This window comes from Lynx canadensis, chromosome D1 (assembly GCF_007474595.2).
Source record: "Lynx canadensis isolate LIC74 chromosome D1, mLynCan4.pri.v2, whole genome shotgun sequence".
Taxonomy (NCBI): Eukaryota; Metazoa; Chordata; class Mammalia; order Carnivora; family Felidae; genus Lynx; species Lynx canadensis.
Window position 1 is genome coordinate 32,763,678 of NC_044312.2, and position 121,896 is coordinate 32,885,573.

At 35.5% G+C, this 121,896-nt stretch overlaps 1 protein-coding gene across 2 annotated transcripts; it reads left to right on the plus strand.

Moving 5' to 3' along the window:
* Positions 1–5,440: 5,440 nt before the first annotated feature.
* Positions 5,441–115,549, plus strand: PGR (progesterone receptor). Of its 2 annotated transcripts, XM_030333283.1 has the most exons (8): positions 5,441–7,074; positions 8,321–8,472; positions 43,687–43,803; positions 80,393–80,698; positions 95,350–95,494; positions 97,185–97,315; positions 111,286–111,443; positions 114,151–115,549. In XM_030333283.1, the coding sequence occupies exons 1-8, from the start codon at positions 5,441–5,443 to the stop codon at positions 114,304–114,306; spliced, it is 2,799 nt and encodes a 932-aa protein (XP_030189143.1). In that variant the 3' UTR covers positions 114,307–115,549. The 2 variants fall into 2 exon arrangements, with proteins under 2 accessions (XP_030189143.1, XP_030189144.1); XM_030333284.1 differs by lacking the exon at positions 80,393–80,698.
* The last annotated feature ends 6,347 nt before the right edge of the window (positions 115,550–121,896 follow it).

A 121,896-nucleotide genomic window follows, 5' to 3' on the forward strand; every position in this document is an offset into this window, starting at 1 on the left:
CGGACGCTTAACCGACTGCGCCACCCAGGCGCCCCTTTTTTTTTTTTTTTAAAATTTTTTTTTTTTCAACGTTTATTTATTTTTGGGACAGAGAGAGACAGAGCATGAACGGGGGAGGGGCAGAGAGAGAGGGAGACACAGAATCGGAAGCAGTAATGCAATTTTTAAAAAGCAAAGCATTTGAACAGACACACCAAAGAAGATACACAGATGGCAAATAAGTATGTGAAAGATGAGTAATATGTGATTAGGGAAATGCAATAAAGCCACAATGAGATGCCACCTATGTATCTATCAGAATGGCTAAAATTAAAAATACTGACCATACCAATTTTTGTCTAGGATAGGGAAGAATTAGGACTGTAATATATTTCTGGTTGGAATGTAACTATTCCTAGGTAACCATTCATTTCTAGGTATATATATATATACCCAGGAGAAGGTAAAACATATATCCATACAAAGACTTGTGCACATATTTCATAGTAGTTTTATTCGTAATACCAAAACACTGGAAACAATCAAAATGTTCATCAACAGGTAAATGGATAAACAAACTATGGTATATCCACACAATGAATTACTACTCATCAATAAAAAGAATGAACTAATGATACATATCACAATATAGATGAGTCTTAAAATAATTATGCCGAGTAAAAGAGGGTAAATGAAAAAAAGCATATACTGCATTATACTAAATTCTAAGAAATAAAAATGAATGCAGAACACATTTGCATCTAGATCCTTCATTGCTAATATGACTTTCCAGTAAATTACTGATTCTAGGACTGGGGAGGAAATAGACAACATGAGTCTGGAGCATCTTTTAATGACAGAAAGTAAGAAAGTGCTAAAACACACACACACACACACACACACACACACACACACACACACACAACACAAACTCTTCCAATGCCCAAAGCTGGAACAACTTGAGCAACAAAATAAAATAGTATTGAATTATAACCCAAAGTATAAAATAAATATCCATGAGCTCATACTGATATAAATACAAGATTAAAGAAATTAGTAAATGGGGAAGAAGGGGGTAAATCTCCTATGCAGAAGAATTCCAAATAAATTATGTAGACACTCCACCCTAAAGAAGGAAGAACAGAACACCCTATTCCCCCATACTCCCTTAAGTGGGGCTTCTCATAGTGACTTCCCTCTAAAGTTCACAGCATGGAAAGAGGGGAAAAAGAGTAACTGTGCAATGGAGAAACCTGACAAATACTACTTCATCCAGTTGATTAAGGTTAACATCAAGAGTGTTAGGTCTGATTGACAGTATGTACTATGTGACCAATATGGTATTTTACTGCTGTGATTTTCCTCCTCAAAACCCATAAACCCAGTATAATCATGAGAACAACATAACATTCCAATAAAAGGGCATCCTGCAATATGCCTACCAGACTCCTTAGGACTGTTAACATCATCAAAATAGGGAAAGTCTCAGAAACTGTCACAACCAAGAGGAGCCTAAGGAGACATGACAACAATGTAATATAGTGTCCTAGAAAAAAACCCTGGAAATAAAAGAACATTAGGTAGAAACTAAGGAAATCTGAATAAACTATGTGTGTTAGTTAATAGTAATGTATCAATATTCATCCCATAATTGCAACAAATATACCATATTAACATAAGATGTTAATTGGAGAAATTGTATACAAAGGATATAGGGGAACTCTGTATTATCTGCTTAATTTCTCTGTAAATCTAACACTGTTCTAAAAAGGTAAAGCTTTGGGGTGCCTGGGTGGCTCAATTGGTTGAGGGTGCAACTCTTGATTTCGTCTCAGGTCATGGTCCCAGCGTCGGGATCACACTGAGCATGGATTCTGCTTAAGATTCTCTCTCTCCCTCTGACCCATTCCCTCGCTCCCTCTCTAAAACAAACAAACAAACAAACAAACAAACAAAAAAACAAACAAACAGTAAAGGCTATCAGTAAAAAAACTGAAGGAGACAGTCCCAAAGCATATATGTAGGTGTATAATTTAACATGTTTAATAAATCAGATATGAATTAAAAAGAAAAACTAATGTATAGTGACAGAAAACAGGTTGCCTAGGGACAGGTGGGAAATGGCAGGGACAGGAGGAGATAAGAAAGAGCAGTAGGAAAGGATTGAAAAGCGGTGTGAATAAACTTTTGGTGCAAAAGGGTATATTTATCATCTTGTTTATGGAGATGGTGTCACAGATACGCAGATATGTCAAAACTTCATGAAACATACATTTTAAATATATGCAGCTTATTGTATGGCAGCTATACCTTAATAAAGCTTTTCTTTTCAAAGTATAAACAAACTGACTTCCAAACTTGAATTCTCTTCCCCAAAAATAGTCTTCAAGAATATTTGGAGTTAGTCCTGTCACATCTGAATTTGATAGTAAATTTTGTTTCACTCAAAGATTCATATATTTGGGAATTCCCATGCCAACAATGCTAATCACCCAGCATTAAATTTCATGGCGTCATGGTGATTTAGGACATGCTGGGCTTCTTTATTACTGTTTTCCCACTTCAAAATTTTAAATCTTATAGAAACAAAGTAGTCAGTCTGGCTGGCTTGAGGGAATTTTTATAACCAATCAAAATCGAGCCAAATATAGTTTGTCATTTAAAATGAAACCCAGCACCAATTCTATGGCTATAGCAATATGAAAACCAAATTCCAAACCATCTGCTATTTAAAAATTACACCCCAAAGAAGGTTGCCATTTTGATTACCTGGGTTTAAATCTAACTAGGCTACTACTACCTTTATAATGTTGGGTTACTTTATGCCTCAGTTTTCTAAACTATGAAATGGAGATAATAGTATCCACTTTACATGATTGTTAAAGGATAAAATACATTAACACATGTAAAGGTCTTAGAAGGCTACCTGGCAGTTCTATACAGAGTGTACAAATTCTACAGATTCTATGGCATAAAATGTAAATGAAAATATATGTTGGCACAAAAATTTGTACACAAATGTTCATAGCGACATTATTCATAATAACTTAAAAGTGGAAACAACCCAAATGTCCAACAAGTGATAAATGGATAAATAAAGTGTGGTACATCCACACAAATTAAATATTATTTGGAAAGGAATTTAAGTATTGATACATACTACAACATGGCTGAATTTTTAAAACATTATGCTAAGTTTAAGAAGCCAGGCTAAAAACACCACATACAGCATGATTCCATTTATATGATATGAAATGTCCAGAAAAGGCAAATTCACAGCGAAGGAAAGTAGATTGTGACTGCTGGGAGATTTGGGGTGGGGAGAATGAGGTGTGATTACTAATGGGAATGAGGTTTATTTTGGGGGTAATGTAAATGTTCTAAAATTGATAGTGGTGATGGCTACTCAACTGAATATGCTTAAAAAACATGAGATAGTATGCTTTATAATGGGTGAAATATATGGTATATAAATTATATCTCAATAAAGCATGTGAAGTGGTTTAAAATAGATTGAAAAGAGAAAAGTCTGAAAGCAACAATGAAAGTATTAATAATAATAAACTGGTTCACCTCTCTAGTCTCATTTTCTTCCATTCTCATATTTATTCTAAGATTAATCCATAATGGATGGCCTCCTGGCAGTTCCCATATTATGTCTTCCTATTTGATGTTCCATGAACATACTCTCTCTGCTTCCTGGAATTCACTTTACCCCTCCTCTACCTCCCTAACTCCTTTATATCCAAAATTTGTTAGAATAAGCTAATTGCTAGAACAACCAATTCCAAAATCCAGTGGCCTACAGGTTTCTCATTCATGTAGACCTGCCCCAGGTGATTCAGGGATCCAAGATCCCTAAATGGGTTTGGCCCCTCCTGGAGTCTTGGAGTCTTCCACTGTATTCTCTATATCTGAAAGAATCTGTGGGGCATCAGCACAGACAGGATATTGAGGAACTTTCCAAATGATTGATTCAGCTTTGAATATGGTATTTAGGATGACATCAAGATACCCAATGGCCATGGGTTCAGCAGATTGTTACTTTATAACTCTGTATCTCAAATGTATTGCAATACTCTCCCCTCTGTCTAACATATCTTATGAAGTAAGAAGTGATCTACTTAAAAAATAAACCTCAAAGATAATTATTTTTAAGAATAAGTATGTTGAGGAACTCTATTGAAGAACTTATGATGTAGCACAGAATATAAGAATATAAGAATATAACCTAAGGAAAACTTTCCTAAAATACTATTAGAAGTTGGAATGAATTCCTTAGGACAAGTCAAACTATGGTACCCAACATCTAAACTTCCAGAACAGGTCAAAAGGTATTATCAACTATCTTCCACTCCCAAATTTCTCTGCCACATTGAGGACTGTTTGAGAGAAGCAAGACACCTTGGATGTATTGAGAGAAATTTGAAAGTACTCGCTTTCACGGAAGTCATAAGAGAGAGGATCTCTTTTGTATTATTTAGGATCATCCTTGATGCATTCACTCTAAAACATAATAAAGCCAAATATCTTCCTCGATGTTAAATCTTTACAAAACTGAAATCCTGAAAGAATCCATTCGCTTTTCCAGTTAGATTGGGCATGATTCTTAATTGGTACTAAAACATCTAATATGTGTATGAAGTTCCATCCCACAGCACCTGCCATTCAGAGTGGAATCAGACTAGCGGTTGGGAATAACAACTCCAGAATTTCAGATCAGGCCCGTAATTGGTGTAGGAGAGGCTTTGGGCGGGGCATCTCGATAGGGAGGAGACGTCATTAGAAACCTGTGGGGCCAGTCTACAGCTGTCACTACTCGAGTTAAGCTTTATAATATTTGAGTGTTCGAAGTTCTGGAGCGTAAGCAGCATTCTCAGTACGTACTAGTTTCACTTGGCATTTGAATGAAATAGGTAAACCAATGGCGTTTCGTCCTCCTAGACTGCCGAAAAATCAAGTAGTCCCAGGGTTTTAATGAGAAGGAAAGTAGGACGGCGTCAGGGATTGGGAGCTACAAGGCACGCACTGGGTTGAAGCCAGAGAAAAAGTCGGAAGATAGAGCTGCGCCTGTAATTGCTTTCGAAGCCGCAGCCACTCGAGTGCCGGACTTGTAAGTACTCTGCGCCTCCCATCCTCGGACTGAAGTCGGAGAACTCTCCCAGCTAGGCGACGAGATCCTGCACAACTACCTTCTTTTGCTCTCCCCACCAGACTAAGGGACAGAACAACTGCCACCCTTCCTCTGCCTACCAGATGGGGGGGCAAAAGCAGTAGCTGACCAGCACCGCCTCCTTCCGACCCGGGAGGTGGGGATCTCCCCACCCCGCCCCGCCGGGTCCAGCCAAATTCAACATTAATTTTCTCCTCCCGCTGCTCCTATATTCCCTACACCCCCACCTCCTTCCCCTATCCCTCCTCCTTACAAACAGGGGAGGAGATAAGGGGAGTCCAGGTCGTCATGACAGAGCTGAAGGCAAAGGAACCCCAGGCTCCCCACGTGGCGGGCGCCGCGCCCTCCTCCACACTGCTCGGAGCGCCTCTGCTGGGACTCCGGGACGCTGGCCCTTTCCAGAAGAGTCAGACCTCGAACTCCTCGCCTGTAGTCTCAGCTATACCTATCTCTCTGGACCCGTTGCTCTTCCCTAGGCCTTGCCAGGGACAAGACCCGGACCCGAAGACACAGGACCAGCAGCCGCTGTCAGACGTGGAGGGGGCGTATCCCAGAGTTGAAGCCACAAGCAGTGCAGGAGCTGGCAGCTCTAGACCCCCAGAAAAGGACAGAGGGCTGCTGCACAGTGTCTTGGACACGCTACTGGAGCCTTCAGCTTCCGGGCAGACCCACGCCAGCTCTCCTGCCTGTGAGGCCGCCAGCCCTTGGTGCCTGTTTGGCTCTGAGCTTCCTGAAGACCCCCGGGTTGCCCCCACCACCCAGGGGGGGTTGTCTTCGCTCATGAGCCGGCCAGAGGGCAAGGCTAGCGACAGCTCCGGAACGGCAACTGCCCACAAAGTGCTGCCCAGGGGTCTGTCACCGCCCCGACAGCTGCTGCCCCTGACCTCTGGGAGCCACCATTGGTCTGGGGCCTCAGTGAAACCAGCTCCGCAGCCTGCTGTGGTAGACGTAGAGCAGGACGATGGCTTGGAGTCCGAAGGCTCCGTGGGTCCACTTCTGAAAGGCAAATCCCGGCCTCTGGGAGGCACGGCAGCTGGAGGAGGAGCTGCAGCCACCGCTCCTGGGGTGGCCGCAGGAAGCGTCACCCTGGTCCCCAAAGAAGATTCCCGTTTCTTGGCGCCCAAGGTCGCCCTGGAGGAGCAGGACGCGCCAGCGGCGCCCGGGTGCTCCCCGCTGGCCACCACGATGATGGATTTTATCCACGTGCCCATTCTGCCCCTCAACTCGGCCTTCCTGGCCGCCCGCACCCGTCAACTGCTGGAAGGGGAGAATTATGACGGCGGGGCCGCGGTTGTCAGCGCCTTTGCCCCGCCGCGGGGCTCACCCTCGGCTTCTTCCACCCAGGTCGCTGCTGGCGACTTCTCCGACTGTGCGTACCTGCCCGACGCCGAGCCCAAGGATGATGCGTTCCCGCTCTACGGCGACTTCCAGCCGCCAGCCCTGAAGATCAAGGAGGAGGAGGAAGGCACCGAAGCCGCTGCCCGCTCCCCGCGGCCGTACCTGGTGGCGGGTCCCAACCCCGCAGTCTTTCCAGATTTGCAGCTAGCGCTGCCTCCGCTCCCTCCGCGAGCGCCGTCGTCCAGACCCGGGGAGGCAGCGGGGGCGTCCGCCGCACCCGCCAGTGCCACAGTCTCGTCCACGTCCTCGTCTGGGTCGACCCTGGAGTGCATCCTGTACAAAGCGGAGGGCGCGCCGCCCCAGCAAGGCCCGTTTGCTCCGCCGCCTTGCAAGGCGCCGGGCGCAGGCGCCTGCATGCTGCCGCGGGACGGTGCCGCCACCTCAGCTTCTGTTGCTTCCGCCGGGGCGGCCCCTGCGCTCTACCCGCAGCTCAGTCTCAACGGGCTCCCGCAGCTCGGCTACCAGGCCGCAGTGCTCAAAGAGGGCCTGCCGCAGGTCTACCAGCCCTATCTCAACTACCTGAGGTGAGGGTCCCGGGCGGGGCGCGGAGTGCCGTAAGCATCCCGCGAGTAGCAGCCCGGCGCCTTCGTCGCCGCTCGCTCCAGGTCCCAGGGCCCTGCTCACCCAAGTGGCCGCAAGGGGGTGGGTGGCCGGGGCGGGGCACAAGGGTAGTTTGGTTTCCTTTTTCTTCCCTCCTCTCCTCACTATTTTGGGGACACAAGGGGGGGCGCATAATATGCCGTTTTTGGAGCGTGCCTCCTCGAAAATATCTTCTGAATTTTACAAATCTGCGAGATTTCGAGGCGAGATCAACCCTAATTTAAAATGTGCAGCGTCACTATAGGTGCGCAGTAATCCAGTGGAGCCGGGGAGGGGGGGGGGAGGGGATGCGGCGAGTTGGGGGCTTTACAAAATGGTTCTTTTCTTTGAAGGATGTTTACTGGGAATGTCTTTAGTAGAGACTTTAAGGCACAGTTCCTGCGGGAGGGGTGGTACTTAATGTATGGTAGCTAGCCAGAACCGAAAGCAGAACCTGACGGGTTTTGGACCTTCAATGGCTGTATTATCATACAAATTTCAAGACTCCAGTTATGTGTAATATAGTTACATTATGGATTTAAACATCAATCTCTCCAGTGCACTGTATTCTAATATTGTTTCGGATTCGCTACAACTTTTTCCACACAGGTTTTCAAAAACATTTCAATTTACATACCGAACGAGTGGGATTTTAAAATCCCATAATGTTCGGTTTAGACTCTTCTGTGTTGTGAAAGGTAAAACAGTGTCAGTATATTGAACAATTCTTTAAAATGGCAAACACATACTCGTTTAAGTAAACAGCCATTACGGGGTGTTTTAAAAACTGAAAACAAAAGCAGTGTTGAGTACGATTGAACTAAAACAAAAACACGTTTACTGTTACGATGTGTACAGGAAGGGCATAACATTTCATTTTCAAAGAATAAGTTGATTATTCTATACAAGGAGTTTTGTAGAAAGAATTAAAAAAAAACAATGGACCTTAGCTTTTCTGAACATTAAATTATATATTATTCTTTTAAGTTGGTGCTGCTGATGAATGACTAATAATTTACAAATGCGATGGATCCTGTAACGGTACACCTAGTTTGCATGCCTTTCAAGGGTGTGTATACATATGGTGCTCTATTAAATCCTCTTTCACTCTGTCAATTTTCTTAAGAAAACTTTAGTATTAGACAGTGGTGCACCCAAAAATAAGTGGAGTACTTTGTTTTGCATTTCAAGGCCCGATTCAGATGCCAGCCAGAGCCCACAGTACAGCTTCGAGTCCTTACCTCAGAAGATTTGCTTAATCTGTGGGGATGAAGCATCAGGCTGTCATTATGGCGTCCTCACCTGTGGGAGCTGTAAGGTCTTCTTTAAAAGGGCAATGGAAGGTAGGCTCTTTATTTTTGGTTTAATTGTAGACCAAGATTTATTAGATTGTAAATCTGATATTTTTTATATTTTAATTGTCCCTTCTAAGAAATGGTGATATTTCCATATAATTTAAAATATATGACTGTGTTTTAACAGTATGTTTTTATTTATAATACTCAAAATTGAATGTGGTTTGAACATTCCATACTCTTGACTAACGCTTTCGATATTAGACTCAAGTTATACTAATCTTGGGGACAGTGCTGCTATTGTTCATTACCCATTTAGCTTTAAAGAAATAGCTTGGATGTAATTGTATTTTCATATTTCTATTATATATTATATGAAATATGTACTAAGCTTAAAATTTTGATCAAAAGAAAAATGGTAAAAATCATCAAAATTATGTATATGTACTATGTGTATTTGTATATATATATAATGCAGTTACAAATTTTCTACATGATTTTGTCTTTTCTCTACATGCATATTTATTAATACTTATATAATGGTAATTCTAAACAAATTTTTAAAAATTCTCATTTTGTTTGGCATATCTTTATAAATAAGTATATAAGGGGATAGGAGTAAACAGTTTAAAGCAAAAGAAAATTGTGGACATCGAAGTAACAATTTCTGTTACTTTGCAACAAGACTTTCATGTTTTTAAAATTGTCTAAATTACATATTTATCTAATGATTTTGGATTGACCTACATAATGTATTTTGGATTTGAGCTCTAATAGAAAATATTTTAAAATTTCTCTATCAACACTAAATTCTAAGCAAATACATTTCTATTTGAAGATAAAAATACACTTAAAGATCATTTCACATTTAAATTCTAACAATCAGTATATATTATAAGGAGCCGAAATGAGTTTAAAGTTCCCTCTGGAGTGCTGAGATCACACCTAGACAAGGAACCAAAGATCTGAATGCTTGCTTTTTTGCTTCCTGTTTGTGAGTTTTCTGATTTCAAGAGTTTTCTACTTATAAATAGGAAAGGAGGAAATGGGAAATTTTTACCTTAAGGGAACTTTCAAAGGAGTTTGATATGTATATTTAATATGCACCAAGAGAATAAAATCTAAAAGGCATTTTAAATTCACTATTTTTGTAGATGCCTAACAGATGATTCTTTACAACTATTAAGCCTTTTTTGATAAAAATGATTCCCAACTATTTATTAGTAGTATTTGTAATAATTCTACTTAAATTAATTCTTCTTAAAGAATATTTGCTTTGTATATATCTAGAATATGATTTTTTTTTCCACAAAAGATGAATGTATTTAACTGTTACTGAACATACGTATTCAGCTTCAGGGGGTTTTAACTGCATTTTAAATTAATTGAAGCACTGTGTGAAAAGAGGCTACACGAGAAAATGGACACAACTGAGAGTGGCCTTAAGTTTCCTTTGGACATTATTTAGTCATAGTTACAAGTTGAATTTCTTTGTATGAATGAGTTGATTCTCCAGTGCATAATTGGAGTTACTACTCTCATCGGACTTTGGTTAATTTCTTGAATGCTTCTTTCAACATTAATATGATTTCCTTCATTCTTACTGTCTCCGTAGAGTAGTCTAATTTTGTAAGTGAATGACTCCCATAGAATCCCCTGAAGACCAGTTTTTTCTAGCCCAGCTCCATCTCTTTATAGATAAGCAGGTCCCAAAGACATAAATTTCAGTTTCCAAGGATCGTACAACTAGCTAGTAACTAATTGTTGGTTACCATAGGTTAGATACTCTTTCATTGCAATGCTTATAAATCAGAGATGGTGTGCACAAGAAGGTATATGACAAATGTTACTTAATTTTCAGAAGTTACTTCAGAATGTGCATATAGAACCAAAAGCACCCTAACTTAAATACAAATTCTTTTATAATATTATAATAGCATCTAAAACCACATAAAATGTCTTTCCAGATTTACTCTTAGAAAGCATTTGTTGAACAACTATTATTGACATGGTCCTCTTTTAGTCCTGAGTAGTAAAAATGAAGCACCTTTATTTGGCAATGTTTATGAAAAAAAACTCAAGGTATATGTTTATAAATCATTCACGAAACTAGAACAAGATTACAAAACTATATGAGTAAGTTCATTCAGCAGTTATTTTATACCTCTTATATTTAGATCTGTGCTTTAGATATTCTTCCCCTGACTTCACCTCTCCCTGCCTTACTTATAAAATGAAGATAACAGTAGCTACTCCTCAGTGTTGTTATGAAGATTAAATGGGTATATACATGCAAAGTATTGAAATAAATGTCTAGGATATTGTCAGTTTCAATTGGACTACAGCTTCTGTAGTCAAGAAGTTTATAATAGAGTTTAAGAGGTAACATATATGCATGTAAGTCCTTTTTGCATGTAAAATAGAGATTGACTAAATGCGCAGATAAGCAAATCTGTAAAATGGTTAAGATTTGTGTGGTTTGTGAGTTGGTGTGTTTGGTCAGGGGGAAGTTAGTTGTAGGATGGAATGTACATGTTGTATAATGATGGGAGAAGATTTAATGGAAAATATGAACTTCACTTGATTATTAAAGGACAAGTAAGATTATTGATCTCTGGACATTGAGTAGTGCTTTTAAGTGTATATGTTCAAAGAGGAGTAAAGAGATTAAGATTAGACTAAGACTTGAAGAGTTATATGAGGAAATCATTAAAATTAAAGGATGGGAAGTTTAAGTGCTGGTGTTTAGATGAATTTGGAGAAAATCAGTGGTTTAAGGCAAGATAATAGAAGTTTCTGGGAATTTTCATAAGTAAAAAGATGAGTAAAAGGATTTAATAATTGTAGAGGTATAGCCAATGTGAAATCTTAAAGTAGGGCTGTGTGATCAGCTAGTTCAAGGTAGACTATGTGTGGATGCCAGTATGTCCAGAAGTTGAAAGTCAGTGGTCAAAAAATAGATATTGTTACCAGGAATAATAATAACAGCATTTTAGAGCGCTTTCTATGCAGCAGTGACTATTTAAGTGTTTTATGGGTGTTTTAATTCATTTAATCCTTATAATATACATATTATTTATTATTTTTAGTTTCCAAAAAGGTAACTAAAACCCAAAGGTGTTAAATTGCCTTAATCACAATTAGGAAGTGGTAGACTCAGGATTCAAACCCAAGTAGTGTGACTCCAGAATCCGTGCTCTCTACCAACTACACTACATTTCTCTTAATAGGAAATTCTGTTTAAATTTCAAAGAAAAACAATAGAGCATTGTAAGAAAAAATGTGAGCCAAATGATAAAACATCTAGGAAGGTAAAAGTGGAAGTAAAGGAGATTGCAAGATGAAGGGTGATTAAAAGTGTGTGATATAAATGGATGGATGATACTAATTTCACCAAGAACCAGTTTCCCTACCTCTCTTCCAAGTTGGGAGCGAGAGACAATAAAGCCTGTAAAGAAGTCACCCGGGAAAACTGGGTTTCTCTTGGTATAAGACAGAAGAGAGAAGAGGCAGGGAAAAAAAATCACTTAGGAAGTGGATACACAGGGATCGGAAGAGATGACCTCTCTTACCCTAAGAAAATGAATTAGCCAAAAGCAATTGGTTGAATAGCTCATTGCATTCCTTTACTAAAGGTTGGAATGGACCAGAAAGTTGTCGGGAATTGCTCTAATACCTTTCAAGGAGATGAAGTCATAATGACCCACCAGTTCTATAAATGCAGGTCTGTGATTTTGTATTAAGAAGGAAAAGATAATTTCTCATTGGCTTACCTCTGTATGTACTGTGACTAACTCAGTGTTAGGAATACATTAGATATTCAGTAAATTTTGTTCTAAATGAACCAGTCATCATAACTGATGATGCCAACCTCTTATTCTTTGGATACTTTTTACTGTGACAGTATTTGTAGTGAATAAATTTGATGTAATATGGGTAAACAAATATTGTAATACAGTAAAATATTATTTAGAAGACACTAGTTATGTAGGTAATGATGGATTTTTAATTGTACTACATTATTAGCCTCATTTTTATGCTAGTTATATTGAGGTATAATTGACAAATAAAATTGTAAGATATTTAAAGTGTACAATATGATGATTTAATATATATGGTGAAAAGATTCTCCCTGTCAAGTTAAGGAACACTTCCATCCCCTCACATATATATTTTTTTCTTTTTGGCAAGAACATTTAAGTTATACTCTCTTAGCAAATTTTGATTATATAATACAATGTTCTCAACTAGTCACCATGTTACACATTACATCCTCAGACTTTATTCATCTTTAACGTTTGTATGCTTTTACCAACCTCTCCCTACTTCCATTTCCCAGCCCCTGGCAACCATTTTTCTACTCTTTCTATGAATTTGATTTTTTTATTCCATGTGTAAATGATACCATGTGGCATTTGTCTTTCTCTCTCTGGTTATTTCATGCATAATGTCCTCAAGATTTAACTATTTATTTTGTTCATGTATTAATAACCAAATATTTATTGAGCACCTGCCATATGCCAGGCACTATGCTAGGTGCTAGCTGAAAAAATAGTAAAACAGGGCAGACCTGGGTCGCTGCAGCCCTCGTGGTTTGTACTGTAGTGGAGGCAGGAAACATTCTACCAATTAGCATTTATATAATGAATTATAGATGTACTGAGTTGAATAGTTTAAGCAATATCTGGAAAACTAGAGAATTGACCCCTCTGTCAGAAGCTGGGGATGATGGAAAATGCCTTTTAGATTTGGAGAGACACCATCAGACCACAGAGGAAACTGAACAGAAATGAAATATTTTTATAACTAATGCATTTCTTTCGAAAGTTGAATATAATTGGTATCAGAGACTAAAAATGAAACTGATTTGGTGATACATTCTCTCTGCTGTGGCTTTCAAAAGAGAAATAACACTCAAATTCATTTAAAGATTTTATTATTTTTAAGAGAAAAATCAAGAGGGAGGACATAGATTTTCCATATACTTCTTCCCCTGGCATAGCCTCCCTTATTACTGACATCATCCACTAGAGAGGAACATTTGGTACAATTGATGAACCTACATAGACATATCATAATCACCCCAAATCCATAGTTTGCAGTAGGGTTTGCTTTTGATATTGTACCTGTGGGTTTGGATAAATGTACCATAAAATATGTCCATAATTATGGTATCATACAGAGTAGTTTCACTGCCCTAAAAATTCTATGTTCCATTTATTCATTCTCTGCCCCCTTATCCTTGGAAACCACTGATCTTTTTATTGTCTCTATAGTTTTGCCTTTTCCAGAATGCCATACAGTTTCACTTACTGATATGCATGTGTTTCCTCCATGTCTTTTCATGGCTTGATATCTCATTTCCTTTTAGTGCTGAATAATATTCCATTGTCTAGATGTAGCACAGTTTATCCATTCACCTGCTGAAGGGTATTTTGGTTGCTTCCAAGTTTGGGAAATTATGAAGAAAACTATTGTAATGATCCATGAGTAGGTTTTTGTATGGACATATGTTTTTTATTTCTTTGGGTAAATACCAAGGAGTGCAATTGCTACATTGTATGGATGTTTAGTTTTATAAGAGACCTCCAAACTGTCTTCTAAAATGGCTATGCTATTTTGCATTCCCATCATCAATGAATAAAAATTCTTGCTGCTCTCCATCTTTGCTAGCATTTGGTATTGTCTATGTTCTGGATTTTAGCCATTCTAATAGGTGTATAGTGGTATCTCATTGTTTTAATTTGCATTTCCCTGATGACATATGATATGTAGCATGTTTTCATATGCTTATTTGTCATCCATGTATCTTTGGTGAGATGCCTTTTAAGGTTCTTGGCTTGTTTTTTAATCAGCTTATTTTCTTATTGTTGAGCCTCAACAGCTCTTGTATATTTTGGATAATAGTTCTTTATTAGATGTGTCTTTTGCAGATATTTCCTCCTACTCTGTCTTTTTACTCTATTGGAAATATCTTTTGCATAGCAGAAAATTTTATTTTTAATGAAATCCAGTTTCTCAGTTCTTTCTTTTATGGATCATGACTTTAATGTTGTATCTAAAGAGTCATTACCAAATTCAAGGTCATATGGATTTGCTCCTATGTTATCTTTTAGGACTTTTATAATTTTGTGTTTTACATTTAGGTCCGTGATCTGTTTTGAATTAATTTTTATGAAGAGTGTAAGGTCTGTGTCTAATTTAACTTTTTTTCCATGTAGATGCTCAGTTGTTCCACACTATTTGTTGAAGAGATAGTTTTGTTCCACTGCAACCCCTTTATTATTATGTCAGATATCAGTTGACTATATTTATTTGGGTCTATTTCTAGGTTTTCTGTTCTGTTACATTGATCTATTTGTCTGTTCTTTCACCAATACCACTTTTCACCACTGTTTTGATTACTGTATATTTATAGTAAGTCTTGAAGTCAGGTAGTGTCAATCCTCCAACTTCAATAATGTGTTGATAGTCTGTCTGGGTCTTTGACCTCTGCTTATTAACTATAAATCAGTTTGTCAGTAACCATGAAGTAATTTTCTGGGGTTTTAGTGAGATTGCATTGAATGTGTAGATCATAGCGGGAAGACCTTACATCTTGACAATATTGAATCTTCCTATCCATGAACGTTCCATTTATTTACTTCTTTTATTTAATTTGAGTTTTGCGATTTTCCTCCTATAGGTCTTGTACATATTTGGTTACATTTATGTTGAGTACTTCATTTTTGGGTGCTAATGTAAATGACATTGTGTTTTAAATTTCAAATGCCACTTGTTCATTGCTAGATTTAAGAAAATGACATTTATATATTAGCCTTGCATCCTGCCACTTTCCTATAGGTGCTTATTAGTTCTAGGAGTTGTTTTGTCAGGTTTTTTACAAATTTATTTTCCACATAATAAGATCATGTCACCTGCAAACAAAGACAGTTTTATTTCTTTCTTCCTAATGAGTATACCTTTTATTTCCTCTTTTTGTCTTATTGCATTTAGTAGGACTTCCACTACAGTGTTGAAGATGAGTGGTGAGAGGAGATACCCTTGTTTTGTTCCTAGTCTAATGGGAAAGCTTCTAGTTTCTTACTAGTAAGTAGGACATCATTTGTAGGGTTTTTTGTAGATATTTTTTATAAAGTTGAGGACATTCACTTCTATTGCTATTTCATGAATGAGTGCTGGATCTTTTCAAGTGCTTTTTCTGCATCTATTGATATGATCATGTGATATTGTCTTTTTAGTTTGTTGATGTGATAGAATACATTAATTTTCAAATGTTGAACCATTCTTACATACCTAGGATAAATCCCATTTAGTCGTGTTGTAGACTTCTTATTAAATTTTTTTAATTCAGTTTGCTAAGGTTTTTCTTGAGGATTTTTGCATCTATGTTCATGAGAGATATCAGTCTGTAGTTTTCTGGTACTGTCTTTGGTTTTATATTAGCATAATACTTGCTCATAGATTGAGTTAGGAAGCATTCCCTCATTTTCTAAGAGATAGTGGTGAATTGGGATAATCTCTTCCTTAAATGTTTGGCAGAATTTATCAGTGAACTCCTTTGGGCATGGTGCTTCCTATTTTGGAAAGTTATTAATTGCTGATTCAATTTCATTAATAGATATAGGCCTGTTCAGATTGTCTATTTCTTTTTGTGTGAGTTTTGGCAGATTGTGTATCTCAAGACATTGGTCCATTTCATTTAGGTTCCTTTCATTTAGATTTGTGGGCATAGAGTTGTTCATAGTATTCCTTTATTATCTTTTTAATGTATATAGGATCTATAGTGATATCCCCCTCTTTCATTTTTGATATTAGTAATTTGTGTTCTCTCTTCTTAATTAGGTTTGTTAGAGGCTTATACTGATTTTATTGATCTTTTCAAAGAACTAGCTTTGGTTGTTTTTTTCTTTACTGATTTGCTGTTTCTAGTTTCATTGATTTCTGACCTAATTTTTATTATTTCTTTTTTTTTCTTTAAATGGCTTACTTTGCTCTTCTTCTAGTTTGCTAAGGAGAAAGCTTTGATGATTGTAAATTTTGGATCTTCTTTTCTAAAATATCTAGTTAATGCTATAAATTTCCCTATAAGCACTGCTTTTGCTATATGTATGCCACAGATTTTGGTAATTTGTGCTTTCATTTTTACTTCAGAATACTTTTAAATTGCTCAAGATTTTTTTTTGTTTGAATCATGTGATAATTAAAAGTATGTTGTAAAATCTACATGTGTTTTTTAATTTTCAGGTGTGTTCTGTTGAAGGCTTAATCCCATTGTGGTCTAAGAGCAGACAGTTTATAATTTCTATTTTTCTATTCTTCAGATTTGTTAAGGTGTGTTTTATCTTGACGAATGTTCCTAGTGAGCTTGAGAATGTGCATTCTGCTGCTGCTGAATGAAATAGTCTATAGATGTCAATTATAACCAGTTGAATGATGTTGTTGAGTTTAACTGGGTCCTCATTAATTTTTTTTCTGGTAGATCTGTCCATTTCTGTTAGAGAGGTGTTGAGTTGTCCAACTATAGTAGTGGATTCATCTCTTTCTCTTTGTAGTTCTATCAGCTTTTGCCATACAAAAAATTAATGCTCAACTGGTAGATGCATGCACATTAATTAATGATTGTTATGTCTTCTTGGAAAATCAACTCCTTTATCATTATGTTATATACCTCTTTACATCCAATAAGTTTCCTTGTTTTGAAGTCTACTCTAATTATACGTTCAAATTTTCATTGGCCAACTCATGAATTATTTTCCCTGTCTTTAGAGCTCTATAGTGCTTTCTCTATATTTTGTAGTCCATAAAATTATCCAACAGTCGCTTCCACCATAATTTCTTTGATTAAAATTTGGGCTCTTGGGGTACTAGGTGGCTCAATTGGTTAAGTGTAGGACTCTTGATTTCAGCTCAGGTCATGATCTCCCTGTTCATGATATCCAGCTTCTTATTGTGCTTTGTGCTGACAGTGCAGAGCATGCTTAGGATTCTCTCTCTCTCTCTCTCTCTCTCTCTCCCTCTCCCTCTCCCTTTCAACCTCTCTCTCTTCCATTCATGTGCGTGCATGTTCTCTCTCTTTTAAAATAAATAAAATGAATAAACTTAAAGTGTTGTTTTTAATTGGGGCTCTTGAGAAGGTAATTTACCAATAATCTTATTTAATTTTCTCTCTGGTGCAGTCTACCCTGTGACAGTTTTTCTGTTATCTTAAAAATAAACATGTAGTAATGCAATGGATTGGGCTTTTTTTTTTTTTTTTGTAAGAGAAAGAGAGCATGTGCATGTGCAAATGGGGAGGGGTGGAGGCAGGGGGTGGGGAGAGAGAAAGAGAGAAAGAAGGAGAGAGAATCCCAAGTAGGCTCCACGCTCGGTGCAGAGCCCAAATGTGGGGCTTGATCCTGCAAGAATCTGAAGGCAAGGCATTGGTATTAAGACCTACCTGTTAATGCTAACAGCTAGTGCTTCTGCTTCAGCCTTTGAGATATACCTTAATTAGTCAAGTAACACAATAATACATTCTCCTTTAAAAAGGTAAAGTATTACCAGTAAGGCTTAAGTCCTCTTTGATCAATACTTCTAATGCCCTTCCCTACCATTATTCCCTACCTCTATCTTAGTTTTTAATGTGTGTATGATATGTTCATATATAAATGATATCCTATATATAATTTGTGTATTATCCTTCATCATGTTTTCATGCAACAGTGACTTGAAGCTCCGTATATTTATTTATAGTCCTAGCTTGTTCTTTTAACTATTGTATAATAGTTCATAGTATAAAAATCCTTTTATTAAGGCATCACTATCACACCGTTACTTGAGTAAACTTTTTTGTGTCTTCTTGAGTACATGCCTTGTTACTCTTTCTAGAACATAATTATTTTGATACAGCTCTAAATGAACTATATGATTAGCTTCCTTCATGCTGCTAAAGTGGTTTAAGCCATTAATTTTTTTACATACTATATTTAAAAGTTGCTTATGCTAGAACTAGAAAGATGAAAGTGTACATAGTCCCTATCTTTGACATGTACAAAGCCAGAAAGAAGAAGAAAAACAAAACAAAAAAAACCTTCTGTACAATTAGTGAACACGAGAATAATACTTTGACTTGAATTATGCCATGGTGACACACCATAGTATTCAATTAGACAAATTGAGAAGAATTGCATTTTGTTCCGCTAACATATCCTGATGTTGTGTAAGAGGCTTATTCATTTATACTTAACTACGCTTGAGCATCATGTAATCCTTCTAAGAGTCTATCAGGTGGAGACATCACAGATGAGTAGCTCACTACAAGGTATAAGGGTCAAGATTCAAACCCAGGACATCTGACTCCAACTTCTGTGTTTGTGTGCCTCTCTGCTATTTCTCCACAATGTTTTGTATTTGAATAAATATTAATTACTTTATAATTTTTCAGAAAAAAACATGATCTCTTCCAGAGGATTGGTTTTCAAATTGTGCTCCTTAACTCGGTCCCATTCCTTTTTCAAACTAGAACAACTCTGCTTTTGTCTGTTTATTTGCTTTATTCTTCCACTTAAGATTTTATTTGAACAAAGGATTTTTTGCCAACTTTTTCTTTTACATACCATTTCATCATGACAGGAAACCCTTAGGCCTCGAACAAATGTTTATTCAGGTACTTGAATGAATCCTAAACGGTTCCTTGACTTTATTTGCTGATGCCTTTTTTGACATCTCTGCAAAGGTAGGGTGAATGTTTGGTCAAGATTTCAAATCCAACTATTTAGTATTTGAACAGAATATCAACGTTATCATCTGAAAATCACATATGAGTTATAGAGCTCTGTCTTTATCAGCAAAACAAAGTAACTCCAGGGAATCTTTTATCAATCACTTTTTTAAAGGACAGATTGAAATAATTGATACTTAAGACAGTGACTCTAATGATTTACTTCCCTGGATTTTTAAACTTTATCTTCATTTAGAATATTCGAAAGCCACATACTCTATAGATCTTCCATATCTGCCTAATTTGTATAAGGGTAGATAAACACAATATCCTTCTTATTGCTGAATGACCCTCATATAATAAACTACATAGTGCATGATTCACATAATTTATCAGCCTATTGTGTTTTCCTTTTTATGTTAACTCCTACAAAGTAAAGAAGTAAATTTTCATGCTCAATTTTTTTAATGTAATAAACTTAGGTGTTTGGTTCTCTACTGCTGCTACAGCCTTTCGTGTTATGTACTTTATATAAAATTTTAATAAATTATAATGTTTTTGAAGCATAATACTCAATCGTATCATTTCTTCAGAAAAAAGTAATTTCAATGTTATTTTCTCTTCTGTGATAAAGTGATTTATGAGATTGAATAAACAAGTGGTAAGTATGGACCAAGACTGAATTCCTTTGAAAATGTCTTAAGAGCAATCACTCCAGAAAAGCACATGAAAATGTTATATATAACTATAAGGTATTCTGGGATCCTGGACCATGTCCCATGCTTTAGCTAAGTTGTACTTGTGCTCATTCCATTCTTTCTGTTTAGAACAGCCATTATTACAACTCTTTATGTTAAAATCATGTATTCTCAACAGTCCATCTAACATGCTCCGTTCCCCACAAAAACATTATTATTTTTTTTTGGTCTCCCTAATTAATATGATTTTTTTTACCCTCAAGATCCAAACCACATTTAGTTTATTACCTATGTTGTATTTATGGTTATCTCCCTGATGGAATTTAAAACTCCATGAATTTAGACATTATAGCTTATTTATCTTCTGTAATCTTCTACAGAACCCAACATGGTAGTAAATGTACAGGAATGACAAATAACAATAATTGTTTCCTAAATATTTATTGTAATTTTCAGGGCTGCTACATTGCAAAACTACAGCAGCATCATGTTCAGTATAATCAATAAGTTTATTTCTTAATACATGTCCAGAATCTCTAAGCTAAAATCTTTTGGGCTAGATATGTTTCAGAATTCAGAATTGTATAGATTTTTAAAAAATTATCTAGAACAAAACTTCATAATGAAACACATTAATATTTATGCAGCAAAATGTATGAATGAAGCCTATAAAATGTGAGTTTGGGCCAGATTCAGCTGCCAAATGAAGTCAGGTCAAATAAAGTACCATTGACAAATAACTACAGCAAAACTTTTGTTAGCATGTCTTTGTATATTGAAATTGTGAATGAGTAATTGTGATGAGCACTGGTGTTGTATATAAGCGATGAATTTACTCCTGAAGCCAAGAGCACACTGTATACACTGTATGTTAGCTATGTTGACAACAAATTGTATTTTTAAAAAAAGATGTTTAGCAGAAGGACACTTCATCTGCCTTTTCAAGCAGAAAGTGATGTTAGAAAAGCAATGTAACTCCCTTTTGCAAGACATCCCTTTGTGATGTAAAGAGCATTTTGAAAAACAGTTATGTGCAGATAATTGTTGTTATTTGATTTTGTTGTGCAGGCATTATAAATAATTACAAGTAAAAAATTTTACAACTACATACTTAAACACTTGGAAATAGAATTTTCTAACTTAAAAAATCTAGAGGGTTTCAATGGGTAGGTTCTGAATATGTTTAATAATAAGAGTGGTATTTATGTAACATTTATTACATGCTGGGAACTTGGCTCTATGTATTACATGAGCACAAAAAAGTTAAATCACTTGCACAGGTAAATAGCAAATAGAGCAGAGATGGAACCCAGTGAACTTTCTCTCTTATCCATTATATCTTATCCATTATCTATTGTCTCTTTGTCCTAATTATTTGTAATGAAAACTGATTTACTTCAGGGAGGGCAGAAATTTTCTAGCTGAATTTCAGAGGAAAATAAACTTTGCATAATTAATAGGTGGGATTGAAAAAATGAGTATAATCACTAAATATTCAGTCCTGCAAATAGTCCCATTCACTGTCCATGTCTTCTGGATGGCTACCTTCCACCTTCCTCTTAGCCTTCCAACACTCCCACCTTCACTTTCAACTGATGATGTTGCTTCATAATTTTCTGAAAAAACTTTCTGAAAATGCTACTACCACATATACTCATGTAGCATCTAACCTATAATCAACTTTTCCTCTTGTTACTAAAGATCTGCATTGCTCGTCAAGACCAGCCTTCTCCCTTTGTGTACCAGGTTCAGTCTCCTGCTGTTGACCCAAGAGCAGCCTCCCAAAAGCTTTCCCCCTCTCTGCTTAAATCATAATTTCCCCCTTTCTGGTATATCAGCATGTAAACTTGCTATTATTTCTCCCATATTAAAGCCAAAATATTTCTGTTGGCTTTATTCTTCTGTCTACTATTTCTCTATTCCTTTTGCAGCTAAACTCCTCCAATGAATTTTCTTCCCCCATTCTCTCGTAAACCTAATCCAGCCAGTCTTTTGTCTCAGCCAATCACTCCACCAAAATTTCTCTTGTCAAGGTTACCAGATGGCAAAAATCTGATGGGTAATTCTCAGTCCCATCTTACTTGATCTATCAGTAGCATTTGACAGTTGATTGCTCCAGCTTCCTGAAAATACTTTTTTTTTCCTCTTGACTTTCAGGACACAACACTCTCTTGATTTTTTCCCCTCTTGGTTCCTCTTCAGTCTCCTCTTCTTTAGCTTTTAACTTTAGAGGGCCCAGTGCTCAGTATTTTGACACCTTAGATATTCTGTTTATATATTTCCTTGGATATGTAATCTAGTCTCATGATTTTAGAAAACCATCCTGATCTCTCTCAAATTTCTATCTCTAGCCCAGACCTCTCCCCTGAATTCTATATTTCTCCCCTGAATTCCAGACTTATATATCTAACTGCTGACTTGAGATCTTCATAGATAACTACTGAATATCTCAAACTAACAAGTCCAAAAGTTAGCTCCTATTCTACTGCATTTCAATACCTATTCAGCTGTTTCTTATGCATAATGAAGTACTGCTTTACTCATAGGGGAGCCAGAGTCTTTAAACTGGGAGGTGACATGGTCAGCTGTGTTTTTGAGAAGCTTTGATTTAAAACAGTAAATAAGATGGACAGAAGATGATGCTAGGGAGCCAGTTTTAAGATTATTTAAAATATTATTTGATCTAGATTACGGGCCTTTGGTCCTTTGCTGAGAAGCTACTTTTAACTCCTGAAAACAGTGAAGTTAAATTGTAGGAAGCATATACTAGGCAGTTGCCCCTACTAAGAATGCTCCCTTTTCCAGAGAGAATTCTAAAAATTGTGACAGCATAGGGAGGGAGGATGGAGACTCTGTTTTTTGTGTTTTTATTATATACCAGGTACCATGGTAGACACATGGTGCTCTATTCATTATATCATTTAATTCTCAGGAGTTGCTGGAGAAGTTATTACCATTCTCTTTCTGCAAGTGTAAGAATTGACAGGGAGAGAAGGTAACTTGCCTAAGGTCACACAGCCAGTTAGTGGTGGAGTTGGTAATCAAACCCAGTTCTTCCAGACTCCAAAGACTAAACTACTTTTATTATACCATACCATTTAGCACTGTGTTTGAAATAAAACATGGTAGGACCTGGGAAGATGGAGGTGTAGGAGGATGCTGGGCTCACATCGTCCTGATCACTTAGATTCCACCCATATCTGCCTAAATAACCCAGAAAAACACCTTAAGACTAGCAGAACGGACTCTCCAGAGCCAAGTGTAGACAAGAGGCCCACGGAAGAGGGTAGAAAGGGCAGAGAGGTGGTGCGCACTACACAGAATTGCGGGAGGGAGCCAGGGTGGTGGAGGGGCAGCCTACAGGGCAAGGCAGAGCCTCCAAAGTCTGGTTTGCAAAAGCGGAGGAGCCGGACTCCATGAGTTCTGACAGCCAGCAGGACTTAACATCTGGAATGTTAAAAGTCAACAGCTCTGCTCTTGGAGAGCTGGGAGGGCTAAAGGATACCAGGAAGGAGGGTTGTTGAGCCCTGGAAGACAGAGCTGAGCTCGGTGGGGGAACAAGGTGCTGGGAAGCACCATCTCCCTCTCCCATCCCCCAGCTGAAATTCCAAAGGGAAACAGTACCTGTCACCGAACTTGCTTGCACTGTGCAAACACCCAACACTGTGTTTCTGTGGATCCATCCCTCCAACAGGCTTCCCTCCCTCCCGGTGCTGCAGGGCCCCTTCCCCAGGGGACCACCATCAGCAAAGCTAGCTAAGCCTGCCCCTCCCGCCCACCTTACAGATCCACCCTGGCTAATACATCCTTGGCCAGATCCCATCTAAGCAGCACCATAAGCCTGGCAGTGTGCAAGTAGCCCAGACAGGGGCCACATCTCTCCACAGTGATTCCTGTCCCTGGGAAAGGGGAAGGTAAGGTACACCCAGTCTGACTGTGGCTCCAGTGGTGAGCTGGGGACAGACAACAGGTCTCATTGCAGCCCCATCCACAAACACAAATTACTCTGGACAGCACAGGGGAAGTGCCTTGCACTTTGGAGCTACTGCAGAGACTAGCCAAAATGATGAAACAGAAGAATTATCCTCAAAAGAAATTCCAGGAGGTAGCGACAGCTAACGAATTGATCAAAAACTATTTCAGCAATATAACAGAACAAGAATTTAGAATAATAGTCATAAAATTAAATGCTGAGCTTGAAAAAAGCATAGAGGACAGAAGAGAATCTATTGCTACAGACATCAAGGGACTAAGAAATAGTCATGAGGAGGAGCTAAAATATGCTATAAATGAGGTGCAAAATAAAACGGAGGTGGCCATAGCACAGATTGAAGAGGCACAGGAGAGAATACGTGAATTAGAAGATAAAATTATGGAAAAAGAGGAAGCTGAGAAAAAGATAAAAAATATCCAGGAGTATGAGGGGAGAATTAGAGAACTAAGTGATGCAATCAAACGGAACAATATCTGTATCATAGGAATTCCAGAAGAAGGAGAAGAAGAAGAAGAGAGAGAAAGGGGCTGAAGGTGTACTTGAACAAATCATAGCTGAGAAATTCCCTGATCTGGGGAAGGAAGAAGGCATTGAAATTCAAGAGGCACAGAGAACTCCCTTCAGACATAACTTGAATCAATCTTCTGCACAACATATAGTGAAACTGGCAAAATACAAGGATAAAGAGAGAATTCTGAAAGCAGCAAGGGATAAATGGGCCTTAACATACAAAGGTAGACACATAAGGGTAGTAGCAGACCTATCTACTGAAACGTGGCAGGCCAGAAAGGAATGGCAGGAAATCTTCAATGTGATGAACAGAGAAAATATGCAGCTGAGAATCCTTTATCCAGCAAGTCTGTCATTCAGAATAGAAGGAGAAATAAAGGTTTTCCCAAATAAACAAAAACTGAAGGAATTAATCACCACTAAACCAGCCCTACGAGAGATCCTAAGGGGGATTCTGTGCATGAAATGTTGCAAGGACCACAAAGTACCAGAGACATCCTACAAGCATGAAACCTACAGACATCACAATGACTCTAAACCCATATCTTTCAATAATAACACTGAATGTAATGGACTAAATGCTCTAACCAAAAGACACAGAGTATCAAAATGGATAAAAAACAGGACCCATCTATTTGCTGTCTACAAGAGACTCATTTTAGCCCTGAGGACACCTTCAGATTGAAAGTGAGGAGATGGAGAACTATCTATCATGCTACTGGAAGTCAAAAGAAAGCTGGAGTAGCCATACTTATATCAGACACACTAGACTTTAATTAAAGGTTGTAACAAGAGATAATAGATGAATTAAAGGTTCTAACAAGAGAATAATGACAGGGTCTATCCATCAGAAAGAGCTAACAATTATAAATGTCTATGCAATGAATACGGGAGCCCCCAAATATATAAAACAATCAAAACATAAGCAACCTTATTGATAAGAATGTGGTAATTGCAGGGGAGTTTAATACCCCACTTACAACAATGGATAGATCATCTAGACACAGGATCAATAAAGAAACAAGGGCCCTGAATGATACATTTGATCAGATGGACTTGACAGATCTATTTAGAACTCTGCATCCCAAAGCAACAGAATATACTTTCTTCCCGAGTGCACATGGAACATTCTCCAAGATAGATCACATACTGGATCACAACACAGCCCTTAATAAGTATAAAAGAATTGAGATCATACCATGCACACTTTCATATCACAATGCTATGAAACTTGAAATCAACCACAGGAAAAAGTCTGGAAAACCTCAAAAGCATGGAGATGAAAGAACACCTTACTAAAGAATGAATGCATCAACCAAGCAATTAGAGATGAAATTAAAAACTATATGGGAACAAATGAAAATGAAAATACAACAATCCAAATGCTTTGGGATGCAGTGAAGGGAGTCCTGAGAGGAAAATACATTGCAATCCAGGCGTATCTCAAGGAACAAGAAAAACCCCAAATACAAAATCTAACAGCACACCTAAAGGAACTAGAAGCAGAAAGCATAGCAGAAAGCACAGCACCCCAAACCCAGCAGAAGAAGAGAAATAATAAAGATCAGAGCAGAAGTAAACAGTATACAATCTAAAAAAACTGTAGAGCAGATCATTGAAACCAAGAGTTGGTTTCTTGAAAAAATAAACAAAATTGATAAACCTCTGACCAGGCTTCTCAAAAAGAAAAGGGAGAGGACCAAAATAGATAAAATCATGAATGAAAATGGAATTATTACAACCAATACTTCCAAATTACAAGCAATTATCAGGGAATACTATGAAAAATTCTATGCCAACAAACTGGACTACCTGGAAGAAATGGAAAAATTCCTAAGCACCCACACACTTCCAAAACTCAGGAAGAAATAGAAAACTTGAACAGGCCCATAATCAACAAAGAAATGGAATCAGTTATCAAACATCTCCCAACAAATAAGAGGCCAGGACCACATAGCTTCCCTGGGGAATTCTGCCAGATATTTAAAGCAGAGATAATACCTATCCTTCTCAAGCTATTCCAAAAAATAGAAAGGGAAGGAAAACTTCCAGACTCATTCTATGAAGCCAGCATTACTTTGATTCCCATACCAGACAGAGACCCTTAAAAAAAAGATGAACTATAGGCCAATATCTCTGATGAATATGGATGCAAAAATTCTCAACAAGATACTAACAAATCGAATTCAACAGCATATAAAAAGAATTATTCACCATGATCAAGTGGGATTCATTCCTGGGCTGCAGGGCTGGTTCAATGTCCACAAATCAACGAATGTGATACATCACATTAATAAAAGAAAAGATAAGAACCATATGATCCTGTCAATTGATGCAGAAAAAGCATTTGACAAAATTCAGCATCCTTTCTTAATAAAAACCCTTGAGAGGGTCAGGATAGAAGGAACACACTTAAACATCATAAAAGCCATTTATAAACACCCCCACAGCTAACATCATCCTCAATGGCGAAAAACTGAGAGCTTTCCCTCCTGAGATCTGGAACATGACAGGGATGTCCACTCTCACCGCTGTTGTTTAACATAGTGTTGGAAGTGCTAGCATCAGCAATCAGACAACAAAAGGAAATCAAAGACATCAAAATTGGCAAAGATGAAGTTAAGCTTTCACTTTTTGCAGATGACATGATAGTATACATGAAAAACACGATAGACTCCACCAAATCTGTTAGAACTGATACATGAATTCAGCAGAGTCACAGGATACAAAATTAATGTACAGAAATCAGTTGCATTCTTATACACTAATAATGAAGCAACAGAAAGACAGATAAAGAAACGGATCCCATTCACAATTGCACCAAGAACCATAAAATACCTAGGAATAAACGTAACCAAAGATGTAAAAGATCTGTATGCTGAAAACTACAGAAAGCTTATGAGTGAAATTGAAAAAAATGGAAAGTAATGGAAAAACATTCCAGGCTCATGGATTAGAAGAATAAATATGGTTAAAATGTCAATACTACCCAAAGCAATCTACACATTCAATGCAATCACAATCAAAATTGCACCAGCATTCTTCTCGAAGCTGGAACAAGCAATCCTAAAATTTGTATGGAACCACAAGAGACCCCGAATAGCCAAAGTAATATTGAAGAAGAAGACCAAAGCATGAAGCATCACAATCCCAGACTTTAGCCTCTACTACAAAGCTGTAATCATCAAGACAGCATATTATTGGCACAAAAACAGACACATAGACCATGGAATAGAATAGAGCCTCCAGAATTGGACCCACAAAAGTATGGCCAACTAATCTTTGACAAAGCAGGAAAGAATATTCAATGGAAAAAAGACAGTCTCTTTAACAAATGGTCCTGGGAGAACTGGACAGCAACATGCAGAAGAATGAAACTAGACCACTTTCTTAACACCATTCACAATAATAAACTCAAAATGGATAAAGAACCTGAATGTGAGACAGGAAACCATCAAAACCCTAGAGGAGAAAGCAGGAAAAAACCTCTCTGACCTCAGCTGCAGCAATTTCTTACTTGACACATCTCCAAAGGCAAGGGAATTAAAAGCAAAAATGAACTATTGGGACTTCATGAAGATAAAAAGCTTCTGCACTGCAAAGGATACAATCAACAAAACTAAAAGGCAACTGATGGAATGGGAAAAGATTTTTTCAAATGACATGGGATAAAGGGCTAATATCCAAAATCTATAAAGAACTCACCGACTCCTCACCCAAAAAACAAATAATCCAGGGAAGAAATGGCCAGAAGACATGAATTGATACTTTTCCAAAGAAGACATCCAGATGGCCAACAGGTACATGGAAAGATGCTCAATGTTACTCCTCATCAGGGAAATACAAATCAAAACCACACTGAGATACCACCTCACGCTGGTCAGAGTGGCTAAAATGAACATATCAGGAGACTATAGATGCTGGAGAGGATGTGGAGAGATGGAACCCTCTTGCACTGTTGGTGGGAATGCAAACTGGTGCAGCCACTCTGGAAAACAGTGTGGAGGTTTCTCAAAAAATTAAAAATAGATCTACCCTATGTCCAAGCAGTAGCACTGCTAGGAATTTACCCAAGGGATACAGGAGTGCTGATGCATAGGGGCACTTGTACCCCAATGTTTATAGCAGCATATTCAACAATAGCCAATTTATGGAAGAGCCTAAAGTCCAATAACCAATGAATGGATAAAGAAATTGTGGTTTATGTACACATTGGGATTCTACGTGGCAATGAGAAAGAATGAAATATGGCCCTTTGTAGCAACATGGATGGAACTGGAGAGTGTGATGCTAAGTGAAATAAGCCATACAGAGAAAGACAGATACCATATGTTTTCACTCTTATGGGATCCTGAGAAACTTAACAGAAGTGCATGGGGCAGGGGAAGGGAAAAAAACTTAGAGAGGGAGGGAGCCAAACCATAATAGACTCTTAAAAACTGAGAACAAACTAAGGATTGATGGGGGGTGGGAGGGAGAGGAAAGTGGGTGATGGGCATTGAGGAAGGCACCTGTTGGGATGATCACTGGGTGTTGTATGGAAAACAATTTGACAATAAATTTCATATTTAAAAAAAGAATTAAACATAATAATAACAATTGTTTAAGAAATTTATCGGGGTGCCTGGGTGGCTCAGTCGGTTGAGCGTCCGACTTCGGCTCAGGTCATGATCTCACGATCTGTGAGTTCAAGCCCCTCGTCAGCCTCTGTGCTGACAACTCAGAGCCTGGAGCCTGCTTTCGATTCTGTGTCTCCCTCTCTCTCTGCCCCTCCCCTGCTCATTCTCTCTCTCTCTCTCTCTCTCTGTCAAAAATAAATAAACATTAAAAAATTATTTTTTTAAAAGAAATTTATCATAAAAGGCTTACAAATATGATGATAGTATAATCTTATATATTTGGGAGACTAGACCTAAATAATGGGTAGGAAAATGCTAATTTTTTGGTCATAGAATTCTGTTTTTTTGCAAAGCCAATTTCAGGTGAAGCCAGAGTGCCTCTAGAGAATTATAACAGAATCTTAAGTCACCTGGTGTTCTAAAGCAGAAGTTTGAAGAAAGTAAGGAAGTTAAATGTTGATAAATTCAATTGAGATTGCAATCTCAAAAGGAAAAATAAATTCATAGATATGAGAGAAAGAACAGTTTATATATGTGTAAAAAGTCATAAGCTTGGGGTGCCTGGGTGGCTCATTTGGTTAAGCATCCTACTCTTGATTTTGGCTCAGGTCATGATCTCACAGTTCTTGAGATTGAGACCCACTTTGGGCTCTGTGCTGACAACACAGAGACTGCTTGGGAGTCTAGCCGCCCCCGCCCCCCGCCCCCACCGCCCCCGGCCCCACTAGTGTACATGCACGATCTTTCTCTCAAAATAAATAAACAGAATTTTAAAAAGGTCATAATGTTGAATCAGAGTACCATAGTCTCGCATCAGAGTACCACAATGATTTAAACCTTGTTGACATATAATTTTGTAATTTTTTTCTGATTATTTTTTAGATATCTTAAATACTTCATCTCTCAGTAGTATGTGAACTTTTCTTAAGGTAATATGGTTGTGTGGGTTTTTAAAGTCTGTGTGCAGTTTCTTCCCTAAATGCCTACTGGTTAGCTAAATAAATAACTGAAAGTATCAGGTGTAACTAGATAGATAATACATACAATTCGTTGTTTTAAAAGTTAAGAGATGTGTAGATAATTAGGAAAGAGATCAGAAGAGATCCAGCGGCATTGTTTCGTTTATAAAGAGAGGAGTAAGACTAGCCTCAGGAAGGAGCAACTGGTCTACAGTCAGAAAGAAAGTAAAGGGAAATAAAGAGAAGAAATAAGAGGAAAAATTTTTGAATAGTAACATTGAGGACTTAAGAAAGTTAAATATTGGAATGTCACCTGTAACATTCTGTATCCTACTTGATTCCTCCTTTAGAATATATCTAGAATATGACCTCTTAATCACCATGATTATTCTCCTTTGGATTTATTATGATAGACTCTTAACTGTTCTCATTTATACACTTGCCCTCCTAGAATCTATACTTCAATTAGAAACCAAAATGATGCTGTTAAAATATAAGCCAGATTATGTCACTCCTCTCTGCTCTAAACTCTGCAATAGCATTTTATTTCCTTCAGAGAAAAATTAAAATTCTTATAGTGATCTCCAAGGCCCTATTGAGTCTTGCCCTGTTATAGTCTGACCTTCCTTTCCACTACCATTCCCTCTGGCTCAGTCAGCTCTAACATTACTAGCATAACCGAACCCAAGTTCATATGCCAGATGTGCAACAAAGCCAATCACTGAGACATCGAGTATGCAGCAAGGAAGGTTTTTTTGTTTTTGTTTTTGTTTTTGTTTTGTTTTGTTTAGTTTTTTTCAGTAAGCAGCCAAATGAGGAGACAGGAGTCTGTCTCAAATCTGTCTCCCTGAAGGGAGAGTAAGAGATATTTAATGGCAAATGGGAAAGGATCTGGGTACAGGAGAAAGGAACTTCAAAATAGGGATGGGTTTAAGTCATTTTGTTGTCTGTACCTGCACAGATCTTCTAAATACAATCTTCCTATGACTCATGACCATAAAATGACATCCTTAGCATGATCCAAGCATGGAGTTTTAGGGCCTTTCTATGCTAAAAGTTTGTCCATTGGACACTTGTACATGCTCAAAGAGGTCAGTGGTCCTGATCAGCTCTGGCAGTTTCTTGTTGAAGACTTGAGTCTCTGTAAAAGAATTATATCAACATTTTGGTATCATGGTGTCAAGCAAGAATGTTATCTATAGAAGCATGGTGGCAGGCTACATTCCAAGAGCAGATATATTTGGGTAAAAAGTTGCAGTTGTACTTATTAGTCCTATTAGCCTTCTGGTTACTGATTTCACTAGTTCCCTGGCAATCCAGACCATCTCTCTCAGGGTCTTGGCAATTGGCTCTTTTCTTTCTAATTCCATTTCCTGACATTCCTTATTCATCCAGCTCATTCTAATGTACAGCCTATGTGAATGTCCTAAACGTACCAAACTTTGGTGACTGCCAGTCTCCCACTGAACAGTTACATTCTCCCAGTAGAGTCTTGTCAAGTTGTTTGATTGACCACTGTATCATTAATAAGTAGATCTGATTTTAGGGAAAGGCATACTTATAACTGATTTGCTAAAAGAAAAGGAAGAAATATTTGGGTAAGAATTGGCTTTATAGTCTTAAGATAAAAAATGATGGCAATCTGTGAAATAAGAATGAGGATCATAGGAAAGAATTATAAGATTAAAATATAGCTGGATGAGGTAAGATCCAAAAATGTTATAGGAGAGTTAAAATCTATATTAGAAACTACGAAGAGAATAAAATAAGTTGTGTAGAGTTCATATTTAAGGCATTACTTCACAATGAAGGAAAAGGACATATTGATGAAAATTTTAAGCTATGATTTTTTATGTTTACTATGTACCAGTGTGCTAAGTAATTTCTCTAACTAATTCATTTAATCCATATAACAGCCTTAGATAGTGTTTATCTTCATTTCCATTTTATAAATGGGAAAACTAAGATAATTTTCTCAAGGTACTAGTGGTAGGACTAGAATTTGAGTCAGAGTCTATTTTACTATAAAACATTTGGTCTTACAACTGTGCTGTTGAATAAGAGATATGATTAATAGAGAACATATATTCAACACATAATCAGTGTTTCTGAAGAATAAACTAAAAAACAACTTAAGCAAAAGTATTAACTAATTATGGAAAGTAAGCTCCTGGGATCTTATCATCAGCACCTAGAACAATGTCAGGACATGGAAGATATTCAATAAATGTTTGTTTATTGAACTGTCCTAGCTGCTAGCTGTTAATTATTAATTATTGCCTATTATTATTACCTGTTATTATTATTCTATGTAATAGTGCTACATATTTTAACACATTATTTTATTTAACTCTCAAACAACTTTTGAACTCTTATTTCAACTCTTATTATAAGGAAAATGAAGCACCAAGAAGTTAAATGATTTATTCAAGGTCTAATAATAGTTGGTAGAATTTGGAAAACAGAAGTAAAAGTTAAATAAAAACTGTACTGCAAATAATTCTATCAGAATAAGTTGTTATTCTTAGATGAATGTAACACATATTCTCACTTATGTGTAATAGCTTAAGAATATGCCCAACTTCTACTGAAGTACATGTTTTCCTGATACTTGAGAGAAATTGGATTCTTAAGGTGGCCTCTGGTTCAGGATGAAGCTTAACAGCATTCTTGTGTAAGAGATGGAAGGTGCCATTCTCTATGCCCTGCCAGTGTGATGTAACTATGATACCTATGATACCTATGATACCTGCCAGTGTGATGTAACTCTCAAGCAGCCCTCTTTAATGGGTCACATGCTCATGTCTGATGCCCAGTGCCCACATCTCTGTTCTTGACAGACATATTTTGTGCCCTCTTTGTTCTCAGCCCAAGACTCTTTATGTCTAATTTATTTTTAGGTAGTTTCATTACCTGACTAGTCATTTTCCCCTTGGGAAAATTAAATACCTATGTAGTATCTATTTTGTTGTAAGGATTACATGGAATAAGCCAGTTAAGTTCCTAATATATTGGCGCATAATATGCTCAATAAAATTTTGTTTTCTTCCTTCTCTCCCTCCCCACACACCTTTTCCTTCACTTTAATAAACAAACAAACAAACAAACAAACAAACCACTTTGGATCTTATATGAAGATACTTTTAAACTTACTACTTCATTATTGTCTGGCTCCCTTTCACACTCAGTCAAATAGTCATTGTTCCCTCTCTCTCCTTTCCAGTTTTACATACACATCCCCAGATTGGCTAATGTGAAAAACTAGTCCAAGCCTTTATCTCACTCTGCTGTGTCTTCAGAAAACTTTGGCTTCTAGAAAACATCCAGAAAATTTGAAAGAATAGTGTGAGGAATATCTATATATAACTATTTGAAAGTAAGTTGCAGATATCATATTTCACCTCTCAAGATTTTAGAGCATATCTTCTAAGGACAAGAAAATTCTTCAGTGTAACCTTGATATTATCACAATGGAAAATTTAATACTGATATAATAATTGTATATAATATATAATCAATGTTCAGATTTCCCAAACTATTCCCAAAATGTGCTGTATAGGTTGTTTTTTTTTTTTTTCATGTAGGATCTAATCAAGAATTATGTACTTCATTTGGTTAACAAATCTCTCTCATCCCCTTTAATCTAAAAGGATCCACCTACCTCTTTTTGTCTTTCAGGACATTGACACTTTTGAGGAGTCCAGGCCAGCTGTTTTGTAGAAATTCCCACAATCTGGATTTGTTTGGTTTCTTTTCCCCACATGATTAGATTCAGGTTAAACGTTTTGACAAAAATCATATGCAGGCCAGGGTTGTATGGCCCTTTCTTTTATATGCTTGAAAATTATTGAGAACCCAGAGTTTTTGTTTATGTGGATTATATCAATATTTATCATATTATAAATTTAAAATATTTTTTTAACTTATTAGCTCATTTGAGAAATAGCAAACCCATTTGATATTAATTTTCCAGATCTAAAATTTTAATGAAAAAACTTGACATTGTTTTACATTTTTACAAGTCATTTTAATGTCTGCCTTAATGAAATGCAGCTGCATCTCATATCTGTGCCTACATTCAGCCTGTTGCAACATGTTGTTTTGATTGAAGCATATGAAGAAAATGTGGCATCACACAGACACATAGTTGAAAAACAGAGGAGTATTTTAACTGTCCTCTCAGACTTGACAAGTGGTCGTCATTTCCTTAGGGATTGCAAAAGGATTATTTTCTGCTTCTATTATTCTTTCTTATTTTATCAGTTATAAATCTTTTTTTATATTTCTTTGTATAAATTAGTAATCTTAAAATACTGGAAGGCTGGGGCGCCTGGGTGGCGCAGTCGGTTAAGCGTCCGACTTCAGCCAGGTCACGATCTCGCGGTCCGTGAGTTCGAGCCCCGCGTCGGGCTCTGGGCTGATGGCTCAGAGCCTGGAGCCTGTTTCCGATTCTGTGTCTCCCTCTCTCTCTGCCCCTCCCCCGTTCATGCTCTGTCTCTCTCTGTCGCAAAAATAAATAAACGTTGAAAAAAAAATTAAAAAAAAAAATACTGGAAGGCCTAGTAGATGCTCAGTTATTTCCCTTTAATTATCAATTTTCAAAGTAATCAATTTGTACCTTAGCATCCTCCAGTAGTTTCCAGTGAGTATATTTTGTTTATTTCTCTTCTTCTTTCTTTTCTTACATGTCATCATGTAGTAATGACTTTTTATGCAGTCAATATATTTTAATCACTTGAACTAGATTCCTTCTGATGTTCAAATTGTCTTTGGTCTGTGTGGCTTTGACACAGTTTCATTAACCCTCAATAACATCAAACTCTGTCACAACAAAGCACCACAGGCTCAACTTGTACATTTCCAGCCACAACCTAGATCAGCCATTTCTCCCAGGATCTCTGGTTTCTTTCAGATAAAAATGATATTAGATACAGCAATCTGGATCCCAGTGTTTATTGCTGCTACAGTTGTGTTTGCTTATAGGCATTTTTAGTGGACTGACCTAGAAAAACATCTTTTTTAAAAAGTGGGGCAATAATGAGTTTATTCTAAAGTTTCTCAGAGGGCACTGTTGACATTGGGGTCAGCTAATTCTTTGTTGTGGGGATGTCTTGTGCATTGTAGGAGGTTTAACAGTATCCCTGGCCTGTCCTTAGTAGCACCTGCTTCGTCAGTTGTCTGAACCAAAATTGTCCCAAGGCATTGCAAAATGTCCCAGAGGTAGATTAGAGAAGGGGGCAAAAATACCTCTAGCTGAGAAGCACTGTTTTGCAATTTTATTTATAGCAATATTAAAATAATTCTATTATTTTATCCATATGTTTATGTATTTGTGTGTGTGTGTGTGTGTGTGTGTGTGTATACATATTTCACAATGCCAACATCAACATGACCTCTAACGACAGTACCTCTGTGGGCTTGTTGTTCCATCTTCTCTATGAAATTATGAAATCTTGGTCCATTCCCATAGTTTTTAATCAAAAGAACAGTCTCATTTTAATAACCACAATGCACAGGTCAGCATGATACTAAAATCATAAAAATTCCAAACTCTCACCTAATTTAAGGTTTCTCCTTTGCCAAAGTTTAGCAATGCTTGGGGCCTGAAGTTGCATAGAAGAATCAACAAGATCACCTTTTTCTGTTTACCATGTTCACATTCCTAAGACCCCTTAACAGCTGATTTTCACCTTTCAATGTAAAAGGCATAGGAAGAGAGGGGTTAAAAGGAGGGGCACAGTTGTACTTGGCACGTACATATATGACTATCAGTGGAGTTCTCTGTTTGGTGGATGATTATAACTGTTTCTCTAGCAGGATACTTGGTGGGATTGTTGGGATATTTCACCGGAAACTTCAGCTATAATCCTGTAATGTAGGTGACACCTCTTTTCTCTCTGGACACTCCTTCTATCCTCAGTCTCTGGACTTCAAATGGTTGGCCTTACACAGACTCCCTCTGTGTTGGATCACAGTATCCTCTAGTCTGTCCTCTTAGGTGGAACTATTTTTAAAAAGAAAGTACAAACTTTTTATTGGCATGAATAATTTTAGAAAAGTGCTCAAATTAAAGGTGTAGAGCTTAATGATTTATTATTGAGTAAATGAAACTAGGATGTCATCACCCAAATTAAACCACTTACAAATCATTAGCTTCCCAGAAGCCTTCTTACACCCCTTCCAGTCACTCTCCACAGGTAACCACCTCTCAACTTTTAACATTATATATGGTTTTGACTGTCTGAGAACTTTATATTAATGGAATCATAGAGCGTTTTTCTGTGTCTACTTATTTTACGCATTATACTTATGGAATTCATCCACATTTCTGCACAGGCTAGATATTTTTTTTTCATTGCTGTATAATAATGTATTGAATAAGTAAAACAGAGTTTGTTTATACATTATGCTGTAGATGATCATTTGGGTTTTCAGTTTGGGACTAATTATAAACACTACTTCTATAAATATTCTCGTACAGATCTCTCTTTTTTTGGCAAATATGCATACCTGCTTTTACAGATGAGTTTTGCAAAGTCCTGGCTTTCCCAGGACTCTAGGAGTTTTACTGGTCTTAGACCAGTATTTGTTCCTTGGCACAGGTTCATACATCATGTGGTAGTGAAAATCACCTCTTGTAAAGGCCAAGATTTTTGTATGTTTTATTGTTAGTTATGGGTGACTCCTCTCCCCACCCAAAGTTTTGGGCAGATTCCTGGCTTCATCAGCATAGTCTGTGTAGTGTTTTCTAGCCCTATTTTCATGGATAAGACAGCCTTCAGATTCTCCATTTTATGCAGGGTTCAGTTCCCATGCTCTTCTTCTGGTGGGCCTGAGGCCACAAATCCTGGCCCCTTGTGACTGTTAAACTCCAGTTCTTGGCTCCTAGGTCCTATATCTACACCTAAAACTTTTTTTGAACATTCCAGTTTCCCCTCTGCTTATCTTTTTTAATTTCTGGCTTATTGGGATACCCTCGTTTTTTGTTCTAGACTATAATTAAACAACATTATTTCCATGACGTTTTATTCAGCATTTTTGTGTTTGTGGTGGAAGGAATGCCCCCATAAGTACCAGGTCATGTTGTCTCAACCCTATGCTTCACAAGTGATACAATACCAACTTCCTCTTCTTTGTTCTTTATCTGTTAAATATATATATTCATTCTTCCTGCCATTTTACTACATATTTCCCCCTCCTTTTCAAAGGAAGACGTGAAAAAGTTGTGACTTCTCTCAAATCAAAGGGAAATGCGTTCACTTTTGCTTATAAGGCAACAAAAATAATACAGAAGTCTTATTTTAAAGGTAAATCTCTTTTTAGCTTATAATAGATTTCATTTCAATCAAAATGGAATTTTATCATGTATCCGAAATTCTTATGCCATTAGGCATATAAAATGATCTAGTCACATTTTAATAATGCCTTTATTTTCACAGAATATGATCCTTTTAATGATAGTAACACTTAAAGTTATATTAATATATTAAATTAAAGTTATATAAATATAATATATTAAATTAGTTATATACATATATATTAAATAAGTATATATAATATGTTATATATATAATTATGTATTATAATATATATCATATATTTATTTATAAATAAGTATAGATATATAGATAGGGAGCAGTTAGAAGTAACATAAATATAGCCATTCAATAATCTGTTTTTTCAGATAAATATAAAAATTTCAGAAATAATAAAAACTTATGTCTTTACAAAGGTAGATGTTAAAAATAAGTTTGTAATAAATGAACAAAGAAAAAAAGATATAAACAGATGCTTAAGTATAGAGGAAAAACTGGTGGTTATCAGAGGGGAGATGGGAGGGGGGTTAGGTGAAATAGAAGGGGTTAAGAGTATCGTGATGAGCACTGAGTGGTGTATAGAATTGTTGATTTACTACATTGTACACCTGAAACTAACACTGTTAATTATATTGAAATTTAAATATTAAAAAAAAACTATAAAAATAAGCTTGTTAAGGCTCTACTTATAACTCATGGTCTATTAATATAAAAAGGCAGGAAATTCGTTGAAATAATAGGCATTGTGTATAAAAATGTTGAAAGATGTTAAATACAAATCTGGAGCAAGACATTTTTAAAATTTACCATATATGACAATAAGTGAAATACTACTGTAGAGCCTATATCATTGAGTACACCATAGTTATGGCTATAAGTGAAACAAAAAATATAGTTATGTGTACATATATTCAACAAATATTTATTGCAGTCTTATTTAACACAAAACTTACAAAAGACCTAGTTTTTACCTTCACAAAACCTAGGGAAGGCAGGCAAACAGTATTTATAGTAGATACATATTGAATATTTAGTTGGTTACGTAGAAGAAATGTCTAGGCCTTTGTCGGATCAGTTAGACCAGTTAAGAGTTTGTTCAACAGGTAAACTTAGAAAAGGGAGGAGAGTCATAAAGGTATGAGAGACTTTGGGGAAATGTAAGGATGTTAGTACAACTAGAACATAAAACAGAATATGAAATTCAAAAGAAAAGATGTAATAGTAATTACCCCTTGCTCTTCCCACCCTGAAATATATGAGATTTTCTAAGGAGAAAGAGAAAATGTGGTGTTCTATTACAGACTTTTGGTAACATTGCCCCAGGTTTCAGAAGGGGCAGATGATGTATATATTAAAAGGGGAGATTTAGACAGTATCTCCTGTTTGGGTGAATTTTCCTATTATTTAACATTGTGCCATTCATTCTGTTTGTGGTGGCCCATAGCTTCTAAATACTCCTGGATGTCTTGTAACTCCTGGTGGTGAAGGTATGGGTAGACAGCAAGGATATTAGAACGTACTAAGTAATTTGAACACTGACTTTTTGTAAATTGTTTTAGAGTGACAATGTTGTGTTGGACTGAGGAGCAGCAACAATTGAGCCTAAATCTGTGATTTATGAGGAATGAGCAAGTGGATCTGTTTTTCAAAACCAGAATGTAAATTGTCTAAAGAAAAGTGGTAGCACTACACACTATGCTGGATTCACAACCCCCACAATTCAATGTTTTGAAGATGTCCTAGATAAAGTTTTGACAGAGCCAATGCATCGGGCATGAACTTTCTTCACTTGCATGTACAGCCAGGTACCTGATGGAGTGACACATATGACAGAGTGGTCCTTTCTGTATTCCTTGCCTTCTCGGTGGCTCTGAGTCCTGGCCAAGCTTTCTGGTTGCAGAGGCAGTGCCTGGGCCCCATGCCAAATTATCTTAGCTCTAGTTGGAACTGGTTGGGTAAAACATTTCTTAAGCCAAAAGGTCTCCTGGAAAAGGCTAACCTCTAATTTTACCCCCTAAATTCTGCTTGCATGATGCTATACCAGCATTGCAGTTTTGATAGCCTAACATTAATGTTAAAGTTGACCATAGCGTAACTTTCAGATTTCTTTAAGCCTTTCCATTTTATTACAGGCAGCCCATGATGATATGAATCATGCCTACCCCTCAAGATGGTCCCTTCATGCCAATAGCCTTTATTATCAGAAATTTTCCTCCTTTTCAAACATCAAATCTTGGAATGCTTAGCTCTCCCCCCCCCACCACCAAGAGTTATAAGAATTGCATTCTATTTGATAACTATAATTTTCTCATTTATACTTAAATCTATGTTTAACTTTATTTAGTACTCATCAACAATCTTTCATGCCAGATTTCCCTCCTCGTGCATTCTCTATTGTAACTCATCCATTATTGGTTAAGTTATATCTTTAGGAATCTCTTTAGAGTGTGTACTGGGCTCTCATTTCCTGATTTTATGCATATCTGAGAATGTCTTTCAATTGCCTTTCAAACCGAAGAACTTCACTAAGTATAGAATTTTTGGGCTAGATCTAGAACAGATCCAGTACTGTATTTGGTATTTAGAGATGTGACAATAATCATAGTTGTAGCAGACATTCATAAATTACTTGCTATTTGACAGACTCTTACATGAGATTGTTTAATCCTTAGATCCAATTCTGGGTACTAAAATTATTTCATTTTACTTGTCGAAGTCATCTAGCTACTAAGTAAGGAGTTTGAAATTTGAACTTAAGCAGTAATGCTCCAAAATCCTTACTCTTGGGGCACCTGGCTGGCTCAGTTGGTTAAGCGTCAGACTCTTGATTTTGGCTCAGGTCATGATCTCGCCATTGGGTTCTGTGCTGGACGTGGCGCCTGCTTAAGATTCTCTCTCTCCCTCTCTGTCTTCCCCTCCTCACCTCTCTCTCTCTCTCTGTCTGTCTGTCTGTCTCTCTCTCTCTCTCTCTCTCTCAAAACAAAAAATCATGACAACAACGAAAAAAACCAAAGTCCACACTCTTAATTTTCTATACTACCTTTCAGGTTAATAATAATAAATTTCAGGTTAATAATAATAAATTTCTATACTACCTTTCAGGTTAATTAAGCTCAAATGTCTAGCTGTGTGACTTTAGAAATGTTACTTCTCTGTGCTTCAGTTAACTCTATAAAATGGGACTAATGTTAATAATAAGGATGCTATGATGATAAATGAGTTCATACATGCAAATAGTTTATAACAGTGCCTAGCAGATAGTAAATACTTGATAGTGGCCTGCTGCTGTTGTTATTACCTTATAGATAGTAAGATCCAGATCCAAACTTTGAATAATCAATCTTATTTCAAGTAACTCTGCTGTTTCACACTATAGTATAGTATCAAAAGTTAGGTGGAAATTAGGCATGGAAATTAGGCATTTACATTTAGTGGGGAAAAGTGATTATTCAAACAGTATTGGGACATACATGATAAGCAATAAATGCTTGTTGAATGTATGAGGGTTTTATAAGAGTGTATATGCAGTCACTTAATGAATATTAACAAGTAAGTATTAAGTATCCTCTAGGTCTGTATAGGCCAACTAGAATGAAACACAAAAATGATAGGGCATGATAATGAAATTGTAGATGATTTTTTTCTTTTGAATTTCCTTAATTTGTTCCACAGTTTTGCGAATAATACAATTTATAAAATTAACAATTTGACCAGATAATCACTACATTATTTTTTATATATGTTGAGTGAGTTTGAAGTAACTACAAATAAGTGGTTGGAAGGGCAGAGCTCAGAGTGAAGTTTTGGAGCCATGAGAAGATAATGAAACTACCCATATGGTGTGTACAGTGGAGTAAAACATATAAGAAATAGGCAAAGGACAAGGTGTTGGCAAATGGAACTTAAAGGAACCATTAGAAAGACACATGAGTCAGAAGAGACATGCCCCCCAAAACAAAGCAGGAGACAGGTGGGGAGGGAAATTATCAGTGGCAAATTATACAGAAGGTCAAGAAAGAATCTACAGTATTTAGGAATGAAGAAATCTTTGTTAAGCCATTTTATAAGAACAGTGAATATATATAAGCCATATTATAGTATGCTGAGGAGTAAAGGAAGTTGGGTAGTTAGAGACTGAAAATGTAGATGATTTTTTCAACAAGTTAGATGACCAAGGGATGGATCCTGGAAGAATTTAGAGTGAGACAGAATTCCTTTTATTTTTCCCTTATTGCTGCTAGAATTTTTTGGCATGGAAACACTTGTGAAAGGAGAATATCATTGGAGAGGAAGAGTCTAAAGATTTTAGGAGAGAAAGGGCAAGATTTGAAAGCAGGTAGGAAACAATGGTTACAAGAGCATAGACTGAGAACCTTGGTAAGAAGAACTCCCTCTGAGCACTGAAAGAGAAGGTGCCATCGTAAATCATTTAAGAAATTGAAATACTATAATCAGCAGTATCCCAGATGCTGGTGTTTTTTTTGGGCTTTTGGTTTTTCCTAAATATTTGTGACCTAGGGGTAGAAGGCAGGAGAGCCTCCCTTCAAAAAAACAATTACATCCATGTGCACTGTTTAAGTTTTTTCTCTGTATAGGATGGAAAATCTTGCTCCCTACTTCCTGTTCTCTCTTCTTGTGAGAAATCAGTGTAGGGTCCAGATGAATGACGGATGGATAGGTTAATTGACTGATTGATTGATTTACACATACTTTATTCCCACAGTCACTCCTATAGCCTGCAAATATAACTTGTGGTAAAAAAATGAGCAGAGTCAAATCAAAAAGTAGCATGTAGTGTACACTCTACTAATCTGATGGACATGAGTGTGAAACTTCATAACCATCCTTTGTTAGGAGGAAAGCCCTAAGTCTATGCCTAAGACTCCTAAACAAGAGAATGAACATTAGTAGGAGAGAGTACATGGACATAAGTTTGTGGAGGAATATATATTTAAGAAAAGACCATCTGTGCTTATCCCAAAATGCCCCAGGCCAAGACCGTTTTGTTGCTAGCTGTCTGACAGACCTGGCCTTTTTTCCCTTTGTGCTTTGTTCACATACTTGCCCCTGCTTGATAAAGCAAATGTTTAAGGTACCTCTGTGTTCCTTTACCACAAACTTTGGCCAGAAGAGTGAATCTGATTTTAATGCTAATATAAAATATTAAAGGAAATTCCATAATCCTTTAAAATTACTTTTCATACTTCCAAAATATAAGTAAGCTGAAGAGGTTAAAAAGACTCAGTCTGTGTTACAGGAATTTATTGGAAAATGAGTGCCAAAAAGTAAATTTTTCAGTTAATTAATGTTTCCATGTTTAAGCTGAATTTTTTAAATTCAATCTAATTAAGTTAGATTGTTCCATGCTTTATTAAATGGAACACGTTTGTGGTTTAAAAGGATCATGGTTGTTATGTTTTCATTCATACGTGTATCTTGAGAAACTTAAGACCATGGGGGAAGTGAAGGGGAAAAAAAGTTACAAACAAAGAGGAAGGGAGGCAAACCATAAGAGACTCTTAAATATAGAAGGCAAACTGAGGGTTGATGGGGGGTGGGAGAGAGGGGAAAGTGGGTGATGGGCATTGAGGGGGGAACTTGGGATGAGCACTGGGTGTTGCATGGAAGCCAATTTGACAATAAATTATATTAAAAATAAAATAAATAAAATAAAATCATCATGGTTGAATATTAAATTCATATCCCAGACCTTTTGAAGGAAACTCCACAAATGATCCCATGGTCACACATAATATCTGCATTTCTTCTACAATTCTTCTGTCTTTTCCTTCATTCAGTACTTCTCAGTGTTTTAAATATTTCTCATTTATCATTATTTCCATTTATTGTGTTTTCTAATTTGCAGCCAAAATAACCTAGGCAGTAAAGTCAGCACAATCAGTGACATCTTTTTTTTTTAATGTGCTATTCACAATTATTTGACCCTGTAAGTAAGATAGCTCCAGGAATTTCCAATAGAATTAAGTGTATAGATTTTATAAAATGTCTATTTCAGAGACTTTTTTAGTTCTTTAGTCTGTTTCTTGAAGGTTTAGATGTCAGAAAGAAAAAAAAGTTTTACTATAGTTTGACTATCTGACATAACTAAAGCTTATCAACAACATGTAGATAACCTTGAAATGAGAAAGGGCTAAGGGCAATCTGATACTGACACCATTAAGAAGATGAACAGAAATATTATACAAAACATTTTTAAAGGAGTCATAAAATTAATTTATATGCTGTGTGCACCTCATTAAGTCTCATGAAGACACGGGTAAACTATTAAACAGAGTTTGGAGCATCCCCAACATTCACTTATGCCAGGCAAGAGGCGGAGAGAGACAGTAATGCACTTGCTGATGTGCATTTGTTGTTGTTGTTGTTGTTTTTTTTTCTATGCATAAAATTTCCAAAGGTCTTTAGATATCATATGTAACTTTTGTTTTTGTTTTGTTTTCTAGGGCAGCATAATTATTTATGTGCTGGAAGAAATGATTGCATTGTTGATAAAATCCGCAGAAAAAACTGCCCCGCATGTCGCCTTAGAAAGTGTTGCCAGGCTGGCATGGTCCTTGGAGGTAATACTGATGTTTTCATCAGTAATATGCTGTTGAATATTTACACTCTAAAACCGTGGGCCAGGAAATCCTAGTTTTCTTATTCATCTTTGTTCTTGTTTTGCTTTTCCTGTCATGATTATTGGTGTCTGAATGAAGCAACCATTAATATCACATTAACTATAGATTCTCATCTTTTTTAGGTATGTTATGAAAAGTAATAAGCCTTCATTTGTCTATATTGCCTATACGGAGATGCTATGAGAAGTTCACCAGCCTCTTATTAAGTGACATAGGTTGGATCTAGTCTCTGCCACTCACTGTCTGGGTAGCCTTGGATAAGTCACTAACTCCTTCTGGGCATCAGTCTCCTTATTTGTAAAATGAGAGTACTGAGGTTCTTTTCAGAATCAAAAATTGATTCTGTGAATTGGTCAAGTACATTGGTCTTTATCCATCTCCCTCTCTCTCTCCATCAATCCCCTCCCACCCTACTTCCCTTCCTCATTCTCTTTAAGTAACTATATATGGAGCCCTTACCACTTACCAGGTGCTCTTCTAAATTCTGGGGGTATAGCAGCACACACACACACACACACACACACACACACACACAAAACAGAAACAGAAACAAATCTCTACCCTAATGGAGCTTACATTTTGGGTAGAGGAACAATAAGTATGTATGTCAAATTATTATAAGTGTTATCAAAAATATTAAGCCGGATGAATTAATAGGAAGTATCAGGGAGAGGAGTCACTTCTGAATCCTTTAATTAATATTTTCATTTCACTTGGCCATTTCTTTTTCTTCCCCCTTCTAAGTATATTTTCTTTTTCCCTCTTTAAGTTTTTATTTATTGTTTTTCAAATTTTATTTTTTATGGTTCCAAGTTTTTATTTAAATTACAGTTAGTTAACATATAGTATATTAATTTCAAGTATAGAATTGAGTGATTCATTGCTTACATACAACACCCAGTGCTCATCACAACAAGTTCCCTCCAAGATAACCACCATCTACTTCTCCCATCCCCCTACCCACCTCCCCTCTGGTAACCATTGTTTGTTCACTATAGCTAAGAGTCTGTTTCTTGGTTTTGCTTCTCTCTTTTTATCCCCCTCTATTTTCATTTGTTTTGTTCTTAAATTCCACATATGAGTAAACTCATATGGTATTTGTCTTTCTCTGACTTACTTCACTTAGCATAATACTCTCTAGCTCCATCCACGTCATTGCAAATGGCAATAGTTCATTTTTTTTAAGGCTGAGTAATATCCCATCGTGTATACATACCACTTCTTCTTTATCCATTTATCAGTCCATGGACATTTGGGTTCTTTCCATAATTTGGCTATTGTTGATAATGCCTCTATAAACATCAGGGTGCATGTATCTCTTTCAAATTAGTATTTTTGTTTCCTTTGGGTAAATACCTAGTAGTGCAGTTGCTGGCTCATAGGGTATCTCTATTTTTAACTTTTGAGCAACATCCATACTGTTTTCCAGAGTGGCTGTGTCAGTTTACATTCCCACTGACAGTACAGAAGGGTTCCCATTTCTTCATATCCTTGCCATCATCTGTGGTTTTCTGAGTTGTTAATTTTACCTACTCTGACCCATGTGAGGTGGTATCTCAATGTGGTTTTGATTTGTATTTCCCTGATGATGAGTGATCTTTTCATGTGTCTGTTGGCCATCTGGATGTCTTCTTTGGAAAATTGTCTATTCCTGTCTTCTGCCCATTTTTTTAAATGGATTATTTGTTTTTCAGGTGTTGAGTTTTATAAGTTCTTTGTATATTTTGGATACTAAACCTTTATCTGACATCATTTGCACATATCTTCTCCCATTCCCTCAGTTCCCTTTCAGTTTTGTTGATTGTTTCCTTCGCTGTACAGATGGTTTTACTTTGATAAAGTCCCAACAGTTTATTTTTGCTTTTATCTCCCTTGCCTCAGGAGATATATCTAGTAAGAATTTGCTATGGTCAATGTCAAAGAGGTTACTGCCTGTGTTCTTCTCTACGATTTTAATGTTTTCCTGTTTCACATTTAAGTCTTTTATCCAATTTGAATTTATTTTTGTTTATGGTATAATAAAGTGGTTCAGTTTCATTCTTTTGCATGTTGCTATCCAGTTTCCTGACACGCTTGTTGAAAAGACTGTCTTTTTTTCCATTGTATAGTCTTTCCTAGTCTCTTGAAGATTAATTGACCATATATAGTTGTGGGTTCATTTCTGAGTTTTCTGTTCTGTTCCACTGATGTGTCTGTTTTTGCACCAGTAACATACTGTCTTGATCATTACAGCTTTGTAATATGACTTGAAGTTGAGAATTGTGATGCTTCCATCAGTTAACCATTTCTTAAGCAATATCTCTGGCATCATGAGTTTGATGTAATGGTTATAATTTTTCTAAAATACATTAAAATGAACTCATAACTTTTTGTAGTGTGTATATATATATATATATATATATATATATATATATATATATTATAGAGATATAGTTAACCTAAAAGTTACCTTAGTTTCAGGTGTAAAACAGTGATTTGACAGGTCTATGTGCTGTGCTCACCACAAGTTTTGCTACCTTCTGTCTTCATACAATGCTATTACAATACCAATGATTTAATTCCCTATGCTGTAGCTTTCATCTCCATGACTGGTACATTCCATGAGTGGATAACCTGTACCTCTCACTCTCTTTCACCTATTTTGCCAATCCCCCCAGCTCCCTCCACTCTGGCGACCATGTTTGGTCTCTGCATTTATGGGTCTATTTCTGCTTTTCTGTTTGTTTCTTTAGATTTCACGTGTAAGTGAAATCATATGTTATTTGTCTTTGATGTATTTCACTTAGCATAATAGCCCCTAAGACTATGTATGTTGTTGCAAATGGCAAGATCTCATGCTTTTTCATGACTAAGTCAATTGCACATATATATCACATCTTCTTTATCCATCTATCTACTTATGGACACTTGGGTTGCTTCCCTAATTTGGTTGTTGTTTATAATGCTGCAATAAACATAGGGGTCCAAATATCTTTTTGAATTAGTGTTTTTGTTTTCTTTGAGACCCTGTAGTTTAATTACTGAATCATGTGGTATTTCTATTTTTAACTTTTTGAGGAACCTCCATACTGTTTTCCATAGTAGCTACAACAATTTTCATTCCCACCAGCAGTGCACAAGGCTTCCTTTTTCTTCATATCCTTTTCAGCACTTGTTATTTATTGTCTTTTCAATTCTAGCTATTCTGACAGGGATAAGGTAATACCTCACTGTAATTTTGGTTTGCATTTCCCCGATGTTTAGTGAGTTTGACCATCTTTCATATGCTGGTTGGCCATGTATGTCTTCTTTGGAAAAATGTCTATTCAGGTCCACTGGCCATTAAATTTTTTTTAATGTTTGCTTATTTTTGAGAGACAGAGACAGAAGGTATGAGCAGAGGAGGGACAGAGAGAGAGGGAGACACAGAATGCAAAGCAGGCTCCAGGCTCTGAGCTGTCAGCACAGAGCCTGATGCAGAGCTCAAGCTCCCAAACCTGGAGATCATGACCTGAGCTGAAGTTGGACACAACCAACCTGACCAGGAGCCACCCAGGAGCCCCTCTGCCAATTTTTAATCAGATTTTTTTTGGTGTTGAGTCATATAAGTTATTTATAAATTTTGGATATTAATGCCTTGTCAGATATATCATTCGCAAAAATCTTCCATTCAGTAAGTTGCCTTTTTGTTTTGATGATGATTTCCTTCACTGTACAGAGGCTTTTTATTTTGGTTTGGTCCCAATAGTTTAATTTTGCTTTTATTTATCTTGCCTGAAGAGACATATCTAGAAAAATGTTGCTAAGAACAATGGCAAGATATTATTGCATGTGTTTTCTTCTAGGAGTTTTATGGTTTCCAGTTTCACATTTAGGTGTTTAATCCATTTTGAGTTTATTTTTGTATATAGTTTAAGTAAGTGATCCAATATCATTCTTTTGCCTAATGCTGTCCAGTTTTCCCAGCACCATTAAAGAGACTGTCTTTTCCCCCCTGCATATTGTTGTCATAGATTAATTGATCATAAAAGCATTAGTTTATTACTGGGCTCTCTATCCTATTACATTGATCTGTGTCTGTGTTGGTGCCAGTACATGGTGTTTTTATTACTACAGCTTTGTAGTATATCTTGAAATCTGGAATTGTTATACCTCCAGCTTTGTTCTTCTTTCTCAAGATTGCTTTGGCTATTTGAGGTCTTTTGTAGTTCCATACAAATTTTAGTATTACTTTTTCTAGTTCTATGACAAATGCTATTGATATTTTGATAGGGATTTCACTGAATCTGTAGATTGCTTTGGATAGCATGGACATTTCAATGATACTGAACTTCCAATCCATGAACCTGCTATACGTATTTGCATTTGTGTCCTCTTCAATTTGTTTTGTTAATGTCTTATAGTTTTTTTTTAATTTTATTTAAATCCAAGTTAGTTAGCATATAGTGTAATATTGGTTCCAGGAGTAGATTTTAGTCATTTATCACTTACATATAGCACCCAGTGCTCATCCCAACAAGTGCCCTCCTTAATGCCCTTCACCCATGTAGTCTATCACCCCACCCACCTCCCCTCCAGCAACCCTAAGTTTGTTCTTTGTATTTAAGAGTCTCTTATGGTTTGCTTCCTCTGTTTTTATCTTATTTTTCTTTCCCTTCTCCTATGTTCATCTGTTTTGTTCCTTAAATTCCACACATGAATGAAGTCATATGATATTTATCTTTCTCTGGCTGACTTATTTCGCTTAGCATAATATGCTGTAGTTCCATCCATGTTGTTGCAAATGGCAAGATTTCATTCTTTTTGATTGCCTAGAAATATTTCAGTGTGTGTGTGTGTGTGTGTGTACATACATACCATATCTTCTTTATCCATTTGTTAGTCAATGGACATTTGGGCTCTTTCCATAATTTTGCTATTGTTGATATTGCTACTATAAACATTGGGGTACATGTGCCCCTTCGAATCAGCACTTTTGTATCCTTTGGATAAATACCTAGTAGTGCAATTGCTGGGTTATAAGGTAGCTCTATTTTTAATTTTTTCAGGAACAAAAACACTGTTTTGCAGAGTGGCTGCACCAGTTTGCATTCCTAACAACAGTGCAAAAGGGTTCTCCTTTCTCTGCATCCTCAGCAACATCTGTTGTTTCCTGATTGGTTACTTTTAGCTATTCTGACAGGTGTGAGGTGGTTATCTCATTAGAATCTATAATTGAAAATCTGTCCCAAGCCAAAAATAGTCATTCACATAATATAACCATTTTAATATTTTTCCCATTAGAGTTTTTTTAATGATTCTCCATAATATAACAACTTGCTGTATTATGTAATTATAAAATATATTAAGCCTACCAAATTATAAAAATAAACAAGTAAATACCTATATATCTGTCACTCAATTTTTAATTGATATGATCATTTTTCATATATTCTTCATTCTAAGGAATAATATATTAACAGATATTTTAAAGCTTTTGATATGTTCTTTCCCTAAACTCATTAGATTAGTTTCTTATAAAATTTCCTTGTCTCTCTTTTTTTAAAATCAGGTAGTCTCTACAAACCTTCCAAACTACCCCTGAAGTTATTTCAAGTTAATTTGTCTTCCCCAAACACCATATTGTCATTCAAAATAATTTAGGGAGTTTCATAGTGTTAGATGGCTCATAGGACTAATATATAATGCAGTATCTTTGATTCTGAGGGATATCTGGGATATAAAAAAAAGAAAGAAGAAGGAAAACCTTACTGTATTTCAGGCATATTTGAAGGAAAGATTGATTGAATTCTAATGTTATCTTGTGGTCAGTATCGCAAACTGAAAAATATGGTTTGTGCATTTAAATATCTCATAAGTAGATCTGCACAGAGGTTTATTAGAAAGAAGTGGCACCACTCTCTGATATGTCATAGTCCTGGTATTGGTCTGCCTGGCAGAGTTAATAGCAAAAGTCTGTGGAGTCAACAGTCCAGTTCTTATAAATCAGAAAGGTATGCAATTTCTGGATCAGATTCTAACTGCTAGTCCTGTATTAAATTTCTGGAGTAAGGGTAAGTGTACTTGTATTCTACTGAGAATGTGAGAGCTTCCTTTTGAATGATAATCAGGGTTGCTTCTAGTTGGATTCTTTCATAATTAGAAGAGTTTCACTTAAGTAATAATAGCCTACATACTACTAAAAATGGAGATACATCCTTTCCTTCCTTCCTACATGTTTACCACTCTTTGAGGTTTCTCATTTCTGATATAGAGACCATTTAAATAACAAAAGATGAAACAAAGAGTAAACCTTGAAAAATTTTTTAAAGATTTAATAAAATATATGCAAGAATTTCAGAAGCCAGAAATATTAATGTTTTCACAGGTCATGACATAGATATTGCAGGTTGTAATACCAGCTTTAGTGGCTGTGTGCTGATTATAAGAATTGTGTTTGAGTTATTGGGTCTCTTAGTTGCATATAAGTCTTATTTTTAATAAACCACTTTCCTTGCCTTCACCAGGTCACAATAAACTCTTGCATTTTGTTATTGCTATACAGTACTGAGTAGGAAAGATAGTTACATGCTGAACTATGGTAATATATCTTCTAATTTAGGTGTTCTGCTTCCAACTTCTTTCCTTTGGAAAACATTTTTGTGTAATGACTCACAAAAAAATTCTAAAATGAATACAGCTCTGTGTTTTGCATTTGTGGTAAATATGATGAATTATTATAAAGGTAATTAGCTCTTACAAATATAAGTAACTTTCTACATAAAGGAATGATTAAATACATAGTTAATGTTAGCTGAAATGTTTTTAAAGCTGGAGACTATTTTTATAGGGTTATTTATTTATTTACTTATTTTGGTAGAAAGCCTTTTCTTCAGATTTTAAAGGGTTATGCTAGAAAGCTAGTTTCTTTCCTACCCCCTTCTGCCCCTATATTCACCCCCCATGTCTCTTGGCAAAGAGAATAACTTTCTGGGCTACAGAATATGGGTTGTGTAGTAAAGTGTTGTTTTTTTCTCCTCCTATACTTTCTGGCTAGAAAGCCTTTTTTTTTTTTTTTTTTTTTTTTTTTTTTTTTTGAAGAATTTCTGAACAGTACCTTCTTTGGAAGTATAGAAACTTAGTCTGTGCCTTTAATTACTATAAAAACTGAATTCATCTGTCTTCTCTTTGATGCAGGAATTGCTTTGGGTGATGCCTGCCACCTACCTCTTTGGACTATCTTCCTCTTATGAGCATTTCCTTTTCTACCCAAACCCTGGTCTTTGAATGAGCAACCCCCATACCAAGATAATACTTCTCACACTATTTCCTCAGTTCACTAAATTGAATGAAACCTACAGCCAAATAGTGTCTTCTGGCCATTTCCTGATTGTTCACCCTAAACCCCCTTTCACACATACGGGATAAGGATATTCCTCAGAATATTCATTCTCATTTCTTTGTGTTTTTTGTTTGTTTTGGGGGTGTTTTTTGGTGGTTTGGTTTTTTGTTTGTTTGTTTGTTTTCAATTAGGGACTGCTTTTATGGCTGCCAGCTAAAACTGTTCAAGAGCATCTAGCAGTATTTACTATTTTTAGACCCCCTTAAAAAGTTAGGATTGAGGGATATAAAGATTCTCCTCCATTTGTAGTCTAACTTTATTTGGATAATTGAGACATTTACTATTTAAAACAATTCTAGTATAGTTTGGGGTTCTTTTTGAAAATATTCATTTTAATTTTATATTTCCTGTTATCTAGCATTTGTATTTTTTTAAGTATAAATGCAGGCATGTTGTTTTAATCTGGGAAGTAGAAAAGCAAGCTAAATCTGTGCCAAAAGAGGTTGTTAGAGCATAGTCCCAATGTACTGATCCCAGCAACATCATCCTTTTGATAATTTGAAGTAAAACACAGATCTAGACATGATTTCTCACAGCTACTATTGGGATAATTGCCTATAAATCCAACTAAACAAGAGCAAATCTTATTATGACCCTCATAATATCAAAGGATTTGCACTATTCCCTGTCTGCTGATCTTTACCCTCTATTTTATCATCCAATTCCCAGAAAGCTTTCCAGCTTCCATAAAATTTACATTTTAATATCCAATATAATATTCTGCCTCTATGCAACGTGCCCAGCATTATCACATGAACACCTTGTGTCATCCACAAAATAAAAAATATAACATTTTTTGGCCAGAAATAAAAACAAATAGAGAGGCCATGGCAAAGTAAACATTCACTTCAGAACTTAGTCCATAATTAGTAATCTATATTACTTTATTCAGTCTGAAAGATTTATGTATATGTTTACCTATTTGTTTTTTTTTTCCAACTCAGTCCTTCATTCAGTTTACTTGTTTTTGAGATAAAATTTTTATAAGTTCTTTATGTGGGAAATTATTAATGATAATTTCATTTATCCATTTAAAATATCTTTCTTTACCCTTCACTTTCAAAAGATGATTTTGGTGATTTAAAAATTTTAGGTTGACTTTGTTTTTCTCCACGCTGTAAAGATGCTCATCTACTACCTTCTGGGAGTATCATTTTTTCTGAGAATTCTCCCATTTATCTAACAGCTGTTTCTTTGAGGCAATATTTTATCTATATTTATGTAAAATGTTTTTTATACTTTTTCTACAAATTCACTGTAACAACCAGTAATAAGTTAGCTTCATTTGTTCTACTTGTAAATCATGATTTCTAAATTTGTGTCTTTTGTACATACTAGGAGGATCAATACCATCCCAGTATTCTTCAAATATTGCTTCCCTCCACATTGCCTTTTTCTACCTCTAGAACACTTACTAGACATATATTAGCACATTCTCTCTTCCAAATATCCTTACCCTATATAATATTTCTCATATTGTTATCTATGCTATATTCTGTGAAATTTAGTCAGTTATATCTTCAAGTTTACCATCTCTTAACTTTAGTGGTGGTATTTTTTTAAACATTATACTTGTTTCTTTTATAAATTTGTCTTATTTTTACTAAAATAAAAAAGCTTTTACTTTTTTGTGTTTCCATTCTTTTTTTATATAACTTTAATAAGTTGTAAACAAATTTGCCACAAATATTTGTATTCACTAATTCCAAAGTCCCATAACTCCGAATCTAATTATGCCACTGTAGCATGATGGTTTTAAAAAAAAGCCGTTATTATTTACAGAATTCCCCCATGATTGTAGTATAAATACTCCTTTATAGCAAATTTCAGGCTACCAGAGTTTTAAAAACTGGCTCTCAGTATTCCTGAATATTTAATAAGTTTTCATAGGCCATTATGAGCCAGTTCCAGTTCCAGCACCCTGCTTATTATCTCTGTTACTTCTTACTCATTGTGCCTTTTGTAATTTTGGATTATAAATTCATGTCTGGCACAGCTTAATTTTATTTTCTTTCTTTCTTTCTTTCTTTCTTTCTTTCTTTCTTTCTTTCTTTCTTTCTTTCTTTCTTTCTTTCTTTCTTTCCTTCTTTAATTCTGTGTGGCCCTAATTGAGGGAGTTTCTGTCCAAAGAATTCTTGTTTTATTCTTCCAGGCACTTTAAGGATTTCATTAATGCTCTAGGATTCCTATACCATGCAGGTAGAATAATTTCAAGCTGCCGATCTGGCTGAAGAAGGCTTTTGATTAAGAGTGATCAAAGGAGAGATGTTTTATACTGAACTAATAAGGATGAAACAGACATGCTGTCTTCTCATGTCCCCTTTGTCAGTGAATAGAAATAGTCTTCATTTTGGACTCCTTGATACTTTGCTGACTTTGTGAGTTTAACTATGCATTTAAAAGTATGTTAGTTATATTTTATCCATCATATTAGGCGTTCTGGAGAAGGGATTTATAAGCTACCTAATTTTCTACATTTCCAGAAGAGTTTATATAGAATTTTATGCCAGTTTCAATCAAATATATTAATTCTGCTTTAAAATTTTAAAATTTTTCAATAGGTTAAAAAAGAATTTTTTATGAATATAATTTATTGTCAAATTGGCTTACATACAACATCCAGTGCTCATCCCAACAAGTGCCCTCCTCAATGCCCATCACCTACTTTCCCCTGTCTCCCAACCCCCATCAACCCTCAGTTCGTTCTCTGTATTTAAGAGTCTCTTAGGGTTTGCCTCCCTCCCTTTCTGTTTGTATCTATTTTTTTCCCCTTCCTTTCTGCCATGGTCTTCTGTTTGTAAAAAAGAATTTTTAAAACACCTCTGTAGGCGATGGTATAGCATTATACAAGTATGAAGATGTACAGTCAGCACAAGTAGGGTTTGACTTAAACTTCCCCACCAATAGCTGCAGGACGCACTGAAACCTTTACACATCTCTGCTTTCTTTCCCATTAAGATCACATAATGAGGTGGGTGCTTGGGTGGCTCAGTCAGTTAAACATCAGACTCTTGACTTTGGCTCAGATCATGATCTCACAGTTTCTGAGTTCAAGCCCACATTGGGCTCCTCCATGCTAACAGAGTCTGTTTGGGACTCTGTCTCCTTCTCTCTCTGCTCCTCCCCCATGCACGTGCACACACTCTTTCTCTCAAAATAAATAAAACTTAGAAAAAAAAAGATTACATAATGAGAGTTATTATGAGGGCAAATGAAATGATACATCTAAAGCATGTAGCATGGCGTCTGGCCTATAAAAAAGTTTAGTAAATAGTAGCTTAAAATATCTTTCATATCATGGAGTCATTTGTGCAAATATTGTCATTGTTAAAATAATATTTAACTTTAATGCAGAATATTTATTGTATCTTCTAAAAGTTTTTAATTATTTATCTGTAGGAACCATTAAAAAATCTTGGAATTGCATTAATTTACCGAATCATAGATAGTAGAGGGTATTTAATTAGTGTAAAGTTATTGAATATTGTCATACCTATTTATGTTTTCAAACAATGTTTTTCCCATGGAAACATAATCTTGAAAGAAAATGTATATATTTTTATGTGGTAGGAAATTTTTCTAAATGATTGCAAATATTTCTCAGTTAATTTTTTTTTTAGCTTTGTAGAAAATGTCCTACTTGTTTTGATTTTTAGAAATGCTTTTAAAACTGTTTGGGATAGAGCCTGTGACTCCAGGAACATGTTGAAGTTACAAAAGATATTCATCAATTTGATCTACCAAAGGCAAAAGAGAATCTGTGTTGCTTAGGATGGGACTGAGGGAAGTAGGAGGAGTGAGATGGAAAAGGAAGTGAGTGGGATGTTACTGCGTGTACTACTTCCCTTGGCCAACCAAATCTTTACTAAAATTCTATTAAAACATGGAAAATGTATGGAATGGGCCCCTTCTCACTTAAATATATATACATTGCCATTGTTTTTAGGCATGTAATATAATTGAAAGAAAATGAGATTCTTATATTTTTCCTTTGATGATGAACTGTGTCTTCTCCCTCTGTTTCTTAATCCTTTAATTTCAGTAATTTCATCAATATTTAGCTCTATCTTAATCTATTATTTTTTCCTGAAACAGAATAAGCCCTTTTTGATTTGAAATTTCAAGTCTTCTTATATATTAGCAAAGTATTCTGTATTACTTCCAAAATTTTTTTTCAGAGAGAGAGGTGGGGGGGGGGGGAGGAAGAGAGACTGCATGAGCAGGGGTGAGGGACAGAGGGAGAGAGAATCCCAAGCAGGCTTCATGCTCAGCACAGAGCCCGATGCAGCACTCTATCCCACAGTCTTGGAGATCATCACCTGAGCTGAAATCAAGAGTCGGATGCTCAAGCAACTGAGCCACCCAAGTGCCCCAGAGACTTTTTGTTTCATATTTTCTTTCCTTTTTTTCATAGTCCTCAATAATTGGTACCTCAGCTCTTTTCTTTGTCTTCCACACCTGCCATCCTTTCTCTACTCAGTTTCATTTTAGTTATTTTATACTTTATTTGGTGATTTTTCTTAAAATCTCAGGGTCTGAATGTCATGTCTCTGGTTACTTTTTGTTTTACCCTGGCAGGTCTCCTCCTTTATTCTCCTAATAAGGTTTTTTTCATCAATAATGGCCTTATTTCTTCATTTTTTTCTCTTCCGTCTCCCATTTTAACTTACTGTTTTGTAATTTATTTCATCTTTTATTTCTCTTCTTTGGATTCTTGGAACTTAGATGCCATTTTATTTTTGAAATATAGTGAAAGTTTTGCTTAAGTCCCTTTCCTACAGTAATTCTTCCTCCAATTTGTATTCATCTGATTCTTGATTTTTACATTTTCTTTTTATCATTTCTAAAATTAATTTTTATTAAATTTCATATGATATGTCTGTTACTACACAGTTAAGTCTATGTAATTCTATATTTGCCTGGTAATTGACTTAGTATCAATTAATTACTTAGTGATTTCCCCTTGGCTTTCTCTTGTTTTGATTAAACCTTTATAATTTGAGCCAGAAGACTTGATATCTTAGCTATTTGGTTTGATATGGAAGACAGGGAAACAGTGGTTGGGGACATAAATGTAATAATGTCAACAGCTGAAGTTTAACTTCTGTTGTGATAGAATATTATTTTCCATTTTTAAAACAATAATTTTTAGAACTGGTAAACATAATGATTTTTTCTTTTCTGGCACCTAAATTTAGTTATTATATTTTAATTTTAATCTTTTTAAGCTTAATTAACATAAAATATTATATTAGTTTTGGGTGTATAACATATTTATTCCTCAGTTCTATACATTACTCAGTGCTCACCACAATAAGTGTAGCTACCATCTGTCACCATACAGTATTAAAATATTATTGATTATATTCCCTATGTTATCTTTTTCATCTCCATGACTTATTTATTTTATAACTAGAAGTTTGTACCTCTTAATTCCCTTTATCTATTTCACACACCCCCTTATCCACCTTCCCTCTGGAAAGTTCTCTATATATAAGAGTCTGTTTTTAGATTCCCATGTAAATGAAATCATATGGTATTTGTCTTTCTCTGTCTGACTTATTTCACTTAGCATAATATTAATGGTCCATCTATGTTATTGCAAATGGCAAGATCTTATGTTATTTTATGGCTAGGTAATATTCCTGTGTGTCTATGTCTGTGTATATCACATCACCTTTATCCATTCATCTATCAATGGACACTTGTATTGTTTCCATATTTTGGCTATAGTAAATAATGCTATTAATGTAGGGGTGCTTATATATTTTCAAATTAGTGTTTCTTTTCTTTGAGTAAAAACCCAGTAGTTGAATTACTGGATCATATGGTATATCTATTTTTAATGTTTTAAGGAACATTCATGTTGTTTTCCACAGCAGTTGCACCAATTTACATTCCCACCAACAGTACACAAGGATTCCCATTTCTCCACTTTCTTGCCAAGACTTTTATTTATCATTCTTCTGATTCTAGCCATTTTGAATGGTGCGAAGTGATATCTTGTGACTTTGATTTATGTTTCCCTGGTGACTGGTGATGAGCATCTTTTCATGTGTCTGTTGTACATGTCTGTGTCTTCTTTGAAAAAAAATGTGTATTCAGGTACTCTGCCTATTTTTTAATCAAAATTGTTTTGTGTTAGGTTGCATAAGTTCTTTATATATCTTGGATATTAAGCCCTTGTCAGATCATTTACAGATATCTTCTTCAATTCAGTAGTTTGCCTTTTTGTTTTGTTGATGGTTTCCTTTACCATGAAAAAACTTTATTTTGCTGTAGTCCTAATTTAATTTTGCTTTTGTTTCCCATGCCTCATGAGACATATCTAGAAAATGTTTCTATGGCTGATGTCAAAGAGATTATTGTGTGTGCTTTCTTCTAGGAGTTTTATTGTTTCAGGTCTCACATTTAGGCCTTTAATCTTTGTATATGATGTAATAAAGTGGTCCAGTTTTATTCTTTGCATGTAGCTGTCTAGTTTTGTCAACACCATTTATTGAAAAGACTGTCTTTTCCCCTATTGTATATTATTGCCTTCTTTGTTTTAGATTAATTGGCCATATAAGTATGGGTTTATTTCTGAGCTCTCTATCCTGTTACATTGATCTATATATCTGTTTTTGTGCCAGTACCATACTGTTTTGATTGCTATAGCTTTGTAATAAAGTTTGAAATTCCAGGGCATGGTATCTCCAGCTTGTTTTTCTTCCTCAAGTTTGCTTTGTCTGTTCAAGGTCTTTTGTTGTTTCATACAAATTTTACAATAATTTGTATTATTTGTGTGAAAAATTTTGTTGGTATTTTGGTGGGGATTGCACTGAATCTAGATTTCTTTGGATAACATGGACATTTTAATGATACTAATTCTCCCAAGCCATAAATGTGGTATACATTTCCATTTGTTTTCTTTTATCAGTGTTTTATAGTTTCAGAGGATATGTCTTTTGCCTCCTTGTTTAAATTTATTCCTAGGTGTTTTATTCTTTTTGGTGTAGTTATAAATGGTATTGTTCTCTTAATTTCTCCTTCTGCTACTTTGTTATTAGTTTATAAAAATGTGATATATTTCTGTATATTAACTTTGTAGCCTTCAGCTTTACTGAATTCATTTATCAATTAATAGTTTTGGTGGAATCTTTCAGGTTTCTGTATATAGTTTCATTGCTTCATAGCATTTTCATTAAGATCGAGTGTAATATCTGTGCATAGTATCATGTCAATGCGATAATAACTGTTTTACTTCTTCTCCATTTTGGATGCCTTTTATTTCTTTTTCTTGTCCAATTGCTGCAGTTAGGACTTTCAGTACTGTGTTGAATAAAAGTGGTGAATGTAGAATGCTTGCTTTATTTCCTAATCTTAATCTTACAAGAAAATCAGTTTTTCACCATTGAGTATGATTTTAACTGTGGGGTTTTCATATATGGTTTTTAATATGGTGAGTCCTGTTCCTTCTAAACCCAGTTTGTTGAGAGGTTTTAACGTGAGTAATTGTTGTATTTTGTTAAATGATTTTCTGCATCTTTTGAGATAATCATATGATTTTTAACCTTTCTCTTATTAATGTGATGTATAACACTGATTTGCAAATATTGAACCACCTTTGGTCTCTGGAATAAATCCTGCTTGATCGTGGTAAATAATTTTTTTTAGTATTGTTGAATTTGGTTTGCTAATACTTTGTTGAGGATATTTGCATCTATGTTCATCAGAGATATTAGCCTACAGTTTTGGAGTCTTTGTCTGGTTTTGCTATCAGGGTAATTCTGGTCTCAGAATTGCTCATTTTTCAGAGAACCACCTCCTGGTTTCAGTGATCTTTCCCATTGTTTTTTAAGTTGCAGTCTCATTTATTTTTGCTCTCATCTTTATTATTTCCTTCCTTCTACTATATCTGGCTTTGTTCTTTTTTTTTAGCCCATTAAGGTGTAAGGTTAGGTTGTTTATTTGACATTTTTCCTTTTTCTCTGGAAGTTGTCAGGTATCGCTCTAACTTTTCTCTAAGAACTGCTTTTGCATCTTCTGAAAGACTTGAGATGTTGTGTTTTCATTTTCATTTGTCTGAAGGTATGTTTTCATTTCTTCTGATTTCTTGGTTGATCCATTTATTGTTTAGTAGCATTTGCTTAACCTCCATATATTTGTGTTCTTTCCAGATTTTTTCTCATAATTGATTTTTAGTTTCATAACATTGTGCTCAGAAAAGATGCATGGTATAATTTCTACCTTCTTGAATTTATTGAGACTTGTTTTGTGATCTAACATGTGATCTATTATGGAGATTGTTCCATGTGCACTTGAAAAGAATATGTATTCTGCTATTTGAGGATAGAATGTTTTGTATATATCTATTAGATTCATCTGGTATAATGTGTCATTTAAAGCCACTGTTTCCTTGTTGATTTTCTGTCTGGATGATCTGTTCATTAATGTAATGGGGTGTTAACCCCTACTGTTGTATTACTATTAATTTCTCTCTTTATGTTGTTAATATTGGCTTTATATATTTAGGTGCTTCTACACTGGGTACATAAATATTTGTAATTCTTGTATCCCCTTGTTGGGTTTTTCTGCTTGTCATTATGTAGTGCCCTTCTTTGTCTCTTGCTACAGTCCTTGCAGAGTTTATTTTGTCTGAAAGAAATATTATTACCCCAGCTTTTTTCGGCTTCCATTTTCATAGTATATATTTTTCTATCCTTTCACTTTCAATCTGCATATATCTTTAATTCTGAAATGAGTTTCTTTTAGGCAGCATATAGATGGGTCTTTTTTTTTTTTCGTTTTTTTTTTTTCCCAATTCAGTCACCCTGTCTTTTGATTGGAGCATTTAGTCCATTTACACTTAAAGTAATTAGTGATAAGTATATACTTTTTGCCATTTTGTTAATCATTTTCTCATTGTTTTGTAGTTTTTCTCTGTTCCTTCCTTCTCATGCTCTTTCCCCCTGTGGTTTGATGGCTTTCTTTAGCATTATGCTTGGATTCCTTGCTCTTTATTTTTTGTGTATCTACTATAGATTTTTGATTTGTGGTTAGCACTGGTTTCAGATCTAACATCTTGGGTATGTAGTAGTCTATATTAAGTTGATGGTCTCAAGTCAAACACATTCTAAAAGGACTGAATTTTTATTCCCCTCTCAATGTTTTATGTGTATGAATGATATCATATTTTACATCTTTTTCTTTGGTCATTCCCTTGACTGATTTTGTAGATAAAATTTATTTTGCTACTTTTGTGTATTAAACTCATTACTGGCTTTATAAGTGATTAATCTACTACCTTCTAATTATTAAAAGTGATATATCTAGAGATTTTTATAGACGTATCTTCTTTCTGGTCATATAACTAAATTATCTTAATATTTTTATAGAATTATATTGTAATCCCTTGAGTTTTCTAGCTATAATATTATCTTCAAATAAACTAGTTATTAATATGTTCGCTGTTGGGTTTTGGTAAATAGTGTTTATATCTTTCTACCTATACTTTACTTTGAGGTTTTTATTTGTGTATTTTAGTAGTGGCTCTTGGATCTTAACAAAAAGCTTTTGCATTAGTTTCCTACTGCTGTAACAAATTACCACAATTTAATGATTTAAAACAACACACATTTATTATCTTAAATTTCTGGTGGTCAGAAGTCTGAAATGGGTTTTACTAGGCTAAAATCAAGGCATTAGCAGTACTGCATTTCATTCGTAGACTCCAGTCGAAAATCTCTATCCTTGCATGTTTCAGCTTCTAGGGCTGCACAATTCTTTGACTTGTGGTGCCAGTTCATCTTTAAAGCGAACAATAGTTTAGTCTTTGTCAAGACATCATCTCTTTTGACTCTGCTGTCTCCCTTTTCCCCATTTAAGAAACTTGAGTATCACACGGTCCTGAGTCCACCTGGGTGTTCCAAGCTGCTCTTCTTAATGTCAGCTGGTTAGCAATCTTAATTCTATCTGCAATTTTAATTGTCTCTTATTCCTGCCATCTCTAAAGAGCCACAATTCTGCCTTTCAAAGCCTCTTGTCATTTGTTGATAAAAATTATGTGATTTTCTCCTTTGATCTGATATAATGAATTTTGGTGGTAGATTTTCCAGGATCGAACCATCCTTTTCTTCTCAGAACAAGCTCTAATAGAGTAAGGTATAGTGTTCTATTTTTAATTCTGCAGAATTCAAGTTTTTAGCTCATTTTAAAATTTTACCTATAAAATCATGACAGCTTAATCTTTATTTCTGGGATGATGCTTTTTTTTTTTTTTTTCCAACGTTTATTTATTTTGGGGACAGAGAGAGACAGAGCATGAACGGGGGAGGGGCAGAGAGAGAGGGAGACACAGAATCGGAAACAGGCTCCAGGCTCTGAGCCATCAGCCCAGAGCCTGACGCGGGGCTCGAACTCCCGGACCGCGAGATCGTGACCTGGCTGAAGTCGGACGCTTAACCGACTGCGCCACCCAGGCGCCCCTGGGATGATGCTTTTAAGGATAAGTTTGCTTTATAAAATGTATAGGGAAGGTTTTGACTTTTTTCTTTAAGATAGTATAAGAGAGGGGCACCTGGGTGGCCCAGTCAGTTGAGCATCTGACTTCCACTCAGGTCATGATCTCCCGGTTTGTGAGTTCAAACCCCTTGTTGGACTCTGTGCCGACAGCTCGGAACCTGGGGCCTGCTTTTGGATCTGTGTCTCCCTCTCTCTCTGTTCCTCCCCTGTTCACACTCTGTCTCTCTCTCTCTCTCTGTCTCTCTTTCTCTCAAAAATAAATAAACATTAAAAAAATTTTTAAAAAGATAGTATAGGGGCGCCTGAGTGGCTCAGTTAGGCGGTTGACTTTGGCTCAGGTCATGATCTTGCAGTTTGTGAGTTCGAGCCCCGTGTCAGGCTCTGGGCTGACAGCTCATAGCCTGGAGCCTGCTTCGGATTCTGTGTCTCCCTCTGTCTGCCCCTCCACTGCTTGCACTCTGTCTCTCGCATTGTCTCAAAAATAAACATTTTTAAAAAATTAAAAAAAGATAGTATAAGAGAAATGTCTGCCATAGAGAAGATAAGACTTAGGGTGTGACATTATCAGAGTCAATTTTAATAATTTATATACTAGGGGCACCTGGGTGGCTCAGTCGGTTGAGTATTCCACTTTGTCCCAGGTCATGATCTCCCGGTTTGTGGGTTTGAGCCCTGCATCCGGCTCTGTGCTGATGGCTCAGAGCCTGGAGCCTGCTTTGGATACTGTGTGTGTGTGTCTCTCTCTCTCAAAAATAAACATTAAAATTTAAAAAAATTGTATTCTATAAAACTCTCCATTTTCTAAATTATCAAATTTATTTAAGAGTGTTTCATTTAATATTTTCTAAGTCTTGGAATTCTTCTAGTGTCTTTAAAGTTCCTTTACCAAACATTATATGATACATTTTTCCTCCTTTTCTTTATTGTTTGACTTTCTTTTTTTTTTTTCCCGTTAACAGTTTTATTTTTATTTATTTATTTTTTTTTTATGAAATTTATTGAAATAGGTCTCCATACAACACCCAGTGCTCATCCCAAAAGGTGCCCTCCTCAATACCCATCACCCACCCTCCCCTCCCTCCCACCCCCCATCAACCCTCAGTTTGTTCTCAGTTTTTAACAGTCTCTTATGCTTTGGCTCTCTCCCACTCTAACCTCTTTTTTTTTTTTTTTCCTTCCCCTCCCCCATGGGTTCCTGTTAAGTTTCTCAGGATCCACATAAGAGTGAAACCATATGGTATCTGTCTTTCTCTGTATGGCTTATTTCACTTAGCATTACACTCTCCAGTTCCATCCACGTTGCTACAAAGGGCCATATTTCATTTTTTCTCATTGCCACATAGTATTCCATTGTGTATATAAACCACAATTTCTTTATCCATTCATCAGTTGATGGACATTTAGGCTCTTTCCATAATTTGGCTATTGTTGAGAGTGCTGCTATGAACATTGGGGTACAAGTGCCCCTATGCATCAGTACTCCTGTATCCCTTGGATAAATTCCTAGCAGTGCTATTGCTGGGTCATAGGGTAGGTCTATTTTTAATTTTCTGAGGAACCTCCACACTGCTTTCCAGAGCGGCTGCACCAATTTGCATTCCCACCAACAGTGCAAGAGGGTTCCCGTTTCTCCACATCCTCTCCAGCATCTATAGTCTCCTGATTTGTTCATTTTGGCCACTCTGACTGGCGTGAGGTGATACCTGAGTGTGGTTTTGATTTGTATTTCCCTGATAAGGAGCGACGCTGAACATCTTTTCATGTGCCTGTTGGCCATCTGGATGTCTTCTTTAGAGAAGTGTCTATTCATGTTTTCTGCCCATTTCTTCACTGGGTTATTTGTTTTTCGGGTGTGGAGTTTGGTGAGCTCTTTATAGATTTTAGATACTAGCCCTTTGTCCGATATGTCATTTGCAAATATCTTTTCCCATTCCGTTGGTTGCCTTTTAGTTTTGTTGGTTGTTTCCTTTGCTGTGCAGAAGCTTTTGATCTTCATAAGGTCCCAGTAATTCACTTTTGCTTTTAATTCCCTTGCCTTTGGGGATGTGTCGAGTAAGAGATTGCTACGGCTGAGGTCAGAGAGGTCTTTTCCTGCTTTCTCCTCTAAGGTTTTGATGGTTTCCTGTCTCACATTTAGGTCCTTTATCCATTTTGAGTTTATTTTTGTAAATGGTGTGAGAAAGTGGTCTAGTTTCAACCTTCTGCATGTTGCTGTCCAGTTCTCCCAGCACCATTTGTTAAAGAGGCTGTCTTTTTTCCATTGGATGTTCTTTCCTGCTTTGTCAAAGATGAGTTGGCCATACGTTTGTGGGTCTAGTTCTGGGGTTTCTATTCTATTCCATTGGTCTGTGTGTCTGTTTTTGTGCCAATACCATGCTGTCTTGATGATGACAGCTTTGTAGTAGAGGCTAAAGTCTGGGATTGTGATGCCTCCTGCTTTGGTCTTCTTCTTCAAAATTCCTTTGGCTATTCGGGGCCTTTTGTGGTTCCAGATGAATTTTAGGATTGCTTGTTCTAATTTCGAGAAGAATGCTGGTGCAATTTTGATTGGGATTGCATTGAATGTGTAGATAGCTTTGGGTAGTATTGACATTTTGACAATATTTATTTTTCCAATCCATGAGCAGGGAATGTCTTTCCATTTCTTTAAGTCTTCTTCAATTACCTTCATAAGCTTTCTATAGTTTTCAGCATACAGATCCTTTACATCTTTGGTTAGATTTATTCCTAGGTATTTTATGCTTCTTGGTGCGATTGTGAATGGGATCATTTTCTTTATTTGTCTTTCTGTTGCTTCATTGTTAGTGTATAAGAATGCAACTGATTTCTGGACATTGATTTTGTATCCTGCAACTTTGCTGAATTCATGTAACAGTTCTAGCAGACTTTTGGTGGAGTCTATCGGATTTTCCATGTATAGTATCATGTCATCTGCAAAAAGCGAAAGCTTGACTTCATCTTTGCCAATTTTGATGCCTTTGATTTTCTTTTGTTGTCTGATTGCTGATGCTAGAACTTCCAGCACTATGTTAAACAACAGCGGTGAGAGTGGGCATCCCTGTCGTGTTCCTGATCTCAGGGAAAAAGCTCTCAGTTTTTCCCCGTTGAGGATGATGTTAGCTGTGGGCTTTTCATAAATGGCTTTTATGATCTTTAAGTATGTTCCTTCTATCCCGACTTTCTCAAGGGTTTTTCTTAAGAAAGGGTGCTGGATTTTGTCAAAGGCCTTTTCTGCATCGATTGACAGGATCATATGGTTCTTCTCTTTTTTTTTGTTAATGTGATGTATCACGTTGATTGATTTGCGAATGTTGAACCAGCCCTGCATCCCAGGAATGAATCCCACTTGATCATGGTGAATAATTCTTTTTATATGCTGTTGAATTCGATTTGCTAGTATCTTATTGAGAATTTTTGCATCCATATTCATCAGGGATATTGGCCTGTAGTTCTCTTTTTTTACTGGGTCTCTGTCTGGTTTAGGAATCAAAGTAATACTGGCTTCATAGAATGAGTCTGGAAGTTTTCCTTCCCTTTCTATTTCTTGGAATAGCTTGAGAAGGATAGGTATTATCTCTGCTTTAAATGTCTGGTAGAACTCCCCTGGGAAGCCATCTGGTCCTGGACTCTTATTTGTTGGGAGATTTTTGATAACTGATTCAATTTCTTCGCCGGTGATGGGTCTGTTCAAGCTTTCTATTTCCTCCTGATTGAGTTTTGGAAGAGTGTGGGTGTTCAGGAATGTGTCCATTTCTTCCAGGTTGTCCAATTTGTTGGCATATAATTTTTCATAGTATTCCCTGATAATTGTTTGTATCTCTGAGGGATTGGTTGTAATCATTCCATTTTCATTCATGATTTTATCTATTTGGGTCATCTCCCTTTTCTTTTTGAGAAGCCTGGCTAGAGGTTTGTCAATTTTGTTTATTTTTTCAAAAAACCAACTCTTGGTTTCGTTGATCTGCTCTACAGTTTTTTTAGATTCTATATTGTTTATTTCTGCTCTGATCTTTATTATTTCTCTTCTTCTGCTGGGTTTAGGCTGCCTTTGCTGTTCTGCTTCTATTTCCTTTAGGTGTGCTGTTAGATTTTGTATTTGGGATTTTTCTTGTTTCTTGAGATAGGCCTGGATTGCAATGTATTTTCCTCTCAGGACTGCCTTCGCCGCGTCCCAAAGCGTTTGGATTGTTGTATTTTCATTTTCGTTTGTTTCCATATATTTTTTGATTTCTTCTCTAATTGCCTGGTTGACCCACTCATTCGTTAGTAGGGTGTTCTTTAACCTCCACGCTTTTGGAGGTTTTCCAGACTTTTTCCTGTGGTTGATTTCAAGCTTCATAGCATTGTGGTCTGAAAGTATGCATGGTATAATTTCAATTCTTGTAAACTTATGAAGGGCTGTTTTGTGACCCAGTATATGATCTATCTTGGAGAATGTTCCATGTGCACTCGAGAAGAAAGTATATTCTGTTGCTTTGGGATGCAGAGTTCTAAATATATCTGTCAAGTCCATCTGATCCAATGTCTCATTCAGGGCCCTTGTTTCTTTATTGACTGTGTGTCTAGATGATCTATCCATTTCTGTAAGTGGGGTGTTAAAGTCCCCTGCAATTACCACATTCTTATCAATAAGGTTGCTTCTGTTTATGAGTAATTGTTTTATATACTTGGGGGCTCCGGTATTCGGCGCATAGACATTTATAATTGTTAGCTCTTCCTGCTGGATAGACCCTGTAACTATTATATAATGTCCTTCTTCATCTCTTGTTACAGCCTTTAATTTAAAGTCTAGTTTGTCTGATATAAGTATGGCTACTCCAGCTTTCTTTTGGCTTCCAGTAGCATGATAGATAGTTCTCCATCCCCTCACTCTGAATCTAAAGGTGTCCTCAGGTCTAAAATGAGTCTCTTGTAGACAGCAAATAGATGGGTCTTGTTTTTTTATCCATTCTGATACCCTATGTCTTTTGGTTGGCGCATTTAATCCGTTTACATTCAGTGTTATTATAGAAAGATACGGGTTTAGAGTCATTGTGATGTCTGTATGTTTTATGCTTGTAGTGATGTCTCTGGTACTTTGTCTCACAGGGTCCCCCTTAGGATCTCTTGTAGGGCTGGTTTAGTGGTGACAAATTCCTTCAGTTTTTGTTTGTTTGGGAAGACCTTTATCTCTCCTTCTATTCTAAATGACAGACTTGCTGGATAAAGGATTCTCGGCTGCATATTTTTGCTGTCTAGCACCCTGAAAATCTCGTGCCAATTCTTTCTGGCCTGCCAAGTTTCAAAAGAGAGATCAGTCACGAGTCTTATAGGTCTCCCTTTATATGTGAGGGCACGTTTACCCCTTGCTGCTTTCAGAATTTTCTCTTTATCCTTGTATTTTGCCAGTTTCACTATGATATGTCGTGCAGAAGATCGATTCAAGTTATGTCTGAAGGGAGTTCTCTGTGCCTCTTGGATTTCAATGCCTTTTTCCTTCCCCAGTTCAGGGAAGTTCTCAGCTATTATTTCTTCAAGTACCCCTTCAGCACCTTTCCCTCTCTCTTCCTCCTCTGGAATACCAATTATGCGTATATTATTTCTTTTTAGTGTATCACTTAGTTCTCTAATTTTCCCCCCATACTCCTGGATTTTTTTATCTCTCTTTTTCTCAGCTTCCTCTTTTTCCATAACTTTATCTTCTAGTTCACCTATTCTCTCCTCTGCCTCTTCCATCCGAGCTGTGGTGGTTTGCATTTTGTTTTGCATTTCCTTTAAAGCGCTTTTCAGCTCCTCGTGACTGTTCCTTAGTCCCTTGATCTCTGTAGCAAGAGATTCTCTGCTGTCCTGTATACTGTTTTCCAGCCCAGCGATTAATTTTATGACTATTATTCTAAATTCACTTTCTGTTATATTATTTAAATCCTTTTTGATCAGCTCATTAGCTGTTGTTATTTCCTGGAGATTCTTCTGAGGGGAATTCTTCCGCTTGGTCATTTTGGATAGTCCCTGGTGTGGTGAGGACCTGCAGGGCACTTCCCCTGTGCTGTGGTGTATAACTGGAGTTGGTGGGCGGGGCCGCAGTCAGTCCTGATATCTGCCCCCAGCCCACCGCTGGGGCCACAGTCAGACTGGTGTGTGCCTTCTCTTCCCCTCTCCTAGGGGTGGGATTCACTGTGGGGTGGCGTGGCCCGTCTGGGCTACTTGCACACTGCCAGGCTTGTGATGCTGGGGATCTGGCGTATTAGCTGGGGTGGGAAGGCAAGGTGCACGGCGGGAGGGGGGGCAGGCTTAGCTCGCTTCTCCTTAGGTGATCCACTTCAGGAGGGGCCCTGTGGCAGCCGGAGGGAGTCAGATCCGCTGCCGGAGGTTTGGCTCCGCAGAAGCACAGAGTTGGGTGTTTGCGCGGAGCGAGCAATTTCCCTGGCCGGAACCGGTTCCCTTTGGGATTTTGGCTGGGGGATGGGCGGGGGAGATGGCGCTGGCGAGCGCCTTTGTTCCCCGCCAAACTGAGCTCTGTCGTCCGGGGGCTCTGCAGCTCACCCTCCCTTTGTCCTCCAGCCTTCCCGCTTTCCGAGCAGAGCTGTTAACTTATGACCTCCCAGACGCTAAGTCGCGCTTGCTGTCGGAACACAGTCCGTCAGGCCCCTCCGCTTTTGCAAGCCGGACTCGGGGGCTCTGCTTGGCTGGCGAGCCGCCCCTCCGCCCCGGCTCCCTCCCGCCAGTCCGTGGAGCGCGCACCGCCTCGCCGCCCTTCCTACCCTCTTCCGTGGGCCTCTCGTCTGCACTTGGGTCCGGTGACTCCGTTCTGCTAATCCTCTGGCGGTTTTCTGGGTTATTTAGGCAGGTGTAGGTGGAATCTAAGTGATCAGCAGGACGCGCGGTCCTAACCCTACGCCGCCATCTTCCTGCGCCCTGACTTTCTTTTTTTTGACTAATGTCTTAATTGAATGCTTAACTCATTTTTTCATTCATTTTCCACAACAAAACCATATAATTCTTTCTATATATGTTTTTGCATTTAAGTATATCTCATGAGCTTTGATTTGAAATGTCTTTTGTTGTTAATGTCCAGAGTAATAATTTTTTTTTTACATAAATTTCCTCTTTGGTCAAAGACTACTTAACTAGAAAAATGTGTCAAGTGCCAAGTTAACTTTGATTTTTAATAAAATAATGTTATGAAAGGATATAATGTTTATTTTTTCAGAATTTATTAAAGATTTCTTGTACTGTATCAGTTTTAAGTTCTCTATCTGTATTATTAATTGTGTATTTGACGTGTAAAATATGAAAGAAATATAGGAATATTCCTACTCTGGGTATTTTTTTTAAGGATTTTCCTGTTTTCAGTGTTTGGTTGCTGTGTTTGCTTTATAGAGGCTTATGCTTATGTTTTCTTTGAGGAGGCTACAATTTATCCTTAATATCCTCACTTTGTCTCATTTTAATGTCTTTGGACTTTAATTCTGTTTTTATGTGTTACTAATATTGCTTCCTCTGCTTTTCACATATTGTATTTGCCTTGTTCACTTCTTTTCATCTTTTAATTTTCAACTTATTTTCCTGTTTTTATTATTTTTCTTGTAAACTACAAATAGATATTTTTTAACCCAGCCTTTCTTTGACACTGACATTTGTTAGGATAATCAGTATATAAGCTTTTATTTCTTCCAATACATTTTATGTGTTTACTTAAGTATATTTGTTAAATATTCCTTTTCTTAATTTTCTGGGTTGGTCAATTTTTCCTTCATTTTCTTTTCCCCATTCAATCCTCAGTCATCCATTGTTAATTTCAATGTGTTTTTCCATTTTGCTAGTGCTTACATGCTCCTTCTGATGAGTCATAATTAAATCTATATTCCCCTTTAATTGTATCAAAATTAATAAGTATGCCTATAACATTTTACCAACCTTTTTAAATAATGCATACTAAATAAGTTCAGAACCTTTTTCTCTGCCCTCTCAACTCCCTACAATTTTTTGTAAAACAGTTCAGAATTTTTACTATTAGGCTACATGTAAGCTATCATTTTCCCAGGAAACCTCTATCTTGAATATTGAGTTTATCATTCCCTTGTATCATTTTATAAGTTTTCTGAATATATATTTCCATCAACATTATATTCCTTAGTTTTGAAGGTTTTCTCCCCCACTTTATAGAAATAATATCATATGGCATATATATTTCTGTAACTTGAATTATTTGCCTAACATTAGTGAAGTTCTTTATTCTGATGTGTATTATTCTGGTTTATTCATTTTTACTGAACTATATTATTACATCCTATGACTATCATTAACCTATTCTCATTTTGATAGACATTTGTATCCACTTTGAAGGCTATTACATACTGTGCAGCTGTGAAACTTTTGCACATTCCATCCCTCAGAATAAAATTCATCAGGGTGAGTAAGAGATCCTATTAAGTCATTCTTTCTGTCTTTTCTTCTGTTCCCATGTCTACTCCCTAGTATCTGATCCCAGGTTTTCTCTCCCTCCAGGAAAACAATGAAAGCTCCCATACATATCATCTCCTAAAGATAGACACAGTAGTTGGGAAAATAGTACAGTGGAAGGTCGTTACTGTACCTATACCACTATTGTCTATTTAGCTTACCCAAACCTGCAGATGCTATTATTTTTCAAAGTACATAAATAGTTTTGTAATTAATACAAAGGCATTCTATGTTGTTATTTAATTCTGACTACTTTTTGCCATTATTTTCTCAATGAAAAGCTAGAGGTACAATTATATGAAGTTCTATAGATTTTTTTTCATTTTTGTTTTTGAAGTATAGCTGTGTATGTTATATTAGTTTCAGGTGTGCATCATAGTGATTCAACAATTCTATACACTACTTACTTCTCATAACAATAAGTGTAGTCACCATCTCTCACCATAGAAAGTTATTACAATATTATTTACGAAATACCCTATGCTGTACTTTTAATGTGTGTGACTTAATTATCTTATAACGTTTTTACCTACCTATGTAGCCCATGCCCCAACCCACCTCTTGCATTCTTTTTTTTTTAATTGAAGTATAGTGGACACACAATGTTACATTAGTTTCAGGTGTACAACATAGTGATTCCACATTACGTTATACTATGTTCACAAGTGTAGCTACATCTATCACCAAACAGTGTTGTTACAATACTACTGATTACGATAAATATGCTATAACTTTTATCCTGGTGAAATATTCATTCCAAAAGTACAACCCTGTGTTTCCCACTCTCCTCCTTCCATTTTTCCCATCCCCCCATCCACCTTCCCTCTGGCAACCATCAATTTCATTTGTGTATTTTTATGGGTCTTTTTCTGCTTTTTGTTTGTTTATTCATTATTTTTTGTTGTTAGATTTCATATATAAGTGAAATCATACAAGTCTTTCACTTAGCACAAATCCTTTAGGTCCATCCATGTTGTCATAAATAGCAAAATCTCATTATTTCTTATGGCTGAGTACTATTCCATTGTGTGTGTGTGTGTGTGTGTGTGTGTGTGGTGTGTCACACATCTTCTTTATCCATTCATTTATCACTGGATACTTGGTTTGTTTCCATATCTTGGCTATCATTAATAATGCTTCAATATACATAGGGGTGCATATATCTTTCCAAATTAGTGTTTTCATTTCCTTTGGGTAAATATCCAATAGTGGAATTACTGGATCATATGGTGTTTCTAATTGTTTGAGTACCCTCCATACTGTTTTCCATAATGGTTGCACCAGTTTACATTTCTACCAACAATGCATGAGGGTTTCCTTTTCTCCACATCCTCACTAACACTTACTTCTTGTCTTTTTTATTCTAGCTATTCTGGTGTAAGGTGTAATATTACATTTTCTTGTGGTTTTGATTTGCTTTTCCCTGATGATTAGTGATGTTGAGCACCTTTTCATGATTCTGTTGGCCATTTGTATATCTTTGAAAAAACTCCCTGTTCAGATTCTCTGCCCATTTTTAAATCAGATTTTTTATTTCTTTTGCTGAGTTGTATATGGTCTTTTTTTTTTTTTTTTTTAGATATTAACCCTTTACTAGATTATATCATTTTCTAATATCTTCTACCACTCAGTAGGTTGCCTTTTTGGTTTGTTGAGTTTCCTTCACTGTGCAAAAGCTTTTTTATTTTAATGTAGTCCCAATAGTTTAATTTCATTTTTTTCCATTGCTTTAGGGGATATATCTAAATATGATGCTAAGGCTGATGACCAAGTGATTACTGTCTAAAAACACAGCATTCTTTCTTGATAAAAACCCTCAAAAAGTAGGGATAGAAGGAACATACCTCAACATCATAAAGGCCATATATGAAAGGCCCACAGCTAATCAACCTCAGTGGGAGAAAACTGAGAGCTTTTCCCCTAAGGTCAGGGACATGAGAGGGATGTCCACTCTCAACAGTATTGTTCAACATAGTACTTGGAAGTCCTAGCCTTAGCAATAAGACAACAAAAAGAAATAAAAGGCATACAAATAGGCAGGTAATAAGTCAAACATTCACTCTTCACAGACAACATGTGATACTTTGTGTGGAAAACCCAAAAGACTCCACACACCACACACACACACAAACTGCTAGAACTGATTCATGAATTCAGCAAAGGTGCAGGATATAAAATCAAAGTACAGAAGTAGGTTGCATTTCTAGGCACCAATAATGAGGCAGCCAAAAGAAATCAATTCATTGATCCCATTTACAATTTCACCAAAATCCATAAGATACCTAGGAATAAACCTAACCAAAGAGGTAAAAGATCTGTACATGGAACACTATAGAAAGCTTATGAAAGAAATTTAAGAAGACACAAATAAATGGAAAAACATTCCATGCTTATGGTTGGGAAGAACAAATATTGTTAAAATGTCAATACTACCCAAAGCAATCTACACATTCAATGCAATCCCTATCAAAATAACACCAGCATTCTTCACAGAGCTAGAACAAACAATCCTAAAATGTGTATGGAACAACAGAGGACCCTGTATAGCCAAAGTAATGTTGAAAAAAAAAAAAAGCAAAGCTGGAGGCATCACAATTCCAGACTTCAAACTGTATTACAAAGCTGTAATCATCAAAACAGTATGGTACTGGCACAAAACCAGACACATAGATCAATAGAACAAAATAGAGAACCCACAACTGGACCCACAAATGTATGACCAACTAATATTCATGAAGCAGGAAAGAATATACAGTGGAAAAAAGACAGTTTCTTGAGGCAAATGGTGTTGAGAAAACTGGAGGGTGACATGCAGAAGAATGAAACTGGACCACTTTCTTACACCATACATAAAAATAAATTCAAAATGGCTGAAAGACCAAACTGTAAGACAGGAAACAATCAAAATCCTGGAGGAGGAAAGAGGCAGCAACCTCTTTGATCTCGGCCGCAGCAACTTCTTACTAGACATGGCTCTGGAGGCAAGGGAAACAAAAGCAAAAATGAACTATTGGGACCACATCAAGATAAAAATCTTCTGCACAGCAAAGGAAACAATCAGTAAAACTAAAAGGCAGCCTATGTAATGGGAGAAGATATTTGCAAATGACATATCTGGTAAAGGGTTAGTATCCAAAATCTATGAAGAACTTATCAAACTCAACACCCAAAAAACAAATAATCCAGTGAAGTAATGGGCAGAAGACATGAACATAGACATTTTTCCAAAGGAGACATCCATATGGCTAATAGACACATGAAAAGATAGTCAACATCACTCATCAGCAGGGCAATACAAATCAAAACCATGATGAGATACCACCTCAAACTTGTCAGAATGGCTAAAATTAACAACACAAGAAACAACAGGTGTTGGCAAGGATGTGAAGGGGGAACCCTCTTACACTGATTTTGGAATGCAAACTGGTGCAGCCACTCTGGGAAACAGTATGGAGGTTCATCAAAAAACTGAAAATACAGCTACCATATGACCCACCATGTGCACTACTAGGTATTTATACAAAGGATGCAGAAGTGCTGATTGAAAGGGGAATGTGCACCCCAATGTTTACAGCAGCACTATCAACAATAGCCAAATTACGGAAAGAGCCCAAATGTCCATTGACTGTTGAATGGATCAAGAAGATGTGGAAAATATATACAATGGAATATTACTTCGTGATCAAAAGGAATGACATCTTGCCATTTGTAACTGCATGGATGGAACTAGAATGTATTATGTTAAGGGAAATAAGTCAGAGAAAGACATCATGATTTCACTCATATGTGGAATTCAAGAAATAAAACAGAAGAACATTGGTGTAGGAAAGGAAAAATAATATAAAAACAGAGGGAGGCAAATCATAAAAGACTCCTAAATACAAAGAACAAACTGAGGGATGCTGGAGGGGCTTGAAGTGGGGGGATGGGCTAAATGGGTGATGGACATTAAAGAAGGCACTTGCTGGGATGAGCACTGGGTGATACATATAAAGTGATGAATCACTAAATTCTACTCCTGAAACCATTATTACACTATGTTAACTAACTTGGATTTAAATTTTTAAAAATAATAATAAAGAAATAAAATTTTACTTTAAAAATTCTTTGGGATTCTCTAAAATGTCTGTGAAAGCCACATATTACTTTGGAATTAGAACGAAAAACAATAAATTGTAATTATTAAATAAGATTACTGTCTATATTTTCTTATAGCAATTTTGTGGTTTCATGTCTCACATTTAGGTCTTTAATCCATTTTGAGTTTATTTTTGTATATGGTATAAGTGGTCCAGTTCCTTTGCATGTAGCTGTCCAGTTTTCCCAGCACTGTTTATTGAAGAGACTGTGTTTTCCCCATTGTATATTTTTACCTCCTATATGGTAGATTAATTGACTATAGGTGTGGCTTTATTTCTGTACTCTACTGTGTTTCATTGATGAGTGTAGTTTATTTATGTGCCAGTACCATAATATTTTCATTAGGCTAGCTTTGTAGTATATCCTGAAATCTGGAATTGATATATCTCTAGCTTTGTTCTTTGTCAACATTTCTTTGACTATTCAGGGCATTTTGTGTTTCCATACAAATTATAAGATTATTTGTTCTAGTTCTGTGAAAAATACTATTGCTATTTTGGTAGAGATTGCATCAAATCTGTAAGTTGTTTTAGGTTGTTTGGACATTTTAACAATATTAATTATTCAAATCCATAAGCATTATGTTTCTATTTGTTTTTGTCATCATTTTCTTTGAACAATGCTGTATAATTTCAGAGTTCAGGTCTTTCATCTGTTTCATTAAATTTTTTCCTAGGTATTTTATTCTTTTTGATATGATTGTAAATGGAATTGTTTTCTACATTTCTCTTCCTGCTACTTCATTACCAGTATATAAAAATGTAACAGATTCCTGTATGCTAATTATGAATTCTAAAACTTTACTGAATTAATTTATTACTTCTAATAGTTTTTAGTGGAATCCTGAGGGTTTCCTATAAATAGTATCATGTCATCTAAATTTGTGACAGTCTTACTTCTTCCTTACCCATTTAGATGCCTTTTGCTTCTTTTTCTTGTCTGATTGCTGTTGCTAGGATTTCCAGTACTATGTTGAATAACACTGATGAGACAGGACATCCTCGTATTGATCCTGATCATAGAGGAAATGTTCTGTGTTTTTCATGGGTATGATGTTAGCTGTGGGTTTTTCATATATGACCTTTATTATATTGAAGTACATTCCTTCTAAATCCACTTTTTTGAAAGTTTTTAACATGAATATATGCTGTATATTTTGTCAGATGCTTTTCCTGTACCCACTGAGGTCATTATATAGTTTTTATCCTTGGTTATTTGAAGTTATCATTTTGATTGATTTGTGAATATTGAACCACCCTTGTATCCCTGGAATAAATCTCACTTGATTGTGGTGAATAATTTTTAATGTATCCTTGAATTCTGCTTGCTAATATTTTGTTGAGAATTTTTGCATCTATGTTCATAGCCCTTAGTTTTCTTTCCTTGTAGTACCTCTTTTGGTTTTAGTATCAGGTTAATGCTGGCCTCATTGAATGAATTTGTAAGTTTTTCTCCCTCTTTAATTTTTTGGAATAATTTGAAAATAATGGGTATTCAATTTTCTTTAAATGTTTCATAGAATTCATTGGCCATCTGGTCCTGGACTTTTGTTTGTTAGGAGCTTTTTAGATCACTTATTCAGTTTCATTGCTAGTAATGTCTGTTCTACTTTCCTTTTCTTCCTGATTAAGTTTGGGAGATTGTTTATGTTTCCAGATATTTATCGATTTCTACTAGGTTGTACAATTTGTTAGCATATAATTTTTTGTAGCAGTCTTATACTCTGTTGTATTTCCCTGGTGTCAATTGTTACTTCTCCTCTTTTATTTCTGCTTCTATTTATTTAAATCCTCTCTCTTTTTCCTTGATGATTCTGGATAAAGTTTTATAAATTTTGTTTACTTTTCTAAAATAAGCTCTTAGTTTCATTGATCTTTACTCTTGTTTGTTTTGTTTTTTAGTCTGATTTTTTTTTATTCTGCTACAATCTTTATTATTTCTTTCCTTCTACTAGCATAGGGATCTGTTTGTTCTTCTTTTTCTAGTTCCTTCAATTGTAAGGTTGTGTTGTTTACTTGTAATTTTTCTTGTTTCTTGAGGTAAGCCTGTATTGCTATAAACTTTCCTCTTAGAACTGCTTTACATGCATCCCAAAGATTTTGGGTCATTCTGTTTTCATTTTCATTTCTCTCCATGTATTGTTTTTATTTCCTCTGTGATTTTTTTGGTTGCCCTATAAATTGTTTAGCCTCCATGTGTTTGTGTTCTTTCCAGTTTTATCTTGTTACTGATTTCTAGTTCTATATTATTGTGGTCATAAAAGACACTTGATATTTCAGTCTTTTCAAATTTATTGAGAATTGTTTTGTGGTCTAACACGTGATCTCTTCTGGAGAATATTCCATGTGTATGTGAAAAGTATGTGTATTCTGCTGTGTTTGGGTGGACTGTTCTGTGTATATCTATTAGGTCCATCTGGGCTGTGTGTCATTCAGAATCACTATTTCTGTGTTAATTTTATGCCTGAATGATCTATCCATTGATGTAAATGGGATACTATGTCCCCTAATGTTATTGTATTGCTGTTAATCTCTTCGAGTCTGCTAATATTTGCTTTATATATTTAGGTGCTTCTATGTTGGGTGAATAGGTATTTACAGTTTTTGTATCTTCTCACTGAATGGATTCCTTTATTGAAATGTAGTGTCCTTCTTTTTCTTTTGAAGTCTATTTTGTCTGATATAAATATTGCTTCCCTTTTTTTTCCGACTCCTTTTGCATGATACATGTTTTTCCCTTTTATGTTTAGTTGGTATGTGTCTTTAGGTCTGATGTGAGTCTCTTCTAGGCAGAATAGAGTTGGGTGTTGTTTTTTTTATCCATTCATTCACCCTGTGTATTTTGATTGGAGCATTTAGTCCATTTATACTTATTGATAGGTATGTAATTTTTGCCATTTTGTTCATTGTTTTCAGGTTTTTTTTACATTTCTTTTCTGTTCCTTTCTTCTTACCTTATGATTTGATGTCTGTCTTTAGTGTAATGCTTGGATTTCTTTCTTTTTTGTGTATATCTGTGATAGTTTTTTTTTTAATTTGTAAGGTTACCATTGGTTTCAGATATAACATTAGAGCAGTCTATATTAAGTTGATGGTCACTTAAATTTGAACACATTCTACAAGCACTAAATTATACTTCCTCATCCATGTTTTATGTATATGATGCCATATATTACATATTTTTGTGTATCCCTTGACTGGTTATTATAGATATGTTATTTTACTACTTTTGTATTTTAGTCTTCATATTGGTTTTATAAGTGATTAATAACCTTTACTGTATGTTTGCTTATACCTGTGAATTTTTTCTTTCATAATTTTCTTATAGCTCTGACCTTTTATTTCCACTCAAAAAATTTCCTTCAGCATTTCTTATAAGGTTAGTTTTGTGTGATGAACTCCTTTGACTTATGTTTGTCTGTGAAACACATTATCTCTCCTTCAATTCTGAATTATAATCTACCAGTAGAATATTCTTGATAGTAGGTCTTTTTCTTTCACTACTTTGAATACATCACGTCATTCCCTTCTGTCTTGCAAAGTTTCTATTTGAAAATCAACTTATAGCCTTATGGAGTTTCCCTCACATGTAACTGTTTTCTGTTTCTGCTTTTAAAATTTTGCTTTACCATTAATTTTTTACCATTATAATTACCTATCTTGGTGTGGACTTCTTTAGGTTCATCTTGTTAGGGGATCTCTGTTTTCCTGGACTTGGATGTATTTTTTTGCTCAGATTAAGGTGATTTTCAGCCATTATTTATTGAAGTAACTTTTCTGCCCTTTTTATTTTCTCATTTCCTTTAGTGATTATTATAATGCAAATATTATCACTCTTGATGATGCCACTGAGTTTCCTTAACCTCTTCTCATTTTTTATTCCTTTTTCCCTTTCTTGTTAAGCCTGGTTGCTTTCCATTACACTGTCTTCCAGATCTCTGATGTGTTATTCTGCATCCTCCAATCTGTTGTTGATTTCCTCTAGTGTATTTTTTATTTCAGTTATGAATTCTTTATTTATGACTGTTTCTTTTTGTATTTTCCATCTCTTTGTTGAAGATCTAACAAATCATCTACACTCTTCTCAAGTCCAGTGAGTATGTTTGTGGCCAATAATTGAATTATTTATCAGACATATTGGTTATTTTCATTTCATTTAGATGTTTTGCTGTGCTTTTGTCTTGTTCCTTCATTTGGAAGATATTTCTCTATCTCGTAATTTTGCCTCTCTGTGTTTGTTTATGTGTATTAGGTAGGTCATGTATGTTTTCTGGTATTAAGTAATGGCCTTGTGAAGAAGAGGTCCTGTGGTACCCTATAGTATAAACCATCCTGGTCACCAAAACCAAGTGCTCCAGGGATGCCCCTGTAAGAGCTGTGTATACCCTACTGTTGTGGATGATTTGCAGTTACTTTCAGCCCAACCAGCTGCAATGACCTGCTGTGGGCACACTGGACAGGGTTCAGTCTTCGATCTTTGATGGTCTTGTCTGAGGTCATAATGGGCTTATTAGTGGATGGGGCCAGCAGTCAGACCAAATGTCTACAATTAGCCACTCTGACACAGTTTCAGGTATATAAGGGGTAAGGCTTGTTTCCTGTGCAGGTAGCCAAGAGGCTGGGCTGCTAGGACTGTGGACATGCTGGTATATGAAGTTATCTTCCTTCTGCTTCCCAGAGCCACATGGATTGATGGATGCCTACTGAGGCAGGTGGGGTTAGGTGGAGTGAGTCTCTACAGGGAAACTCAACAGTTGAGTACACAGTTTTAGCAAGGTAGATGGAGAATATTTGCACTAGTTCCCACAAGGATGGGCTTTAAGCCCACTGATTTTTAAAGCTCTTCATGTTAAACCATGCTGATATTGAAAGCCCAATGTTATATGGACTCATCTTCCTGGCACAGGTGCCCAATGCAGGTGGTGCCTAGTGTGGGGTCAGATCCTCTTGCTTTTCCATGCTTGTGATGTCCCTCCCATTTGTGTCAATACCACAAAATATTTAGTTCCCAGCTGTGTTTCCACTCCTCCTACACTTTTTTTTTTTTAATTTTTTTTAATGTTTATTTTTGATATAGAGAGAGACAGAGCATGAATGGGGGAGGGTCAGAGAGAGAGGGAAACACAGAATCTGAAGCAGGCTCCAGGCTCTGAGCTGTCAGCACAGATCCCGATGCGGGGCTTGAACTCACAGACCAGGAGATCACGACCTGAGCCGAAGTCGGACGCTTAACCGACTGAGCCACCCAGGCGCCCCCCTCCTACACTTTTCAATGTTCCCTCCTCTCCATGAACAACTGTGGAAGTTCTGTTCTGCCAGTCTTCAGATCATTTTCAGAGTTAGTTGAATAAATATAGCTGTTATCTTGGTATATCTGGAGGACAAAGTGAGTCCAGGATCCTCCTAACCCATCCATCATCTTATATTACTCTCAACACATTCCTAAAGGAATGAAACCCAAAACAAGATTCGGTATTTACTGAAAATTATGTTTTAAGTAATGTAGGCTGTAGCATTAGCTTTTGGAAGGCAATCCTGTCAGAATATTTACCAATAATGAGCTTAGTCTTTACTAAAAGCCATTTGTCTTTTCATGTTGCTGCAAAACTTCATAATCCTCCATTGAATACTGGTGTAAATATTTCACACCACACCAACCTGCCAAATGGCGGTGTAATTTTTTTTTTAAGTTTATTTATTTTGAGGGTGTGTGAGAAAGAGAGCATGCAAGTGGAGTAGGGGCAGAGAGAGAGGAAGAGAAAGTCCCAAGCAGGCCTCATGCCGTCAACACACACCCAACACAGGGCTCAAATCCACAAACCATGAGATCATGACCTGATCCAAAACGAGGGGTCGGATGCTTGACTGAGCCACCCAGGTGCCCCTGGTGTAATTAATTCTTTAATCCAAATCTGAGACCTAACATTTTATTTATTCAATTTCATCTTATTAGATTGATGCTAAAACCTCCTAAACTATAATTCTAATTATAGAATTATAATTCTAATTTCTGTTAAGAAAAATAACAGTCTGCTGAAAGATTTGGATGATATGTATTTATACGATCTTTTTTTCTTTTGTGTAGGTCGAAAGTTTAAAAAGTTCAATAAAGTCAGAGTTATGAGAGCATTGGATGCCGTTGCTCTCCCACAGCCTGTGGGCATTCCAAATGAAAGCCAAGCCCTAAGCCAGAGAATCGCTTTTTCACCAAATCAAGACATACAGTTGATCCCCCCATTGATTAACCTGCTAATGAGCATTGAACCAGATGTGATCTATGCAGGACATGACAACACCAAACCTGATACCTCCAGTTCTTTGCTGACAAGTCTTAATCATCTAGGCGAGAGACAACTTCTTTCAGTAGTCAAGTGGTCTAAATCATTGCCAGGTAATAATAATTTGTATATAATAGCATGAAATGGAAATTTTACCATATTTGTTGTACTAGGAAAACTGTTAAGGCCTGTTCAGTAAATTAAGTATTGTCTAAACAGCATGTTATAGTATGCATTTCAGCAGTGTGAAATACTTATCTAGGATCCTAAATAATATGTTGCTTGTGTAGGACCCTACTGTGTGCTATGGAAATACAATAGTCGTAGATAATACTTTGAGTCTTGATGATTCAAGAATTACGTGATTGAAACAATTAAGGAAGAGCATAAGTTTGTATGTTAAAGCACAGATGTTATAGTAGTTCAGAGAAAAACAAATTGTGTGTAAAAGTGTGTCTTCCATTCTAAGTGCTAATTTAACCAAATTTAACAAACTTCAAATGGTTGAAAATAAAACTGGATGTTTCTATTCATATAATATGTCAAAATAGTATTCAGAGTACAGTGGGGTGCTTAAAGTTAATTAAGAAACATAATTGATAAACATATGTAAATAATTTGGACATAGAGAAATGAATTTCTTCCAGTCACTATTTTCTCTAATTTATACTCAGACAAAGCAGATAACAGAATTTGGGTTGTACCATCATGAAGGGATTTAAGTCACTTTATTTAATAACTAGTTTGCTTCCTTAGCACAGCTCCATAGGAGCCTAGAGGTTGAAAGAATTACAAGGATGCATTTTTCACTTGGCTAAATCTGAGACTGCAGAGCCAGGAGAACACATGGGTAGCCATTACTTGTGGAAGCATTAATCCCATAAGTAAAAATAAAGCAGTTTTTTAAATTACAATCTCTTCACACCAAAAATATCCTTATGCTTTTTTAGACCAGTTTATTTTACCAGTATCTAATCAAGAATTGAACATATGCTTTTGGTCTACAAGTAAATTCAACAGCCTTTTTTAAAGAATTTTTTTCTCAATTTGCCTTAATATATTTGTTATTATTTTACCTGAAATGTTTGAAATACTTGTTACTGAAAATTCAAGGTTATGTGAAACAGAAAGAAAAATAGGTTCCTGTTTGTTGAATCTTTTAAAAAATACACTTTGATAAAAATTAATAAAATTCACTATTCTAATGGAGATAAAGTAATTTTATAGAAAATTCCAAATAACCAGGTTCTTATTAGCTCCATTGTTACTGAAAGTCTTGGACAGGTAATTTTTTTCTGTTAGAAAACTTCTGAATTTTTAAAACTTGCTGTAAAGTGGTTATCAAATTTGATAGATCTCTATTAAATTATTGCAATAGCATTGAACTTCTGTTTAAAAATATGAGTAATATGTGTTTAACTTTTCTTAGTTTTTATGTTATTTGGAAAAGCGATTTCTTTGATTTTGATTGATACAGTTTATATTTTTTGCATTTTGGAGGTTCTTTACTATTTAAAAACATTTACTATCAGTTGGCAAATTTAGAAAATAACCAGTTATAGCTTAAAATATAATTAATTCACTTTGGGTAAAAGCTAGTGTACATTTTAAGTTGAAACACTTCTCTGTGAAGCTATTTCATCCTCACATTTCCAAAAACAGTGAGAGAAAATTTTTACACTGAATTTAGTGGCAACTTTTTTAATAATTCCAAAATGTAATTTGTGTGTAAGTAAAAAAGAGTGATGGCATCTACCAGTATTACAGGTACTGTTTCTATTACCTGTAACAATAAGGGAAGCTTATTTGATAATCTCTTTTGATAATTTCGATTAGCAAATGATGTGTGGCCTGTGCTCTTTTAAACTATATTTGCATGGTCTACATAGTGTATGAATGATGAAAATGGTCAGTGAACCATATATATTGATCTTTTTGAAAGGACTCATGTATATAAAGTAATCTGGTATCATTAGCTACTCAAAACCTTTCAGTTGACTTTTAGCCAGAATAGTTTTTATTCACTTGATTCACTCAGTAAGTGTCTATAGCATGCTGTATGCATGATGTAACAATTAAACAGTAGTGTTAGAAAGAAAAGCCGAAAGTCTGAGCTCATAGTGTGAACACATTTGGATGCAACATATCCTAGAATTTGGTGATCAATTTTTCATGAGAGAAACTTATTTTATCCATTCACTCACATGGTACTTGGTTAAATGAGGCCTGTTAATAAGTCAGGATGTCAGTTTACTTATTTACAGTGCAAGAATGATGCTGCTAGTAAAACATGTTGGCAGATCAGGTGATTCTTTCACAACAGGAAAGAGTATTTTGGAAGTCAGATTAAGATCAAATGTAAAACAACAACAACAACAACAACAACAACAACTAAAGTAACAGTATGTCTAAGGGCTCCATGGTGTATATCTACAGGTCCCTGAGAGAATGCTTGTTGCCTGGTCAGGACTTCCTCATTTTTTCTTTATTTGTGCTCTTCTATTATCTTGGACCCATTAAGGTAATTGCATCCTATCCAACATCTCTCTCATATTTCAGAGATATCATTGCTCCTGTGTAATGGAGACTTGCAAGATGCTTTAGCTTCATGATAACACATTTAAAATATCTTTTAAGATATATTACATCTGACATATTGTATCAGTTATGTGAATGATTTTACATTGACATTTAGCCGTAACATCAGTAGGTAATATTTTCTTATTTGGAATTTGAAGCAACACAATATTTGCAAATTTTAGAAAAATGAACAAGACAGAGGTCAGGAGGATAGAAGAATAGGAGAATCTTGAGCTCACCTCATCCCAGAGACACGCTGAAATAACAGCTGTATCTGTGAAACTAACTCTGAAAATGATGTGAATATTGGCAGAACAAACCTTCCACAATTAATCATGGAGAGGAGACCACATTGAAAAGAAGAAAAGGGGCAGGGACATGGTTGGGAACCAAAGCCCCGTAAGACTAACCACAAATGGAAGGGACACCGTAGCATGGTGAAGCAACAGGACCAGACCCTACACCAGGCACCTGCAGCACTGGGGATGTGCACTGGGAAGACAAGTCCTCCTAACATCTGACTTTGAAAACCAACGGAGCTTAACTTGGCAAGCTTTGAAAATCTGGAGGGCCTAACTCTGGGTACATTGAAAATCAGTGGACTTAGCTTCAGGGAGACCAAAGGACCATAGGAAACTGAGACCTCCTCTACTTAAAGAGCTAGCATAATAAGTAACCCTACTGACTCAACACAACATATAGCGCAGTTTGAATAGTGCCTGGAATATACATGGAGAGTTATTGACTAATCTTAGAACATGGGCTGGAGGGACATGCATCAATAGGAAATTTCCTCAGGAACAGAAGTGTTGGCAGACATCATTTCTCTTCCCCTCCCCCAACCTAGCTGGACACTTGTGGATATCAGCAGGAACACCTGCTATCTTGCCAGCACCATGCACCCCAAGTCACGTTTCCATGCAGACCCACTTCATCTCTTCCACTTCAGCAGGCATTCCTCAAAAGGAGCTCCTGCCCTTATATACTGTGCAAACAGCCCAGCAGGGACCAATGCCACTCCTAAGTCACTCCTACCCTGGGGATAGCAGGGAATAACCCTCAACACCAGCACATGGGCACTTCCAGTACCTGAGCATTTTAGCTGGCCACTCAAAGAGAGCCCCCTGTTTACTGTGCCTGTTGCTGTGACAGCCATCCTGGATGGAAAATTTGATCTGACTGCCAGCCCCAACTACCAACAAAAGCTACTCAGGGGGCCACATAAGGAGAGTACTCTGCCAATTGGTGTGTACATAGTTGCAGAAAACAGAGTACTGACAGCTAGCCTGACTGCCAACACCAACTGTCAAGAAACCCATGGTTATCTCAGATATGCCTTACAAAAGCACAGGGACCAAACCCTGTCCTGTGAAACCACAGCAGGTAAATCCAGTCATTGCAGCTAACTGGACTGAAAGTTCAGTCAGCTAGTGGATTAGCCACAACAGCAGTGCTCACACAGCCAATATCCAGGAGACACCCCGGGAGCACATGGTTTTGGTGAACAGGGGACATTGACTACCAGGCACCACAAAACCTCTTCTTCACAAGACCACTACTTTTAATACCAGGAGACATAGCTGTCCATCCTAATACCTATAAACAAACAGAGTTAGGCAAAATGGGGCAGAGGACTATGTCCCAAATGAAAGAACTGGACAAAATCATAGTAAAAGATCTAAATGAAATAGAAATAATATGCCTGATAAATAATTCAAAGTAATGGTCATAAAGATATTCACTGGACTTGAAAAAATAGTGGTGGATCTCAATGAGACCTTCAACAAAGAATTATAAAATAAACAAATAACCAGTCAGAGATGAATAATACAATTACTGAAATAAAAGTATACAGGAGAACTAACAGCAGATTAGAGAATGCTGAACAAATCAGCATCTGGATGACAGAGTAATGGAAAGCAAACAAGATGAACTTAAAAAAGAAAAACTGAATCATAAAAATTAAAGCATGGTTAAGGGAACTCAGTAACATCATTAAGTATAATAACATTCATGTTATAGGGGGTACAGAAGGAGAAAATAGAGAAAAGAGGAAAGAAACTTATTTGAAGAATTAAAAGCTGAAAACTTCCCTTCCCGGACAAGGAAATAGCATTCAAGTCCAGGAAGCACAGAGAGCCCCTAAGAAGATGAACACATGGAGGTCCACACCAAGATAGATAATAATTAAAATGGCAAAAAGTAATGAGAAAGCAAAAATTTTAAAGCCACAAGACAAAACAGTTACATACAAGGGAAATCAGTTGTATTTCTATACACTTATAATGAAATAGCAGAAAGAGAAATTAAGAAAACATAACCATTTACAACTGCATCAAAAACAATAAAATATCTGAGTAAACTTAACCAAGTAATATGAAAGACCTGTACTCTGAAAACTATAAAATATCAGTGAGGGAAATTGAAGACAACACAAACAAATGGAAAGATATTCCATGATCAAGGATTGGAAGAACTGATATTGTTAAAATGTCCAAAGTACACAAAGCAATATACAGATTTAATTCAATCCCTATTAAAATACCAACAGCATTTTCCACAGCACTTGATTGCTACAGCAATCTAAACAGTATGGTACTGCCATGGAATCAGACATATAGATCAAAGGAACAGAATAGAAAACCCAGAAGTAAACCCACAACTATATGGCCAATTAATCTTCAACAAAGGGGAAAGAATATCCAATGGGAAAAAGACACTCTTTTCAACAAATGGATTGGGAAAACTGGATAGCAACACGCAAAAGAAAGAAACTAGATCAGTTTTCATACTATACACAAAAATAAATTCAAAATGGAGGAAAGACCTAAATGTAGACCTGAAACCATAAAAATCCTAGAAGAGAGCACAGGCAGTACTTTCTCTGAGAGGAGCTGTAACATCTTCCTAGATATGTCTCCTGAGGCATGGGAAACAAAAGCAAAAATAAACTATTGGGACTACCTCAAAATAAAAAGCTTCTGCAGTGCAAAGGAAACAACCAACAAAACTAAAAGTCTGCTGAATGGGAGAAGATATTTGCAAATGGCATATCTAGTAAAGTTTTAGTATCCAAAGTGTATAAAGAACTTATGCAACTCAACACCAAAAAAAAAAGCCTAATTTAAAAATGGACAGAAGACATGAACAGGCATTTCTCCAAAGAAGACATATAGATAGCCAATAGACACATGAAAAGATGCTCAACATCACTCATCTTTGAGGAAATGTAAATCAAAACCACAATGAGATATCACCTCGCACCTGTCAGAATGGCCAGAATGAAAAAGATAATAACAAATATTGGCAAAGATACAGAGGAAAAGGAACCCTTGTGCACTGTTGGTGGGCATGTAAATTTGTGCAATTACACCAATTTATGGAAGTTCCTCAAAAAGTTGGAAATATCATATGATCCAGTCATCGAAATTCTGGACATTTATCCAAAAAATACAAGACATCAAGTCAAAAGGATATATGTTTATTGCAGCACTATTTATAATAGCCAAATTATAGAAGTAGTCCAAGTGTCCATTAATAGATGAATGGATAAAGAAGATACGGTTCCCTCTCTCTCTCTCTCTCTCTCTCTCTCTCTCTCACACACACACACACACACACACACACAGAAATACTATTCAGCCATAAAAAAGAATGAAATCTTGCTATTTGCAACAACACAGATGGAGCTAGAGAGTATTATGCTAAGTGAAATAAGTCAGTCAGAGAAAGACAAATTACCATATGATTTCACTCATATGTGGAAGTTAAGAAACAAAACAAATAAGAAAAGGGGGGAAAAAGACACAAACCAAGAAACAGACTTTTCACTATAGAGAACAAACTGATGGTTACCAGCAGGGAGGTGGGCAGGGGAATGGGTGAAACAGGTGATGGGGACTAAAGAGTACATTTCTCATGACGAGCACTGAGTAACATATGGAATTGTTGAATCACTGTATGGTACAGCTGAACACTACTGGAGTTAAAATAAAACTTAAAATGAAAACACTAATTGAAAAGATACATGCACCCCAGTGTTTACTGCAGCATTATTCATAGAAAAGATATGGAAGCAACCCAAGTGCTTATTAATAAATGAATGGATAAAGAAGATGTGGTATAAATATATAATGGAATATTACCAGTGATTTAAAAAGTGAGATCATACCATTTGAAACAAAACCTTCAGGTGGACATGTTTCTCTCAATTTACACATTTTGTTTCCTTTTTGGATTTGTTCTTCCATTCACACCGTAAATTTGGCATTTCCTGAGTTCCATCTTCTACTCCAGTAGTTTCTCATCCTACACAGACTGGATGAGCCCATTCATCCAGTGTACCTAAAAGGTATTAAGCCAGAGAAAGACATAACATATGATTTCACTTATATGTGGAATTTTAAAAAAGGAAGAAATAAAGACACCAAAAAAAAGACTTAAATACAGAGAACAAATTGGTGGTTGCCAGAGAGGAGGGGGGGGAGGGGGATGTATGAAATAGATACAAGAGTCTAAAAGATACAAACTTGTAGTTATGAAATAAGTCATGGAAATGAAAAGTATACTGTAGAGAGTAAAGTCATTAATAATGTAAAACATTGTTTGGTTGCAGGTGGTGACTACACCTGCAACAGTGTAGTGATGAGCACTGTGTAATTACAGTGATGAGCACTGTGTAATTTATAGAAATGTTGAATCATTATGTTGTACACCTGAAACTAATACAACACTGTATGTTAGTTATAGTTAATTTTTTTAATGAACAAGACATATTCCTTCTGTTAAGGAATTTTCAATCCAGTGGAATAAATAACTATAGTGGTATTAAAGAAAAGAGAGACAGAAGACATTTTTATCTTCAGGGACTAGAGAAAGGCTTCAGAGTCAAGGTGTCGGTTACACTGTACCTTGAAGAAGTGAGACTTTGGAATAGTGTGGCTTATGATGTAAAATAAGGAAAGCATGAGGTATGTTTGGTGAATTATTCTCAATCTTTTCTATTCCTAACACAAAAAAATGTTATCATACCTTCCCCCACAGCATAGTAATGATAACATTTAATACCTGCTAATTGAGAAAATACAATTATATATATGGTTTTCAAACACTACTACAGTATTGGCCTCCTGGGGGGCTCATCACCCAAGTATTAAGAAGCCACTGACAATAAATTTACGTTGGAGAGAGTAGTAGAAGGAAATTTAGAGTCATAGTTATGATTTGATCAAGGAGGGTCTTGAAAGTCAGGGTAGGCTTTGGAAATTAAATTAATAAGTCCTCATTCCCAATTCAGGTTCACCTTGAAATATTCTTTATCCTATATATCAATACATTGTAGCAGACTTTATGTGACAGAGGGGTTTGGGGAAAATATTGGCTTTTTAGAAATTTTGTCCTGATTTTTCTGTTTATTTTGTGAAAAAATCTATTAGGATTAATGCTTTAACATTTTTAAATATTGCATTTTTGAAAACATATCTTGCTCCTTAATCTCAATTGGCCAGACTACTTGCAATTAACAGTATCAGAAGACTGCAACAGTCTTTGCCTTGTTTTCTGCCTTGAAGCATGCCAAAATATCTTTGAGTCAGGGACAGCCATTGCATATGTGACAAAGGATTTTTTCTTTCATCTCAATTAAAATAAATAAATCAACTTACTCCCCACCCCCACAAGTGGTGGGAAAGAAATGAGATTAGCCTATGAGTAAAGTCAAGGTTTGAGAATACTGTTATAAAGCCTTTCAAAAAATGATTTTTCTAACATCCTATTCCACTGAAATTAATATTGTTGATGTCAATAAAATTTTTTTTATCAAATCTAATGAGTACTTTCAGCCATTACCATGTTTTGCATGCCTCTGGAGACACTAATGAAATAACCATTTCTGGCTGATACTCGTACTTTGGCATTTATCATTTCCCTTGAGGTGGATATGTTTTTTACAAATTTTGTTTCCTTTGTGGATTTGTTCTTCCATTCACACCATAAACTTGGCATTTCCTGAGTTCCATCTTCTACTCCAGTAGTTTCTCATTCTGCACAGACTGGATGAACCCATTCATAGCCTTGTCTTCAACTACACTATATTCTGATGACTCCTAAATACATACTATAAACCCAGACCCTGTAATGAACTATTGGACCACCTATTTCAACTATTTATGTATTTCCACATGGATGCATTTCCAAGTCAATATGACCTTCTACTCCATAAACCTAAAACCTGTATCTTGAAATGGTGCCTCATACAGAATCTTGGGTATCCTGAGCTCACTTTTCTCCTTCACCTCCTATCCAATTAGTTATCAAATTTTGTCAACTCTATTTATTAAACATAGGATTCATTATACATGCTACATCCACTGCTACTGTCATGATTCAGTTTAGGTCCTTGTCCTTTTTTCCTAGATTTCAGTTGTAGCTCTTTGACTAACCCGATTACCAGTTTCACCCTGCCCCCAAACAATCCTTTTCTGCCATCAGAATCATCTTTCTAAAAACAATTATAATCAATTATATCATTCCTTTTCCTTTCCATAACAAAGTCCAAACTTATTAGCCTTAACATTCAAGAATCTTTTGTGATTTGGCTCCTGAATTTACAATGTTATCTCTCATTCTTCCTCTTCAAGCAACTCTAAAGTTCCCACAATGCTCTTTGTTTAATATCCTGCCTTCTTACATATCGTTTCTCTACCTGAAGATTCTTCCCTTTTCCCACATTTCCCCCGTGCTGGTCTCTAACTAGCCCTCAGGATTCTAATCATCTGCCACTTGAAGTGTTCCCTGAGCCTTCCCAGACTGAGCCAAAGGCCACTTTGCTCTACCACATCATTCTTGCCTTTATCAACCATACTACTATCACTCTGAATTATAATTATGTTCTCATTTTTTTCTGTCTCCAGACTGCAAGTATTAGTCTTTCTAGTATCTATGCCTAATTGCAACCATAAAGCTTCATCCCAAAGGGGTGCTTAAAGGGTATTTATAGAAATTTGAATTACAGAATTGATATGAAAGGAACTATGCTACTTTAAATCATTAGCCATCAAGTCCTTTTTCATTAAAAACAATCATATATCTGTTGGTGATTATACTTACAGTGCTGTAGCTTTTCTATGCTCCTCAAAGTTTATTCATACTTTGTGTCAGAATGTGCTGAGGCATTTAATGCTCTGCCTTTGTTGTGGATAAAATGTTTCAAAGCAAGACAGCTTTTACAGGGGCACAATCTATATATTTTATCAAAACCCTGGAAGTAACACAGGAGAATTTAGAAGATCATACATGCCATGTGTTACCACATAGGTTTTTTTTTTTTTTTTTAATCATTAAAGATTGAACAGCTTGTAATAGGGCTTTTGTCAGAAACTATCAGGTCAAGTCACTTAAAAGGAAAGGGTATTTTTCTTTACTACTTGTTAAACACAATTAAGAATCATCCATCACTTCTCTATGTGTAGTTTCTTATTTTGATCATCACTGCAAATGTACTGACTTTACCTGATCATTATCATCAATGGGAATTTGATCTCAGTGTTCCCTTCTTTGTTTCAGTATAAAGTAATGAATGATATTACAGTTAATGGGGGGGGGGGGAGTTATACTTCTGTACCAAGCATGTTCAAGTCAATTTAACAGTGTACATTTATCACAGGTAAGCCCTCTAAAAGGTGGCTATTTTAAAAAGCTGTTTTCTGAGTTCTTTTTCATCCTGTTAAATGGAAATAATACACTTTCTGCTATAAATATTGGTAATTTCAAAAGTTTTAAGTTATTTCAGCAAGATTTGCCTTATATATTAAAATCTACTAAAAATCTTCCTTTATTTTTACTTCTTAGTAATTTATTTTTACTTCTTAGTAATCCCAGAATGCAAAAAGAAAAGTAAGCAACTTCTACAAAATAAAGGGCAGGATAAAGTAGACATAAACCTGTAAATATAAGTGGAATCTGTTTTTTAAAAAGAACAAATTATTTAACTGTTATGATGTAAAAATTTTCAAATTAGAGGTTAACATCTCTAAGGCCTAGAGTAGCATAGTAACTCAAATATTTAAGTAGTATTAAACACTTTTTTAAAAAAGTTATGGAACTAAGAAAGGAATAAAGAATAAAAATATGTTCCTGAAGATGATAGTGAAAAATTTGTTAATGTTTTAATACATGTGACTAATTGAACCTAATTTCTATGAGACTGTCATTTTTCATATATAAATATGTAATTTGTTATATATATATATAATAACATATATATAAAATATATAGTCTGGAAAAATAAATACATATATGAAATATGTGTTCTGGAAAATGTATATTCCAGATAGAACACTTGCTTTTGCTTTGAATTTTGTTGCTATTAATAATATTTACCCTTTAATGTTATCACATAGGTTCCATAATATATAAATAAAATATATAAGTATATATTTATAGATATTAAATTTATAATATATAATAAAATATCTCTTAATATGTAATATATCACAAATATATTAGCAAATTTATGTATGTTAATAAATAAGTATGAATACATACATATACAGTTATTTTTATATATTTACTAATATATAAAATGCCTTCTGGATCTTATTGTTTTAATATTAGAGATATCCCATCAGACTGATCGGTGGCCTTCTTAAAGCCATTTCTTCATCAGCAATTCTATTACAGGATCCATTGGTAGAATAATAATAAGCATCTTACTAGTGCTCCAAAATATGCATAATTATCCCATTTGAGTGTCATAGCCACTCTGTGAACTAACTTTCTTTATCATTTTGATTTTACTTATGAAGAAATATAGATATAGTAATATTAACTGACTTAAACAAGCTGGCATTCAGTAAGTGGTAGAGCCAAAACTGGAACTTGCGCCTTCTCTCCAGAACTCCTAATTTAAGGAGATAGACCAGCAATAGGAAGATCTACATATGTGTCCCTTTAAAGAGTTTTGCTTTGCAAAAAATTTAGGAAAACTTATTAATCTCTTATGAAATGTTTTAAGTTCATAAAAGAATTACCCATTTTCATAAAGCCTATAAAATATTATTTATAAGCACTCTTTCTATGCATTTCTTTAGTTTCTATAGGTCTATTGTATTAAATGTTTTGAAAGAGAAATAATATATAGACATGAACTTGAAGATACATGTATGTCATATGAAAATAAAGAATTATGAAAATTGCATGCCACATTTTTCTTGGTTAGTTGTTTAGGGAGTTTTTCTGCACCTGAATAAATCAGGATGTAAGCAAAAAAAAGCCAACTCTGTTAATTTTAGCAAACACTTCTGGCTATCAGAAACAGAACACAAAGAAAAAATAATTTCCTAGAAGGACCCCAGAAATTCAGTGAATAGAAACTGGAATAAGTTTGGAAAATAGGCAGAAACCAAGCTGTCCCTGCAGAAACAAAAAAAAACAAACATCACAAATGCCCCCACTGGATTCTGCCCTCACTGGGTACCACTGCCATCCAACCACTGCCATCCAGAATAGAGCCTAACCATACATTTGTCTTTGTTTTACTTTTTTTTTTTTTATTCAAAGTCTAGGTAGTACGTGTTCAGTGGGTCAAATCCAGATCACAAGCTCAGGGAAGTAGAGTCCTTAGCCAGTTTCACTGGGGACACTTGCTCTCACCAAAATACAACCAATGGGAAACTCTATCCACCTAGAGGAAGAAAGGAAGACAGAGGGAGGGAAGACAGAAAGTTAGATACTAAAGAGTTGACACCCCTCACCACCATCCCCGAAAAAAAGAGGCAGATGTCTACTGTGGCATTCCTAATTATGAATTTGCATGAGAGTTGTTTTTGGTTGTGTGAGGCGAAGATTTTAAAGAAGGGAATAGCAGTCTTCTATTCACAGGAAGATGGGACTATCAGGAGTGTATGGAGAAAAGATAACCTTCTTTTCTACCTACGTTGAGATGATTCACAGAATCAGGAAATACATTTGTTTTATCCTGTAAGGAATCAAGTTTTGTTTGGGTTTTGCTTTTGAAATAGGTCATTTGTAAGTAGATTTCAACAAATTCTTAGGCAGAACAGATGTTATTAAAGTAGCTTTGTGGAAAATAGTTGATGTTCCCACCAAAACACTTGATTTTTATGTACCTTTAATAAAAGATTTCATCTACTCTCATTGTTTCAGCATACTCAAAAACAAAGAATTTCCAAGTTCATACTTATAGTTCATCTATCCATATTTATTTTTAAAATTTGTTTATTATTAATGTTTTTTAATTTTTTTAATATTTTAATGTTTGTTTTTTTAATGTTTTAATGTTTTTTTTTTTGAGAGAGACAGAGCACAAGTGAGAGAGGAGCGGAGACAGAGGGAGACACAGAATCTGAAATAGGCTCCATGCTCCAAGCTGTCAGCACAGAGCCTGTCACCTTGCTCAAACTCACAAACCTCAAGATCATGACCTGAGCTGAAGTCAGATGGTCAACTGACTGAGCCACCCAAAGCCCCTCTATATTTCTAATTCATTTGTTTAACTGCTATCTAGACATTTCAAAAGTCACTCCAACATATCAAAACTTACGATTTTGTCCCTAGCCTATTTCTTCTCTATTTTGTCTCAGTAATGCTGTTTTCCTCCACCATTCCTGTAAAAATACTGAAATATCTACTAGGCTCCTTCTTTCTCCTACCTATATACAATCAGTTGCCAAATCTCTTGGATTTTACCCTTTAAATATTTCCCTGATGTACTCCCTGCTCTGTATTCCTACCTGTTGGCTTATCTCAGACTTTTATCATCTCTCATCTGGCCTTTGGCAATAGCTCCCAACTTTTTTCTGTAACTCCAGACTTATTCCCTTGAATATGTCTTCCACATGGCTACCAAGGATGCCTCTACAACACAAATAAGGCTATTGTTGCTCCTTAATAGATATATCTGACCACAGCCTCCATCTCCAAATTTACCTCTTTGCCTCTCCCTCCTTTAAGTTCATCAGCGCTGGGCTGGTGATCTTCTGCAAAGCAGGCAAAAAGAATTGAAAAGAGATGAAAAGAAGGTTTTGACCACTTAAGTCAGTGCATTTGCCCTCTCCCTGCTGTCTTCCCTCTGCCACCAACACCAGAGAAGGATGCACTCTCTCTTTTTCTCTCCCTAAGCCTTTTAAACCACATGATAGTTTAAAGTGAGACTGGGTTAAGTTCCAAAAAACAAAAGTGACCATAAACTATGGAATCTACCTAAGACATAATTAAAGGATGTTAAATAAAAATAAAGCACGATTGAAAGCAGTGGTTTTACAAAATCAAAACCAGTTTTTTTTTTATTTTTTTATTTTTTTTATTTTTATTTTTTTTTATATATGAAATTTATTGACAAATTGGTTTCCATACAACACCCAGTGCTCATCCCAAAAGGTGCCCTCCTCAATACCCATCACCCACCCTCCCCTCCCTCCCACCCCCCATCAACCCTCAGTTTGTTCTCAGTTTTTAACAGTCTCTTATGCTTTGGCTCTCTCCCACTCTAACCTCTTTTTTTTTTTTTTTTTTCCTTCCCCTCCCCCATGGGTTCCTGTTAAGTTTCTCAGGATCCACATAAGAGTGAAACCATGTGGTATCTGTCTTTCTCTGTATGGCTTATTTCACTTAGCATTACACTCTCCAGTTCGTAGCAACATGGATGGAACTGGAGAGTTTTTTTTTAAAGTCCAAAGACTCAAGATTCTTTAACAAACTGATTATACTCTGCTTGAGCATGATCTCTTTGGGAGTTTTTCCTGACCTGCTTCCCAATTCCTGGTGCACATAAGTATGTGTTTGTCTCTCCTGTCAACTTATGAGTTTCTTTTAAGGGTAAGGGTTGGGTCTTCCATTTTCCTAACCCCGCCATTTTAACACAGTGCCTAACAGACAAGTGATTCTCAAAAGATGAATATTGTATGTGTCAATGATGGATGACCATCAATCAGTGAATTCCCAGAAATGCTAAAACATAGTGACCATTTTTAATGACTTCCAATGTTATTCCTTTTTAATTTCTCAGGTATTATTTATTAATATTTCCTCATTTGTAGTATAAAATATATTAAAATTAAAAACAACATATTACCCTACTTACATCTATTTTCAAATTTCTATGTATTTTCAGCATTTTAACACAAGTGATTTTGGGGATCATTTTATTTTTTAATTTGTTTTGTAGGTTTTAGAAACTTACATATTGATGACCAGATAACTCTCATCCAGTATTCTTGGATGAGCTTAATGGTGTTTGGACTAGGATGGAGATCTTATAAACATGTCAGTGGGCAGATGCTATATTTTGCACCTGATCTAATACTAAATGAGTAAGTAGTAACTTGATTTTTGTTCTTATTATTACAGTGTATATGTAGGATAATCTTAGAAATTACATTTCAATAGATGATTATACTATTGGTATCCTAAATAAAAGAATTTTCCTGAAAACTTTATCAGAATTATCTCAGGATATAGCTTGATATAACAAAATTAATAAAATTGTTATCATTATATTAGTAATTTGATATTTGGAGATTTCCCCTTTTGTTTCAATGTGTCAAGAAACATACTTAAAGATAAAATGAAATTTTTAGTTTATCAAATTAAAATTTTATACCTTTGTACTGATGAAGATAATTATGTAAATTAGAAATAATTTTGCTTGAAAGTATTGACTTACCTTCAGAAAATAAAGACATTATCTCTCCTTCTAGAGGAAAAATCGCTAATAATTTATTTTAGAAATTAAAAGATAAATATTTCAATTTTCTTGGCTGTATTTAAATTACTATAATTAATTTTCTATGTATAACCTTAAACTGAGTAAGAATCTTTTCGTGGAAATACTTATACCATTCTTTTTTTTTTTTTTAATTTTTTTTTTCAACATTTTTTATTTATTTTTGGGACAGAGAGAGACAGAGCATGAACGGGGGAGGGGCAGAGAGAGAGGGAGACACAGAATCGGAAACAGGCTCCAGGCTCCGAGCCATCAGCCCAGAGCCTGATGCGGGGCTCGAACTCACGGACCGCGAGATCATGACCTGGCTGAAGTCGGACGCTTTACCGACTGCGCCACCCAGGCGCCCCAATACTTATACCATTCTAATGATGAATGCTGACTCAGAATTTTATAGCATATAAGTTACTTGTATAAGTCTTTATAGGTAATGAATAATTTTCATATATTTTAATTCCATTTTGCCCTATAATCCCTTGAAATAGGTAGGAATCGGCATCCTACATTTTACAGTTCAGGAAATAAGCTCAGAGGAATTGCATATCCTGCCAAAGAATCTGAGTGGCAGGATTAATGTTAGTTCTTCTGAGTCAAAATCTAGTTTTCTTTTCACTATTTGTGTTAGCTGCATGTGACTAATGTAGATATTGCAGAACACATGGTTGAGAAAATACTTTAAAAAATGTCCCCAACCTTCAGAATTAGTGTTTGGCCTTGTCAATTGTTTAATCCTTTGTAATGTTCTCTTTTCTTGATCACCATACATTTCCCCTAGAATAGTTCACCATATATTTCCCCTAGAATAGTTCACAGTATAACTGTTCTACACTGAATACTCTCAACTGAATACACTAAACTATTCTATACTCTTCAATTTCTGTGAACTGAATCCATTCTCCCATTGGATTACATATAAAATTTTATATATTTTTAACAGAAAAAAAATCATAAATAAATGATTTCCTCAGCTCCACATTCTCAACTCCTTAGGTTTTTAAAATGTAATAATAAAAGTGAGAAGCAACATGTGTATTTAATATGATTTTCTAACTTTAAAATTTCTTAACTTCAAAAAATTCATCATTGTGAATGATTTACTTTATTGGTTTATTTTGCTTAAACTTCAAAATATTGAGTGTGTTTACAAAAAGACATTTTTAATAATATATAAATTACCAAATGCCATTTTCTCTGGTAAATCACACAAACTGGCTAAGACACCATGTGTATGTTTTTTCCTTCTTGCTTTCTCTTGTGTGTGTTGTGTGTGATATAAGACAGAGGATGAAGGAATCATCATTCTATTCACTATGCCTCACCATGTGGCAGATTCCACAGGAGTTTGTCAAGCTTCAAGTTAGCCAAGAAGAGTTCCTGTGTATGAAAGTATTGCTACTTCTTAATACAAGTGAGTGACTACAAGCAATTTTTATAAGATATTTACTTTCTTAATTTTTAATTCAATGGGAAAGTCTCAAATAACAATATGATCATATCCTTATACATGAGGTATGAATCTTAGATTGTGACTGCAAAGGAGAACCACCTAATATACTGTCATAGACATTAATAAACTTACTTCACACTTGTCAGGTTTTACATGAGAGTAAAATAGTCCACCAATTCAGCCAATTATATATATTTTTTCAGATAAAACATGATTAAATGACATTTTCATATTCACCTAATTAGGTTTATGAACTAGATAATATTACATAAACACAAACGATCTTCCTTCCACTCCCACTCCATAAAGGACTTACTCTATAAAATACACAATTTTGTTTGGAACTATTCTCTTAATATCAGAATAGGCTGTTATATATCTACAAAGATCAGTGGCATAACACAATAGTTTATTTGTCACTCATATTCACAGTCCAGTGGGTTAGCAAGAAAACCCACATTCCTTCCATCTAGGGACTCCACTCTTACATAGCAGCTTGGAGTCCTCCATTTGATCTGAATAGAAGGTAAGCACCTAGTGGTAAAAGATATGGAAGTGAGGCCTGAAAGTGTTATATGTCACTTTTACCCACATTCCATGACCCATATTAACTGTAGGAGAGGCTAGAAAAGGCACTTTAGCTATACACCCCAAAGAAACATGAAACATAGATTGGTCACCAGAAGGACAGGCAAATATCCATCTCACTCTCTCATACACAAAGAACACACATACCTCTGCCTCAGTGGATTCCTGAAGATCTGGGTGAGAAAATTTTTAAAAACTGCTTTCACTTTCCACCTTTTTCTGTGTCCTTGGAACATGCACAGGTAGGCTCAGCCTTTGAATTTCTGAACTGATCCTTCTGTCACTCATAGTGATTTGAGAGAGAACCACTGAGAGCTAAGACCTTAGGTAGAAGGTGAGCCAAGGGTCTTTCTCAGTAGCATCTTTTCAAGTACTTCTTTCTAATAGCACAAATCTCAAATAGTAGAGGGGTGGGGGTATACATCAGGAGAAAAGGCACAAAAAGCACTAATGCCTTAAAAAGAAAATTTTCCTCATGAAAATCTATGAAAACACAAGGACAAATACAGGATCTAAGGATCCATAGCCCTATCCCCCTACCTTGAAAACACTATTTTGAGCAGAGGCCTTCAAGTCTAATTTGATAAAATATCATAAAGGGGACTAAAGTATTGATATGGAACTAGCCAAGAGAGTCAACTAAAATAAACTTAATATTACAGTATTTAACCCCTTTCTTGACAGTAATGAATCCTATAGCAGTTATGTTATAGATAATCCTAGATTTCCCAAATTAGTTGATATCATTAACATAATTCTATATTATAGATAGGCTACATTGTGCTGGAGGTCCAAACAGCCCTAAAATCTCAGTAGCTTAACAAAAAAAAAAAAGGTTAAGTATATATTTTTCCCACTATATGTCCAATGCAGATCAACAGGGAGGCTCTGCTCATTGTTGTCCCTCAGGTGCCCAGGTACATGGGAGTTATATCTTGACATGCATTTCTCCAATCGCTAGAGCATTGGTAAGGAAGGAAGTGGTGAGGAAAGGAAGTGACATACCTATAACTTCCATTCACACACCATAGAAAGCAAGATTCTTGGCCACTTGCAGCTTCAACAAAAGGGAAAAACAGCAATATTTACTGAATAGTACTTATGATTTCTACAAATTCTAATAAAAATCGTAATGGGATTTTTGAGGAGAGACTTGGCAAAGCTTTTGGGAAGTCATATTTAAATCTTAAAAAATAAGTACATAAGTATTACAAAAATTTTGAAGTGGAGACGAGAGTTAGAAATCTACACTAATTAACACAGCATGGGAGAATAGATATACTGAATTGTTAGTAAAGTCAGACTTGTATATATTAGAACTTAATATACTGTAGTGGAAACATCACAAATCAATGAGTATGGAGCAAATAAATATTGTTAGGAAAAATCAGTTTTATGTTTGAGGAAAACTCAGTTTGGATATTTAGCTCAAGTTATATCCTAAAATAAATACCAGATAATTGAGTTACATGTTCACACTTTAAAAGTTAAAAACACACTGTAAGGAATACAAATGATTTTGAGATTTCGAATAAGGAATACCTTTTTAAAAATAAATGCAATTTATTTGGAGAGTTGACAAAAGAAAAGTTCAATGATTTGACACATAAGTATTTAAACCTCCAATGTGCCACTAAAAATTAAAATAAAATCTCCCAAGGAAGTATGGCAAGTTGAACACACCACTGTTCACTCTAAAACTACACTAAAATATTACCAAAGCGATTTTTTAAGAACTAAAAGTAAAAGAGAATGAGAAGCTCAATAGCTATGACATTCTACAAGCCAGCAAACAGAACTAATTTAGCATACCTGAGAAAGTTGGATTCTAGGCCAGAAGTAAGAAAAACCAAGAGGTTTAATTTGAAATATTAAATCTTTGGCATGGTTCTCAGTTGGTGACAACAATGATTTTTTGAGATGAGAGTGAAGGTAGAGTTGAAAACACAAAGCTCTTTTTAAAATCTGGGTCCAAAAATCATTTAACCACAAAATTTTCCCTCTCCAACTCAGGCAGAGACCTTAGGTTATCCTCCTGAAGAGGATATAACAGAGGGCAAATGAACTGATGAAACTGTAGGCACTGTTGAGGGTGAGGGGTCTTATTATGACAACAGATTAATTATACACCAAATGTTGAGACACTGTCCTCCTGCATACTCTTACCCACCATCTCTCAGAACATTGTCTTCCAGGTTTATATCCTCTAGACAGGAGAATGAAAGACTCTTCTCTGCAGAATCTGTTAATAGCAGGTGTTTCTCTTTGAAATTGCTCAGCCATATTGCCCCAAACTAAAGCTAACAGTCAATAAGTGCTACCCACTGAAACAGAACTATGAATCAGCCTTTTAGTTTTGCACTCTTGAATATAAATAACCAAGGCATCTGAGGGAGGCCTTGACATCAAAGACAAAGACAAAACAGAAAGAAAAAAAAACAAATTTGGAGAAAACAGAGGTGATGTAGGAAGATGAAAACCTAAAAAAAATTAAAAAATCATCCCTTTTTAGAAAGATAATAGAACATATTGCACCCAAGAAACAAGTATTTGGAAACAGAATTTACAGTACAGGCATTGGTAGACAAAGTTAGAAAACCTCTCAAAAGTAGAGCAAAACCCAAAAAAATATAGAAAATCAGAATCAAGGAGGCCCAATACCCACTTAGTTGGAGGACTAGAAAGAGTGAACAGGAAAATACATAGGAGGAGAAATCATAAAGGAAATTGTCTTTTCAACAAAAGGTATTTGGAAAACTTCATTTAAAAATAAAAGAAGCTGGACTCTTATTAACTTAAAATATATCAAGACACAAATCTAAGAGATAAAACTATGAAACTATTAAAAGAAAACATAGGAGTGCCTGGGTAGCCCAGTCAGTAAAACGTCCGACTCTTGACTTTGGCTCAGGGCATGATTTTGAGGTTCATGAGTTTGAGCACCACATCAGGAATTCTTGCCTGGGAGTCTCTGTCTCCTGTCTCTCTGCCCCTCCCGCACTCATGGTCGCTCTCTCTCGCTCTCTCAAAAATAAATGAACCTTAAAAAAAATAAAATAGAGGAAAAGCTTCATGATGTTGACTTTGGCAATGATTTCTTGGATTTGCCACCCAAAACACTGGAATTAAAAGAAAAAACAGATAAATGGACTTCATCAAATTTAAAACTTTGGTGCATCAAAGGTCACAATCAACAGAATAAAAAGGCAACCCACTTTATGGGAGAAAAAAATTGGAAATCATGTATCTGATAAAGAAAAAGTATTAACATCCAGAATATGTAAAAAATTACAATTTAACAATTAAAAAATTTTAATGGGCAAAGAATTAGACATTTCTCCTATGAAGGTATACAGATAGAAATTAAGGAACAACATCATTAGGGAAATACAAATCAAAACCACAGTGAGATGTCACTTCACACACCCATTAAGATGATTATTTACTGTCACTAAAACAAAAAGTTCTACTAGAAATCATAACATATACTATGTGACTCAACTGTGGTAGGATTTTACATGACTAATAAATACTGAATATTTATATGACTAATATTACGAAAATGATATTAGGAAGATGAGAAATAGGATGTTGTGTGTGTGTGTGTGTGTGTGTGTGTGTGTGTGTGCATGTGTATGCGCTAATGATGTGGAGATGATGGTAGATCTGAAAGATGGAAATAGAGTAACAGCCTCATTTTCTGTAGTGGAAAATCAAAAGTTTAAAATAAAAAGAATCAACTCTACAGGGCAAGATGGTGGAGCAGAATGCAAGTTCTCAGATTGTTTAATCCTTGAAATGCAGCTAGATCAGCACCAAACCATTTTGCATACCTAGGACATTGATCTGAGGATTAACCCAACAGTCTGCATAACTTGAGCCACAGAACTCAGCAGGTACTCTGCAGAGAGGTAAACTGGGGGAGAGAAAAGCTGTGGAGGGCAGGGAGCTGTTTTTGTGGACAGAAGACAGAGAAGGGTGGTGGTGGGGGAATGTAGCACACCAGGGGAGTGCAGAAAATGCACTCCCCCAAAAGTAGCTGGAGGGAAAGAGTGAAAACACAAGGGACTGGACAAGAAATCTGTTCCCCAAAACCCCTGATAGGGAGAAAGTTGAGGGTTTCAATACCATTAGGATTTTATAGACAGTGGAGCACAGAGTCGGAAATTCCAGAGCTCAGTACCTGGTGGTGCTCTGGTGAGGAAAGAGGGCAAATCCCCAGGAGCAGGCAGCAGGGTCTGGGGGGTCCTTGTGCCATAAGGGACAATCAGCAGTTCCCCTGATTGGAGAGAATTTGGTAGAGGCCATACGGCTTACCCACAAGCAAAGATCCCAGAAGACCCCAGAGAGCAGCCACGTTTGATGGTATTGGGACAAAGATGCCAAGCGGTGAAACCTGGCACCAACTGTGTGTTATGATTTGCCATAGCCTCTAAACCTCTGCCACTGCCCAATTGCACAAATGTTTTCTAGGGCAAGCTGGCACCTGGCCACTGCTCAGCAAGACCCTCCCCCAGAGACTAGGTGTGGGTCCAAGCCACAGGGTTCTCTGAAGTGAGGGGCCTTGAAACACTGTCCATCTCAGATAAAACTATGGAGGGAGGTGCCACCTGGCAGGCTGATGGCTTGGACACAGGCTGGAGGTGGGGTGTGGATGGAAGTCTGAGAAAAAGGAGGGGTGCTTCATTGTGGGTCAGTGAGAGTGTAAAGTTCCTATGCCAGAGACTAGGAAGCTGGGTGAAGCCATTTCCACCTCTCCTGCACACACACATACACGTACATGCACGTGAGCACCACCCAGATCGACCCCAGTAAACTAAACAGCGCCACCTAGTGGAGAATGAAACCATTACACCAAGCCCTGCCCAGCAGAGCCCTTCAAGCACATCCCCTAGAAGACCAACACAAGTGTCTCTGCCTGCTTAGTGTACAGACCATATAGAGTGCTTCATAGTTTGAGTTCCAGGGGAAACTGGATATAACTTCATTCAGGTTTCATTCTGTTTGCTGGTTCATCTATTCATTTTTTATTTTGTTTTTCTTTTTACTTCTATCTTTGTTTAATTTGGGCTTTTTTTTCTTTCTTTTTTTTTCTTGGACACAGAAAGAGGAAACCTTATTTTTATTTTCGTTTAAAAATTTAAAATTTTTTTACTATGTTTTTCATTGTTTGTTAATTTTTTATTCTATTTCACTTTATTTCATTGTATTCTACTTTATTCTATTCTTTTTTAATTTTAAAATATTTTAGTATATTTTTTCTTTTTTCCTTTTCTTTCCATTATTTCCCTTTTTTCTCTATTCTATCAAGCTTCTTTCAACAAGCAGATGAAAACACACCTAGGATTTAGCTTCTTTTATTTGATTTTTTGTGTTTTTTAATTTTTATTTTTTTATTAATTTTGTTATTCCTCCAAGATGACAAAACAAAGGAATTCACCACAAAAGAAAGAACAGTAAGAAATGACAGCCAGGATAGAATAATAAACACAGAGAGAAGCAAGATTTCTGAACTAGAATTTAGAACCACAATAATAAGAAGCTAGCTGCAGTTGAAAAAGCATAGAATCCCTTTCTGCATAGATCAAAGAAGTAAAATATAGTCAGGAGAAGTTAAAAATGCTAACACGTAGGGGCGCCTGGGTGCCTCAGTTGGTTAAGCGTCCAACTTTGGCTCAGGTCATGATCTCGCAGGTTTCGAGTTTGAGCCCCGCATCAGGCTCTGTGCTGACAGCTCAGAGCCTGGAATCTGCTTCAGATTCTGTGTCTTCCTCTCCCTCTGCCCCTCCCCTGTTCATGCTCTGTCTCTCTCTGTCTCTCAATAATAAATTAACATTAAAAAAATTTTTAAAATGCTACAACCTAGATGCAGTCTCAAATGGATGCCACAGCAGCAAGGATGGACAAAGCAGAGCAGTGAATTAGCAATATAGAAGACAGAATATGGAGAATAATGAAGCAGAAAAAAGAGGGAAACTAAAGCAAAAGAACACAACACAAGACTTAGAGAACTCAGTGATTTATTAAGAAGGAATAACATCCAAATTACAGTAGTCCCCAAAGATGAAGATAGAGAAAAAGGGTCAGAAGGTTTATGTGAGCAAATTATAGCAGAAAACTTTCCTAATCTGGGAAAAGACACAGACATCAAAATCCAAGAAGCATAGGGAACTCACATTAGATTTAAAAAAAACTGACCATCACTACAACATATCATAGTCAAATTCATTAAATACACAGTCAAGGACTGAATTATGAAAGCAGCAAGGGAAAAAAGTCCTTAACCTATAAGGAAAGATAGATGAGGTTTGCGACAGACCTATCCACAAAAACCTGGCAGTCCAGAAAGGAGTGCAGAATATAGTCAACGTGCTGAATTGGAAAACTAGGCAACCAAAAATTCTTTATCTAGCAAGGCTGTCATTCAAAATTGAAGGAGACATAGAGTTTCCCAAACAAAACCTAAAGGAGTTCATGACTACTAAACCAGCCCTGCAAGAATTTTAAGGGGAACTCTTTGAGTGGATAAAAGATGAAACAAAACAAAAAATACTAAAAGCAACAAAAACTAGAAAGGACAAGAGAAAATCACTAGAAACTCCAACTCTGTAGATGACACAATGGCACTAAATTCATATATTTCAGTACTCACTCTAAATGTCAATGAATTAAATGCACCAATCAAAAGACATAAGGTATCAGAATGGATAAGAAAACAAGAACCATCTATATGCTGCTGACAAGAGACCAATTTTAGACCTGAAGACACCTACCGATTAAAAAAAAGTAAGGGAGTGGAGAGCCATCTATCATGCTAATGGTCACCAAAAGAAAGCTGGTGTAGCCATACTTATATCAGACAAACTAGATTTTAAAATAAAAACTGTAGTGAAATGAAGAAGGGCATTATATCAAAATTAAGGGGTCTATCCACCAAAAAGAGCTAACAATTTTAAATATTTATGCCCCAACCTGGAAGAACGCAAACATGTATGTCAGTTAATTACAAACATAAAGAAACTCATTGATAATACCATAATAGCAGGAGACTTCAACACCCCACTTATAGCAATGGACAGATCATCTGAGTAGAAAATCAGCAAGCAAACAATGGTTTTGAATGACAAACTGGACCAGATGGACTTAACAAATATATTCAGAACATTTCATCCTAAAGCAGCAGAATACACATTCGTCTCAAGTGCACATGGGGCATTCTCCAGAATAGATCACATACTGGGACACAAATCAGCCCTCAACATGTACACAAGATCAAGATCTTACATTGCATAGTTTCAGACCACAATGCTATGAAACTTGAAAGCAACCACAAGAAAAAGTTGGGAAAGACCATGAATATTTGGAGATTAAAGAACATCCTACTAAACAATGAATGGGTTAACCAAGAAATTAAAGAGAAATTAAAAAGTACATGGAAGCCAGTGAAAATGAAAACATGACAGCCCAAAACCTCTGAGATGCAGCAAAGGTGCTCATAAGAGGAAAATATATAGCAATCCAGGCCTTCCTAAATAAGGAGGAAATGTCTCACATATACAACCTAACCTTACACCCTAAGAGCTGGAAAAACAATAGCAAAGAAAGCCCACAACCAGCAGATGATGAGAAATAATAAAGATTAGAGCAGAAATCAATGATACCAAATTAAAAAAAAAACAACCAGTAGAACAGATCAATGAAACCAGGAGTTGGTTCTTTGAAAGAATTAACATAATTGATAAACCACTAGCCAGATTGATCAAAAAGAAAAAGGAAAGGATCCAAATAAATAAAATCATGAATAAAAGAGGAGAGATCACAACCAACACTGCAGAAATACAATAATAAGAGAATGTTATGAGCAATTATATGCCAGTAAAACGGGCAATCTGGAAGAAATGGACAAATTCCTGGAAACATATACACTTCTAAAACTAAAAAAAGAAAAAAACACAAAATTTGAACAGAAGAAATTGAATCCATAATCAAAAATCTCCCAAAAAACAAGAGTCCATGGCTAGATGGCTTTCCAGGAGAATTCTACCATTTAAAGAAGAGTTCACACCTATTCTTTTGAAACTATTCCAAAAAATAGAAAGGGAAGGAAAACTTCCAAACTATTCTACAAGGCCAGCATTACCTTGATTCCAAAACCAGACAGAGACCCTACTGAAAAGAAGAACTACAGACCAGTTTCCCTGATGAACATGGATGCAGAGATTCTCAACAAGATACTCAACAACCAGATCCAACAATATATTAAAAGAATTATTCACCACAACCAAGTGAGTTTTATACCTGGATGCAGGGCTGGTTCAATATCTGCAAATCAATCAATGTGACACATCACATTAATAAAGGAAAGGACAAGAACCACACGATCCTCTCAATAGATGCAGAAAAAGCATTTTACAAAATATAGCATCCTTTCTTGATAAAAACCCTCAAGAAGGTAGGGATAGAAGGATCATACCTCAAGATATAAAAGTCATATATGAAAGAACCACTGCTATTATCATCCTCAATGGGGAAAACCTTAAGCTTTCTCCTTAAGGTCAGGAACATGACAAGGATGTCCACTCTCACCGTTGTTAGTCAATATAGGGTTGGAAGTCCTAGCCTCAACTATCAGACAAATAAAATGTATGCAAATCAGCAAGGAGGAAGTCAAACTTTCACTTTTTGCAGATGACATGATATTCTATGTGGAAAACTCAAAAGACTCCCCCCAAAAAATGGCTATAACTGATCCATGAATTCAGCAAAGACACAGGATATAAAATCAATGAACAGAAATTGGTTTCATTCCTATACACCAATATTGAAGCAACAGAAAAAGAAATCAAGAAATCGATCCCATTTACAATTGCATCAAAAACCATAAAATACATAAGAACAAACCTAACCAAAGAGGTGAAAAATCTATATGCTGAAAACTATAGAGAGCTTATGAAAGAAATTGAAGAAGACACAAAAAAATGGAAAAACATTCCATGCTCATGAATTGGAAGAACAAATGTTAAAATGTCGATACTACACAAAGCAATCTACATATTCAATTCAATCCCCATGAAAATAACACCAGCATTCTTCACAGAGTTAGAAAAACAATGCTAAAATTTGTATGGAACCAGAAAAGACCCCAAATAGCTAAAGCAATCAAGAAAAAGAAAAACAAAGCTGGAGTTGTCACAATTCTGGACTTCAAGATGTATTACAAAGCTGTAATCATCAAGACAATATGGTACTGGCACAAAACCAGACAGATGGATCAATGGAACAGAATAAAGAACCCAGAAATGGACCCACAAACGTATGGCCAACTAATCTGTGACAAAGCAGGAAAGAATATCAAATGGAAAAAAGACAGTCTCTTCAGCAAATTGTGTTGGGAAAATTGGACAGCAACATGCAGAAGAATGAACATAGACCACTTTCTTACACCATTCACAAAAATACTCAAAATGGATGAAAGACCTAAATGTAACACAGGAAGCTATCAAATTCTAAGAGGAGGAAACAGGCAGCAAGCTCTTTGACCTCAGCCACAGCAAGTTCTTACTTGACATGTCTCTGGAAGCAAGGAAAACAAAAGCAAAAATGAACTGTTAGGACCTCATCAAGATAAAAAGCTTCTGCACAGCAAAGGAAACAACCAACAGAACTAAAAGGCAACCAAAAGAATGGGAGAATATATTTGCAAATGACATATCAGATAAAGGGTTAGTATCCAAAATCTAAAAGGAACGTATCAAACTCATCACCCCCCGAAAAATAATCCAGAGAATGGGAAAAAGACATGAATAGACACTTTTCCAAAGAAGACATTAAAATGGCTAACAGACACATGAAAAGATTCTCAACATCATCATCATCAGGGAAATACAAATCAAAACCACAATGAGATAGCACCTCACACCTGTCAGAATGGCTAAAATGAACAACTCAGGCAGCAACAGGTGTTGGCAAAGATATGGAGAAAGGACTTACACTGCTTACACTACTGGTGGGAATGCAAATTGGTGCAGCTGCTCTGGAAAACAGTATGTAGGTTCCTCAGAAAAATTAAAAATAGAACTACAATATGACCTAACAATTGCACTACTAGGTATTTATCCAAAGGATACAGGAATGCTGTTTTGAAGGGCGCATGCACCCCAATGTTTATAGCAGCTCTATGGACAATAGCCAAAGTATAGAAAGAACCCAAATGTTCATTGACTCATCAACGGATAAAGAAGATGTAGTACTTGTGTGTGTGTGTGTGTGTGTGTGTGTGTGTGTATACACACACATGTACATATAATGGAATATTACTTGGCATTCACAAAGAATGAAATCTTGCCATTTGTAACAATGTGAATGGAACTAGAGTGTATTATAAGTGAAATAAGTCAGTCAGAGAAAGACAAATATCACATGACTTCACTAATATGTGGAATTTAATACATAAAACAGATGAACATAAAGGAAGGAAAGGAAAAATAATATAAAAACAGTGAGGGAGGCAAATTATAAAAGACTCTTAAATACAGAAAACAAACAGGGTTGCTGGTGGGGTTTGGGGTAGGGGGATAGGCTAAATGGCAAGGGGCATTCAGGAGGACACTTGTTGGGATGAGCACTGGGTGTTATATAAAGTGATGAATCAATAAATTCTGTTTTTGAAATCATCATTACACTATATGTTAACTAAGTTGGATTTAAATTTAAAAAGTAATAATAAATGTTCTGGAACCAAATAATGGTGATGGTTGCACAACTCTGTGAATATACTAAAACCACTGAACCGTATTCTTTGGAAAGGTGAATTTTATGGCATATGCATAATATCTCAATAAAAATTATACTCTGTGGAAAAAAAAGAAAAAGGGAGTCAACACTACAATGATGCTATTTAAATCTGTGGAAGGAAAAGTTAGAATAGCTGAAAGAGTTAAACACATTTGCTTCTTGAGCATGAGAAATGTTGGGTTGCCTGGGCACTATTCTTTGCCCTAATAAGGTTGCAAAACTGTGCTAATATATAAAATATTTAAAAATTAAGCAACAAACTTCAAAAAACATTTGAAATATATTTTAAGCCCCTATAGATAAATGAGTACAAAATAGAAAAGTTTTTAAAAATTACTAATATGCATAAGAATATTGTTCAGCCTACTAATAATTTAAGAAATGAAAATGAGATTTTATTTTTATATGTAAAAAGCAAAGATTACCTAAAATTAAGATACTCAAAACTAGTCACAGTTAAATACTAAGAAGTTTAGCAATGTATATTATGAGTGTTAAGAAAGTTAATATCTTTTACTGTAATAATTCCATGTCTAAGGATATATCCTTTTAAAAAATAAAAAAAATTAAATTTATCGTAAACATCGTTTGGTAAAATATCTCAAATATCAAATGATAAGACAATTAAATAAATTGTACTCCTACAATTTTGTGAGGTCAAATTATATGTGAGAATTAAAACATTCATTTTTAAAGAATTCTAAGAGATGTAAATAAATGTTCTCAATATAATGTTAGGAAATATCCTAAAATATTGGATTGTAGGATCTGGTGAATTGTAATTTTATATGTATTTTCTGTACTTTCTAAATGTTTTCCAATGATTATGGTATTTTTAAGTTAGCTAAATCAAAAATAAAGATCCTTGCTTTTTTTTTTAAAAAGTGTTCTTATCTAAAATAGCACCTGGCTAACTGCCCATGACTCACCCTCTCCCATTTTGCCACTATGATATTTGCAAGAAATCCTAAAAGTCACTTGTGGAATCAACAAGAATCTGAGAGAAAATTCTCCAATCATATATTACTGGATGTAATAAATTAAGGAAACAATGAATTAAGGTAAGGAGCTCAAAGCAAAGAGAAATATTTATGAGAGCTGGTTCAACATAGATCTGAAATGTAGGAAAATGAGTAGGAGAGGAGAAAAAAATTGAGAATATCTCAGAAGCATAGGATGAGAGCGTAACGATTAGATTATCATATCCCCAGAACTTGTTAGTGGTTGATACTAAAAGTATGTGAGGCTAGCTGGGATTAGGCCTGATTTTCTCTTAAAGAGAATAATTGGTTCAAGTGCCAGTTCTAAATACTTAGATGGATAGAGTGAAGGCTCTGGGTTACTAGTTTCCATTCTTGAGTGCCCAACAGGAAAATAGTACTTCAAGAATCAGAAGAAAAATTATTTTTTAAGTGTTTAGTTAAATTCCAGTTAACATAGAGTTATAGTAATCTAAGAGATTATGTGGTTTTTCTTTCAGCAATCTAGATATAGTTGCAAGAAAAGGCAGCTGTTTCACTTAAATTTGAAGATTTGTTTGTAAGATAAATACAACCAAAGAAAAAGAAAACAAGAAAATTGGGAGTTCTGATGATAATTTCCTGAAGATATCAACCAGGGCATCTCAAATAAGTGATAACAGAAGGAACTAAAATATTAAGGAAAAAAAGCTGTTAGTAAATTGACAATGTAGAGGAACTAGCAATAAGAATAGGAAGCTGTGCCTAAAATTTGGTGATCAGAATTAAAGATTACAGAGGTAAATGTCTGAATTACCAGTTAACATCACCATGGGAATAAGAGGCATTCCCAATAAAATAAGCACCAAAATAGGAATATTTGCCATAGTTACCATTTTTTAATATTGTTCTGGATGTCCTAACAATGCACTGAATCATGAAGCAGAAACAAGAGCTACAACTATTGGGAAGGGGGAAATGAGGATATTTTTAATATAGTATTGTTGTATACCAAGAAAAAAAAAGGAAAAGAAAAAGACAATCTACTAAAACTACTTGAATTAAAAATAGAAATTAAAAGAAATAAATAAAAATAGAGTATCACAAAGAGAAGTATTGTGGTATCAATAGCTTTCTCCTATCAGCAGGAAGGAGTTAGGAAATTTAATAAAGCAATGTTAAAATTACAAAAAAAAATAAATTATCCATGAATAATCTCAATGAGAAATGCTTCAGATTTATAAGACTTAAACTTTACAGAGTGATCCAAGTATTTGTTACAATACCTCTTCTTTAAAAAAGACCCAGAATACATGTAATTGTAAACTAAATCAAACCATTCCTGACAAGGATGTGGAATGAGCAAATGCTAAGTTAAGTGCATAAGCATTGATACAGCTCTAAAATAAGTAAGCTAAAAATTTCCTTTAATTTATTTAGTTTTTTTTATCATATTCTTCAAGACAATTATGTTTATATGTCCTAAAACTATCAATAACACTCCTATTTAAGGTGTTCATATTTTAAGTTGTTTATCCAAAGAATTCATCTTTTTAAGCATAACTATTACTTGTAATTATCTTCTTACAGTTCCTTTGGAAGGGCTAAGAAGTCAAAACCAGTTTGAAGAGATGAGATCAAGCTACATTAGAGAGCTCATCAAGGCAATTGGTCTGAGGCAAAAAGGAGTTGTCTCTAGCTCACAGCGTTTCTACCAACTTACAAAACTTCTTGATAACTTGCATGATGTAAGTATTTTGTCTTCTAGGAAATAAATGATTGTTTTCTGAATTTCTGTAATATTGTAAATATTAAATCTACATTTTACTTTATATGGTTTCTTCAAGGTCATATTTGTACTTATATCTTAAAACAGTATTTACATCACACTGCTCAGAATTTATATTGTGCTTTTTTTTCATTTTCACTATAGATCATCCAAATATCCTTTTACTAGTATTTGTATAATTTGAGAGTAATTTAATGATTTATAGGAATTATACACCTTCCCGAGCATATTCTAAAATAATTTTGCCTTATGTTAGAAAATTTAAATATACAAGACAAGCAAAAGTATAGGTGTGGAAAATAAGACTCTTATATCATTTTGGATGGAATTATAAGTTAATAACAGTGCTAGTGGACAATTTGACAATCTACTCATCAGGTCAAATTTGAAACCTTATTCCTGAATATGGACAGATAGCTAAGGATTGTTAGCTATATGGGTAAAGCCTCTGTAATGAAAGGCAGAAAGCAAATAAACAGAGAGAAAATAATGAAGGAAAAGGCACCAGAGCAGAGAACACAAAAGATATTCAAAAAGAATTAAGATATTTAGAAATGTATGATATTGCATCCATGAAACAAGAATAAAAAATAGTTGAAAAGGAACATTTAGCAAGAAAATACTTTTGGATAATTTAATATAGAAGAGCAGAAATTTAAATTTTAATAGAAGGGCTGACATATATACATCAGGAAAACTCAAAAGAAATAACAAAAAAGATAAAGATGAAAAATTAGAAGAGAGAGAAAATTTAGGGGATTAATTGCAGGGAGTTCATTCTTAATTAAAAGGAATTTATAAAAGAATAAATAAAATCAAGCAGAGAAAATTTTATAAAAAATCATAGAATAGGGGCGCCTGGGTGGCGCAGTCGGTTAAGCGTCCGACTTCAGCCAGGTCACGATCTCACGGTCCGTGAGTTTGAGCCCCGCGTCGGGCTCTGGGCTGATGATGGCCCGGAGCCTGGAGCCTGCTTCCGATTCTGTGTCTCCCTCTCTCTCTGACCCTCCCCCGTTCATGCTCTGCCTCCCTCTGTCTCAAAAATAAATAAACGTTAAAAAATAAAAAAATAAAAAAAAAATCATAGAATAAAAGTTGCTAGACCTTAATTTTCTGACTGTAAAGCCCCAGTGTACAAAGCACAGCACAATTGAACAAAGGCACATTAATGTAGAATTTTAGAATACCAGAAATAAAGAGAATATCCTAAAATATACCAATGAGAAAAGAAACAAATCACATAAAAATTATCAGGATTCAGAATGATGTTGTACTTCTCAATGCAATATTAGAACCCAGAAAACAATGCCTTCGGAATTTTGAAGGAAAGGAAAATATTCAAAGAATTTTATACCCAGGCCAGCCATCAAACAAATATGATGGCATCATAAAGGTATTTTCAGACATGCAAGGTCTCAGAGAACTTATCTCAAATATAACCTTTCTCAAGGACATCTACAGGATGTTTTAACAACAAACACTGGGGTAAGCCAGTGAAGTAGAAAATCAAATACAGGAGAGATGCAAAGGGATATTTTAGCATAGCAATCATTAGCCTAGCTTGAAGCAGTAATGCACAGGGTTTCGGAATACTAGTATTGGGGAAAAAAAGATGGAACTGAGGGATTACCAGTAGGTGTGAACATACTGAGGTGAGTTTTTACAAATTGTGTCAGAGAATTTGACTGTGGCTTTGTGATAAATATACAGGAAACAAAGCAAAACAGAAACACAAGGTTATTAACTCTAGCAAAATAAAAATAAGTCCTATAATAAAGGAAATTTAATCCAGCAGGAAACAATACAAATATTTATAATATAATTGCTAGATATTGATTTGGTCAAAAACTGAGATACAACTATACAGAGAATGAGGAGAAAAGAAAGTGTGCATAGTTGGGAGGGGTGTCTCATATAAGGGAGCTAAGTCTCATTTTCCATAATAGAAAATCAATAACATCACATTTTAAAAACAAAATTTGTTAGAAATACAGAGATAAGTATTTAGAGACATGGGCTAAAGAAGTTAAAAGTGGTTGCATCTTGGGAACTAGAATAAGGATGGGAAGAATTCTATAAGGAAACTGCTGGATTTTGTTGTTGCTGCTGGGTTCTATCTGACTTTTAAAATTACTTACATTAATTACTTTGCCAAAAGTTAAATTAGATTAAAATAAATTATGCTGGGTTACTTGTATTGACAGAGGCAGAGTCAATATATTGTTATGTGAAAAATCCAGTCCATTAACAAATAGACTTTATTAAATAATTGCATTTTTGGAAATATATATGCATTGTGTATATTGTGTATATACCTGGCTATGTTTGTATACATGTATAAAGAGAAAAAAGAATTTGAAAAACACCAAAATGTTCATATCACTTATCCTGTGGGATTATGAATGACTTTCATTTCTTTAAATCTTTCTGTACTATCAGAATGTTTCACTGTATGTAATATTTTCATATTACTGTAGAGAGTGAAGGGAGTTATTTTATTAAGAAAACATCTTGATAGGTATTTATATTGTTAGAAAAATTAGTTGCCATGTTTGATTAATATATGAATGTATTTTTCTTCTACATGTTTTTTATCCATTTGTGAAACCAACCAATATGAATGTATTATTTTTTACATGTTTTTTATCCATTTGTGAAACCAACAGCTTGTCAAACAGCTTCATCTGTACTGCTTGAATACATTTATCCAGTCCCGAGCACTGAGTGTTGAATTTCCAGAAATGATGTCTGAAGTGATTGCTGCACAGTTACCCAAGATCTTGGCAGGGATGGTGAAACCTCTGCTCTTTCATAAAAAGTGAATGCCATTTTTATCTTTAAAAATTAAATTTTGTGGTATGTCTATTTTTCTTTTAGTCTGGATTGTGAGGTCTTGATTTTTACAATGTTCTTCTCAAAGCCTTACATTTATAACGTATCATATTGTGTAAATTTCAGAGAGAATTGTGAACTTTTAATTGTTTTTCTTTATAAAGCATAACTAGAATTTTTAAAGTGTTTTGTGTAGCCATATATTCTTTAAGAGTTTACAAGATTGAAAAAGTACTAAAAGTGATTGCTAACATAAACTTAATCATATTCATAGTATTTCATACCATTTAGGTGAAGATTTTTAACTTTTGCATCTAACAAATCTTCTACTTTAAAGGAAAAAAATCTTACACATAAAAATAAAAAGTTATTGTATATGTTCCTTCTAGGTAGCTCCTTTTGTCTCCTTGATTATATTTACAAAAATGAGCCTTTAAATAATGGTATGCAAAATTTTGCCTACATGAACATATATATACATTTTTGTGAGGAGGAAATTTATAACCTTTATCAGGTTTTCTAAAGGGTTTTTAGTGCAAAAAGTATAGAGAAAAAGAGTTTAAAATCCCTGAAGTAGATTGAGGGTTTGATATTAGGAAAAACAGCTCATATATATAGACTCTGACTGTTTCCCAGATTGGAAACACAGACTCTAAGGAAGTTATTAAGGAAAGCCATATCATTATGACAACAGTATTAGCGGTTTTGTAGTTTTTTACTAACCTTTTTTGGGACTTGTCCTTTAATGAGGCTTGTGAATCAAAATAGGAAGTCTGAAGAGTCTGTGGCCTAATGCTACTCCTTACCATCTGGAGCAGGTAGAAAGTCACTTAACCTTACTGATTTTCAATTTCCTCACCCTTACCACTGGTATAATATATTTCCTGCAAAATGTTCCTTTTGGTCAAAGCTTCTTATTCACTTCTTAATCAAAAAAGAAAAGAAGGGGAGGGAGGAAAGGAAGAGGAAAAAAATAAATATTCTCTTTCTTCATTAGAAAGTCATAATGATAAATCACAGGTTGAAAATTTTTGAGTGCCTCTTATCCAATTCTAAGATAGGTATTTCAAGAAATACTAGATACTGGATTAAAATAATACAACCAATTATAATAACTAGAAAACACACAATTCACACTGTTATATGAACTTAAAAAATATTGCATTAGAATATGGACAAGAGTATTTTTATGAGATGAGTCACTGGAGAGCCATTTATTTTTTAAAGATCTATGTATATATCTGTATATGTAAATACAGATAAATATATAAAAAAAACAGGAAGAACTAAGTTCATACCACTGATAAAATTCAATAAAAATAATCATTATTTTATTTTCTGTTTCTTTTATCTCTATTATATATATATGTGTGTATATATATATACATATATATGTATATGTGTGTGTGTGTGTGTGTATGTGTGTGTATTTTAACAGCTCAGAGTAACTAGTAGGCCAAATTATTTTTCTAAAATTTTAAAAATTGGACATTATCTTACAAATAAGATGTATCACCATATGCAAATTAATGGTTGTTAATAAGAAAAAGTAACTTTGAAAACAATATAGAAAACATTTACTGACCTCTCTGATTTCTTAATACATTTTGGGCTACCCATTCTCTTTAACTGATAAATTTTTGCAGTTTACCAAGGGACAATAACATCTCTTAATGAATACTAATGTGATCCCCCAAACGAGGTAAAGTGGTTTCATCTGAAAAAAAATTGGCATGAAAGTGTTTTCAAAACTGTTTTTTACCAGCTAATTCTCTATTTATAAAAAGAATTAGCTATGGCATGTCTATAAATAGTGAATTCACATAAGACATTTGAAGTAGGGATTAAAATAAACTCCAACCAAGGCTCTTGGCTTGGGTTCATTACATCTATGTGACAAATATAGTCAATAATATACAAATTTTATAATATTTGGTTATAACATTCAGTAAGAGTTTAAACCAAGTATTCCAAATAGTGTTAGCATTAATATAAAAACAGTCTCTTCCTTGGTAAGTCTAACTACATGTCTTTTTCTGTGAATACATATGTATAACCATAGACTATAGCTATTCAGTTTTTCAAAATCTTTATACACACAAACTCATACTCTTGCTATCTTCAGTCCAAAGTTAACTTCCTAAAAAGGATCTAATCTTGCCATTTCCTCACTTTAAAATGTTCATTGACTTCCGGTCACCCATTACAGTGATTATCAACTATAGCTTCATGTTACAGTCTCAAAGTGAGCTTTTTTTTTTTTTTTTTTTTTTTTTTTTTTTTTTAATTTTTTTTTCAACGTTTATTTTTGGGACAGAGAGAGACAGAGCATGAACGGGGGAGGGGCAGAGAGAGAGGGAGACACAGAATCGGAAACAGGCTCCAGGCTCTGAGCCATCAGCCCAGAGCCTGACGCGGGGCTCGAACCCATAGACCGCGAGATCGTGACCTGGCTGAAGTCGGAGGCTTAACCGACTGCGCCACCCAGGCGCCCCTCAAAGTGAGCTTTTTAAAAATACCTTTGCCTGGGCTCCATCCTCAGTGATTTTATTTTAATTGCTTTACTCTTATTAATTCAGTGACACAGTAGTTATTCTGAAATGATGTTCAAACATCAATTTCTATAACTTTACTGTCTTCATCCTCTACTATCTTATATTTATCTTATGTTCCAGCCATACAAATCTTTTTACCATCAATTTTTCTGCCTGAATTTTCCCCCTTTGATACTAGTCACATTCATATCTCAATTTTCAAGAGTCAGCGAAGCATTATTTTGTAATGTTCTTCCCTGCATCTTCCAGGTAGTGGTTTGCTTCCTCCTAAGGTTTACCAGGTATTTTGTGCACATCTGATTTATAGTAGTGTGTTCTATAATTCTGACTGTAGCACAAGACTGGGAGCCAGTTTGAGATAGGGCAATAGTGTCTCTTGACTGGGAGTTGCATGGCATGTTTTCATTTTTGGTATCACCATGATCTGTGTCATTCTTTTGTTACATCATTATATGTCCATATTCATGATTTTATGGCTTTCTCTTCCCATACTCCTTATCTACATTTCTGCATTTCTCATCATCTCTAAAAATTTTCCACTTCTTCCTACTTTGTGAGATCTCTCCTCATACTGATTATACCTTAGGAGAATATAAGTATGTTTTATATTTATTAAAAACACTGACTCTCACAAATATCCAGTGACAAAGAGTTTTATGGAATTTTGCATAATTTAGTTCTAAAAGCAGAGGCACCTTTGAGGCAAAATGGCTGTTAGTACTCCCTGAAAAGTCTCAATTTTGGACCTCATTTATCTGATGTAATTGTTTGGGATTTTTGAGATTTAGAGTGAACTATGGAAGTCTTGTTTTTCTTGGTCTGAAAAATTGACTAAATAGATATCTTGTTTAGGCATGAGTAAGAAGAGATATTAGATTTTTTCATGAAATAGACTGGCTTCTGAAAAGTAATGGTGTTATTACCTGAGATAAAGGTGGTTGATATGTTCTTATCAATGAAATAATTGAAGTAAATTCCAAGGACCAGTTCTTTTCAATGATTTCCATAATTATGAACTTGAAAGTCGGGCCTCTGACAGTGTACATCGTAATTCGCTTCTAAGAGATTATTTTTAAATGGAAAGTTGTTAGAGACTTTTTAATTTCTTATATAATTTTAATAGTAAAATATTTTACTCCTTACCTGAAAACTAAGGATATATAGAATATATGGTGAAAAACAGCTGTAATTGTATAATTCAGAAATAAAAAGTTGCACTTTGGGGAAAAAAATGAACACTTCATGCTCCCTGTTTTAAATTTCAAAACTGAACAAGTGGAATATTATTTCCTTTCCTAAGAAAGATTACACAAATGCAAACTCAATATATAGCCCTAACTCAATATACAATTTTTTCTCATTTCTGATTTCACTCAACAAATATTGAGTACTTGTTATTAACAGAAGAAAATGTGCTAAAAAGCATTATGGGAATTTACAGCTGAAGGAAGACTATAACTCAACAAAGTTAAAGCCTAGCAGTAGGTATAAATCACAGTGTCTGGTAAATAGTAGGCACTCAAATATTTGCTGAGTACACAAATGAAAATACAGTTTGGATGTGATAAGTGCAAAGCATTATTTATGTATAACTTCACTGAGACAAATAATGCAGCTAAAGATATTAACTTTAAAATACATATCAGGAGCACCTGTGTGGCTCAGTTAAGCATCAGACTCTTGATTTCAGCTTAGGCCATGCTGCATCAGGTGTGGAGTCTGCTTAAGATTCTCTCTCTCCTTCTGCCCCTCCACCTCTCTCTCTCTCTCTCTCTCTCTCTCTCTCTCTCTCTCTCAAAAAATAAAATTAAAAAAATAAAACCTAAAATAAATTTCAAATAACCCCTTAATTTGTGTCAGTAATTCATTTACATTAAATCTGAATGTACATTTGTTGAAAACGTTTCAATATGTTTTCCCTCCACAAATGTCATCCCAATAAATACATTTAAAAATTTTCCCCAACACAATAAAGGCAATCTGCCACTGGGAATAGTACCTCTCAGAATGTATTACATTGATAAGTAAGAAAATGTAGACGTACCCCAAAAAAAAAAAAAAAGAAATGCCATTAGCCTTTCACATTCAAGTAAGACTCAGAGAACAGTTGATGATGTGATCATTTTATCTGATTCTTGTTACTTTAAAACAATATTTGGATGACATAAATCCTTTTCTACCTACACATATTTAATTTCTAATATAATTTAAATTTTTAAAATTTCATTCAACTATGGGGTGAAAATGTGGTGGCCAAAAGGGTTGGATTTTGCTGTTGTGGTTATTGTTGTTTTGCAACCTCCTAATAATGTTTGATGTTCTTGATGTTGATACTGATTCACAGTGTAGATGTCAAAATACTGGATTTAAAATTTCAGGCTAAACTTTAAAAAATAAAGTTTTTGAAAAAGAACATAACATCACCAAATGGAAGATATCTAGTTTCTAAATCTTCCTTTACTTCCATTCCTATGCAGTCATCATAACCTTTATCTTCATTTTGCAGGTCATGTTCTTTCTACTCAATCTAAAATGAAATTAATCATAATAAGACAGGTCATATATCAGAAAATACTTTAAGATTGCTGAAATAGATTATTGAGTTAAAAATAGTTCCCTTAAAAAGGTTTGAGAAGCCATTTGAATTTGGATCAATTATACCTCCAGTATCAGTTGTTATGTGGCTAATTTTTTGTTTTTATTAAAACATTGCACTTTTTAATTAGGCAGTGCTCTAATTTTTTACATTTAACATTAAAATGTTACACAAATTATATGCAAATATGTTGTTTTCTGCTAAAACAGTGGCTTTCATGGCATATCAACCTGTAACTTCTAAATTATCCATTACAGTGATATATTTCATGATGGATACTGTGGAAGAACTGACCCAGGCCTATGCCCCTTCTCTGTCATTTTTACTAAATGAATGAGATTGAGCAAGTCATTTAACCTCTCTCATTAAACCTGACTTTGACAAGTTGTTTTGCAATTAATAGAAATGAAAACAAAAAGTATACAGGTGTTGAGAAATAGTAATTGCTATTATTGTGTTTTTGTTAAACACAATATAATTGTGTTATACACACAATTTTATAATTTTATCACACAATGAATTTTATCAAATTCATCTGGCATATTCTATGGTGAAAACAAGGAATCTAGAAAATGCAGTTGCTTCATTGCTATCTCCATGTACACACAAATATTTGATGGATTTGATTTGAAATTAGAGCTAGAAGTATTCAGTTTCTTTGCCCAAAAAGAAAAAGTCTTTTGAGTTTGAGGCCTATATTATTAGAAATTTAAAGAACCTATCGCCCTTTCATTATAATATTAAGAATAATGGTACTGATTTTGTCATTTTTAAAGTTATCTCTAAAATATTGAGATCTTGACTAGAATACAGACCCTCCAAATATCTATGTGATATACTATATGCTCAGATAATTTTTATTGTAATAATTTCACAGAAGGGAAGAAGGGGTCTAGAAATCATAGTGAAATTATCAACCCCAAAAATAACATTACTATCCTTAAGAAGGTTAGATACAAATTGCCCGAAGAGATCTTGTCTGCCTTGGTCCGATATCTTGCATTCCTTTGGGTGAGATGGCTATTAGATTTCTAAAGGTTTTGTTCTGAATAAGCAATTTCTATAATCTACATGTAGTCTTTAAAACACCAGATTTTAGGAAGAATATATATCCTTTTAAATATCTTTACAATCTACATGACATTGAGGATAAGTACTTAAAACTTGAAATTTTTTCTCAAATTAAAAGATAATTCATTTTTGTATTAGAGCATTCAACAACCATGTCTCCACTGATAAAGTAAAATGGACAAGCAGACAACCCAAGGAAGGGCATAACTTTCTTTTTTCGAAAGTATGCCTTTTAAATAGCCATTAGATGTGGGGAATTTCTACAACTCTTAAATTTTATAGGAAATACATAACCAGATAATCTAGTAAGAGTTTGCCAAGTTCTAACTTGCTTATTCTCACTAGACTAAGCCATGTAATGATTTTAGTGGAAAAAAAAAAAATATCACCCAGCCTCTATAGTTTCACTGTATTTTCCTTAGTCAAGTTTTGGTGAAAAGGACAGTTTCTGTCTCTACCTAGAATCTGCCGTCTGTTTAACGTACCAGTATTCCACACTCCCTGCTCTTTCTCAAATCCAAAAGTTGAATAAAAAGCAGTAAAATAAATGATTCACCCTGTATTATAGAAATCTAACCTGGATAGGTCTACATCCATAACATGAATATGAACTGGGCCTTAGGTAATTGCATTTAAGTTGGATCACATCCCTATTTAAGCTCAGGAAAACATCCCTACAGACCATCATGTACCTGGGGATAATAGAATCTGTACTTCCAGAGTTAGGCCTGAAACAATGCGGCCTTAAAATTTTATCCTCCCTGTCACTGGAGAAAATTTAAGAATTTGGGAGTTTTGGTGGTACGTAAAAAAGCAGTTCATAATAGCAATGACGTATACTTTATCTAAATATCCTGTAGCCAAAGAAAAATACAAATCTGTTCTCCTTGAAGTTGATCACATTTCAAGGCTGAGCTCTGGGCAAATGCCTGGAGGCTGCGCCCAGGCTTGTCCACAGCTTTATGCAGCTGTGTAGTTGGAAGACTGTTGCAGAACTGCTGGATTAGTCCCAGAATGTCAAGCTCATGTTGAATTTACTGGCTTTTGTTGCTTTTATGTCATGCTGACCTTACCGTGAAACATGCTTTTGTTTGCTCTTTTTCCACTCACGGAGAAATAGGGAAAGCATTACTTTTAAGCTAGTTGAAAGCTTTATCTGACAAAGCACTTTCAGAGATATCTGAATTAAGTCACTAAGAAAGCATACCCCATTCCATTTTACTGTTTAAGGGAGGAAAAAACATACCCATAATTGCTTTAAGGAAGATGCATGGTATTTTGCAATGTTACATCAGCATCATGGTCAATATTTAGATATATATGAGCAAAATATTTAAATGGTATTGTAAATAGTTGTC

Bases quoted from the DNA above. Each gene is read 5' to 3' on its own strand.
- PGR (XM_030333283.1), top strand. From the start codon at position 5,441: ATGACAGAGCTGAAGGCAAAGGAACCCCAGGCTCCCCACGTGGCGGGC. The intron at 7,075-8,320 runs GTGAGGGTCCCG...TTGCATTTCAAG, and splicing joins CCCTATCTCAACTACCTGAG to GCCCGATTCAGATGCCAGCC. The intron at 111,444-114,150 runs GTAAGTATTTTG...TGAAACCAACAG, and splicing joins TTCTTGATAACTTGCATGAT to CTTGTCAAACAGCTTCATCT.